This window comes from Canis lupus, chromosome 27 (genome assembly GCF_003254725.2).
Source record: "Canis lupus dingo isolate Sandy chromosome 27, ASM325472v2, whole genome shotgun sequence".
NCBI classification, from domain to species: domain Eukaryota; kingdom Metazoa; phylum Chordata; class Mammalia; order Carnivora; family Canidae; genus Canis; species Canis lupus.
Window position 1 is genome coordinate 2,684,374 of NC_064269.1, and position 136,571 is coordinate 2,820,944.

The following is a 136,571-nucleotide window of genomic DNA, read 5'->3' on the forward strand; positions in this document are numbered from 1 at the left end:
TGCATATAGGCCTCCTCACCTCATGGTCCCCTGCACAGGCCCCAGAGAAAGCCTGTTGCGGGGAGGGGGCTATCATGTCTATATTTAGCAGCCGCCAAGCCCTGGGTTCTGCTTCCCCATCCTGGACCAGTCTCCGGGCAGGTCAGGGACAGGCCTGGGGAAAGCTGTGCAGATGGGTAGAAGCCCAGCCAAAAAGGAGGACCCTCAGACCCCTCTCCCTCTTTGGGAACCCCAAGACTTGGAGATGAGAGTTGGTAGGAGCATTTCTATCTACCCTCTGTGGGGTCCCCACATCCTTCCTGTGGCCTCACTGATCCCCTGTAACCAGCTGCCCACTGCAACCTCTCCATGGGGGCTCCCCTCTCCTGAGTGTCAGGGTGCAGCTCCCCTTCCCCCACGGCCCCATCCAGAGCATCTATTCTGTGCCAACCCCTGCATGAGAAGCGGGTGATACAGAGGTGACTCAGACCCTCTCTTAACCCTGGAGGGACTCTTGGCCTCAGAGAGGAGTCATAGATAATGAGAGGCAGAGAGTATGGGAGCAACAAGAAGAGGCAACTAATGATTATGCCCGGAAAGGGGGTCAGAGAGAGGTTCACAGAGAAGATTTGTAAGGAGGAGAGAGTCTGGGTGGAAGTCTGGAGCAGCATATTCAAAAGAACCCATTCATTTACTTTTTTATTCATTCGATATATATTTATCAAGTACCTGCTATGGGTCAGGCCACCCCGCAGCTGGTGACACAGTGATGAACAAGACAGCTCCAGTCAGGGTTGACTTGCTCAACAGGTAGTATAGACGCAGTAGCTAGAGCCCACGGTTGGGACTGTCAAATGGTGCAACCACCTTGGAAAGCAGCCTGGCGTTTCCTCTAAACACAGAGCGGCCGTAGGACCCGGCACTTCCCTCGTGGGCATGTACACCCAGAAGAAATGAAAGCACATGTCCACACAAACTCCTGTATGTGAGTGCTCGTAGCAGCATTATTCACAAGAGCCAGAGGGTGGGGACAGCCCAAGTGTCCATCAACGGATGAATGGATAATCAAAACGTAGTCTGTCCACACAATGGAATACTTTCCGGTGGTGAAAGGGAACGAAGCACTCACACGTGCTACCACAGGGACGATCCTTGAAAACATCACGCACGGCGAGTAAAGAAGCCAGACATGAAGATCGCTGTTCGACGAGTCCTTTCCTATGCAAGTCCAGAAGAGAGGAATCCATAGAGGCAGAAAGCAAATCAGCGGTTGCTTAGGGCTGGAGGGAGGAGAAGATGGGGTGGGGGGTGATGGCTGAAAGTTCCCTTTGGAAGTGGTGAAAACGTTCTAAGTTGGACTATGGTGATGGTTGCATGTGCCTGAGCATATACCAAAACCACCCGACTGTGCATTTTTTTTAAAGATTTATTTATTTATTTATTTATTTATTTATTTATTTATTTATTTATTCATAGAGACACAGAGAGAGAGGCAGAGACACAGGCAGAGGGAGAAGCAGGCTCCATGCACCGGGAGCCCGATGTGGGACTCGATCCTGGGACCCCAGGATCACGCCCTGGGCTGAAGGCGGCGCTGAACCGCTGAGCCACCCGGGCTGCCCCCGACTGTGCATTTTAAATCAGCAAATGATAGGGACACCCGGGTGGCTCAGTCAGTTAAGCGTCTGACTCTAGGTTTCGGCTCAGGCCATGATGTCAGGGTCCTGGATGGAGCCCTGCGTCTGGCTGTGCCCTCAGCAGAGAGTCTGGGTGAGATTCCCTCCCCGCCCCCTGTCCCTCTTGCTCCGCTCACGCCTGCATTCTCTCTCTCTCTAAAATAAATAAATAAGATCTTCAAAACATAACAATAAAAACAATAAATGAGCTAACTATATGGCCTGTGGATTGTATCTCAACCCAGCTGTTTGTGGATTTCCTAAGTGGGGCCCCCGCGATGCAAGCCGCACAGGGTTTACAGCCCAGCCGGGCATGCAGACCTGGGACGGGAATTAAAGATGTGAGGATGGCTGTGAAGGGGGACGTGACTGGGGGTCCTACCTGGTCCTGGGCTTTGGGAAGGTCCCCAGGAGGAGGGGCAGGCAAGCTGGACCCTGAAGGGCAGCGGGACTCCAGGGAAGGAAGCCTGGTGGTGGCGGCGGCAGGGGCGGGGCAGGTGCTGCTCCAGGCTCAGGGACCAGCGACGGGGAGCCCGAGCACACTGTGCCCACGCCGGTGAGAGTCTGGAGTCCAGGCCCACACAACCATGCAGAGGGGAGGAGGGGGACAGGAGAGCAGGGCCTCCCCGCCTCAGTCCCCACTTGCAGCCCTGTCACTCTGGACCCGGCCCCAGAGCCAGCGGAGCTCCTTGATGACAAACATGTGAAGCCCTGAAAACTGCAAGGATGCTCTGGCCCGGAGTCTGCACGGTCCTTCCACCTCCAGCCCACAGGCCGAGGCCCAGGAAACACGCCACCAGGTAAAGGTGGAGAGGGAGGGGGGGGCTGCCCCCCTCACTGTGAGGTGGGCTTGGCCTGGTGGCCCCTCCAGACCATATGCTGGGGGGTCCCCTTCAGTGCTATGCAGCAGCACCCCAATCTCCTTTCCTCCGCACTGAGGAGCTGACTCGAGGCAGACAGGACAAAAGTGCCTCCTAGTGGTGGCAAGCGGCTCCTGAGCACAGGAGGAGCCAGGAGCCAGGGCCAGCCCGGTGCAGGTGGGTGCAGGTGCGAGGGTACGGAGAGGATGGGGGTCTGCACGAGGTCAGAGCTTCACTGCACTCCACTGGGCCTCAGGAATCCAAACCCTGCCCCCCCCAAGCACCCATGTGAGGACAGGATGGGAACAGCATCCCGGGGAGGATGGAAGCACCCAGAATGGAGCTCCTTGTCTCTGGGCCTGCCTCCCCAGAACATCTCCCATGTCCTCACCCGGGGCCTCTCTCCCCCCTACGAGGCCCTTCCCGGCCCCACTGCCTCCTCCCTCAGGTGCCCGCTGCCTCTGCCCTCCAGAGGCCCTTGTCTTGCCAGGACCCCTTCGTCATCCCAGTCCCCTGGGTGGCCCAGGTGCACCCACCACTGCCGCTCTCCAGCCAGGGCTTCGACTGGGAGGAGCGGCTTCAGAAGCGGCCCCGTGAACGGAGCTGAGAGAACAGGGCCTCTGTGTCGGGGAGGGAAGACAGCTGGGTGCCAGCACGTGACCGCCACGCCAGGCCCAGCCACCCCCAGCTCAGACCCCCGTGGAAGCGGCCTGAGCCGCACACCTTCCAGGAGCATCGTTTTGGCTCTGGACAGGCGACAGCTGCGTGGGCAACGCGAGGAGTCTGGATCACACCTGCAAGAGATCATCCTGCCTGGAAGAGTGGGGGCCCCGAACAAGGGGGGGGCTCTCTGGCTCCCGCGGGGGTGTTTAGCTTCCATCACAGTGTCATTAGTCTGAGAGGGCAGAGGGGGGAGGGCGTAGGCAGGGTGGGCTCGGCGTCTCCCCACCGCCCCCCCTTCTGCTGGGGGACCCCGAGCTTCCCTTGCCACAGCGGCAGGTCCCGGCGCGAACACCGCCCGGTGCCGTCTCTCCCCAGCACACATTGTCTCCAGGCAAAACGGAAACACTGAAGAGGGCGGCTTTTAGCAAAGCCTCCCAGCACCTGGGATCCCCGGCCTCGCTCCTCCCCTCCCGCGCCCACACCTGCGCCCACACCCGCGCCCGCGCCCGGGCATCTCAGCCCCACGCAGCACAGCGGGAGATCTCCAGCCCCCAGACCCACGGGCAGGAAGGAGGAACCGCCAGGGCCGCAGAGGCTCCAGCCAGCCCGGGGCCCCGGGGCACCCCCCCGCCCCGCCCGCGTGCCACCCCGAGCAAAGGGCTGAGGGTTGTGTTACGCATCACCTGGTGAAATGATGCCTCAGAACCGTAACTGCTGACGCGGCTCCTCAGCCCAGGACAGGCCCCACCGGCCCTGCCGGCTGGGGCCCCGGGAAGCCCAGCTCGGGACAGCCCCAGACCGGCGGGCGGTGGAAGCACCGCCGTGGGCAGGAACAGGGCCAGGGTGCCCGCCTGGCAGGGAGGGGAGGCCCGGGCAAGCGAGGGGAGGAGCAGAGAGGCCGCTGGGCGGAAATAGCTGCGGGTAGCCAGCCGCCTGCCATGGCCCAGGCACCTCCACGTTCATCCCTACAATACTGTGAAGGAGAAGGAGGTGTCAGTCCACCTTACAGATGGAGAAACTGAGGCTGAGGCAGGTTAAGGGACGTCCCCAGGTCACCGCTACGCCACGGAGGGTGCGTGCTCGCTGCCCCACACCGTTCCAAATGGCCGGCACACAGTGACACTAAAAAGCAGACTGACTTTCAGCCCCTCGTATTCTCATTTCTAAGGTCTCTACACGTAAGCAGAGTCCGGAGCAGAGTCCTGTCCCCACTCGGTCCTCGGTGCACCGCCGGCCAAGGTCACTCCGCTGGCAGGTGGCAAAACGGGACTGAACCCGGGTCCATCTGACTCCGAGGGCTGTGTCACGTCTCTGTCGTTGGCCTGGCACCCTCGCTGGTGTCCTCGATGCTTCTCCTCCCCCTTCTTCTGCCTCCCCAGGGATCCACCAGTCGCCCTCCCAATCTCCTGGATCCCCTGGCCTGGCCCTTTCCTCCAAGCAGCCCAGACTCAGAGCTCAAGAGGCCAGAGCCAGAGGGCGAACTGTGCTGGCTCCCGAGTGAGCACAGGAGTTTCTGCACGAGCGGTGTCCTCAGGGCCGTGCCCACCCACCTTAGAGGCTGGAGTCTCCTCTTCGTGATGTATCTCCAAAACCAGATGCTGGAATTTCTCTTCTTTTTACTTTCTGCTCCTTTCTCCCCCTTTTCTTCCCACCCTGACTCTTTGAGGGGCATTCCTGCATTCTACAGAGCGGGAGCGTTCCCTCCACGTGCCCCACTCTCCTGAGCACCGGGGATGCAGAACCAATCACACCAAGTGCCTGCATCCTGGAGCTTCTGTCCCAGCCAGGGAACAGTAGAGACACAAGCAAATCGATGCAGGAGGGTACCTCTGATGGTGACAACTACTAGGGGAAGGGGGGGGGGTAGGGAGGACGTGGGGAAGGGAGCTTGAAGTAGGAGGTGTCATATGAGCAAAGAGCTGGAAGTTGAGGGACCTGGTCATGCAGCTATTTGAGGAAAAGGAGCTTCCAGCAGAGAAAAGAGCAAGCGGGGAGTGTCCGAGGCAGGAGTTTTCCCACCTGTTTGATGGACAACCAGAAGTCAGGGCGGCGGGAGCCCGTTAGGGTGGAGGGAGGGTGACAAAGTCCGTGAAAGCAGGAGAGCGGACTGTGGAGGGTCCTGTACACCATTTACCCTGAGTGGGAGGGGAAACCAGAAGGGCCTAGAGATGACACGATCTAACACGTTGCTAAAGGATCGCTCTGCGCTGTTTAAGAAAAGGATGAAGGGGGAAAGGGAGACTAGCTTGAGGAGCTTGAGGACACATCAATGGACCCAGTGAGAAGTGATGGGCTGGGGCAACAGCGCAGCAGTGGGGTGGTGAGAGGGAGAAGGAACCCACAAATGTTCCGAAGGGAGGATCACCCAACGGATTGAATGTGGGACATGAGAAAAAACACAGAGGACCCAAGGATGACTGCCAGATTTTTGGCCCGAGCCACTCTAGGGATGGATGGTGAGCCTGGCAAGTGGAATGTATGTAGCAGGAACAATTGGGAAAACAGTTTGGGATGCATTAAGGCTGAGATGCCTACTTGGCACCCAAATAAAGATGTTCACTAAAATTTATGTGCGGAGAACAGAAGGGATGTTCAGCACAGCGATATGCCTCGGCAGTCATCAGTGGAGAGGTGGTACTTAAAGACATGAGACTGTATGACGTCACCAAGGGAATGAGTGCAGGTAAAGATGTGAACAGGTACAAAGGCCGGGCTGAAGGATGTTGCAGTGTGTAGAGGTTGGGGACGGGAGGAGAAACTGGCTAAGACAACCAAAAAATAAAAATAAAAAAGCTGCCAGTAATATGGCAAGGAAATCGGGAGAGCACGGTGTCTGGAAACCAAAAGAAGAAAGTGTTTCAAGGAAAGAGAAATGATCAAATATTGCTGAGAAGCTAAGGGCGAAGGACAGACCCCTTCGGGTAGCAGCACGGGGATCACTGGCAATCTTCACGAAAAGGATTCTCTTGTCATTACTTTCCTGCTTCTCTCTCTAGTATGCCTGATAGCTGGGTCTATGGAAAATAGTAGTAAACTAGGAACAGAGGGAAATGTCCTGAATTTGATAAAGAACATCTACAAAAAAAAAAGCCTGCACCTAACATCGTACTTAATAATGGTGAGAAACTTGAAGCTTTCTGACTAAAATTAAAAATAAGGCCAAGTGGGGCACGTGGGTGGCTCAGTGGTTGAGTGTCCGCCTTTGGCTCAGGTTGTGATCCCGGGGTCCCCGTGGGGAGCCTGCTTCTCCCTCTACCTAGGTCTCTGCCTCTATGTGTGTCTCTCATGAATAAATAAAATCTTAAAAATAAAAAAATAAAAAAAAAAATCTTAAAAATAAAAATAATAAGGCCAAGAGGTCCTCTCTCACCACTGCTTTTCAACATTGTACTGGAAGTCCTAGCTAATACAGTAAGACCAAAGGAAATAAACCCCTTTGCGACTGGAAAGGAAAAAAATAGCAAAGACCCCGGCTGGATAGCTCAGGTCAAAAGCACACATCCCCTTCCAAGTAGAATCCCAAGCATCCCAAAGAATCCCGAACATCCAGTCAAGCCCAAGTTCCACCAGATACAGGACAAGTAGGATGAACCGTGTCATGTGCTGGAATAGAAAAGGCGAACACCTGCCCTGCATCCTGAAATATCTGCAATACTGGTAACAATTGATAATATCCAGTTGCTTAGAGCTTTTCCTTTTCTACCCAAAGACTTACTGCTTTGTCTCCCACCAAGTGCTAACCAGGCCCAACCCTGCTTAGCTTCCAAGATAGATGCATTCAGGACGGTATGGCCCTAGACCAGAGGCTCATTGCTTTGGGTCTCTCTACCCTAACCGAAGATTCATCAGCATAAGAAACCCACACACAAGCCTATAGATCAGCCTTAATGTGTATTTTGGGGATTCAAAATCATGTAATTAACTTTCCACACAGATACATGGTTAAACCATTGGCATGCTTTGGCCTCAAATCATTCCATGAAAGTATTGACCAGTGGAAGACCTTAACACAAATCTCCCCCCCAACACAGAGACTGTCTTTTTATCTCTCCATCCTCAGCACCAGGCACACTGCCTGGGACACAGGGACAACTGATAATCGTTGAGTGAAGTAATGAATTCATGAATTAGTCTCTTCTGAGTGTCTCAAATCAGACGTGCATCTACACCAACCCAAATGAGCTTTGCTGAAGATTCAGCTCGTATGTAAACCACCAAACCAGAGCACGGAGGACAGATAAGACAGTACAAAAGGGTTTTGGACTACTTAATCCATCTACAGAGATGCAACAAGCCATATTCTTGCTATATCATTTCTGACTCAGAGCTGTGTAGACCCTGTCTCTTCTGCATACCCCTCTCACACCCCATCTATTTAGGGGGTTACATCCATATGGTTGCATCTCTTTTGAGCCTCTTGCTGGAATCGTCCCATCCTAACTTTCTGGTGGTTAGCCGCACCTGCAGTGAAAAAGGCTATTGGATTTATGACCAAAGCAAATTTATGTCCCCATAATGGCAATTGTGGTGAACTTGTGGGGGGAAAATAGGACCATAATGTTTATGTGTTTATGTGTTTTTAATCTTTATAGGCTTGATGTTATAGCCGGATCCTGAGGAGAATAGGTGTGTCTGAGATTAGCTCATTATTAACGAGGTCACAAGCATGAAGAGTTTCTGCTAACTACCCAAGCTCATAAATGCATCCAAATGGATTTTTTTGCATTTTTATGGGGCCAATCCTCAGATTCTCAGACACATAAAAGGGGGAAAGAGATCCACTAGCCTCAGAGGGACTCCCAGCTCCAGCTCGCCCTACTCTGCAATCCCCGCTCTGGAAGCCATCATGTCTTGCCGCTCCTACCGAGTCAGCTCTGGGTGCCGCATGGGCAACTTCAGCTCTTGCTCCACAGTGATCCCCCAGAACCTGAACCGCTTCCGGACAAGCTCTGTCTCCTGCAGGAGTGGGCCCAGCTTCCGGGGCCTTGGCAGCTTTGGTAGTCGGAGCGTCATCGCTTTTGGATCGTGCTCACCCCGGATAGCAGCTGTAGGCCCTCGTCCCATCCGCTGTGGCGTTGGCTTTGGTGCTGGCAGTGGGATGGCCTTTGGCTTTGGTGATGGCAGTGGTGCTGGTATGGGCTTCGGGGCCAGCAGTTGTGTTGGCCTGGGATTTGGAGCCGGCAGTGGCCTTGGCTATGGCTTTGGCTACAGAGTTGGAGGAGGTGGAATCCCAGCAGCCCCATCTATCACAGCAGTGACCGTTAACCAGAGCCTGCTGACCCCCCTCAACCTGGAGATTGATCCAAATGCCCAGAGGGTGAAGAAGGATGAGAAGGAACAAATCAAGACCCTCAACAACAAATTTGCCTCCTTCATTGACAAGGTACCTATGACAGCTCAATCTTTAGATCTGGGATGGGAAGAGCTAAAATGCACTGGAGTGTCCTCTCCCTTAAGAAAAAACAGCCCAGGCTGAGGCATCAGCCTTGACCCACATCCTTCAGGCACTGCAGTGTGATTTCTGGGTCACTTTGTTGCAAAACAAGGACAAACTTGAGGAAATGGTGCATGATGGGGTAGACTAGGACAGTGGTTGTGTCTTCTGAAGGAAAGAGAAACATCCAGGCAAATCTGAGGGCACCTGGACAAACTAAGTCCTAGCACCTAGTCACTTAGAAATATCTCTCAGATGGGCTAGAAACCTTAAGAGTTTGGCCAGGCCAAATGTTGGCTACGTGTTTAAAGGGTTTTATCCTTTAAGATTTTTGTGCTCTTTTTGAGATTGTCACAGTCTCTGAGGCTGGGTAACCACATCTGTTCAGGATCAGGAAAGTAGAGAATGGAACTGAGTGATTTTTGCACAAAAGAAAGAATGTATGCTCTCCCCCGTGGGTTATACCAAGATCCAGCTGAGATGCCTAGATAGAAGGAAATAGTAGGAAGCCACCACAGAAAGTCATGATCTTCAGACTGATGAGAGGAACAGTGACACCCTGATGATGTGGAACTGACATCCCACAAACCTTGCCTCCATGGAGTGGGTATCCTCTCTCTCTGAGAATGGAAACCCCCTTCTGTGAGCTTCAGGTTCCTATCTCTGAAATGAACCAGTGGAGCAAATGATCCAAGTTCTTCTCCAGCTCTACAATTCTCAGCTGATGGAGTATCTGGGGTGGTGGATAGGACTTATAACCTGAGAATTCCCACCTCCTAATGCCTTATCCTATCCCAATATACTTTGCTCCTCATTCTCAGTGAGAGATGCCCGATACCAATTTTTAGATATAGGCAAATCCCAGCTCAGGTAAAATCAATTTTTCAAACTTCCCAGTGGACTGGCTTACACCATTCTTGGAGTGTAGAGGGGAAATGGTACTGAAGTGCTTTGGTTTGAAAGCTTCTGTTTGCAGCTGAGCCTGGCTGAGCATGAGAAGGGGGTTGCAGACATACTTTTACAGCTTCTACTGAGTTACAGGAGGAATGAAAGTCAACAGACAAGAGAACAACGTCAACATAAGGCTGAGAGTCATCTCTGGCCACCTGAAGAACTGGCCCACATGTAGGCGACCCCATCAAGTTCTTCAGGTGCCATTTCTCTGTCCCTGCGGATTTAGGTGCGGTTCCTGGAACAGCAGAATAAGCTCCTAGAGACCAAGTGGAACTTCCTCCAAGAGCAGAAATGTGCCAGGAGCAACCTGGAGCCCCTCTTCGAGAATTATATCACCAACCTGCGGAGGCAGCTGGACGTAGCAAACAGTGACCGGGCTCGGTTTGAGGCTGAAAGGAACCACATGCAGGATGTCCTTGAGGGTTTCAAGAAGAAGTAAGTGGCATCTCTACTTCATAGAACAAGAACCAGCAGGGTTTGGTCCCCAAAGCAGCTGCCAAGCTCAGATAACAGCAGCTGGAAGGATCGGGGTTGACTGCTGGTTTCAATACTCAGCCTAGAGTTGAGAGTAGGGGCAATGATATGTAGGGAAGGAGGAGAAAGCCCTCTGCAGGTCCTGAGTAAAAAGGAGTTTTGGAATTGGGCATGGTTTATCCCTAGTCTTGTCTATGGGAATGGAGAGTGGACTCCAGAAAAAGGAGCCCTCTGGTTTTAAGAATAGTGCTCGGGTTCAGCAATGAGTGGGGTCCTACTTTCTCTATGTTCAAGTACAATGACTCCAAGTCTTTTCCGGCAGAGGAGCCTAACAACGGTCCACATTTTCAGACCCCAAATCTAATTTGAGAAAGTAAAAGAGATTTGGAAAAACTGAAGGTCATAGGCTCATAAATGGTCCTAAAGATGAGACAAAGTAGATGAGAACACATAGGTGGCAACAGAGACCCATGCTCCTGGATGTAACAGAGATGTCTTAAGAGGCTCACTGGGTTGCTGGGAGTAATTGCTTCTCAGTTCAGAATGAGAACTCACCCTCTCAATCCTTATCAACCAGGTACGAAGAGGAGGTGGGATTCCGGGCCAACGCTGAGAATGAGTTTGTGGCTCTGAAGAAGGTAAGACAGACCAACAGGTCCAAGCAAACTTCTCCCCGAGACAGGAAAATGTTCTGAAGACAAAACCTGCTCCCACCCCCAACTCCCTACCTATAAATGGCCCGAGAAAGCCCGGTGGAGTCTGGGGCCACCCACACAAGGTGGAACCTCTAAGGTCATATAACAGGTTCCCTTTGGAGTTCTGATTTGGCCTCAGATTATTTAGGATTGGGTCTTCACAAGAGCAGAGGTCTGAAGAGGTGAACTTGTAAGAGTCTTAGATTTAAAAAAAAAAGAGAGAGAGAGAGAGAGAGAGTCTTAGGTTATCCATATTCTTCTTGTCTCTAAATAAGCATTTGAAATGTCCAGGAGCTCTCAGGGAAGTTTTCATGTCATAGTAGGGAGAAGAACAACAGTCACTAAACTGCATTCCAGGGACTTTCCCACCCATCCCAAGGCCTGGCCTGGCCCTATGCGGATTGGCCTGATCTTCCCACCCATCTCCAGACCCCACCAAGTTTAAACAGTGCACAAGTCATGACCATTTTATCCTTCTCTCTTTTCTGCAGGATGTGGATACAGCTTTCTTAAATAAGTCTGACCTAGAGGCCAACGTGGACACCCTAACTCAGGAAATTGACTTTCTGAAAACTCTATACATGGCGGTAAGCATCCGTTCCTCTGAGCCAAACAAGGAGATCAGTGCTCAGCCTGGACTCCTGGGGGACTTCGTCTGGACTGGCATCATTTCTAACATTTAGTACCATATATCTTCCTCCCGTTCCAATCTATATCCTCTCTATATGTCGATGTATCCACAAGGGGAGAAGGGAAGGTAAGCAAGTAAGGCTTCTCAGCAGCCTGACTCAGGTTTATGAATAAACTCTTTGGATCTATGATGCAACTCCTCTTTGGCCAATCCAAAGACCGGGCTCTAAGAGTGTCACTTCCTCTCTACCAATCCGAAGAATCTGGAAAACTGATTTGTTAGAAGATGTAAGAAAAATTGTGTTTGATCTAATTAGCTAAATGAACTAGTTATCTTTTGTTTTGTAAGTGGTCTGTTTGGACTGGTACAGAGCCAGCCAGAGCTAATGTCTGGCTCTGAGTGGAAAGGGCCAATTCTAAGTCCCTGGTTCTTTTAAGGACTGGAGGTACAGGAATTCCTAGACCATCATGTTCTAGAACATTATTAACTTTCAGTGATCCATGACCACCACAGTCACTCTGTGGATAAGCCAAAGGAAAGTTTCAACCCTAGCATGGCTCTCGCTCCCCTCTGCCAAGTTCCTAGGCCCCGTGTATCCCCCTAAGCAAATAAGGTGTTAAAGGGGTATCTTCGGGCATATAACAAGGGCTCACTTTTTTTTCCTAAAGATTTTATTTTATTCATTCATGAGAGACACAGAGAGAGAGAGGCAGAGACACAGGCAGAGGGAGAAGCAGGCTCCATGCAGGGAGCCCCATGCAGGACTCAATCCCAGGACCTGAACCAAAGGCAGACACTCAACCACGGACCCACCCCTATAACAAGGGTTTAAATTCACACTGAAATGGTTCACGTCTCCTTCTTCATCCTGGGTTTGGATGGTCAGCTCCATCTTTTTGCTCTGAACAAATGAGCAATGCTCTCGGCTCCTGAAGCTACTCCTGGGCAGAGTTCCAGCCACTGATGAGACTCTGAGCCCATCTGTCTTGCTGATCCTCCAACACAGGAAATCCAGTTGCTGCAGTCACACATCTCAGAGACATCAGTCATCGTGAAGATGGACAACAGCCGGGACCTGAACGTTGATGGAATCATCGATGAAGTCAAGGCCCAGTATGAAGAGGTCGCCAGGCGCAGTCGGGCTGATGCTGAAGCCTGGTACCAGACCAAGGTGTGAAAGGGAGTGGGGGGCTGAGGAAGGGGTGTAGACAGCCCTAGAGTAAGACTCATGTACGATGGAGTGGACCCAGTGGAGGTCTAAGGCCCTCAACTCAGTTGGGGCTGCAGTCTTCACTCAAACTTTGGCCTTATAACATCCTCCCCCCGCACACAGTATGAGGAGATGCGGGTGACAGCTAGCCAACATTGTGACAACCTGCGCAACACACGGGATGAGATCAATGAGCTGACCCGCCTGATCCAGAGACTGAAGGCGGAGATCGAGCACGCCAAGTCTCAGGTGGGCAAAGGAGAGGAGAGAAAGCCTCAGAGGGAGGAGGAGGGGCTCTGTTTCTAGCCTCACCCAGGGATCCCCTAATCCCGGCCAAAGCCCACCTGCCTGATGCCCTCCCCGCAGCGGGCCAAGCTGGAGGCTGCAGTGGCCGAGGCGGAGCAGCAGGGCGAGGCGGCCCTCACCGATGCCAAGTGCAAGCTGGCCGAGCTGGAGGGCGCCCTGCAGCAGGCCAAGCAGGACATGGCCCGGCAGCTGCGCGAGTACCAGGAGCTCATGAACGTCAAGCTGGCCCTGGACATCGAGATCGCCACCTACAGGCGCCTGCTGGAGGGCGAGGAGATCCGGTGAGAGCTCCCAGTACGGGTGGGGTGGGGGGTGAGGTGAGACTTAGGCTTCTAGACCAACTGCGTGGGGAAGGGACCAGGTGAAGAATCGTCCGCTTGAACCATCTCTACAGGCAGCAGTAGCTTCCCTGCAAGCGTTAGTCAGGTTGCCCTTGCCAGGGAATTAGAAGATGGTTCTAGATTTTCGCCTCTAAAATGCAAGTCTGTAGGCAGGCTGCACCAGAATCATGGGATATTTTCTGTGATGGGTTATCTGTTGAAAAATAATAATGAAAACACATTTCCTCGAATTTTTTGACTCAAGAGTTTTGGGGCAGAGTCTAGCAAAATGTGTTTTTTTCAAAGCTCCCGGGATGCTTGTAAGCCAGGGGTAAGAACCATGGGTGGGTTCACTCTGCAAGAAAGCCCTCCCGATAGCAGGCAGCTTTTCAAGGAACAACTCTGCTTGTGAACTGACTTATCTCTTTCTCTCCCCAGGATCTGCGAAGGTGTTGGGCCAGTCAACATATGTAAGAAACTTGAGTTTTTTTCCTCTTCACACTTCTCTCCTGGGGCTCTGCAAAATTCCTTTGAAGTCAGGCTTGCGTTGGGATCCGGAACCCATGCTAGGGTTGGCCGTGATAGTCAGGGAGGCAAGGACCATTTAGCCCCTGGACTGGGAGCATCCCTTAGCTGAGGTCTGAGATGTCCCCAGAGAAAGCAATCACGAATGGGTGGAAGAAGGTCCCAGAAGAGAGTCAGCCTTTCTCTTGAGAGTGTCCTGTCCTTCAGGGACAAAGGTCAGAGAAGGAATGAAAAGGCCTGTGCCCAGGAGTTGCCCCTACACTCATGGCAGGGGATGGGACAAGGATGAGCACAAGTCTTGCTGCTGCTGCTGCTGCTGCTGCTGCTGCTGCCAAAGCCTCGTTTGTGCCCAAAGCATGCAGGGGATTGTGCTGGCACTTCTGGGGGCAAGAGGGGGGGCAGGCACAGAGAAGGCAAGACCACCCCCTGCTCTCTAGAACTATAATCTTCTTGAGATGAGCCCTACCCATTGTCAGCCTGACCCTCAAAGCCCTGAAGAGAGGCATGAGCACCCCTTTAGTGCTCACTTGGAGAAAATAGGTGGTTTGCCAGAAGTCACAAAGCTGGTCAGTGGCACAACCAGAATTCAGACTCAGATTCCTGATCCAAAAGTACAAACCTACATGGATGTCTGGTGGGGTGAGCGCTACACTGGGCGGGTCAGGCGGGTAGAGCTGCTCATCCTCGGATGAGCCTGCCCTTGGAGAAGGTGTGGCTTCCTACAAGAGGTCAAGCTTGAGTGGAGGTCACGGATGGTAGGAAGGATTCTGGTGAAAGGAGAGGGAAGGAGAGGGGACCCCTCCACAGACGGGGCTGCTCTAAGCAAGGATCTTAGTTGGGTTGGCGCCCTGGGGTATGGAGATATCCCCAGTGGATACCAGAGGGCTACAGAGCAAAGGCGTCAGTGGGTCAAAAGAGAACTGACGAGAGACTCTTATTGGAGGGACAATGCGGGGACCCCCCCAGGGACATGATGTAATCAGGAGAGAAAAGCCCATGGCTTTGTAGCAGCTACTGTTCCAGTTGTCTGGATAATCCAGCTCTCTGCCCAACCTGACTTCAGCCTTATATACATGACAGTCAACTTACGACTCTATGCCACCTGGGGAATTGGTTGAGTTCTCCCTATTTAAAAAAAAAAATTATTGATTTATTCATGAGAGATATATAGAGAGAGGCAGAGACATAGGCAGAGGGAGAAGCAGGCTCCATGCAGGGAGCCTGATGCTGGACTCGATCCTGGGACCCCGGGGTCACGCCCTGGGCTGAAGGCAGACGCTGAACCGCTGAGCCCCCCGGGGATCCCAAATTCTCCCATTTTAATCTGAATGTTTAACTTGAGGGGAGTCACAGCCCTAGAGTGGCCCAGACAAGAGGAGGGAGAGGGGGGTGTTGTCTGTGTGGATGAGAGGGACGGCTTGCGCGGGCCCTTCCCCCGGTGCCCGCCAGCACAGGGCACGGCCCCGGGCCCCAGGAGTGGGCGGCCTGCCCGCTGACAGGTTCCTCTCCCGCCCGCAGCTGTGAGCAGCTCCCGGGGCGGGACGGTGTGCGGGCCCGACGCCCTGGCCGCCAGCGCCGCCCTGTCCCGCAGCGCAGTCACCTGCCCGTCCGGCAGCGGCATCCGCTCCGTCAGCACCTGCGCCTCCAGCCTGGGGGGAGCCCGAGTCATCAAGGCCAGCGGGGACCTGCTGAGCGCCGGATCCCGGGGAGGCTCGGTGCTGGGGGGTGAGGCCTGCGCCCCCAGCGTCCCCTGCCCACTGCCCCCCGACGGGGCCTTCAGCAGCTGCAGCGGGGGCCGAGGCAGCCGCAGCTCCAGCGTCCGCTTTGTGTCCACCACCACCTGCCATCGCACCAAGTACTAGAGGCCACGCCAGCCAGCCACTGCCCGAGAAGAGCCACCTCAAAGTCACCTGCTTCTGTCCCAGAGGTGTCTAGACTCTGGGCCCGAGGGAGCTCCAGCTATCCCTCCTGCCAGGCAGGCAACGCCGCTCTCCTCAGGCATTGATCTGCCAGGCCCTGGCCTCGGGGGCATTTTTCCACCACCCGGATGCTCCGTCTGCAGCCCCAGTAGACTGGCCTCTCCCTGACTCCCCATTTCCACTCTTCGGATCACTCTTTACCTTTCAGTCCCGAAGAAAGGCTCATTCCACACAGTTCCACAAATCAGGGCCCCGGGGAGAAAATGAACAGTCCAAAGCCAAAAAGAATGTGCTAGGCACCATCGCCATCCCGGGCTTTGGATTAATTTGGAGAATGGAGAGTTGGCTGTCCACACTGCGGGCGTCTTTAGCCCACTGCCCTTTGCCTCCTCCTTCCTTCCCTGGCAGGAGAAGGTTCTTTCCTTCTCTTCCTCACCCGAAAGGATCCACAGTCCTTGGTGGCCCAAGGGATCCCTAAGTCCCCTGAGATGGTTCTTCTCCAAGTGGCAAACGTCCCAGCAGCTTCTCTTCCTGCGTTGTTGGTTTAATGTGCATGTGAGCGCACGTGGTGGGTGGGTGCAGATGGAGAGGTGGGCTCTGCTATGCTGCATGCCCCTGCCCCTGTTGGTGGTGTGAGGGAGGCCCAACCCCCGTGTGCTGCAGGAGGGTTTATGTCTGCAACTCCAGGGGGGTCTGGGGTGGGGTGGGTGCCTGTTTGTACTATCCTTTGCATTGCTGGGTTTTCAATAAACTTGCCAAGCTAACCTCACTAGGACTCTGGCCTCTCCTTCCGAATCACATTGCCGATGGGAGACATTGCCTCCTGGGCTCCACCACTCCAACCCCTGCCCTCTCCACCACGTACACCCCCCGCCCCAGGGACTTGCCAAGGGCAGAGGCTGCTGTCCTGGGCACAGAGGAAGCACTGAGGAAAGAGGGCTCAGGCCCTTCCCTGCGGGGGCTCACAACTCAGTGAGGGAGAGAAGAAATGCAGCAGAGGCCCCAAGAACAAGTGCCCAGCAGCCCACTTCTCTCCAGGCATTGCCCCACACCTCCTGACCAACAGAAACCCTTCCCACTCTTCCCCAGGTCCTGTCCCAGCCCCACTTCCTCTGGGATCATTGCAGAACACTCATCCTTCTACCCTCACTCTTGTCTCCATCCAGCTCACTCATCATGAAGCTGCTAGAAAGGCCTCACTCACATAGAAAACTGATCATGGCTCCCCCCCACCCACTAATAGCCCTCCGTGGCTCCCCACTGCCTTTCAGAAAGAATCCAAACTTCTCAACATGCATATAAGTCCTGAGTGATCTGCCCACACACTTCCACCCCGTGCCATCCCTCCACGCACCCCACTCTGGCCTCTCATCCTTTATTCTTTCACCCAACAGACGCTCGTGAAATGCTTGCTACATGCCAGGCACGATGCGGGGAAAACAGCAGTGAATGAGACGTGGTCCTGTCATCAGAGAGCCCACAGTCCAGGCTGACAGGCGGACAGGTGGACAAGCACCTGTGACTTGACATGCTACGTGCCGTGTTCAGAGTGGAGTCAATGCTGCACTCCACAGACGAGAGGCCCAACCTAGACGTGGGGCATTATTAAAAGCTTCCTGGAGGATGTCATGTCCCAGCAGAGATGTGAAGGCCTATGGATTGGCCATACTACGGAGGAGGAAGTGCTCCAATCAGAGGAAACAGGGTGTGCAAAAACCAAGAGGTTGGAGAGAGCGTGCCCAGTTTGGAGATCTCGCTGGGGCTGAATGACACAGCCTGCAAGTGACAGCAGAGGTGGGGACAGGAGTCAGACAACACGCACTCAGGATCGGCTCCCGGGGCTCAGCTCCATCAGGGCCCACGTCTCACACAGGGACTGTTTGCCCCTCTGCCTCACCTCGAGAGCCCTCCTCTGCAAGAAGCACACCTCGCCCACACCTCAGCCAGCAACCTGACAACTTACATGTCGCTCTGCTCGCAGTCTAAGGCCTGCCTGACCCTGGGCTCCCAGCCCACCTGTTCTCCTGCTTCCAGGAGCTCCACACTCCCCACTTCGTCTGCCATGTGAAGTCACACACGCCCCTCAGGTAGCAGCGACAGCAAGGCAGCCCCCGTCTGGCCTTGGTGCGTCTCCTCAGCCAGACCCACGTCTACCCTGTGCTGGTTATCAATTTCTTGCCTTGGTTCCAAATTCACCCTTATTGCCTCCCCTGTGAAAATGGATCTGATCCCTCTAAAAATTTTATTTTGCCAGCTGGCAAGATGTTGACTAAGCCTTGTCGGTGGGCATTTCCAGAATCAATGGAGAGACGTTGCAGGAGTAGGACTTTCCTTCCATTGAGCTGTCTCAGCAGTTTCTCTACTGCCAGATTCCTGCAGCACAGACTTCTATAATATCAGGACCCCACGATGCACAGCAGAGCACCCAGCAGCCAGCAGCTTCCCCAGCACCCCTCTTGGGCAATTTCATAGGGAGTTCCTCCAGCACTCTTCATGAAAAACTTTCCCCAGCACCCTAGAGGGTGGATTTTTGGTAAGTTCTGGATGGGAGATTTCCAGCAAGTTCCATCGGTGCGACACCACAATGACTTCTCTGGAATCCAGTGAGCAGTGGTTGTGCCCTGTCCAAAGAGACCAGTAGTAAGGCTGTGAGCCATTAACTCTAATAGAAATCCCATCTTTCTGGGGCACGTGGGTGGCAGTTAAGCATCTGCCTTCAGCTCTGGTCATGAGCCCAGAGCCCTGGGAGGGAGCCACACAATGGGCTCCCTGTTCATCAAGGAGCCTGTTTCTCCCTCTCCTCCCCATTCATCCTCTCTCTTGCTATCTCTGTCTCTCTCTCTCTCAAATAAATAAATAAAATTTTTTTTAAAAAGAAAGAAAGTCCATCTTTCTATCCAGGGGAAGCAGGAAAGAGGGCACTTGTGAGCTGGAAAATACGTAGGGGGAATCCTCCTGTTTTTCTCTTTTCTCTCATGGTTTTGCCTGAGAGCAGATCCCAGTCATGAGGTTGTGCAGCAGCCAGAATCTGGTAGCAGAAACTCCAAGAGAAGCCTGATCTTTTTGGAAGGAGGAGCCAGGAAAAGAGACCCCCATTTGGTAGAAGAAATGAGAGAGAAAAACTGGGGAGGGGATTCCTCTGTGTGTAAATCCACACATGTACAAGTCCTGGGCTCTCCCTTGAGCTATACATGCAAGGGAGACCCAAACAGCGTGCCAAAGCTTTGAGAACTGAATAACAGTTAAGTCACTGCCCACATTTCAGACAAACCCTAAGTGGAACAGACACAGGACAGACACAAATCAGCAAGCAAAGAAAGTCTTGAAAATTGAAATTGAACGAAGTTTCCCACAGATGAAGAACTTTTAGTCTGAACCTAATTAGGCAGATTCTCTATCAAACAAATAAATCAAAACGGAAAACTCTTCATAGGATTTACCAGGACCAAGAGTCTACACGTCATCATTAAACTTTCCAAGATATGATCTAAAATTATTTTGACATCCAGGAACCAGGAAATTGTGACCAATTTTCAAGGGGAAAGAAAAACAACGGATGCTAATCCCAAAATGACACAGATGTTGAAACTATCACACAAAGGTTTTAAATCACTATTATAACAATGTTCCATAAGAGAAAGGTAAACACATTTGAAGTGAATTAAAAGTTAAGAATTCTCAGCAGAAAAAGAAACTATAAAAATGGAACCAGATGGAAATTTTAGAACTAAAAAAAATAGTATACATTTGAAGTTTAAAAGTCATTGATGGGCTCCATACCAAAAAAGAAAAGACAAAAGTAAGTCAATAACTTGAAAATAGATCAATAGAAATTATCCAATCTGAAGAATAAAAAGAAAAGAATATTGAAAAAATACGTTAAGCGTATATATATATACTCCTTGTCAACCCAGAATGCTATAGCCAGCAAAAGTATTCTTAAGAAGTGGGGGTCAGAATGACATTCTCAGATGAAAGAAAACTAAGAGAATTTGCTGTCTGCAGACCTACTCTAAGAAGAAGGCAAAAGTTCTTCAGAATGAAAGGAAATGATACCAGAGAGAAACATAGAACTTCAGGAATAAAGGAAGAGCAATAGAAATGGTAAATACTGGATAAATATAAAACGATTTTCTTTCTCTTGTATTCTTTAAAATATATGTCTGACTATTAAAAACAAAAATTGTAACATTATCTGGCAGGATTTCAATGTATGTAAATGAATATCTATGAAAACTATAACATTTTACACTAAGTGATGAAATATTAACTCTAGATAGACTGTGAAACATGAGATTATTTACACTGTAATCTCTGGAATAGCCACTAAAAAAATAATACAAAGATATATACTCAAAAGTCAATAAATAAATTAAAGGGAATATTTTTTAATATTCAAATAATCCAAAAAATACAGGAAATGGGTACCAGAGAAAAAAAATTAGAAGGAACAAAAACAAAACAAATAATAAAATGACAGCTCTAAGTAAAACTATATTAATAATCACACATAATGTAAATGGTCCAAACACACCAAATTAAGTGGCAGAGATTGTAAGATTAGATTTTTTTTTTAAAACTGAAATAAATGTTGTCTACACTTTAGATACAAAGACTTGGATAGGTCAAATTAAAATGATTGAAACAGGTATATCACAAGAACTATAATGAAAAGAAAGCTGGAATGATTATATTAATATTAGACAAATTAGGTTTAAGAACAAGAAATACTGCCAGCAGTAAAGAGATCCTATACTGTTATAAGGGTCAATTCAACAAGAAGACATGACAATTCTAAATGCGTATGCACCTAACAACAAAGCTTCGAAATACATGAATCACAAACTGAAAAGTAGTGAAAGGCAACACAGGCAAATCCACAATCATACTTGATTTAAACACTTCTTTCTCGGTAATCAACAGAACAAGTAGACAGACAATCAATAGGAATACAAAAGACCTCAACAACATTATCAATCAAGCTGACAACTGACATTTACAGAACATTCCACCTAAAAACAGAAAAATACACATTCTCCTCAGTGACAACAGGGAACATTTACCAAAACAGACCACTTCTGGGCCATAAAACAAATCTTAACAAGTTTTAAAAACTCAACCCCATACAAAACACGTTCTCTGACCATAATGGTATTAAATTATAAATCAGTATCAGAACAATATCTGGAGAATACCCCCCAAATACTTGAAAATCGAGCAACACATTTCTAAATAACAAGTGATCAAAGAGGAAGCCACAAGGGACGTTAGAAAATATTTTAATTGAGTGAAAACTAAAGCACAGCGTATCAAAATTTTGGGATGCAGCTAATGCAGTGGTTAGAGGAAAATTTATCACATTGGATACTTAAATTAGAATAGAAGGAAGGTCTCAAATCAATTATTTAAGTTTCCTTCTTAAGAAACCAGGAAAAGGGGGCATCTGGGTGGCTCAGTGGTTGAGCATCTGCCTTTGGCTTAGGTTACGATCCTGGGGTCCTGAGATCAAGTCCTGCATAGTCTGCTTCATCCTCTGCCTGTGTCTCTGCCTCTCTCTGTGCGTCTCTCATGAATAAATAATTTTTAAAAAAAGGAAGGAAGGAAGGAAGGAAGGAAGGAAGGAAGGAAGGAAGGAAGGAAGGAAGGTAGGAAAGAAGGAAGGAAGGAAGGTAGGAAGGAAGGAAAGAAGGAAGGAAGGAAGGAAGGAAGGAAGGAAGGAAGGAAGGAAGGAAGGAAGGAAGGAACCAGGAAAAGAGGGGCACCTGGGTGGCTTGGTCAGTTAAGTGTCTGACTTGACTTAGGTTCAATTCATGATTTCAGGGTTGTAAGATCAAACCCAGCCTCAGGCTTCGCATGGGGCATGAGCCTGCTTGAGATTCTCTCTCTCCCCCTCTGTGCCTCCCTCTTAAAAAAAAAAGAAAGAAAGAAAAGAAACTAGGAAAAGAAGACGAAAGTAAACACAAAGCAAGCAGAAGAAAGGAGGTAATCAAGAAAAGAGCAGAAAACAATGATACTGAAAAGCAGAAAGACAAAGTAATGCAACTGAAAACCGGTTCTTTCGAAGACTAATAAAATGGGTAAACGTCTAGACAAGCTGTACGAGGGGCGGGGGAAGAGAAGGCAAAAAGCAGCCCTCTCAAGAGTGAGAGACAGACATCTCTACAGACACTGCAGATATTAATTAAGAGGATAATAAAGGAATATTACAAACAGCTTTATGCCCAGAAATCTGGGAACTTAGAGGAAATGGGTCAATTCCTTGAAAAACACAAATGACCAAAGCTGATTCAAGAAAAAAAAAAAATAGCCCAAATACAGGGACAGCTTCATGGGCATGTGTGATACTGTGATTTGTAATCAGAAATAGATGTTTGGTTTTCATCCCCTTCCTGGGATCGGACTCCGCAAACCCTTGGAATTTCCTAAACGAGGAGAGTGATAACGTTGTCCTTTGTGTTAATAAGCTGATTTTTGGGGTGTACCTAAGGAGAGAGGCTAGTTGCAGGGGGCTCCAACCAGTGATTAGAGGGTTGGAACTTACCAGAGAGGGGAGAGGGGCTGGAGGTTGAATGGATCAATCATGATTTTATGCTGAAGCCTCCGTCAGAACCCAAAAAGGGTTGGTGAACACATGGAGATGGGAGAGTGACGTGTCTAGAGAGGATCTGGAAGCCCCTTGCCCTTCCCCACACCTTGCCTTATGCTCTCTTCCACCTGACTCTTCCTTTTAATAAACCAGTGATCTAGTAAGTAAAATGTTTCCCTGAGTGGGAAACCTGCCCCCGCCCGCCCCCCCGCACACACACAGATGCCCACATCAGAGTGTGACCACAACTCTTAGTGTGTGTCCTGTGCAAAATCACACAGGATCCTATATCATGCATGCCCCGCACGTGGTTTACTGATGACTGTCATTAAAATCTTGAAATTTGAAATTTTTGAAAATTCTTGAAAGCCTTAATTTTTAACAACAGACCCAACATTTTTATTTTACGTCGAGCCCCATAAATTGTGTAACCAGTTCTACCTGAAGAGCTGAAGGTCTGCTAAAGGGACTGAACATGTGAGTTTTGAATCTCACAACAACAACTACAGTCCCTAGTGCTCTCGCTGGTGCATTCTACCAAACGTTCAAGGAAAAACTCAACCCAAGGCTCTTCTGAAAAACATAAGAGGAGGGAAACCTCCTAGCTCCTTTTATGAGACCGGCATTACCCTGACACAAAAATCAAGCAAAGACATGAAAACATGTAAGAACAGAAGACTGGGGACGCCTGGGTGGCTCAGGAGTTGAGCATCTGCCTTTGGCTCGAGATGTGGTCCCAGGGTCGTAGAATCAAGTCCCGCATCGGGCTCCCTGCATGGAGCCTGCTGCTCCCTCTGCCTGTGTCTCTGCCTCTCACTCTCTCCGTGTCTCTAATGAATAAATAAATTAAAATCTTAAAAAAAAAAAACCAGAAAACTCAAAACCCATACTGCTCATGAACATAAACATAAAAATCTTCAAAAAAATAGTAGTAAGTCGAATACAGTAGCAACATTAATAAATAACATACCAGAACAAGTAGGGCTTATCACAGGATTGAGTCATCTTTCAAAAAAATCTATTAATGTTGGGCACCTGGGTGGCTCAGTCGGTTAAGTGTCTGCCTTGGGCTCAGATCATGATCCTGGGGTCCTGGAATCAAGTCCCACGTCAGGCTTCCTGCTAAGCGAGGAGTCTGCTTCTCCCTCTGCCTCTACCCCCTGTTCACGCTCTCTCTCTCTAATAAATAAATAGACTCTTTAAAAAAAAGAGAAAGAGAGAAGGATCTTTTTTAAAAATCTAATAATGTCGTTTATTATATCAAGAGGCTAAAGAGAAAGAAACCCTGCGGTTATCTTAATAGATGCGCAAAAGACATGCAGCATCCATTCCTGATCCAAAGGCTCGGCATGCCAGCTAGAGACGGGAACGTCTTTAACCCGGAGAACGGCACCTACGGAGAGAGGAACCACGAAACAACAGATCTGCAGTTAGCAGCACACCGATGGCGGACGGCTGCGTGCTTTCTGCCCCGAGACAGAGCCAGGCCAGGGTAACTGCCTGCACCACTGCCACAAGCTGGCCTCACCAGGGACCTGGCGCAAGAAGAAGAAATAAGTCCCATGGGTTGGGAAGGAAGAAACAAAACCGTTTCTGTTTTCAGAAGGTTATTGTTTTCTACAGAGGAAATCCCAAGGAATCTTTTGAAAACCTTCTACCAAGAATACGTGAGTTTCGTAAGGTTGCAGAATGCAAGGTCCCCCCCGCAGAGAGCCTCCCCCAGCGATGACTTAGGCTTCAAAGCCACGGGCTCCGGTGTGGGCCGAGCCACTTCATATCCCAGGCCCTAAGCTCCCCAGCCGTGCGGCCAGAGGCCATAAGTCATAGGTAGCGACGTCTCCGGCTTTAGCTCCCTTGGTTCTTTCAATGACCTGATGTGGTAGGTACTTTTACTGTTCCCGCTAACATTCCTTTATTATTACTTGAGAGGTGAACAAAACCGAGGCCCAGAGAGGCTGAGACGTAGAAGCAGCGGCATCCTGACTCCAGGACCCACGCTGGTCGCCTCAAAGTTCTGGTGTCACTTCAGCTCCATAAGCCTCTTGCCCATAAAGTGGGAAAATATTTCCTACTGCAAAGAGTCGTCGTGGAGATGACACACAGTGACATGACTGAGGTGCTCAGCACCTAGCCTGGCGCGCAGCGGGTGCGCAGCAAATGTCTGCTATCGCTCTGCTCATGGTGGCGGCGGTGGTTCTAGTTTTATGACTGATGGAGAGTCGCTGTGTTCGGCAGCTCAACCAGTCCAGGAGCAAACGCGGGTGGATGCTGAAGTGTCAGCAGGCTGTTTCTGGCATCTTCTTCCAAAGCCCTGTGTCCTGGGCCACAGGCAGGCAGGCAGACAGGTAGGCAGGCAGGTAGGTAGGCAGGTAGGCAGGGAGTAGGGAGTTAGGCAGACAGGTAGGCAGGCAAGCAGGCAGGTAGGTAGGCAGGTAGGCAGGCAGGCAGACAGGTAGACAGGTAGGTAGGTAGGTAGGCAGGCAGGCAGACAGGTAGGCAGGTAGGCAGGCAGGCAGTAGGCAGTTAGGCAGACAGGTAGGCAGGTAGGTAGGTAGGCAGGCAGACAGGCAGGCAGACAGGCAGGAAGGTAGACAGGCAGGCAGGTCGGCAGGCAGGCAGGTAGGCAGGTACTCAGGCAGGCAGTAGGCAGTTAGGCAGACAGGTAGGCAGGTAGGTAGGTAGGTAGGTAGGTAGGCAAGTAGGCAGGCAGGAGGGCAGGTGGACAGGCAGGTAGGCAGGTAGGCAGGCAGACAGTAGTCAGGCAAGCAGGCAGGCAGCTCCCAGCCCTGGCTCTGCATCCAGGGCTCAGCCTCACCTGCCAGCGGTGGGGGGTTGCTGCCCTCTACCGGCCACCAGCTTCCCAGGAGGCCCTACATGGGATTTTTGAAGCACACTGATGCTGTGGGCAGCTGAGACTTTTATTTTTTATTTATTTATTTTTTTTCTGAGACTCTTTTAAAACAAATTTTTCCTCCAAGATTGTGCTTAGGACACAAACATTACAACAATGAATAGCAACTTTGAAAAAGAAACCCTCTGTCTCACCAGGCCCAACACCACCCCGCTTACACCGTTCTGTGTTTGTTCCCACAGGTGCTCAGAAAACCACCACCTTTGCACAGGAAAAAGCTGCGGTGGGCCCTGAGTCCTGCGAGCTTCAAACAAGGTGACATTTTCTGCCAACACCAAATACCTAAACTGAGATTCCCATCCACCTACACATGTGATCGGTCGACTAAGCACTTCCTACATCCCCAGTGCTGCCCTAAGTGCTTGGGAGCCGTCAATGAACAAAGCACACAGAATCCCTGCTCCCGTGGGGTTCCGTGATGGCTTGGTTTGGCTTGATGGGGAAAAGCAGAAAGACTGACAATAAACAATAAATAGAATAAGTCGATTATAATCTGGGAAGGCAGACACTGGGAAGGCAGAAGGATAGGAAGATGTCTGCAAGAGAGACCTTTGCAGAATGCCCTGGAAATGGGAGCCTAGATTGTCATTTTAAAGAGAAGGGTTGGGCAGCCTCTTTGAAGGTGAGACAAGACCCAGAGGTGGCGATAGAGCGAGGCGCGCGGCTGAGGGAAGAGCATTCTGGACAGGAGGGACAGCCAGTGCACAGGCTCTGAGTTAGGAGAACTGCAGGTGTGTCCGAGGAGCCGCAGGAGGCCAGGGTGGCGGCCGAGAGCAAGGAGATGAGCCGAAAGACATGACACCAGGGACAGGCGGTACGCGACCTTGTTGGGCATCCCTAGGACTGTGTCTTTTGCTCCAAGTGAAATGGGGAATCCTCAGAGCATTTGAGCAGAGGAGTGACATGATCCAACTTCATGTTTTAAGGGGCTCACTCTAGGTGTTGAGAATGGCGTGGAGGGGGACAGGACAAGCAGGGAAAGCCGTGTGCCGATCTCACCTGTTTTGTAAATAAATAAATCTGTGCGTAGAGTTACATAGTCATATAGATGGCTTTAGATCCCTGTTTTCCTCCTGAGATTCAGGGAAGTGGTTCTAGTGCTGAAAAAGACAAGAAGAAACAAGAAAAAAGTTCCGGACCAGTACTAACGTACAATCCTAAAATTGGAGGCCCTGTATTAACGGATCGACTGCTCTGACCCAGAGCGGCCGCGGGCAACCGCAAGGCCGCCAGGTAAGCTGCCTGCGAGGTGTGGGTAGCTTTCAGGAGGGAACCACACTGCTTCTCGCAGCTCCTGGTGGGGAATCCCGTGACAGGGGAGGTGGGCAGGCCAGGTTGCAGCTTGGTGGCTGCAGGGGAGCCCTGCCCTACGTGCAATGGGCTCAGCCCAGTGGCTCATCCAGCTCCTCCCTGTGGTTGCTCAGACCTCGCTCCTCTCACACAGGGTCATGAGTCATGCCCAAGTTTTATGAAAGCCAAAGAAAGTGTCACGGGGCTAGAAGACCCTTAAAGAGCTTTGTCTCAGCCCCAGGAGGTGGTGTAGATTCAAAATCTGAAAGGCATGGAGAGGCTCAGCAGAGATGGTGGGTGATGCCCAACTTGAGTGAGCTGCGCGGGCAGCCACCGAAGCCCTACCTGGGCATGATCCATGGGGAGTCCAACAGGGTTGATTCTAGAGAACCAGCCAGCCAGGAAGGATAGAGACACGGTCCACAAGAGCCCAGAGAGACACAGATACAAGACTGCAAGGGCCGGCCGGCAGCTCTAAGGGCAGCCAGGGAAGGATGGGAAGATGTCAGCATGCCTTTGTCTTTGGACAAATCCAGAAAGCCTTCCTAGAAGCAGGGGGGTTTAAAGCACAGTAGACAGATCAGAAGGGAAGGTAGGTGGTGATCCCTGGTGTGGGGGAAGAGCAAGCGTGCCCCAACAAGTAGGTAGCCCACAGGAGCAGGGTGGCTCATCTGCGGGGAGGCGTGTGGGTGATAGGCCTCTGCGGAAACCCCAGGAGATGGCAACCAAGAATGGGGCAGATTCAGAGGGAGTCGTGGCAGTTGCCTGGGTCTCCAGGGTGGGGTGAAGAATATCTCTCTCTCTCTCTCTCTCTCTCTCCCTCTCTCTGGGGTGCCTGGGTGGCTCAGTGGGTTAGGCATCCAACTCTTGATTTCATCTCAGGTCATGGTCTTCGGGTCGTGAGATGAGCCCCACATAGGGCTGCGAGCTGAGCACAGAGCCTGCTTCGGAGTCTCTCTCTCTCTCTCTCTCTCTCAAATAAATAAATACATTTTTAAAAAAGAAAAGAATCTCTGTCACTCAATCAGCTCTTGAATGCTTCCTGGACCAAGCACCCTCTTGGGAGCATTTTACATTGCAGAAAGGACGTGGGTTCTTAAGTGCCCGTTCCTGACACTGGGTGTGGCCTTCAAAACATATGGGGGTAGGAGGGGACAAGACCAAAGAGGTGATGGATGACAGCACCTGGGACAAGAGGGTGTGGAAGGGGATAATTGGAGTTACCTGGGAAGCCCCGGAAAGGGCATTTTATGAGCTGCCTGCTGAGACAGAGGAGGAGAAATCATAGCCTCCCTCTGACTAGCTCACAAAGGCTTCCTGGAAGAGGTGGCCAGCCACTTAGGAACATTCCAGACAAAGGTGTGACCAGAGAGGAGGCTTGGGCGTAGGGAAAGAGGTGCAGGGAACCTATACTGCACAGTGGCAGTAAATGAGGAGGAGGCCAGCCAAGGGAGGTCAGGCTCCCACCGGAGAGTGAGTCCCATGAGCAGAGGTGATGGGTAATGAGTAGAGCCAAGCGTGGGGCTATGGGTCCTCGGTCCCTTTCTTGGGTAGAACTAGACGGTGAAGGCCCAGGTCTGCCGCGTCCACACAGACCCTCCAGGGCAGCTGTGTCAGACTGGCCTGGTCTGTGGGTTTCTCACTTGCCCTGCGCAACCTGGGAACAGCCTCAGTAAAAACTGAGCCTCCCTCTCCAGCCCAGCCTCTCTGATCCAAAGCACCATGCAGAGGGCGTCCCTGAGCAGCCCCAGCAGCCCTGGGTTCCGCTGCCATCTGCAAACTTCACCCGGCGCCCATGAGCACATCCCTGTGCCAGGCTGGGCCTCCCCCCACCCCCACCCCGGCACACTCAAGCTCCCCCCAGGTCTCCTGAGCCCCCCAGCATCCTCTTCCCCACCCTCAGTGCCCAAGCCCAGTTCAAGGTAGAGGTTTGGGAGGGGTGTGTGCACGTGTGCACACGCGTGTGCGTGCATGTGTGTGTTGGAGGCTGGAGAACAACTGACTCAGGAGCTTCTCAGGGCACAAAGCCTCCACTGTCTCCTGCCCCAGGGAGCGGCAGAGATGGATCTAGCTCCATCCTCTTCAACACGCTGAAGGAGAGCAGAGGCTCGTGGGGGTTGAGAAGAGGGGGTTCGTGGGCTTCCCAAGCCGGCCGAGCAGGGGGCCCACCCATCTTCTATCTCCCATGTTCACTTGTTCCCCTCCCCCTGCCATGTTCAAAGGACCCAAATCCTTTTTTGGTTCCCAACACACCAGCACCAGGTCCACACAACAGGCAGGCAGGAGCTCACCACCCAAGGCACCAGAACACATCCCTGGGCCCAGGCCACCAGGACCCCCACTCGGGAGTGGGTGCTGGGAAACCAGCCCCCGTGCTCCCCAACCTCCCCTCTCCACCCCCAGACTCCACCCCAAATTTTTATACTAGTGAAATCAGGTTGAAGGAAACATTAAAAGCAGCCTTGAAAGGGTAAAGCAGTCATAAATGTGCCGAGGAGGTGAAGACCATGGGTGGGGCAGGGAGCACACCCACTCCCTGCCGGGTGAGGGGTGCGGGAGTGGCAGCGGCGTTTCCGATAGGAAGCAAGAAGCTCCTTCCTTTATACGGAGTTTCCTGGCCCCCAAAGCACACGCTTGCGTATTAGCCACACAACCTCCCAACAGCCCTGGAAGGTGAGGATGAAGCCCACACCGCGGTCAAGCGCACAAACGCTCAGAGAGCCGAGAGGGCCCTAGAGCCGCACGGTGGGAGGCATCCGAGCTGGCACTGGAACCAGGCCCTCTGCCTTGGACTCTGCTGCCCGGGTTGACCGTGACCCGGAGATCCTTCGGGGCCAGCTGGTGAGGCTGCCTTGGTCCCCCTCACCCGCTGCCCCAAGTCTCTCTGCCCTCCTTGGAAGAACACGTGTGGAGTGTGGAGACGGAAGCCAATCGCCTGGCTGCGGGTGAAGACCTGCAGGGGCCCAGCCGGGGAGATGAGGGCAGAACCAGGATGGAACATCAGGCACGCGAGGGCCCCACGGCGGCAGGGCTTGGCTCTGGGGGGGTCCCCGGAGGGGTTGTCACCCTCCTCAAAGGATGCTCATCTGCTCTTCTTCCCTTCTTGAAGTCCCTAACACCTCAGGTGCCTGGTTAGCCTCCCTGGGGGCAGAGACCACATCCCCCAGCTCTGTGCTCAATGACCATTAAAAGAATAGCAATCATTATCCTAATAAGTGGCTCCAGGGTACACAGGGAAGCAGGGACGTTATGAGGAGCCAGGCCCCCAGAGCCCCCCAGTCGCCAGAAATCACAGCATCCTCAGACAAGATAAATAAAGCCACTTTCCTGCCTCCGTCTCTAAACGTTATGGTTGTGGGGTTGGCGAACGGGATGCGCCCCTTCTCTGGCTGGTGGTCCTGGAAGGGAGACTAACAGAACCTGTTTCTTCTTGAAGAGCCGAGGGAAAGTGCCCAGAGCAAGTTCACAGCAGGCAGGTTACCCCAGGATTGGGTTCCTCCATCCTTGCCGCCCAGTGGGAGAAAGTGGCTGAAGGGGAGGCTCCCCCATTATCCACAAGTAGCCATTATTGTGGCCACTGGGAATGGAGTGGTTTGCAATTTTGCTGAGTGAGGAACGAAGCTCTGAGACAGAGCCCCTGGGCTGGAATCCAGAAGGTTCTAAGAGACCATGTGCTCCAGCCCCGTGTCCTGCAGAGAGCGTGGTCAAAATGGTCCCACGGACCTGAACCACCTTCCAGGCAATGGTGCCTGGCAGGGCCTGGACTTGCCTGATCCGTCAGCCCCTGAAACACGGTGATTTACCCGAGAACACATCCTGCATGGAGCCGGGAGGACAGAGCTAATGCACTCCTGGGGTCTCACCCAACCTGGGACGCTAGACCCTCCTTCCCCCTTGAGACAGCGGGCCCAGCCTCTACCCCAACGCCAGCCACCTCAGACTGTTGAGTTCAGATCCGTCTCCAGGTGTGGGTTGGGGCCATCTTACAGGGAGACTGCAAGAAAATTAATTGCTTAATGTATGTAAACGAGCTTTGAAGATGAAAAGTGCAAACACAGTGTCCCTAATAACATCTTCAACCCTTTTACGGAGGCCCCACGTCGCCGCTGAGCTCACCTTTAAGACGAGTCTTTGGGGAGTTGCTGGCAAACTCCCCAAGCCAATAAACAACATAAAATGGCTTTTCACTCCTTTTATGCAGCCAACCCCAGCTCTCCTCACCAATAAAAGGACCAGGGAGGATCAGAGAGGCCAGAGGATCCTAAGCAGCGCACCCGAAGCCCTCACTTACTCCCGTGGCACTCGGCCTCTGCTCAGACCCGCACCATGTCCTGCCGCTCCTACAGAATCAGCTCAGGATGTGGGGTCACCAGGACCTTCAGCTCCTGCTCGGCCGTGGCCCCCAAAACTGGCAACCGCTGCTGCATCAGCGCCGCCCCCTACCGAGGGGTGTCCTGCTACCGGGGGCTGACTGGCTTCGGCAGCCGCAGCCTCTCCAACCTGGGCTCCTGCGGGCCCCGCATGGCTGTGGGCGGCTTCCGCGCCGGCTCCTGCGGCCGCAGCTTCGGCTACCGCTCGGGCGGCGTGTGCGGGCCCAGCCCGCCCTGCATCACCACCGTGTCGGTCAACGAGAGCCTCCTGACGCCCCTCAACCTGGAGATCGACCCCAACGCGCAGTGCGTCAAGCACGAGGAGAAGGAGCAGATCAAGTGCCTCAACAACAGGTTCGCCGCCTTCATCGACAAGGTCAGTGAGGCCCAGGACGGTCCGGGGAAGGCCCCAGCCTGCGTGCGTCCCCTCGGGAAGGTCCTCGTGTGTTGGGGAGACAGCACGGAGCCGGGCTGGAGACAGCAGAGGGAGAGAAACGCAGGCCAACAGAGGCAGAGGATCGGTTTCCATCTTTTAACTCCAGCCCAGGGGCCCGGTGGGGGCCAGAAGCAGAGTCTGCAGCCTAGAGCGAGTGTGTGCGCGCGTGTGTGTGTGTGTGTGCGCGCGCTTCTGCAGACAAAGCAACCCAGAAACATCAGAGGCACCCCCGGAAACCTGGACGGGGTACTGGGTGCCGCAAGAGTGGGAGATAATGGGGAGAGCAAAAGGCACACAGCTCCCAGCCCGGCAGCTCGGGAAGTGGGCGGGCTTGGCCCGGAGCCACCGGCCTCCCCGTCTTTGCTCTGCCCCTCGGCAGCACGAGGCCTCGGCCGTGTGACCTGTCTGGATAACAGAACCAGCCTCGTATACGTGTCTGTGGGCATGGATGGCACACAGTAGGTGCTCAATGAGTGCTGGCTGTCAGCATGATTCTTCAAGGATAGAGGGCCAGGAGGTGTGACGGGAAACCGAGCACGCCGTGGACGGAGGGCTGGGAAGGCGGGAGGGGGCGGCCAGGCTGCGAGGAGCAAGCCCAGACATGCAGAGTGTGGGAACCCCCACGCCGTGAGGCCGCCTCCCAAGCCCCCCTGTGCCCTCCCCGCATGCCCACGAGGCCTCACTCTGGCAGAGCAGATAGGACCGGCTCTGGGGTTGCAGTCAGGAGCTCCGGTTACCATGTCCCTTAGCAAGTTGGGTTCATCTTCGAAATGGCCCAACGGGGTCGGCAGTGCTATTGCCATTTTCCTATTATCAAATTGAAGCTGAGAGAGTTCAGATGAGCTGCTTAGACGCGGTGGGCAGGCGAAGGGGGCTCGGGGGACATCAGACCCCGACTCTCACTGACTATCTGTGTGACAAGGAGCTAGTCTCCTCCGTCTCCCCATCTGTACTATGAGCAGAATAATACCCCCCTTCTACCTGGGGGCTTGGGAGAACTGAGTGTGATGGATACACGGGTAGAGAGAGATACACAGTTGACCCTTGAACAGCACGGGTAGGAGATGAACAAATCTACCTCCATGAGGATTTTTTTCCCGACAAATGCAGTACTGTGAATGTATTTTCTCTTCCTTATGAGTGTCCTAATAACAGATTTCCTCTAGCTCACGTTGTCGTACAAATGCAATATTTAATACACATAACATTCAAAATGTATGTTACTCGACTGCTTAAGGTCGTCAACGAGGCTTCCGGGCAACGGGGGCGGGGGTGGGTATTAGTAGTTCAGTTTTCGGGGAGTCAAAAGCCATACGCCAATTTTCAACTGCGCGGGGTGGGGGGCCGGGGGAGGCGTGGGTGCCCCTAAGCCCCGCATTGTTCAAGGGTCAGCTGTAGCTACAGATGGATGGATGTGGGCAGCTTAGCATGGGCCTCACACCACACAGGAACGTCTCAGGAAGCGTCCCCACCTGGATTAATAAATGAGGAGCTGCCGATTACAGGGGTCGCTACATGAGCTGAGCGCTTACCGCGTGTTAGGGATGTTCTAAGCATTTTCCATGTATTAACTTGTTCGACCTTTACGACTTCTAAGGGAGGCACTATTATCATCTCTGGTTCAGAAGCTTGCCCGCTTCAAGCAGCACAACTGGACTTGAACCAGACGGCGGGCCGGAGGCCCCGGGGCGCTTTCCCCCCCACCGCCACCCCATTGCCTCCAGGGGCAGGGGCCGGGTGGGCCGGGTGGGCACGGAGAGTCTCAGACTCTCAGCCCCATGCTCGGCCCTCGGCCGGCCCTGGCCGTTCAGGAAGCACCAAGGGCAGAGAGGGCTCTGGGGGGAGCAGGGGGGTCAGGCTCCTCCCGGGCTCCCCCAACCCCAAGTCTCATTCTCCCGCCCCGACGCAGGTGCGCTTCCTGGAGCAGCAGAACAAGCTGCTGGAGACCAAGTGGCAGTTCTACCAGAACCAGCGCTGCTGCGAGAGCAACCTGGAGCCCCTGTTCAACGGCTATATTGAGACGCTGAGGCGGGAGGCCGAGTGCGTGGAGGCCGACGGCGGGAGGCTGGCCTCCGAGCTCAACCACGTCCAGGAGGTGCTGGAGGGCTACAAGAAGAAGTGAGTGCGGCCTGGCCGGGGGGCACCAGGGAACGCAGGAAGGCCTCGCCCTCAACTTCTTGAAGCGGCTTAAGATTCCCGCCTGCCTATGAGCAGGGCTGCCTGGAACCCCCAAGGCTGTCGGGGGGCCAGAGCTCATGTTTCTTAGATTCTTTGGCCTCACTCTACCTTTTGGAGGCTCGTCGGGTCTTAGAGCTGCTTTCATGGGGACTGAGGAGAGGAAACGCAGCGGAGTTCTACAGCTTTCTGTGGGCCTACCCGGCTCAGCTCGCTTTATGCCGCTCGCTCTATGTTTTCACAGCCCAGAGCACTGGCTCTCTCCGCATCCAGAATGCACAGAGGAGCTTAGATTTGGGGAGCAGGGCGTGCATTCCCTGATCTCATCCCAGAGGCAGCAGGACTGGGGTGGCATAAGCCAGGCCGGGACAAGGGAGGGCTAGCCCCAGGAATGATGCACAAGCTAGATCATGGAGAGGACAAGACAACAATCGCACGGACTCTGTCTCTTTTGACCCCTGGGAGAGCTTGCCCAGAAGCTAGGAGGGTGTCTGAGCTCCGACCCCTTGGCTGCAACCCTTCCCTTCCTCCCAACCCAGGTATGAAGAGGAGGTGGCTCTGAGAGCCACGGCAGAGAATGAGTTCGTGGTTCTGAAGAAGGTGAGGGGGCTGGCCATGGGGCAGGAAGGGAGGGGACCCTTGGGGGCAACCTCCAGTGGGGGGAGCATGGTTACCACACTGACCTCAAGGCCTCCCACTCATACATGCCCCCCTTCCCTCCACCGCCAGGACGTGGACTGCGCCTACCTGCGGAAATCCGACCTGGAGGCCAACGTGGAGGCGCTGGTGGAGGAATCTAGCTTCCTGAAGCGCCTCTACGACGAGGTGAGGGGGCCCCTGCTGACCAGCCAGGGCAGGTAGACGGGAGGCGTGAGCACCTGAGAAAGAGGGGAGAGCGTGTGCCGGGAGTCCACGCCTGCCCCGTGTGCGTGATGAAAGCACGAGAGCACACGCACACACAGCTGTGATGGACACACGTATGAACGTGCCCGGGGAGAGCCCGGACTGCGGAGTGTGTGTGGTTGGGCTTCTCCGCAGCTGTGAGTGCCTCGGTGCGCTGCAGTGTGTGCGCCCGTGTGCCGGCCTGGGGCGGGTCCGTCTGCACGTGGATATGAAAGCGTCTATTTGAGGGTGGGGGTCAGGGCGAGTCTCTGGTTAATTAGTGAACCAATCACTCACCCAGTGTTCGAACCCCAGGTCCCCTGCTGGGTGACTTTGAGAAAAGCCAGCACGGGCTTCGGTTTTCCCATTTGTTAAGTCAGGGGCAGTCAGTCCGCAGCTCCTCCTGGGGCCCTTCCAGCTTTCTTGTCTGATGATGAGCCTGCGTGGGAATGAAGGCGGCAGGGGAGCCCGCGGAGCAGGAGTCATGCCACACGCATGACCACTCCAGGGAGCGGACACCGCCCCTAAGGGTGGAGCCCACGGCCCAGACCGGGCGCCAGACCCAAATGTATTGGCTGTTGGCCCCCAGGAGCTCCAGGTCCTCCACGCCCACATCTCAGACACCTCGGTCATCGTCAAGATGGACAACAGCCGGGACCTGAACATGGACTGCGTCGTGGCCGAGATCAAGGCCCAGTACGACGACATCGCCAGCCGCAGCCGGGCTGAGGCCGAGTCCTGGTACCGCAGCAAGGTCGGGGCCCAGCCTCCCCCTGCCAGAGCCCCAGAAGGAGGGATGCTGAAAGGGCTTTGGGATTTGTCCAGCTGGGATGGACGAGGGAAGGGCAGGCAGCCCTCGGGTTGGGGTGGCAGTTGTGCAAGGTGTGGGACTCAGCGGGATGACCCGTCCTGAGCCTCAGGAGCCCCTGTGCTCCCCCACACACACACACAGTGTGAGGAGATGAAGGCCACGGTGATCCGGCACGGGGAGACTCTGCGCCGCACCAAGGAGGAGATCAACGAGCTCAACCGCATGATCCAGAGGCTGACAGCCGAGATCGAGAACGCCAAGTGCCAGGTAGGGTACGAGGAGGGGCCTGCATGTCCAGCACGGGCAGACCGCAGTACCAGGAGGGCAAAAGCCTGGCCCCAGTCGGGCTTCACAGCATGCCCGTGAGGAAGCAGGGACCCAACCGAATCACTCGGCACCCACAGTGGGACGTACCACGTCACACGCATCCGCATCACCCTCCTTGGCCACCTTGAGGCCACCATCAAGGAGACATGGTGAAAGGCCATGGGCCTTCTCGCTCATGGGCAAGGTCTCATTAAGCACCCATCGTACATGGTTCACCTAGCTTCTCCCTGGACCTCTGGCCCCCTCTCCCTGGTGCAGCTCCACGCGCTCAGGCGAGCCCGGCCGTGCCTTCTCTCTCTCATCCCTGATCCCCCATCTCCCTCCCCGCAGCGGGCCAAGCTGGAGGCCGCCGTGGCCGAGGCGGAGCAGCAGGGCGAGGCGGCCCTCACCGACGCCCGCTGCAAGCTGGCCGAGCTGGAGGCCGCCCTGCAGAAGGCCAAGCAGGACATGGCCTGCCTGCTCAAGGAGTACCAGGAGGTGATGAACTCCAAGCTGGGCCTGGACATCGAGATCGCCACCTACAGGCGGCTGCTGGAGGGCGAGGAGCACAGGTGGGGCTGAGGAGGCTCTGGTGGGATGGAGGAGGCCCTGGCACCCCCAGGAGTGTGTTTCCCTGAGCCCAAGTGTGAGCTACATCTCTAACCACCGCTAGTACAGGTTAAGCTTCAATAATAGTCATAACTTATCGAATACTTACTATGTGTTTGGCCTGTGCCATGCGCTCAGCTCAGTCCTCACAATCCAATGAGGTAGAGACCATGTTTCACACCCAAAGGTGAGGGAGTAAGGCCCCGCGTGCAGTGACGTTCTCGTGGCCTCAGTTACTAAGCGCAAGAGGCGCAGCCTGTTTCCAAGCCACTTGCCCCCCAAACCCATTTTCTCCCAGTAGCTCCCTACGGGAGGCCGCCGCATGGCCGCCCCACGGGCTGGCACGGCGTGAGGACAGTGCGCTCCCTGCACGCGAGCTCCTGGATGGCGCTCCGGCCCTTTGCACACCCTCCTGCTGCTTTCTGGGGGCCTGACCACACTCCTCCGGGAGGCCCGGGGGACCTCAGATCGGCGGCAGCCGGCGGAGCTCAGCGTCGTGCCAGCTCTGCTCGGAACCGGAAGGCCTTGTCCCTGTGGTCAGAGAATGGTCAGAGAGAGACGGGGGTCCTGTAATGCAGACGTTGGGGCGCCCTCCCTGACTCGGGGGGCAGGGGGGGCATCTGTACATGGAACGGCCCTCCCTGTCCCTGAGCAACCACCTGGCTCGAGGATCCCCGCTCCGTGTACAGCGCTAACGGAGTTTTCTTTCCCGCAGGCTGTGTGAAGGTGTGGGCTCCGTGAATGTCTGTAAGTACCTGCCCGATCACCTGCCCGCAGAAAAGCGGCTTTGCTGATGGGCAGAGCTGAACCTGGGATGCTTCTGGACGAGTGGGAGGGGTCTTTCCTCCTCCCAGAGCTCCTCACTGGGGAGCACCCAGGGGAGCACCTCCCCAGGTGGCGATGGGACCCGCAGGCCAGGGAAATGTCCCCTCTGGGTGGGGGGTCCTCACCCCCTCCTGTCCCAGTCCCAAGAAGGAGAGAGATGCTGGGGGCACCGGGCCCTGAGCTCCTAACCACTAAATCCCCCTCCGCTAGGCAGGAGCTCCCTGGGGCCCATCACAAGGCTGGCCACTCACCCCCGGTGTCCCCTCTCTTCCCCCGCAGGCGTCAGCAGCTCCCGCGGCGGAGTGGCCTGCGGAGGCCTCACGTACAGCAGCACCCCGGGGCGCCAGATTGCCTCGGGGCCCGCGGCCACGGGGGGCAGCATCACGGTGATGGCGCCTGACTCCTGCGCCCCCTGCCAGCCCCGCCAGGCCAGCTTCACCTGCAGCAGCAGCCGGTCCGTCCGCTTTGCCTAGAGCCCCCGGCCGCCCGCGGCCCCGGCCCCGGAGCGCGGAATGGCGTGTGAATGGAAATCGTGTGCTTGCTTCCGGAATCTTCCACATGTTCCTAGAGAGGGAAAGACCCTCGGCCGTGCTCCCGCACCTTCTCCTTCTAGGGAGTTGTTTCCTGGTTCTCCTCTGGGCTTCAGTTAGAGAGGCATTCCCAGTTTGTCCAACCTAACTCCAGTTTGACTCCAAAAGACCCGTGGCCGGTTTGCATCATTCTCCAAGCTCTCTGGGACACTACCAGTCACCCAGGGTGGCTGGACGTCGCAGGAGCTTGGCCTTCCCCCGAGACAGGGCGTGAGCCTAGTGCCAGCCTCGCATTCGCATAGGCTGAGAGGCTGAGAGCAAGCCCTCCCTCCCAGCAGCTCCTCCCCTGGCTGGCACGCGCAGGAAGCACTGGCCCTGGGTCCTCTGTTTGTCTCTCTGACCGATGCCTTCTTTGGGTTAACCTGTCCCAGCCCAACTCCTCGTGTGGCCTCCCAGTTGAGGGCCCATCATGGGGGGTGAGGGAATCCTTTTGACTTGGGACGGGTCTTGCTCTTCATTGTACCTTTATACATTTCAAAGAAAACTCCAAGGTTGCTCCAGATCTCCCCCTTCCCCTGCGGGTGCAGGAGGGGTGTGTCCAATGCAGAGCCGGTGGGATGGAGAAGGTTAGGCCACTTCTGAGTCTCCCTCTTGTTACGACTGTCTGTGGGTGCCTTGCCTTCTGGGTTGTCTCAGTCTCTGTTCCAATAAATGCTGCTTCGATGCAAGGATGCGTGGTCTTGTGGATGACAGTGTGGCCGCCCTCTCCAACACACAGATGCGCGGCCCCTCCCCAGCTCGGCAACCCTTTCCAGCCCCAGGTCATGTTTCCCGAACCCTCCAGTGATTGTGTCTCTTCTCATCCACTGATCCATAGCCTGATTCCAGCTCAGCCCTGCCCAGTCCAGTCGGGCCTGGACCTCAGCTCCAGCTTCCCCCAAGATCTTTTGTCCCAAGCCCCCACCCGCCCCAGGCAGCCAGAACCCACCGCAGATCCATGGCTCTCACCCCCTACTGGTTCAGATCAGTTCCCAGGTGTGCGCGCCCTGCTGATGCCAAGCACCCGCTCCCTCCATCTCCTCTTTCGCCACCTGCTCCTCAAACCCCTGCCAAGGGCTCCCTCCCCAGTGCTGCTCTTCCCAGATTCAGGCTCCACCCCATGGAGCCAATCCCACCCTCTAAGCCACCCACCACCATCCCACACAGACACACAGACATCCCAAGGCTCTCCTCCCGTTGGCCTCTACCCTGCTCTCTCTGCTCTCCCTTCCTTCCCTCCCTCCCATGTGCACAATCCCCCCACCCCTGCCCCACACAGTCTCCAACCCTCAGGATCTCTGGTTCTGACTTGTGGCTCAGGGCCGGGGATGTCACCGGGCATCCGGAGCCCGGATCAAGCTGGAAGTTCCTTGAGGAAGTTCCAGGAGGTATCTGCTTCTGGCTCTGACTGCCCCCACCTCCCAGGATGGGGCTCCAGGACTCGTCAGGTCTGGGATGGTTGGATGGCCTCAGGCAGCTGGCAGAGCATGAGAAGACATCAGCCCTGTTGGACTCCCCTCCATTTCTCCATTTGGAGAACAGACGGGCTGTCCCCATTCTGGGTGGATGTCCACCTGCCAGCCCGCTCGGCAGCCTTTCCCTGGGAGGAGAAGTTACGACTCTGTTCTGATGATTCCTCATTTCAGCCCCCAAAGGGCAGGAGCTCCCTTGAGGGGGCTGCTGGCCTCTCCTGAGAGCTCTGGTGCTGCTGTTTGAGGTTTGCCGGCTGCCACTGGGCAGGCCTGTTCTAAGCTCCCCGCTGGCCTCTCTCCTTTTGCCCGCCTCTCTGGTCCTCAAGGGCATGGTCCTCTGGTCCTCACTCACTCATCCACAGGGAAGGTAATAAGTCAGGGGCTGAAAATCAAAACCTGAGCATGAACCCTGAGGTGTCTCAGTGAGCCGTCGGGCAGGAAGTGGCCTTCAAGCTTTTTGCATCAGCCTGAGGGTCTGTGAGCCGAGCCTTCCCCAGCCCTGCTACCTCCTGCGGGTCTGGGCTGCTGGGGTGAGTCTGTGCTGGGGGAACACACTTGGATGTTCCCATGGATCTGGGCCAAGCATTCCTAGGATGCCAACTCTGGTACCCCCGAAATAGGACAGTGTGCATTAAAAAGTCAGAAGGCCACAAACCGGGAGATAATAATAAGCTTTTTAATGAGTTTTCATTCTTTGTGTGCAAAGACCCGTCAAGCTACTCAGCCGGGCAGAGGTGCCATTGCCTTATAAGGAAGAAGCCTGCCCTCCCCAGCCCTCCTTCTGGCCAACAGCAAAAATGCGGAGCAAGCTTTTCCAGTTCAAAGGCTTCTGGGGCTCCCACGGCCCTCTCCTGATATACACAAAGCAAATGATTAATCCAAGGGCAACTAAGGATTAAAGTCTTATTAGAAAAAAATTTTAAGGAGAAGTGACATGGTCTGAAATCAAGAGATCAGGTAAATTCTAGAGCAAAGTGGCCCATGTGGGTGATCCCCAAGTGCTTTCCTGGGCTCCCTTTCCCTTGAAACTCCACAAACCCAATAAGACCTTCTTCAGAGAAAATCAGACTTGCTGCTTGTGTTCTAGCCTTATTCAAATATTCAATGTTCCCCAAAATACAAGGATCTCCAAGGGATGAGGGAAGTATGGCTTATAGTCTTTTCAAAACAATCAAGTCAGCTTAGGCCTTGGTATTTCTCTTTCCTCTCTAAGGCCACCAGCTTCCTCCACCAAGTCTCAGGTACCCTCCCCTTGGACCATCCTCACAGACACCCACCCCCTGGTCGGCTCCTTCAACCAGCCCAGCGTCTCCAACTTCCCTGCTTCAATCTTTGGGATCCCGGGAAACACAGACTGGTGCCATCGGTCACTCGAACCAAGCATAGTGAGCAATGGAAATTAACCACACGGTCAAGGAAATGACAAAGCATATGGCTCCTTGGAATGGACGAGACACTGGAAATGGCTATCCTGGAATCACCCCCTGTCCACATACGCAAGCCACGGCAGCTCTCTGGGAACGGGGATATAGAGCAGAGACTGTATGGAGTGGTTTGTTCATTGAAAATCAGAGCAGTGAGGACACACGAGCTTGGTTCTGCTTTTGCTTTGGGTGGGGGACTTGCACTGGGGAATGGCTGAGTTCGGAACTGCCTCACACCACTCTCCTGCCCCATCTGTGACCCTTACCAGACCCCCTGTGTGCCCCTTGGAAATCCCTGCCCACTTCCGCTTTGCTTAAAAATGGAGAGTTCTCCAAAGCGCCCACTCCTATTCTCTTGGTGCTATAGGGCAGAGATGGATAGCCAGGGAATGAGTAGGGTGGAGGCAGCCCTCAGAAGATGAGCTTTTTTGTTTTTGTTTTTGTTTTTTTGGAGAGAGAGAGAGAGAGAGAGAGCAAATGGTGGGGGCAGACGGAGAGGGAAAGAGAGAATCCCAGGCAGGCTCCACGCTCAGCACAGAACCCAACACAGGGCTCAATCTCATGACGCCGAGATCATGACCTGAGCCAAAATCAAAAGTCAGATGCTTACCCAACTAAGCCACCCAGGTGCTCCGAGAATGAGCTTTCGCATTAAAAATAAGGAAAACATCAGAGACATAAAAACGTGTATATACACCCCCCCCCAGCCCCATGAGAAAGGAAAGGCAGAGGGCCCCCTCCCCATTCCATCCCCTGTTCTGTCCCAGGGCAGCAGGGGCCCCGTGAGACTCCTCTTCATCCTCAGAGCAGATCCAGTGGCCCTTTGAAGCTGATTTTACCTCCACCCAAACTTGGTGGCATCTATACCATGCTGTGCGCAGCATGCAGCCCCTATAGGACCCTCTAAGGCCAGGAGGCAGAGACCAGGAGAGTAATATTCTAAGAAAGATCTTGGGGCTGCTGGGTGGTTCAGCGGTTGAGCGTCTGCCTCTGCGTGATCCTGGAGTCCTGGGATCGAGTCCCGCGTCAGGCTCCCTGCATGGAGCCTGCTTCTCCCTCTGCCTGTGTCTCTGCCTCTCTCTCTCTGTCTCTCATGAATAAATAAATAAAATTTAAAAAAAAAGAAAGGAAGGAAGGAAGGAAGGAAGGAAGATCTTGGTACTCCCAGGCCCCAGGGAACAATGTGCCCCCTGAAGACACATTCTGAAAGCCTCAGAAGGACTGCATTGCCCAGACAACTGTCCAAAGCTTTTTCTATGTCTTGAGATCAAGTATGTATTCTTATGGCAAGATATTCTCTACCCAGTCGGGCTGGTTTTGAATCTTTCTTCTTAAATCCCAAATAAAATAAAATGGAAGAAGAGGAGCTCTTCCCATAACTCAAATGAAACAAACCTATCCATCAGAAAGCTCTCTCTGCACCTCAGCAGGAGGACACCCCTTGCATCAGAGGGGGCTCCAAACAGACTTCCCCAGGTGGGACTTCTCGGGGACCGTCAGTTCAGGAACGTCCAGGCCGCCAGGGAAAATGTCCTCCAACCAGAAGTCTGGGTTTTACTTCTGGGTTCCCACATAACTGGCCTGTACTACCCGCCCCATAAGAAGATCTGTCCAAGATTCTTGGAGAGCAGAGACTATGGGAGCTGTTTCTACGAGCGTTCCAGGAAGTTCCTTTGTGCCATCTTGCGTGTTTTGCTCCCCAAGTGTCTGACCAGCAAGCGGCATCAGTTAGAACGCCTCCTCCAGGAGCATTCTGACGAGCCAGGATGTCCCAGCCAAAGGAACAGTTGGCCTCAGACAGAGGCTGGACTAGCTGCGTGATGTCAGAGAAGTTACTTAACCTCTTCGGGTCTGGACTTCCTAATCTATAAAGTGAAGATAAAATGCTGCTGCTGCTGCTCTGAGCCATGAATGAAATTCAGATATGATGTGCCAGATGCTTAGCAGGCGCTTGTGGATACAGGCTCCTGTGTCCTCCCCTCTTCCACCTTCACCTCCACCCCACCCAGGTGGCTCGGGCAAAGTCAAAGGAGAAATGCGAGGAGGTGAACCTGATCCTGTGAGAGTCACAGAGGAAGTCAGCTCCACCGTCAGAATTACCTGACCCTCCCACTACCCCCTGCCCACAGAATCCAACGGTTCTCGGCTTTCGTTCTTTTGGAATCACTTGGGAGCGTGTTGAAGTTCAGATTCCTGGGACGCCCGGGCGGCCAGTGATTGAGCACCTGCTTTTGGCCCAGGGCATGACCCCAGGGTCCCGGGATTGAGTCCCGCGTCGGGCTCCCTGCAGGGAGCCTGCTTCTCCCTCTGCCTGGGTCTCTGCCTCTGTGTGTGTGTGTGTCTCAGGAGTAAATAAATCTTCAAAATAAAATTCAGATTCCCGGGTTCGTCCCTGGAACTTCTGATTCAGTGGTTCTGGATGAAGCCCAGGATCTGCCTATGTAAGAAGCCCCCTCCACCCGCCACCCCCAGGGACCCTGATGTAGATGGTGTCCGTGGACCACACCTGGCAGGAGCGCTGAGATGGTCAGGGCTCTGGGGAGGAGGAGGATAGGGCTGGGAAAACCGCAAAGGAAGCAGGCATTAATTCATTTACTAGGAGAAAATGTTTTACCATCAGTATTTAATCACACACACGCAAAGAGAGAAGAAGCCACAACAGGAATTGCATCCCCCCCCCCAAAAAAAAAAAAATCCAAAGCACCAACCATAAACAGCTCAGCCGTTAGCTTCAGTCAAGCCTTTCCACGCTGACGTGTGCATAGGTGGGGGACACTCTTGGGGACACACAATGTCTCAGATCAGTGAGGGGCTTCCCGAACCCCCAGCCCACTTTCCCCGCAGCCCCCTCAGCACCCAGGTGACATGCACCCACCCACAGCCGTTCCCCTACCCTGCCCCCTTCCCAGAGGGCCTGGCACACGGTCAGTACCTCGTAAATGCCTGCTAAGTCGAAGTTGGTTGGGAAAGAAAGGGGCCGAGCAGCTTATCTCAGAAAGCTGGGCCACTGGGAAGGGAGACAGGTGCAGGTGGCAGTAATGCCAGCCCCAGGGTTCGCACTTGAAGGTAAGTCATAACTGCTACAGGGAGGAAACTGGAGTGTTCATCTGGGTTCCCAGCCAGGGGAAAGTACCGCACGGACACTGAGGTCTGAGAGAGCGATGACCTCCCCCCTGCACCCACCCCCGCCCGCCCGCTACACAAAGCGCACCGATCGGGCACTGGAGCAGGCCCCCGCTACGGAGGGGGCACACAGGATGCCGCTGCTGGTGGCCACGCCCCCCAGGCCACGAGGGACAGTGGCACTGAGGTCCCCGCAGACCACGCCGCCCTGGGAACGGCTCACACCTGTGGAGGGAGACGCTGCATCAGAATTCTCTTCCATCCTTGACATGACATGACCCAGACTTTTTTGGAACCAATGATTTACTCTCTTCCCATTCGGGGCGGGGGTGGGGGGCAGCAACATGAATCTTTACAACAGACATTCATCCGAACCCATTGCCGTCAACACCTAACTCTCCTTGAACCAGACTAATGTCGAGATGTGTTTATACAACCTTTGACCAAAGACTGATGGTCAAAGTGGAGGAAAACTCGAGAAATACGACTGCTGCAAAGATGAGAAGAACAGATAGACACCTGACCTGGGGACTGCGTGTACATTGGATTATTAAAGATTCAACCATTGCCCGCAATGGCCCCCCAGGTGATCAGAATAAACATCTAGGGTCTCTCATTAAAACATTGTGCCACTTGAGGAGAATTCCACGTATGACTGAAAGACTCGGGCTATTTTTGCAGAACCAATTAGGGGGACAGAACCTGCCACGATCACTAGCTTGGGGCCCAGGTGGATCTGCGTAGGGGGCAAATATTTTAGACCCTCCTTTTGTCCAGATCCCAGAGACCTCAGCCCCCTTCTCCCCCACCCAGGGCCCCACAGACAGAGGTTCAGTCACCAATTAGCTGTAACCCAACATTAAGACCCAAAAGGATGATGCCCATGACGGACACCCAACTTACAGATATTGACGGAGCCCACGCCTTCACACAAGCTGCAGGGGAGAGAGAGAGTGAACATTTAGGACGGTGTTCCTCTGCTTCCGCTCCATCGGGCCTGTTGTGCCCCATCCGGAGAGAGGGGAGCAGAGCTGAGGGGCTGGGGGCCTGTTGCCCACCCTCTGCAGAGAGTGTCGGTGTTGCCCCTGCTCCCAGGGATCCCAAAAGGACAGGGGAGTGTTAGGTTGCAGGACCCCAAAGGCCACTTTATGCCTTGTTAGCTTCTCGGCCATGGAAAGCTGGTGTACTGAAAGGTGGGCGTGGGTTACCGTGGGGGTTACCCTCCCTGTCCCCTGGCTGGACATTCCAGCACAGCCAAATAGGTGATGGGAGCAGCCACGGCCCGCGGGACGCCTCTGGGTAGGGAAAGTCTTGCGTCTCATTCTAGTCAATCGGTCTTCACCCCGTGAGTTCACACGCTCTCCCGGATAGGCACCCGATTTGATAAACGCAGAGGGAGAAGCAGGAGGGTAGAGTGGTTAAGAGCCTGGACTCTGGAGCCAGGCCTCCTGGGAGCAAAGCTGGCTGAGCCACTTACTAGCTGGGTGACCTCGGTCTCCTCATTTCTGCAACGGGGATGATGACACCCAACCTTCCAGGATTGTTGTAAGCGCTACATTGCAAAGTGCGTGCAAGCGGAGCCTGGCCCACAGTACATCCACCGCGTTTGCTATGGACGTGATAACCATCTCATTAAGGATGGGACACGTACACCCCTGCGGTGGGCTCCTCCCTCACACCCACCCGCACTTTCGGTTCTACGTGGCCCTCTTTGGTAACGCCGGCTTCCAACCCTTCGCTCCAGGAAAGCTCTAGTCTGATTCCTTCTGCCCGACACAGAGCACTTGTACACGCTACAGCTCTTCCGTGAGGATCTATGCTTCGGGCTCACTCCCCTGTCACGTGAATCTGACCCTACCACAGCCTTAGAACTGCGCCTTTCCAGAAGATTCCAGTCATGGTGCCCGTTGAGCCACAGTGCTAGCAGCAGCTAGCTGCTACGAGTTGAGGGATTACGGCCGCTTTTCTTATTTTCTGCCATGAGAGTTCCTCGTGTCACCCAATTAAACTTGTTAAATGCCACGAAGAGAAAGTCTGTTAAAAGGTCAATGGCCACCATATGCAAAACACCATACACTAAACCATCTTTTAAAATCCCATTGATTATATGATTGAGGTATTAATACACGAATGATGATGATTATGGCAACGACAGTAATGTCGTTGCAAATGCTTAATGCTTCACTGAAGGCAGGTGAGTGGATTGGGGGCTTACGGGTACAAAGGAGGAGGTAGTTCTGGCGGCCTGAGGACCTGGACAGGAGAGTTTACCTGCTTTAGTCAAGCGTGGCACAAATCCAGCGGCATGGCTAGCTGCCTTGGGCGCCACACACGTCAGGTTTCTAAAGCTAACCTGGTTAGTAAGGAGCCTGTCCATGGTACCGCCCGGCCTGGCCACCCTGGATAGAGAGAGTCTTACTCTGCTCATAACCTGCCCCTACTTATGCTCTACTATGCACAGTAACTCATTTAATCCGTGCAACAGCCTACAGTGGCGGGTTTTATGATGATCTGTTTTACAGGTGAGAAGGCGGAGGCACAGGGGCTCAGAGCTGGAAAGTGGCAGAGCTGGGATTTGAGGCCCGGCGGTTTGGCTCGCAGCCCGTGATCTTAACCTTTACGTTCCACCCCCAGTCTAGCCTGCTCCCCTGTGACGGGACCCAGCTAGGAGGCAGTAAGGATGTACGCACCTCTGGGCTAAGGGCCCACCACTGCCCCAGCTGTAAATCCACATCGCTCCTTCCCTGGCTGACTTCACGGGCCCCGATTCTTGGCTCAAACCGTCGGCACAGCCTGATGTGTCCTTTCCTTTCCCACCCACTCAGCTCTGCTACCTCCTCCTCTGAGAAGCCTCCAGCAGCCTCCCTGGGACACTAACCCCGGTCACCTGGAGGCCAGATTTATGTCCAGCTCTGTCTTTCCCTGCCAAGCAAGGACGCTGTGCTGATCGTTTCCATTTGCTGGTCCTGAACACGGAACTCTAGGGTTCCCTGTCTCTGCATCCCAAACCAAATGGCCTTTAATAAAGCTTCCGGACGATTCCAGCCTTTGCAACCCACTGAGATGTAACGGCAAAAACATCCTTTCAGCCAACAGGGCAAAGCAGCTGTGTTGGAATGAGCTTTAGGCACAGCCAGAGGGGCAGTGGAGGAGGGGAAAGATCACTGGAACGCTAACCAGGAGACAGGTGTCATGTAAGCATAGCCACGACCTAGCTGTGACCTTGAACAAGTTCCTCAAGGCCTCAGTTTCCCCATCTGTAAATGGGGAAATGGTTGGATTCCCGTGATTTCTGGAGTCTTTCTGGGGTCCTTCCCGGTGTGAGTGCTCTCTGCCTGGAGAATTAGAGTCCAGCAAGGCGCTCTTCGAGCCCTAAGTGGGGATGAGAAGAGACCCTGAGTCCCGCCCGTGCTCACCGGCTCTCCTCGCCCTCCAGCAGCTTTCGGTACGTGGCGATCTCCACGTCCAGGCCCAGCTTGGAGTTCATCACCTCCTGGTACTCCTTGAGCAGGCAGGCCATGTCCTGCTTGGCCTTCTGCAGGGCCTCCTCCAGCCCTGCCAGCTTGCACTTGGCGTCCCGGAGGGCTGCCTCACCCTGCTGCTCCGCCTCCGCCACGGCGCCTTCCAGCTTGCAGCGCTGGGGAAGGAGAGGAGGGAAGGAGCTTGAGTGGGGTGCAGGCTGTGGGAATACTGGTGGGTCCCCCATGGCCTCGGTCAACCTATTGCACCTCCATCCAAAATGGTCAACTTGCAAATTAAGTAGGTAGGAAAACAATGACCTTTTGGAGCTTTCTTCCTCCATTTTTGTACGACGGTGGTTGTAAAACTCAGGTCTCCGGTGAGCCGTTAGAGGGAGGAAATATTAGCACTGGAACAGGGCTAATAATAAGTAATGATATAATGATATTATCTTATGTTTGTTTACTGTTGTGAGTTTACAAGGCACTTTCGCAGATGTTACCTTACCCACCGCCAGTTACTCTGCGAGCTTGTCGGAACAGGCATGGCTATTCCCCTTATGCAGATGGAGAAATTGAGACTCAGAGAGGCTGTGACTTGCCCTACGCTACCCTGAGTCATTAGTGCCACCCCCAGGTTTTCATAGGCCCCTGTCTGGGGTCCCATTCTCTGACCCACTGAGATCAGCATACTGGAAGAAGTCCCCACACAAACACCCAACACACGAACTACAGCTCCTCCCTTCTGCCCCCACTTAAAGCAGAAGGAACCCAAAGAGACATTTCTCTCAAGAAGACATATAAATGGTCCACAGATACATGAGAAGATTGCTCAACGTCACTCATCTTCAAGGAAATGCTAATCATAGCCACAATGAGAATCACCTCACCCCTGCCTGGTTGGCTATTATCAAAGAAACAAGGTAAGTGTTGGCGAGGATATGGAGAAACTGAACCCCTTGCAAACGGTTGGTGGGAATGCAAAATGGTGCAGTCGCTATGGAAACCATGTGGAGGGTCCTCAAAAAGTTAAAAATAGAACTACCCCATTGGGATCCAGCAATTGCACTTCTCGGCATTTATCCCAAAGAAGTAAAATCAGGATCTCGAAGAGATATCAGCGCTCCCATGTTCATTGCAGCACGATTCACCACAGCCAACACATGGGAGCAACCCTAAGTGTCTATCTACAGATGAACAGACAAAGAAAACATGGTATAGACGTACAATGAAGGGGCGCCTGGCTGGCTCAGTGGTTGAGCGTCTGCCTTCGGCTCAGGCCGTGATCCCAGGGTCCTGGGATCGAGTCCCTGATCGGTCTCCCTGCATGGAGCCTCCTTCTCCCTCTGCCTGTGTCTCTGCCTCTCTCTCTCTCTCTCCGTGTGTGTGTGTTTCTCATGAATAATAAATAAAATCTTAAAAAAAAAAAAGAATGCAAGAGGATATCTCTAGGACCTCAAACCTTCACAAGTGTTAACCACTAAGGGAAGAACTGATGGATTTGGCCACATCCGGGCTAAAGATTTCTGTTCAATAAAGGACACCAGAGCAAAGCAAACAGACAAGTGACAGCCTGAGAGGAGATGAACTGCAACACGTAGAACTGACAAAGGGTTGTGATCTAGACAGAATGGACAAGGAACTGCTGTAAATCATCAAAAGAAAGATAGGAATCACAACAGAAAAATGGGCAGATGATAGGAATAGGCAGTTCTTAGAATGGGAAATGCAAATGTGTAAGTAAGCATATGAGGAGACATTTGACATCACTAGTTAACCAGAGAAATGTTTTAAAAACAATTCATTACACCTCTTAGATCCACAGGGATTGGAGCAGAAGCCCCCACCTGCCTGTGGAGGGAGTGTGTGCCGACACAGAGCTCTGAGGGTTCTTAGGGGAAGTAATTCAGTGAATATCCTACAATTCAACATTTCCATTTCCTGCTTTATGCCTTTAAAACATCTCTCATAAGGATGCCTGCCTGGGTGGCTCAGTGGTTTGGCACCTGCCTTCAGCCCAGGGCGCGATCCTGGAGACCCGGGATCGAGTCCCACATCGGGCTCCCTGCATGGAGCCTGCTTCTCCCTCTGCCTATGTCTCTGCCTCTGTGTGTGTGTGTGTGTGTGTCTCTATGAATAAATAAATAAAATCTTTAAAAAAAATAAAAAAATAAAACATCTCTCATGGAGATGTACATGGAAACAGGTATACATGTATAAAAATATATTTAAAAAGTTCATGATACAACTGGTTGCCATACCAAAGACTTGGAAGTGAATGGAGTAGCCATCCATGGGGGAATGGACAGGAAACTCCGGTTTAGGAATATTCAGCATTCGATACCACAGAAAAGATGAAACAGATCATTTATGGCAATGTGCGTGGACTTCAAAGACTTTAAACTGGCTATGGGAAGAATCAGATGAGATTTATGGTGTAATGTCATTATGCAAATCTAAAACACTAAGAAGTTTCTATAAATTTATTTTAGGGGATGCATATGTACGTATATAAATATATGTGTGACAGAGGGACATCTATTAGCTGCATGCAAATGAGTCTGGGGACGGAGGGGAGCGGAATGAAGATGAAGGAGAGACCACGTTCACCTGCAGAGGTGTGCAGACGGTGGTAGTGAGCGCTTTGAACAGTGGCGTGAGATCAGCTCAGATCTGTGCACCTCACGTCCTTCCAGAGGGTGGGGGAGAGAGAGAGAGCGAGACACAACCTGCACTAGACCACGTTGCCTGAGGCATGTTTAAAGGAGAGAAACAGATGCGGGATAAGAAGGGAAATAAGAGGGATCCCTGGGTGGCGCAGCGGTTTGGCGCCTGCCTTTGGCCCAGGGCGCGATCCTGGAGACCCGGGATCGAATCCCACGTCGGGCTCCCGGTGCATGAAACCTGCTTCTCCCTCTGCCTGTGTCTCTGCCTCTCTCTCTCTCACTCTCTGTGTGACTATCATAAATAAATAAAAATTAAAAAAAAAAAGAAGGGAAATAAGAACAGAATTCAGAGAAGGCAGGCACCTCAATCCTCCCCCTGAAATGTGTGCAAACAGCGTTTGCAGGTCCTTCCCATGCAGGTGGTTAAAACAGCAGCCCCTCCAGGTAGGAGGAAAGCAGGGAGCAGAGCAGAAGCAGCAGGGACACGGAGCAGGCGAGCTCTCGACGCCCCCTGACCTGCTGCTTGGCGTTCTCCACCTCCGCTGTCAGCCTCTGGATCAGGCGGTTCAGCTCGTGCAGTTCCTCCTTGGTTCTGCGGAGGTTCTCACCCTGCTGGCTCACTGTGGCTTTCATCTCCTCGCACTGCGGGTTGGGAGACCAACGTTAAGAACCAGCGGGTGTTTGAGACACTGCTGGAGGGGGTGCTAGGCTGTCACTACGGGGAGTCAGCCCGCTGTTCCCGCCTCCGCCCCCCACTCTGCTTGGGCCTCTGCTGTAGCCCCATGAGTGCATGGCTGTGCTTCCCAGGGAAGCTCCGGGTTCTGGCTATATTCCCTGCCTGACGGGCAGCCGGCCCTCCAGTTCACCTTGGTTTGGTACCAGGACTCAGCCTCGGCCCGGCTGCGGCTGGCGACGTCGTCATACTGAGCCTTGATCTCAGCCACGACCGAGTCCATGTTGAGCTCCCGGCTGTTGTCCATCTTGACCACCACCGAGGTGTCAGAGATTTGCGAGTGAAGAAGGTAGATCTCCTGTAGGAGACAGCAACCAGTGCCCTCAGCCCCAAATCCCCCTCTGATTCCCATCACTGTAAGTTAAAAACCTATCTGAAGCTTCAGGAAATAAAAAAGAAAATTTCAGAGGGGAATTTTAAGAGAAAAGGCTGAAATTTGGACCATGGCCTCAAGGCAAACAAGGTGGAATTCCATTAAAGCCTGGATCAACAGAGGCAGATTTCTAGGGATAGAGACAGAGGGGATCCCTCCACCTGGGGCCCCAACTATCCCAATCAGCTGTAGCTATCCGTATAAATCTGATCAACCAGATAATGGACAGATTGAGATTTCTGGGTTTTCTAATTAGGTTTTCACATCACCTGAATTAATAAGCTATTATTATCTCTACCTATACCTATATTGTCAAATCTCCGCTTTGTGTTACATTGGGTAGACAGGCAAGGAATCATCATCTTTCAAATCATTTTAAAGGAAGGGCATCACCCTCTTCCATCTTGCAAAGAGGCCTGAGCAAGAGAAAAATCTCCTCTGGTCACAGAAGGAGAGGGTGTTTAGGCCCTAGAAGAGTTAGGGATGGACAATGCTCTCTAGAGCCAAGGGGCCAAGACAAGCCACAACCCAAGAAGCCGTCCACCTTCCCCTCCCTCACTTTCTCTTCTGGAGCTGGGGAGAGACTCACCTCCTCGTAGAGGGCCTGCAGGAAGGCCGTCTCCTCCCTCAGCACCTCCACATTGGCCTCCAGGTCAGCCTTGCGCAGGTAGGCAGAGTCTATGTCCTGGTGGACACACATGGGGAAGGATGGAACACGGGGTCACCCGGTGCCCCTGGACCTCTGCTCTCTCTAGGGGACCCTGAGACCATGTTCTGGCCCACTGTTCTCCTACCACAGAAACATCCGTGGGATCACCGAGGAATAGGGAGGGGAGAGAAGTCTGACCCCTGCAGACTTTTTTCTGATTCCTGCAGAATTGGAGATCTTTCCGAAGCAGGTAGCCTAATAGCACAGGCCAAAATGTCAGACTGCTACCACGAAGCCAGCCTGGCCCATGGAGCATGACCGTGTGGTGGCCACTGAGCCACGAGTGCGCCGCCCCAGCAAGTTGTCCTTGGCACCCAGGTCAGGTGCCACCCAAGTAGCTGGCTCTCCGCGTGCTGCTGTCTGCTTTCTGTAGACTCCCTGATGACCCACCATGGTCACTTTTAAATCCATTTCACTCTCGTAGGGACACGGACACTGCCAACCACCCGGCCTCCATTTGTCAGGGGACTCGAGTGCCGGGCCACCATGACTAGACTGGTACAATCGTGGCGAGTCTCAGAGGCCCAGCATCCAAGATTTCATTCCTCCCCACGTGGAAAGAGTCACTCACCTTCTTCAGCACCACAAACTCATTCTCGGCTGTGGTCCTGAGGGCCACCTCCTCTTCATACCTGAGGAGAGAGAGCACAGGTGGAGAGGCCCCTGGGGAGGAGGGCTTTGGGCCGGCCAGGAGCCCTAGGTTTTCAAGACTAGTTGTGTGCCTTGGGAGAAGAGACTTGGCCTCTCTGGACTTCTATTTTTCAGTCACAAAGAAGCCACCAAAAGGACACTGGACATGGAGCTCAAGGCCCTGGTTTTGGGTCCAAGCTTGGACTGAAATTGCTGCAAAACTCGGACAAGTCATTTCATCTCTCTGCATCTTGGGCTAAATCGGCTGGTGTGCAGGAAGTTTCTCTGGACATATTCGTGGGATGAGTGGAAGACAGATACTCCGAGGGGTCTTTCAACCCGAAAACTGTACAAGACATAAAGCTCCACGAAGCCATCCCCATGATGTTCTCTTCCCTCCCCCCCACATCAAGGACTTGAAATCCTGGAAGCTCCCCACTGTGCCCAGCCTGCTGGAGGGGCACTTCCACAGCCCTGCTCCACCACCCGGCACATTCTCTTGCTCCTGCCCAGGCCATTCCTGCCGCAGCCCTGCCCGGCCGACAGGGAGAAGCAGAGTTCCCACCACACGTTTTCCATAGCTTTTTTTATATATATAATAAATTTATTTTTTATTGGTGTTCAATTTACCAACATACAGAATAACACCCAGTGCTCATCCCGTCAAGCACCCCCCTCAGTGTCCATCACCCAGTCACCCCCACCCCCCGCCCTCTAGCTTTTTAATGACAGAGTAATCTGGGCTGCTATAAATTCTGCGCTGTGTAATTACCAGCCCTCACACGTCCTGGGCTGGGAGACGGACCTTGCCACCTCCAAACAGAATTGCGTCTGCGTTTGCATCCCCCCAAGGAAAGTTGTAAGCTCATCGCCGGGCCCATCTGGATGGTAAAACCTGATCTCCCAAGATCAGAATTCCAGTTACTTCCAGTTAGCATGACCAGGACCGACTATGGGAGAATCACCCTTCTCTCTGTCCACATCTAGCAGGTAAGGAGGAGCAAATTAGGGGTGACCCGGTGAGTTTAAACTAGGTGATGGCCAAGCCAAACAGTCAGGTTAAAATGAAAGATTTACATGGGCCTTTGAATCGATGAGCCTTGCAGAACCAGAGCCTGGCGATTTATCTACAGAGCAGAAGAAAGATTAGAGAATTATCCAAGCTCATCAGATACCTTGAATGGCATGGGCCAGATCACCTTCCTGATATCTCCCCAGGGACCTTTCCTCTGTGCCCATCCTAGCACGGACCGCCCCCAAGTTTGCTCCTCCAGCCCAGTGATCTCGTTCCTCCCTCTTAGTCTCTGGGCCGCTCTGTGCCCTCCCAGACTGGGAGCAGCTCTTCTCCCCAGGTGTCTCCTCATTCCCCAGGATGGGGCCCCAAAAGCTGAGTGCCAAGACCAGATGGAGCAGGCTGATGAAACGGAACATCTGAGTGCTAGCCGGCAATGACCCTGCCCTGCCGCCATCTCCACCTCCGGGAGAGTCGGGTGGACCCAGCCAAGAGCTGCCCCACACCCGTAACTACCCCCAGCCAGGCCACACTCACTTCTTCTTGTAGCCCTCCAGCACCTCCTGGACGTGGTTGAGCTCAGAGGCCAGCCTCCCGCTGTCAGCCTCCACGCACTCGGCCTCCCGCCTCAGCGTCTCCAGGTAGCCCTGGAACAGGGGCTCCAGGTTGCTCTCGCAGCACTTGCGGTTCTGGTAGAACTGCCACTTGGTCTCCAGCAGCTTGTTCTGCTGCTCCAGGAAGCGCACCTGCCACCCGGGGTGGAGGAAAAAGACTCAGGGGGAGCCCAGAGAGGTGCCCAGGATCCCAGAGCCCTCTCTGTCCTGGGGGATGGCCCCTGACCTGCAGCAGCTACCTGTGACCTCCCCCCAAAGGCCAAATCATTAGGCAAAGCCTGAAAATGCAGTTCCCAACTCTTCCCCCAGTCGTGTTCCCTCATCCTCTCCCCATCACCCAGTATAGCACACTATCTGTGATGTGTTTCTTCTGCGCAGAATAAAATAACTTCTGATCCTGCAAAAAAACACCCTAGATCGTACATGGGGTGGGGAGCCAGAAGTGGCCCCCCAAAGATGTTCACATCCCAATCCCTGGAACCTGGGAATATGTTCTATTTTATGGCAAAAGGGACCCTGCAGGTGGAATTTAGGTTACGGCGCTGAAGATCAGATCTGGAATTATCCAGGTGGCCCCAAGGGATCAAATGGGCCTCTTAAAGTGGAAGCAGAAGGCAGAGGAGTGGAGAGATGCACAGAAGGGAGATGGAGGAGAAACTTAGAACCTGAAATGGCCTCCACCACCATCACCAGCTTTGGAGGCAGAGGGAGAAAGGGCCTGCGTCAGGAATGCCAGGGGCCTCTAGGAACAGAACAGGCTCCAGCAGCAAGCCAGCAAGGAAACAGGGACCTCAGTCCCACAATCACATGGAACTCAACGCTGCCCAAAGCCTGCATGTCCCTAGACACGGGTCTCCTCTAGGGAGAGAAATGCGGCCCTCCCAACACCTAGATTTCGGCTTCACAAGATAATAAGTTCGTGTTATTTTAAGCCACTACATTTGTGGACATCTTTATGGCAGTGATTTTTAAATGCACCCACCAGGACTCTCCCTCACTCTGGTCCTGGGGCATGAGAGCCCCGCTGGGAGGCCCCGGACCAGGAGTTAGGAGACCTCCCACGGGCTGACTCGGCCACTAACCAGGCCCGTGCGCCTCGTTCTCTCTGAGCCTCAGCGGCAGTACATCAGCAACCGCACACTGGCAGGCCCCAGGCTCTTTCTGCCCCGCAGGCGTGTTTCACTTGGCCTATAAGCTGCTTTATTGAAATCTAACTCATTGCCAACATTTAACAATCGAGTCATTTCAGACAAGGATCTGGACCTCTGTGACCTTGACAAGCCAGAAGCTCAGGCAATGCTGGGCCTGGGTCTGGAGGTAAGTCACAGCAGCTGCCCCTGCAGGCAGGCGTGCATCTCAGCCCGGCTTTATTCATGTCCTGCCAAGCCCCATGCCCTGGCCAGCTCTACGCTACGTGATCTCCTCCCAGGCCCTAACCTTCTGGGAACACAAGCCTGGTATAAAGCAGCCCTCCATTGCCCATTGTGTGGGAAAAGAAACCAAACCCCAGTTAACCAAAGGCATCTGCCCTGGGTTGCCATTACAGGTCCACTCTCTGGCTTGCCGGCTCTGCAGGCTTAAACTCACCCGGGCAATACACTTTGCACATGCTGAGGAGGTGGGGGCTGCCGGCCTCCCCGGGGGGGTGGGGAAGCCAGCCTGGGCAGCAGCCCGACGCTCTCTCTTCAGACCGGAACTGACTGCTCACAACAGAGTCTGCATAGCTGGGTGCTGCCCAGAAAGCCATGCGGGGAAAAGGGGCCCCTCCAAGGAGACGCAGCCTCCTGCCGGGGCACACGACCCGGTGAGCAGAGCGTGGGCTGGATTTCAATCCCCACCACCCCCCACCCTCAACCAGCGCCCTTAGTGTGTATCCTTGTGAAATGAACACCCCGCATGATGCACTGAGGGTAAGGAAGAGCCAGCTTCATGTTAAGAATCCACGTGCGGCACCTTCGCTCGCGAGATCCTTATCTCTGATGGTGGCACTTATCTGAGAGCAAAGCTCCCACGCACCATCACCCTCGCGTGCGGCCACTTATAAAGTCCCTGCGTGTAGATGCGCACACCATTCAGCCCTAGAGTCTTTCCTCCCCTGGACTTCAGTGGCTGTCCTCCCCCGGGGAGGCTCTCGGATGGGGTACCACTGAGTCAGAGGAAGCCAGAGCTCTGCATCCAACCCGAAGGTGGGCTCAGAGACTGCAGCAACAGGAAAGGTCAGTTCTACAACCCCTCTTGGGGTTCCCCTTAAGTTTCTCAAGTCACTGTCTTTAATCTGTGTCGGTGTTGGGTGAGGAAGGCTGTAGGCATCGGGTTCGAGTCCCCTGCCCGCTCCTGAGCCTCAGCCCCGGGGAGCGACCCCCAGACCCACCTTGTCGATGAAGGCGGCGAACTTGTTATTGAGGCACTTGATCTGCTCCTTCTCCTGGTGCTTGACGCACTGCGCGTTGGGGTCGATCTCCAGGTTGAGGGGCGTCAGGAGGCTCTCGTTGACCGACACGCTGGTGATGCAGGGCGGGCTGGGCCCGCAGAGGCCCCCGACCCGGTAGCCGAAGCTGCTCCTGCCGCGCACGGGCCACCCGCAGCTCACCGCCGTCCACGGGGACCCCACGGCGCACAGGCTCCGGCTGCCGAAGCCCCCGAGGCGCCTGTAGCCGGGCCCCCCGGGGCCGCCCCCGCAGGACGCCACCACGGCCCCCGAGCAGCTGCGGGCCGCGGGCTTGGGCAGCACCGCAGAGCAGGCGCTGAAGTTCCTGACCCCACAGCCAGAGCCCAGGCGGTAGGAGCGGGTCGTCATGCCTCCGCTGCGCAGGGCGGCCCCGGGAAGGCGGCCGGGCCGACGACGCAGGCCTCCTGCTGGAGACCTGTCAGCACCTCTGCCTTTTATGGGGCAGAAAGCAGGCCTCCCAACAACATAAAAGGCAGGAGAAAGTTATTAACGCCATTTACGAGCGTGGGAATCTCCCGCTAGGCAGACGGAGAAGCAAAGCCGAAACTTGTCTCCTCTAATAAGCATGTGGAGGAGACCCCGCGTCACAATAAACCTGCCCCCTGCCTTTTCCGTCCCACAGGCCTAGACACGGCTCTTCGGCCCCTAATTCCCCTCCCACCTGTGAGTCCACCTGCCATCATTATCCCACACAGGCAAGCGGGGGCTTGAGCTGGCACATCCTGGATGCCAAGGGTCCCGTGTCCCACAAGGTCGACGGGCCCGTCCTTCCAGGCAGGCCGCACGTTCCCCTCCATAAGGCTGCCAAGGGATGCTTGGCTCATCTTTCCAGGGTGAGTCCTTGCGGAGTGAACTCTTCACACCTTCCCTGCTGCGGCGTGTCCTACATTCTGTCTCAGAGTAGGGTCACTGGCCTTGGCATAGGCCCCTTGGTGGGCCTAGAAAGCAGGTCTTATCTACTTGTGCGGCCTTCGTGGCAACTGACACACAGTCGACCGTCAGGAAGCATCGCCGGAGCTGAGTAGACTGGACGCAGGAAGGAAGGGCCAATAGCCGGAGAGCGTCTTCACCTAGTCCACACATACTGACCGTCCTGGCACCGTGTGCCGGGCCCAGGAGCTGTCCCGGGGGAGGTGCCTTCATGCACGGGCAAGTGCTGAGGCCCCACCAGAACAAGGCCCTGAGCAGCTGCCGAGGGAAACAAAGCAGGACAGCGCTCGGCCCCTGGAAGGACCTGGATCTCCAGGGGACGTCAGACTGAGGCCGGAGAGAGCCGTGGCAAGAACGGGAAAGACAACCGAGTAGGTAAAGGGAACGCTCTTGGCTTTCTGAGGAGGCCCACTTGTGGCAGGTGGAATGTCACAAGGGAGGCGAGACCTGAGGCAGGTCCTGGAAGACGACGAGATGTGGCAGAGAGAATAGAAGCAGGGGTGCCCGGGAGAGCCGCTGCGCGGGCCTGGCAACCGGAGATGGCCCGGTTCCTGAGATCCTCAGCAAATCCAAGCTCTCAGCTGGGGCTGCTCGCCCCCAGCCGCCCACCATGATGGTACAGGTGTCACGCCCTGTCACGCCCTGGAAGGGCAGGGTGGAAACGGGACCCCATGGGAAAAGCCCCTGCCTGCACCCCCGACTATAACGAGGTCCAAGCCCAAGCAACCCAGTCCTCTGAGGCAAGCCCTCGTTATAGGGAATCTCTGTGAATGAAGACAAGAACAGGAATGGTCTTCCAGAACTCCTGCTTGGGGGAACAGGCTTGGGGAGGGGCCATAAGAAAAGAGCCAAACAAGACAAGAGAGGATGGGGAGGGTCTTTCTGCTCTGACCCACTGGCTGGCTCCAGCTCACGCACACGCCTCACAGCAGGGGGACACAGAGGACAGAACCGGACCCAATGTGGGGAGTGTAAGGGAGGAGGCAGAGGCAGCAGGACCCGCCCCAGGACCACCGCTCTGAGGGGAAATGCTTGTTTCTGCCCCTGGAGGACAGAGCCCCAGCGCTGAGCCAAGTCACGGGGCGACGGGCTGGGAGACACCCCATAAACCGAAGTCCTACAGAACCAACTCGCCGCAGCCTTTTACTCTTGTGACCACAGAAGCACAACTCCCACAATGACCCCAACCAGTGGGACGGGGAGCTGAGAGAGCTCCTCCGTGGCAGGCAGGCCCAACTAGGGAAGCAGCCCAGGAGCCAGAACCCAAAGTCGATGCCCTGGAAGGGCCTGGCTGGGCATTCTTTGCGTCTTTGCATTCATTCAACAAGTATTTACCGGGTACCTACCGTGTGCCGGCCACCATTCCATGAGCTCGGGATAAATCACGAGTGAAACACACAGAGATGTACGTTTTCATGGGCTCCCATCCCAATGAGAGAGATCGGCAATAAACTCGGGAAGCACGGCCGTCGTATATTTGATGGGGATACAGGTCGTACGAGGAAGAGATAGAACAAGGATGGGGACTCAGGAGAAGTGAGAGAAAGATGGGGTCCAACTTGAACAGGGTGGTCTGCACTGGCTGCCCCGAGAAGGGGACGTGGAGCAAAGGTCTTGAGGAGGTAAGGGGACCAGCCAGGGCAAAGGCCTGAGGTAGAAACAGGCCCGGGTCTGAGCCAGGAGGCCTGTGGTTTGAGCAGAGAGAGTGAGGAGTCCTGAGTTTGGTGAGTTTGGGGGACACAGAGAGGGAGGGGAGCACCAGTGGGGCCCTGTGGGACCGGCCTGTTCCTCACTGCGCCCTGCTGCTTACCTGCGTGCGCCCGAGCTGCCTCTGGTCCCAAGCATTGCATGAGAAAAAGGAAGAGCCAACTTATTTTGGTGCCTTTGGAATCAAAAGGATGTGGCCCACCTTCACACTGGGTCGCCCCAGAGTGCGCAGGAAGGCATGGAGGAAGGCTGCCCACGCTCCGGGGCCAGCTGGACCCAGGTGTGGGGTCACCTCGGGAGCGGTTCCTGCTGCCTCCTCCAAGAGGGGGATGCCTCACATGGATATTCCCGAAGACAGAGAACTGGGTTAGGCTAGTTCATCAGCACCCCATTCGGAGCACCCTTACCGGCCAGTCTCTCATCAAGCCTGGCTCGCTCCCCGAGAACCAGGCTGGCCGTGGTACCTTTGGCCCAACTGCAAATGTCTGGCCTAATCTTGCTAATCTTGGGGCACGAAGACCAGCGCCTGGGACCTCTTTGTCCAGAAGGCCCTACATTCCGGGGTGGAGGGGGGGTTGGAGAACTTCCAGGATTACCAAATGCGTTCCTGTATTCCTGTATCGTAAAGAAAGCTGACTGTGCAAAGAAGAAAAAAAAAATGCAATGGCTCTAGTGATGTATCCCCGAGGTGGGAGCACCGAGCAGGGTGGGGAAGCAGTGCGCGCTGATGGAAAGCGAACTTCAGGGATCCCTGGGTGGCACAGCGGTTTGGCGCCTGCCTTTGGCCCAGGGCGCGATCCTGGAGACCCGGGATCGAATCCCACGTCGGGCTCCCGGTGCATGGAGCCTGCTTCTCCCTCTGCTTCTCTCTCTCTCTCTCTATGTCTATCATAAATAAATAAATCTTTAAAAAACATATTTAAAAAAAAAAAAAAGAAAGAAAGCGAACTTCATCACCGACGTCGTTTAGAACTGCTCCTGCTGGGTGATCGTAAAAACAAACGGATTTTGTTGTTGTTGTTTTTTAGGTTCTCTACCCAAAAAAATGCACCCCTACGGCCTCCACTCAGGGTGGACCGGTCCCACCGCACCCCCCGCCCCCCGCCCCTTGCCGTGCATCACTAATGGCTCAGATATCTTCAGAGGCTATTCCTTGCTCACCAGACACTGCTGAGGGTGTAGACTGGTGGGTAGGACAGCTTGGACAGCTTCCCTCCACGCGTCACTCAGAGACCAAGGCCCTGATACATGGCGTGATTACTCACCCCTCTGCATGTGGAGAACAAGCCTTTGGGTGTAGGATATTAGACGATCCACCAAAGGAGAACCGGGGATCTTCTGTTGTGGGGCCTGGGGAGTAGAGGGTTGTACTACATGGTCTTTCTGTTTTGCCTCCAGCTTAATGATACTTGTTTTTCTTACTGGTATCACCAACATGATGAGGGTGTTCCCCCCCCCCCCCCCCCCCGCCAAAAAAAAAATCCAGAAAGGAGGATCTTGGCTTGAATCTTCTGCTGTGCTCAGCCCCTGAAGGAGAACTGGCAATTCCCGGCCAGATTCTCCAGCTAGAAAACCGCCAGGGCTGGGGGCTTGGGAGGCCCCTGTAAACAGAGCACATGGCTATGGAGGGGACCCTGCTCACAGCCAGCCCAGGCAGCAAGGCCTCCCCTGGTACGTGAAGGTGTCTGGCAAGGGTATCACGGCCACACAGGTTGATGCTCTGCGCTCTAGAGGCCGGGGGAGCAGGGTGGCCACTGAACACCCATTTCCTCGTCATCTGCGAGTCCCTGGCCCAGGACGTCCACTGATCCTTTCATTCAGCAATTGCTTATCACGCACCTGGGAGCCGTGCACGGTTCTGGATGCCGATGGCACCTACCTGGGCAAAAGCCAGTCCCTGCCCTCCAGTGGCTCACAGCCTGGTGCGGGAAACCCAACGTCCATGGTACAGTGTGGTAACAGGCACAAGCAAAGATGCCAAACTCCTTTTCAAGGAAATGGTCCCTGAACTAAGTCTGGAGGTGCCCAAAGCCAGGAGACAGTGTGTCAGGGGTATGGACAGACACCCAGCTGGCCGAGTGTGGCCGGGGGGCAGGGCGTCCCCTGCGGAGTGATGAGGAGGGAGGCAGGACGGGGGCTTCCCCCAGTCCCGCCAACAGCAGAGTTTTATCCGCCGGTGCCTTAGAGGGGCAGGCGGGTTGGGCTGCGCGGTGACGGACGGAAGGGCGGGAAGGAGGCGGCTGGATGGACAATCCGATCAACTAAGAAGTGGGGTAGGGACGCCTGGGTGGCTCAGTGGCTAAGCGTCTGCCTTCGGCTCAGGTCGTGATCCCAGGGTCCCTGCATGGAGCCTGCTTCTCCCTCTGCCTACGTCTCTGCCTCTCACTCCGTGCCTTCCATGGATAAATAAATAAAATCTTTTAAAAGAAGGAGGAGGAGGACGAGGAGGACGAGGAGGACAAGGAGAAGGAGGAGGAGGAGAGTAAAGACCAGATGGCAAGAACCCGATAAAAGGCAGAAAATCCAGCCAGCAAGCTATCACATGAAACAAAATGAGAAATACCCCAGCCTGAGCTAAGATGAAGGAGAAACGGAAGGACCATGAGGCGTCAGAAGGCCTGGCGGTTGCGTGGACGTGGGATCAGCAAAACAGAAGACAGGACGGCAAAGAGCAAGGCGACCGCCCTTCCCTGAGCCCCCACCGCACCCCTTCGGCCCTTGGGCACCAAGACACCCGAACCCCAGCCCTGCCTGAGCCCGTGGGGACAGGCGCGCAGAGCACTCAGCACAGCGAGCAGCACCCTGGATGCTCAGCCAGCGTCGCCCCCGCTTTTCGTTGCCCCTCGGGATCCCACGCCAACGTGTGCGGGGAAGCAGCACAGCCAGCGCGGCCCGCAGCGTGGGAACCCCATGGCACGTGCGCCACGTCCATTGTGCTCCACGAGGCGCTGCCCCAAGGAGCGTGCTTGCGGCTGTGAAAATGAGGCAGTGGAGTGTCAGCCTCGCAGCCCCGCATCTCAGCCTTGAGCTGGCCCGGGGTCCAGAGGGCCAGTAAGAGGACAGCCCCTTACTCTCCCTCTCGCTCGCTCACTCCCTCGCTCGCTCTCTGGGTCCTTCCCCAGGTAAAGGAGGGCCTAACCCTATAACCCGGAGCCACGGCGTCAGCCTCATGCCGCGTCTGATGCACTTCACTGCAGCAGGAACGTCACTAACAGACTTTTGGGGTCACACAGAAGTTTGGGGTCAAACACAGAAGTTTGGGGTCAAACTTCGAGTATTGAAAATTTTACTGAATTTTACCTCCTTCCCTCGTGATTCCAGATCGGCAGACAGTTCGTGCCACTGGATTAGATCCCTGCTTCCAAGATGCTTTCAGGCCAAGGGAGGGAAGAGGACAGACAGCCTGGCACAGGACACACAGAACCTGGAACGAGACGAGCCGGGCGGGGACGCGGTCACACCGAGGCAGGTGGAAGGCAGGAGCAGGGTTTCCGGGGTAGGGAGTCGTCGGACGAGCATGTGCATCACCAAGGACGATGAAGGGGGGTCTGGGGAGAGCAGCTTTGGGTCTCCTGCATGTGACAGGGTGACAGGGGAGGGAGACACGGGCTCTTCTGATTTCCAGCAGCTAAAACACTGTGAGGCCACGCGGCACCGTGTCAGGGACGGAGATCCCGTAGATTTTTCCCGTGGTCCCAGAAAGCAGCCAAGTCCCAAAGCGGGGCACAAAAGGGCCTCAGTCCCCCAGGTTCTCAGGAGCTGCACACGGGACCCGGCCACCGCGCCGCACGGTCACCAGGTTCGGTGGGAGGAGAGCGGACGTGGAAGGGTCGGCCTTGCCAGCGCCCAGCAGCGGGAAGGGCATCCTGTGGCCAGTCGTCGTCACAAGGCAGCACCGTGTGGGGACCTCGTGGACGCCAACCGCGCAGCCACCACCCCGCTGATGGCCGTGGAGCCTCCCCGGCCCCCAGCAGCTGTCACCCAGGCAGACCGCTGCTCGGCGGTGCCTCCTCTGTCACAACACATGTTGGAAGTCTCCAGAAAGGAGGAGGTGATGAAACGACCGTGTCCCGCGAACCAGGCCGTGAGGGCCACGAGCATGCAAGCCAGGGCTGGGGGGCCGGTTGGTTTAGGGGCGGAGAGAGAGAAAAGTTTTGAGCGGACTTGAAAACTGACATTGTATCCCGAATTCTAGAATACGACGACTCCGATAGTCAGAAGCCACGACGTCCGTCCTGGTAGCAGCGGCTGCGGGGACGGCTCAGTTCTCTGTTCCAGGGAGCTCCTGCAGTCCCAGGCGGCACCCACGGACGGCATCTAGAGGGGCCCCGCTCCTGCCCCCGGCAGCTCAGGCCCCTGGGGAGGGAGGGTGAGCACTCTGGGCCCCCTCGCTGCGTCCAGGGGTCAGCGCTGGCCATGACACTCCTGGGCGCAGGCGGGTTAGGGCCCCCAGGACCTTGCAGGGAGTCACAAAGAAGAGGAGGGCGTCTGTCTTGGAGTGGGGGGAGGGGTGGGGGGCATATGAGAGGCAGCTGTGCCCACAGCCACCGAGCGAGGCTGCCGGGGGGACAGGGCTGACGTCATGGGGAGCCCAAAGAGGACAGCGAGCTGACGCGACAGGGGACACCCAGCTTTGGGATCTACGGAAGGGCCCCTTCCAGGGCTCCCCAGCGGCCGGGAGTGAGGGGAGGGGGGACAGGGAGGCTGCTACCTGCCTGGAGGGTGCAGTGGGACACAGCAGCGCCCGCCCCCCAGAGTCCTCCAACTCCGACAGCTCGCAGGCCGCGCCAGGGGAGCACTTCCAGGAGACCCCCAGGAGGAAAACGTGGCTCAGAAACGCTCGTAATCGCCCCGCCCTGTCCTGTCTTCCTCCAGGAGCTCGTCCAGCCGCATCACACCTGCAGGACCCTGCATCCCCATTTCACACACCAAAGCGCTGCTGCTGCTGCTGCGTCTGAGGCTCCGAGGAGCCCGGCGGCTGTGTGAGTCACCCCTGGGCCGCACAGGCGCCCAGAAAGCACGACCGGCCCCGCGGCTCCGCTGGAGGGCGCCCCAGCCCAGTGGCCGAGGCGTGGGAAGCGCCCCTCCTCCAGGAAGCCTTCCCAGGGCGAGGCCTCTCACGAAGCAGCAGCAGCAGCAGCTTCGCTGGCTCCTCCCCGCCTGCGTTTTTCACTCCCCGCAAGAGCTCGGCACACGGAGCACCCGGCCGGCCCCTGAGGGTCCACTTCCTAACAGATCCGCGCACCGGGCTTCCCTCCAACTCATCGTGGGCCCGGACGGTCCCGGTTCCCCGGAAATCTGCTTCCGGGACACAGCTCCCCGGTCACCGACGGCTGCGCAGCCCAGTCTCCGGGGCCCGGCCAGCCCGTCCGGCTGGTCTCCTAGGCCCTCCCCACGTCTTTACTGTGTCTTCCGTGTCCCCTGGGCAGACAGGTGAACCCGTCGCACGCCCCGGTTCCTGGCTCAGTGGCCCCAGGAGCCCCTGGAAAGCCGCTCTCTGTTTTGCTCCCCTATTCCCTTCATCCCTTACCCCTGCTGTCCCTCTCGGCGCAGGTGACACGTGTGACGTCCTCACATAGTCGCTCGTGCCTAGAAAGGAAGCTATGCTGCTCTGGGAGCTGGCCTGTCCCACCGGCCGCCGCGGTGCAGTCCTGACGTGACACGTCCCCGCGGGACACTGTGGGGTCTGCGAGTCCATGGCCTGTGTGGCTTCCAGCGGCCCTCGTCTCCCCGCGCGCATCCCCCTCTCCCTGGCGCCGCGGGGCCCTGGCCTGCCTCAGCCTCCTGCTGCTGTGCCCAAGGCCACCGCGAACCGCCTTGTCCTTGCAGGAGGGGGGCTTTTCCGGAGGGCGGCCAGGGGCTCCCAGGGTGTCTGCTCCCCGGAATCCACTGCGTTAGGCTGTGCTGCAGTCCAGAACACCTCCCCTTCCCCCGCGTGCACGGGTCCCCACCTCCCACTGCCCCCGCCCTGGTCAGGGTCCCCATCCCCCCACCCCCATCCCCCCACCGCTGCCCACCCATAGTCAGGAGCACCCACAGTCTCATCTTCACCATCCACTTTGCTTTTCCGGGGCGTCGACTAGCTGCTCACGTTTTTCTCCCCCACTGAACTGGAATTCTTAATTTTGATGTGTTTGTGTCAATCAAATCTTTTTTTTTTTTTTAACCTTGCAATTTCGGCTTCTAACATTTGCTTAAGAATGCTTTCCCTCGCCCTAAGCTACAAGGAAGATCTCTCGCGTGCTCTCCTGTGTGCGTCCCGGTTCCTGCCGCGGCCTTCATTCCCCGGGGGCGCCCACGGTGTAGGGACTGGACTGGACTCCAGCTCCACGCTTGCCATTCGCTGAGTCTGTTTGTACCAATCTCACCCACTGAAGAAATGGCCTTTTGCATGTCGCCCCAACCTTTTTTTTTTTTTTAAAGGGGCTGTTTTGGGCTCTGTCTTCCGTTCCAGTGGCCCGTTGACCTGCTGCTGCGTAGGTTCCGTACTTCTTTATCACTGGGACGCTCAGATCCTCGGACAGTCTCTTTGCTTTCCTTTTTTCACCACCGCCTTTACCACAAGTGGATTTTATTCTTTCTTTTTTTTTTTTAAGATTTTATTTATTCTTGAGAGACACAGAGAGAGGCAGAGACAGGCAGAGGGAGAAGCAGGCTCCATGCAGGGAGCTCTGAACCGCTGAGCCCTCCGGGCTGCCCAGATTTTATTTTTTCACGTAAGTTTTAGATCATTTCATCAAGTCCCTCAGAAGAAATCCAGCCCAGGGTTTTTATTGGGTTTGCCTTATAAATTGACTCTGAGAGAACTCCTATCTTTGGAGCATGAGGTCAAACTATCCTTGAATGTGATAGAAACCCACATCACCGGATTCTCTTGTATGTTCTCCTCAGAAGAGAGGCTTACGTGGCTCTTCACAGCGATCTCGGGAAGGCTCTGCTGCTACACCGTAAACACGTCCTTATTTTTATCGCTCTTAGGAATGGTGTCTTCATTTTTCTATTTGCTAACTGACGGCTGCTGACGCAGAAGAACACTCCGGATTGCTGTAAGTTGACCTAACTGGCTGCTCATCTCATCTCATTATTTCTATAGTTTATCAGTTGAATGCATTCGGCCGTCTTTTTATTTATTTATTTATTTATTTATTTATTTATTTATTTATTTGACAGAGAGACTGAGCGCCAGCAGGGGGAGGGGCAGGCAGATGGAGAAGGGACAAGCAGGGAGCCCCATGCAGGGCTGGATCCCAGGACCCTGAGATCATGACTGGAGCTGAAGGCTCGTGAACCACCAGGAGCCCCAATTTTCTTTTTTAAGATTTTATTTATTTATTCATGAGAGACAGAGAGAGAGAGGCAGAGGCATAGGCAGAGGGAGAAGCAGGCTCCATCCAGGGAGCCCGATGTGGGACTCGATCTGAGGACCCAGGGATCACGCCCTGAGCTGAAGGCAGATGCTCAACCGCTGAGCCCCCCGGGCGTCCCAGGAGCCCCAATCTTGTTTGGCCTTCTATGTAGCTGTGCCAACAATGCCAGTTCCCTCCTCATCCTTATATTTATCTTCTGAGCCGAGAATTCCGGTATGTGGAGCCCGGCCTTGAGAGTAGGGCACCCTCGTCCTGCTCCCGGCTCTATGAGAGTGTACCCGAAGTTCATCCCGTAGACGCAACACCCCCAAGCTCCCCGGTGCCCATCCACCGCCCTTTGAAGACTCCTGGACTCTCCTGCCACCCTCCACCCGGCGCTGCCTTCACCACGTTGACTTTCCCAAGCCCTTCCCATCTTTGAAAGCCCGGCTCAAGGCTGAACTTTCCCACAGTCTCCCCATTTGCCCCAGCTCACAGAGAGCTCCCCCATGGGCCCCTGAGCCAGCACACACGCTGTCCATCGACAGCCCATGAGCTGCCCTGAAGAACTACTGTATCTCCCATCCATTTAGCCTGTGCCTATTTACAGATCTATCCCGACTAAGCAGCCAGCTCCTTATGTTTATCACACTCCTCTTTATACCCTGAGGTACACGATACTTGCTTAATAAACGGTTCTGGGGCACAGGAAGGCGCCACGTGCCATCAGCTCCAGCTCAGAGGCCTGAGTGCTGTGAGTTCAAGGCCAGAAGGCGCAACGGGAAGCAGCAAGGTTGCAGAGCAAAGGCAAGCAAAAGCTCAGAAGGAGATGCCCCCCACCCCTGGGCCTCAGCCGCCCCTGTGCCTTCACCAGCACCACCTCACCGCGTCTTCACGGGGCCCAGGAGGCCGATATTCCGATGGTCATTTTGCAGATGAAGAGACAGGGCGCACAGAGATGAAGTACTTGTCACACAGCCGCTGAGAATCCCACGGATTTGCATCCCCACTTCCTGACTCCCAAATCCTCCTACTTCATGGCAGTGGCCTCCCCGCGGAAATGCCAACTCCACAGCCAGGCAAGCAACAGCCAGGCACAACCCAGGCCAGGATGGTTGTCCCCCTGGACCCACGAATCCATGTTCAGGAATTTATTTTAAAGAAATAAGGGCGGGATGCCTGGGTGGCTCAGCGGTTGAGCGCCTGCCTTCAGCTCAGGGCGTGATCCCAGATTCCCGGGTTCGAGTCCCACATCAGGGTCCTTGCACGCAGCCTGCTTCTCCCTCTGCCTCTCTCTCTCTCTCTCTGTCTCTCATGAATAAATAAATAAAATCTTTAAAAAAATAAATTAGTGGACATGTGCATGAAGAGATATCTTACAAACGTTCCTCACAGAGTTGTTCATCAAAACTCCACTAAGAAGGGGCAGGGGCACCCAGGTGGCTCAGTCTATTGAGCATCTAACTCTTGAGTCTTGGTTTGGGCTCAGGTCATGACCTCGGGGTCCTGGGATGGAGTCCCATGTCGGGCCCCGCACTCAGCGGGGAGTCTTTCTAAGGACTTTCTCTCTCCTTTTCCCTCTCCCTCGCCCTCTTCTCCTCCCTCTGCTCATGCCCTCTCTCTCTCTTTCTCTCTCAAATAAATAAATAAATCTTTTTTTTTTAAATCCATTAAGAGGGGACACAAATTAAAAGGCCCATCTATATGAAATGACAATTGCATAAGTGGGTCAGCAGCCAGGCGGACAGGCAGGTGGCCACCAGAAAACCACTGATGAATGCGGCCAAGTGGCGCTCACAGGCCCAGGGAGGTAGGCAGGAAGCTAAGCTAGAAGTCGGGGCAAGCGGTGCACTCCAGGCAGCAGGGACGAGGCCACCCCAGGCCAACCCAGGCCAGCTGTGCGAAGGGCAGGCTCGGGGCACAGGCCTTGGGGCCCGCACCAGTCTGGGGCTCGACCAGAGCCTTTATAGCCCATGGTTAGGGTGGAACCAATCCATCCTGGGACCCAGGTGGAAGGAAGCAGCCTGTTGGCCAGCTGTCCCTTTGTCAGCTTCCTGTCTAAGCCTATTTTCAAGGGCTCACCCAGTTTGCAATCCCCTTTGTTCTCGGCCATTTACAAATAGGTGCTCTAATTAAGGCTTTCTGATGTGGCCACGATTGCCTTGTAAAGCTGCTGGGCTGTTTTCTGCTTACCAAGAGTGACACTGCACCGCCTGTGTCCACTGTCCCTTTGCAAGGCCCTGCTGGAACCAAGACCAGTCACCTTGTCAGTATGGGTGAAGGTGGGGGTGGCACCAACCCCCTCCAGGCACCCAGTGAATCCTCCCAAGAGCCCAGCAAAGATAGCCTTACATATTTTACAGGTAAGGAAACATGACTTGCCAGGGTCACAGAGCTAGTCAGTGGCAGAGCTGGGCTTCAAACCACACCTTTTTATGTCCAGAATCAGCACGACCATCATCTCCAATCAGGACAGGGGCCTGGGCGTACTCATGGCTCCCCCAACCCCCAGGAAGCGGCTGTGTCTACACAGGCTGTGTCTACACAGGGGCCCTCAGTGAAGCTTGCACCTCGACACGGAGCCCATTGGGTGTGCGTGTGACCGAGGAACGGGGTCAGAGGGCAGAGGTGCGATGACCAGCAGGGTAATAGAGAAAGGTTTCCTGGAAGACTCACGACCTTGTAGCTCGCAGCATTTTACCAAGAAATGAATCCCACATAATCCTCGGATGCTCAGCCCTTCCAGCTGAGACAAGAGGGGAGCAAGAGCCGGTTCTTTCTTGGAGCTCTGGCAGATGTGTGAGCCAGCCAACACTCAGCCGTGCCTCCCGCGGAAGGACTCCAACCCCCCCAACCCCGGCCACTAGGCTGGAATCAGCCCCTCCCTCCCTCACCCCAGGCCTACGTGCTTGGGTGTCTCCAGCCCATAACCCACGGAGTTCCCAGTCTACACACGAGTCTGTGAAGATGTATTCCTAGGGCCAGGTGGAGGGGCTAGAAGTACCCCCTGTGCTCCCAGAAATGATTTGCCCGGGATGTAAGTGGCTCGTGCACCCTGAGAGGAGAAAGAGGGCAAAAGGTGAGGCCCCGGGCGGGGGGATGGGGAGAGCTATTTTTAGCCCAGCCTGGGTCAGCATCTGCTTGTGGCTGGTCAGCAAACAGGTCCATCAAAGGAGTCATCATTGAGAACAAAGGCAGTCAAGAGACTTGCTCTTGGAAGGGTTTACGGGCTCCGATCTGCAGGCTCGAGGCACCTCTTGACTCGGTCCACTGTCCACCCAGCAAAGCCACCGCGGGTCCCGGCCCAAAGGGATGAGGGCAAAGCAGCTTGGCTGTCAGGGCAACCGCATGAGCTCCCCACCTCCTCTCACAACATGGGTCCTCAGAGGGGAGGAAGAGATGTCATTTCAAACACTGCTGACCTCCTTCCTCCCATGTCCAGCACCCTTCATCCTTCCTGGTGGGCGCATCCCTGCCGGGACCCTAAAGAGCCACACGCCCCCATAACAGATCCCAGCTCAGCCTAGACATCTCTGGACCTTCTGTCCACCCATGGCTTCTCCCCCTTGCCCACTGGCCAAATGTTGGCACCCCTGTATGCATGCCACCCTCCCCTACCTCCAAATAGCTCAGTCTCCGCTGGACTCCCAGAACCCAGCAATGTCGGTGTGCGGTAAGAATTTGCTGAACGAGGGACGCCTGGGTGGCTCAGTGGTTGAGCATCTGCCTTTGGGTCAGGGCCTGATCCTGGAGACCCAGGATCGAGTCCCACGTCGGGCTCCCTGCATGGAGCCTGCTTCTCCCTCTGCCTGTGTCTCTGCCTCCCTCTCTGTTTCTTGAATGTGAATGAATAAATAAAAATCTTAAAAAAAAAAAAAAGAATTTTCTGAATGAACGAAAGAATGCATGATTACCCAGTCTAGTCTCCAAATGGGAGCCGGCCTCCTTTCTCATGTCCTCCCAACCCTACCCCACACTCCCCCAGTCCTGCTTCAACCCACCTCCAAGTAGTCTTCCCCAATTCATCTCTGTAGCTCTGGGAAATTCCATGCTCCCAATCCTGCCCCCCTACTAGTCCCCCAGCAACGAGGCCCAGAACTCTGGAGAATAGTCTTGGGTGTCTCATGGACTCTCGGACTCAGTTTCTCCTACATCCCATCTAGCATGCCCTGGCTTGTCTTCCTAGGAATATCCAAAGTGCAAAGATTATGCTACCTCCCAAACCTCCACCTCCACTGCCACCCCTGACTAGACTCTGGGTAGGAACAGGTCAGGAGAGGCTGAGATTGACAGTGGAGAATGGGATGTGCTTCAGAGAGACAGAGGCAGGCGGAGAAGCCTCCCAGAACAACAGGGGGCTTGGGACATGCAGCCTGAGGCCAGGTCACAGGTTTGGGGCCCACAGCCCGGTGATGCCCCTTCCAGAGAAGGCTCAGGGAATAGGCTCCCCCCAGTCACTGTGCCCATTCCCAGTGGTCAGAGCGTGGAGCCCAGCTGAGGCTTCCAGGACCCCTTCCCTTTCTCTGCTTCCAGTAGCAATGGGAGGGGGAGAGGCAATGAGGAAGCTTGTTAACAGCTTTGAAGATGAAACAGGCCTGTGGCTGTGGATTGTTGACACAGCTACCCTGAAGAGGCAAGCCGGGTTGGCTCTTAAGAGGCCGGGATGATGCCAAGCCAATAAAATGCAGCTATTGTCACCCTGCTGCCCCTTTTAATGCCAGTGCCCGTGGTGCATAAAAGGGCCTGCCACAGCCCAGGGAGTACAAGCCTCTGGCTCCTTCCTCTGCCAGCTTCTCCACTGTCCAGACACCTTCCCGTCTCCAGCATGACCTGTGGCTTCAGCAACGTGGGCTGCGGATTCGGCCCCAGGACCTTGAGCTGCGCCTCGGCCTGCGGGCCCCGGCCCGGCCGCTGCTGCATCACGGCCGCCCCCTACCGCGGCGTCTCCTGCTACCGCGGCCTCACCGGGGGCTTCGGCAGCCGCAGCGTCTGCGGGGCCTTCCGCGCCGGCTCCTGCGGCCGCAGCTTCGGCTACCGCTCGGGCGGCGTGTGCGGGCCCAGCCCGCCCTGCATCACCACCGTGTCGGTCAACGAGAGCCTCCTGACGCCCCTCAACCTGGAGATCGACCCCAACGCGCAGTGCGTCAAGCACGAGGAGAAGGAGCAGATCAAGTGCCTCAACAGCAGGTTCGCCGCCTTCATCGACAAGGTGGGTGTCCCTGGTCACCCTTCCCGGGCCCCACCCATGCTCACACTCAGGCCAGGCACCGAGGAGGGAGTCAGAGCCGTTTGTTTGCCCATAGACAACCCCCCCCAACCCGTCCAGTCCAAAAGGAAGAGTCAGTCATGCGCCCAGGACATGGACGGAAGGACGAGAATAGGATCGGGGCTGCCGGTCTGACAGGGAGGGCACCCAGGAAACCTGTAAGTAGGAAGCAGAAGCAGCAACGTCTCCTGGGGAGCACAGGGCTGTCGCGGGGGGATGCGACCCGTTTGCAGTCAAACAGCTGTTCCTGCAGGAAGGCAGGCCCCTTCCACCGCCCCATGCCGAGGGCAGGCCTGCGAGTTAACGCTGCAGACGGCCTGGGGTGTCCTGGGTCAGGGTCACAGGCGCTGTTTCTCCGCCAGGTGGTTCCCCGGCCGTTGAGCGGGGGCCCAGGATGCTTTGGTGCTTTGTCCGGGTCTGGGGCTCGGGATCCAGGGATGAACAGTGGCTACAGTCCCCACCCTCTGGGCCTCGTGCGGAGCAGACAGGAAATGGTCAGGACACGTCGTAAGCCACCTGCAGGTGCCAGTGTCCGGTGCAAGTCTGCAGCCACCTCCCCCAGCAAATTGGGGAAACGGGGCAGTGGCACGAGGGACAGAGGGAGAGGACTCCCAGGCAGGAAGGACCCAACAAGTCTGAAATTCCTAACAACAGGAAGCACCACGGAGGGCATAGGAAAGGACTGGTCAGGGCTGTGGCAACGTTTCTAGACGAGGGGATCGGGAGGAGGAGGAGGGCCAGCCGGGCCAGCCTGGCGGCAGGCAGAGGGACGTGCCATTTTCCTGGGGCCCAATGGTCCATCGTTATTGTTATAGTGAGAGAAGAGCCCCCGGAGGGGGGGTGCAAACGGTCAGAGTGTGAGTCTTCCCTCTGCTACTGTGACACCTTAGGGGACACCTCAGGTCCCTGGACCTCCAGTTCCACGTCTGTAAAAGGAAAAGGGTCGGTGCCCAGAGCATTCCCGCACTAATGTCCCAAGGGGAGCTATTATCCTAATTGCACGGTTGCTGCAAGGTCTCCATAATTGGCACAGGCCTTATTTTTCACCTTTTGCAGTCTGCCTTTCTAGAAAGGGCGGCCCGCTCATCTGCATGCTGACAGCCGCACCTGACCTGGTGTAGCCACTGCCCAGCACGCAGGCGCCCTTTCATGCCAGGGCTCATTAAAGCCACTTGGTAAGGAGAGCATGAACCTCCCGCCTGGCGGAGGGGAGACATGCCCTGCCCGAGGACGTGCTCTTAGCAAGTAGCAGCAGAACCTGGACTCTGTGTAGTTTGGCTCTTCTCATGGCACCAGGTAATTGCCTAGAAAAGACTGTAGCGAGCTCTCAGGAAGGACTTCCAGATGCGCCGATCAAGCCCTGCTGTGGCTTTGACATACACCTGCTACGTCTTAGAGTTGGGGACCCGCAGGTCCTGGGGCTGGGACCCGGCCTCCCCACCTCTTCCCCACCCCCCCTCCCCTCCCACCCTCACCCCGATCCTGTAAGAAGAGATTCTCAGGCTCTGCCTCTGGGTGGCAGGTGCGCTTCCTGGAGCAGCAGAACAAGCTGCTGGAGACCAAGTGGCAGTTCTACCAGAACCGCAAGTGCTGCGAGAGCAACCTGGAGCCCCTGTTCGAGGGCTACATCGAGACGCTGAGGCGGGAGGCCGAGTGCGTGGAGGCCGACAGCGGGAGGCTGGCCTCCGAGCTCAACCACGTCCAGGAGGTGATGGAGGGCTACAAGAAGAAGTGAGTGCTGGAAGGCGCCGGCGCGGGAAAGGGTTTGAAGGAAGCTCCCAGCACTTGGGGGGGGGGGCGGGCAGCAGGGGCATGTCTGGGTCTGAGGCCGGGCCTCTGCCCGAGGCTGGGAAAGAACCTGCACTTTCTGCCTTCCCCAAGGCTCGCGCGGCCTGCGGAGGGTGCTGGCCCCCTGGGGGACAGAGCTCCCCCTGCCTTCCTATCAGCGGGTCCGGGAATGATGTCTCCCTTCCTCCGTCGTCACATCCTTAGGCCTCTCAACTAGCAGTGTCTGCAGGGTGCCGGCCGGACGCGGAGAAGGCTGCCAGCAATCCAGGGGCGGGCAGTAGCTGTAGTGCCCGTCCTGGGGGGCTTCCCGTCTGCCGGGAGGCAGGCGTGGCCGAGTCACGGACATAGGCCATCAGTTAGAGAGTGTGACACGTGACGTGGAGGGAGCACACCGGGTACTCTCCGTGTAAGAAGCTGGTTCCCGGGGGGCCGAGTGGCTTCCTTCAGCAACACTCTCTGCCCTGAACTTCCCAGGCCACCGTGCTCCCCACGTCGGGCTCTGAGCTGGCCGGGGCCCCCCAGCCCCCCAGCAGGAGGAAGTGGCAGGTTGACTCCTGGTTGGCTGAGTCCAGGAGAGGAGTGACAGAGGGGGGCACCCCACGACCTGGAGCAAAGCCAGGGGCAAGGGGCAGGGGTCAGAAGAGAGGAAATGCAGACCGGGGTGAGGACACAGGCACCTCCCACTCCCTGGCCCTCTGCACACGCACGTGCACATGCACACACATGTACACGCTCAAGTTCCGGCTCTCGCCTCCCATCCCCACTGAGGAGCTCAGGGGTGATATGCACGTGGGGACTTCAGCTCCCTGCTGGACCTCAGCAGGCCTGGCCAGGATTTCATCCTGCCCCATTTCATTCGGAGGTGGGGGGTGACCAGGGAGGGGGTCTGGGGATCAAGCTCCTCGGCACACACGCTTCGGGGCCAAGCAGAGAGGTGCTCAGACGGGCTCCTGTCCTTCCCGCCCACCTCAGGTATGAAGAAGAAGTCGCACTTCGGGCCACCGCTGAGAACGAGTTTGTGGCCCTAAAGAAGGTGAGTGCCCGAGGCCCAGCCCCCACCCTGAGTCCCCGGCCACCCCTCCTGGCTGCCCCGCCAAGGCCACCCTGCCTCGCGGTGCCCTGAGCACGGCTGGCCTCACAGCCCTCTGAACCCCACGCAGGAGGTGGACTGCGCCTACCTCCGCAAGTCAGACCTGGAGGCCAACGCCGAGGCCCTGACCGAGGAGATCGACTTCCTGCGGCGCCTGTATGAGGAGGTGAGGGGCCGTGGTCCAGGCAGAGAACTGGCAGCCAGCCTGGAAGAGGGGGCCCTGGCCTGGGACTGGTTGGCCTGGGATTGGGCTGAGGCCTGCAGTCCATGGGGCTATAGTGGGAGCAGGGGCGGGAGACCAGGGAGGGTTGGGTCCACACGTGCTGGGAGAGGCTGGGGTGCAAACAAGATCTTCCATCCTCCCCCCGCCCCCGCAGGAGATCCGCGTCCTCCACGCCCACATCTCAGACACCTCGGTCATCGTCAAGATGGACAACAGCAGGGACCTGAACATGGACTGCATCGTGGCCGAGATCAAGGCCCAGTACGACGACATCGTCAGCCGCAGCCGGGCTGAGGCCGAGTCCTGGTACCGCAGCAAGGTCGGGGCCCAGCCTCCCCCTGCCAGAGCCCCAGAAGGAGGGATGCTGAAAGGGCTTTGGGATTTGTCCAGCTGGGATGGACGAGGGAGGGGCAGGCAGCCCTCGGGTTGGGGTGGCAGTTGTGCAAGGTGTGGGGCTCAGCGGGATGACCCGTCCTGAGCCTCAGGAGCCCCTGTGCCCCCCCTACACACACACAGTGTGAGGAGATGAAGGCCACAGTGATCCGGCACGGGGAGACCCTGCGCCGCACCAAGGAGGAGATCAACGAGCTCAACCGCATGATCCAGAGGCTGACGGCCGAGGTCGAGAACGCCAAGTGCCAGGTAGGGCTCACGTTGAGCGTCCCAGGGCCGCCCAGGCAGTGTGTGCCCCAGGGACCACCCCACTCACGCCCCAGCCCATGTGCCTGGCTAGAGGCCCTGGTTGTGGCCCTTGGGGGTCCCGGCTGATAAAAGGAGAGGCCTTTTCCTGGGGGGGGGGGGGGGAGGTGTAGATGGGAGCGACCAGACACATCCAGGAAATGGAGAGAGAGACCCGGGACCATAGCACCCTGTTCTCTGCGCCCCCAGAACACCAAGCTGGAGGCCGCCGTGACGCAGGCGGAGCAGCAGGGCGAGGCGGCCCTCACCGACGCCCGCTGCAAGCTGGCCGAGCTGGAGGCCGCCCTGCAGAAGGCCAAGCAGGACATGGCCTGCCTGGTCAAGGAGTACCAGGAGGTGATGAACTCCAAGCTGGGCCTGGACATCGAGATCGCCACCTACAGGCGGCTGCTGGAGGGCGAGGAGCACAGGTGAGGCCCAACCCAGCCTCCCCAGGAATTACACCTGCGTCGATCTGCCCATATCCCAATCAGCCCCGAGAACTGACCCCAGGCCAGACTCTGGGGTCTTGGAATCCCAGATCTGAAAAGACTGAACCTTGGACATAGCATACAGCAGGGGGAAAAATGAAGACTAGTGTCACTGTGAGGTCTTGAGTCCCAGAGAACCCAGGTCCTTGCTAGGACAGCAGCTGGACACCTAGACAGACACCCACTCTCATTCCTCAAGTCACGCCATCCCCAAGTCTTGCACAGTCTCCCTGCCTGGTTTCTAGGAGGTCACCTAGCCCAGCGGCAGGCCAAACTGGCCAAACTGGGACCCTGGCCTCATGTGACTGCCCCGCAGAGCCTTCCCCTTCCACGTGTGCCATGTGCGGTTGTTCAGGTTGTGCCCTGCACAAAGGCAGCCAGCCGAGGAGCCTTGGAGCCTTTTAAGAGCTCAATCCAGCCCATACTCTGCTTGCCAAACACAGTGTGGCCTGACATTGCTGCAGTGGCCCGAACGGTGCTTTTGAAAAGTTACACGAAGGCGTGAATAGAGGCCGGAAATAGACCTGAGATGGTCCGTTCCGGCACGCAGTGGATTCGAGGATCTCACTGTGACTTCTTTTCTCTTCCCCTTTCTTCCCTTTTCCCCACTCAGGCTGTGTGAAGGTGTTGGAGCTGTGAATGTCTGTAAGTATCTTGAGCCCTGGGAGGGAAAATTGTATGTTGGGCGACAAGAATGTTCTGGCTACGAGTGTATAGAAACGCTCTGGGGTGGGGGCAGCGCTTCCAATCATTCGCCCAGTAAATGGGAGTAGGTGGGTAGTGCAGGAGGAGGGACTACGGTTAGCTCGCAGGGAGAACCGGACAGCCTGTCGGGGATCGGGGAAGGGGAAGCACACCAGGTCGCCGCAGGAAGGAACCTGAGACGTGAAGCCGAGGCCCAGACAGAGGAAGGGACTTGCCCAAGGTCGCAGAGCAGGAGTCTCAGAAGCCAGGGCTCCTGGCTGTGGGGTCAGGTTCCTTCCACGCCCCCAGAACTACAGCTCGAGGCCCTCTGTGTCCTTCCCTGGAGGGTCAGGCAGGTCAGAGAGGCCACCAGCCCGGCCTCCTGACTTGCCCCGTTCCTGCAGGCGTCAGCAGCTCCCGGGGCGGGGTCGTGTGCGGTGACCTCTGCGTGTCGGGCTCCCGGCCCGTGACTGGCAGCGTGTGCAGCGCCCCGTGCACCGGGAACGTGGCGGTGAGCACGGGCATGTGCGCGCCCTGCGGCCCGCTGAACACCACCTGCGGAGGGCGGTGTTAGGCAGCCCCCCCATAGAGCCGGAGAAGCCCCCCTGCCTGCCGGACGCGCCCGCCGCGGGGCTCTCCCCTCGGGTTCTGAGAAGACGCCCCCCGCGGCTCCTCCGCTCACCTCGGCCTGCGGCTGCCTTGGCTGCAGGCCCCTCGCGCAGAGAAGGGCTCTCCTGCCCCCGAAGGAGCACAGCTGATGCCCACCCCCTCCCTGCCTGCCTCTCTGGTCTCTTGTCTCCTGTTGTCCCAATAAACTGGGGGACCCGCCTTCTGTGCTGTGCACCTTGCTTTCCCCGAGCGAGCCCGTGTCCGCCGACCCATGAGCGCCAGCGCCACTTGAGCATCCCAGCCGCACACCTGCGGGGCCTTCCCCAGAGCCGCCCTCCCCCGGCCAGGCAGTGCCCACGGGTGCAGCACCCGGGACCGAGTCACACCTGTCGGCCGGGGAGTCTGGGACTTACTCCTCTGACTGGGTCTGGAGGGAGCCAAGGGAGGCCGGGGCCTCCTGGAAGGCAGTGTGCGGGTGGAGCGTGTGCGTGTGGCCTTAGCCTCCTTCCCCCGCACAGACACCCCGTTTTCTTGGCATCCGTCGCTGTCTCCCGTCCCCACGACCACACGCAGGCACCACTCAGCGGCCGCCCCGGGTCATTCCAGACCCAGCCCGTCCCACGCCCACTGCTGCCCATCAACCAAGGGCAGATGAGACCTTGACACCCACCTCTTGCCCCTCCCGGCCCCGTGGGTGGCACAGCCGGGACAGCCTCCTCGAAAGCCCCGTAGCTGGCGAGAGGACACCGCGCACCCACTTTCTCAGCTCCCCGCGCCCCTGCTCTCCTCCTCAGGCGCCTCAGAGCTTCAGTCCCAAGGCTGAGAGGGCTCCCCCGCCCCCTGCGTGGCCCGGACTCCCCCGGTCTCAGTTCAGGAAGAGTCCGGGAGTTCTCAGGAGGAAAACCTTGAGAAGCCCCTAGCCCCATTCAGGAGGAACCAGGCCTGGATCAGCCCTCCGTGGGCCCCAGCCCCACTCCTGCCCACCCATCTCCCCACGCTGTCCTAGGAGCCCCTCCTACCTTCCGTCACACCCTCCTTGCCCAGAGTCTCGGGCCTCCACTGCCTTGTTCTCCTGATTCTGCCTTCTCCCAGGTCCTCAGCAGCTCCCAGGCTGCGCTGCTCCCTGGCTCATGTCCCTCATCCAGACAACCTGACCCTGGACCGTTCCAGGGCCCTGGGGCCCTTCTCTCACCCCTCTGCACACACGGCCCGGGCAACGACATCAGTCTCTGGCCTTCAGTTGCCCCCACGGTTAATGGGTTAACGGCCTTCCTGGTTCAAATCCTCCACCCGCACTTGTGCCTCCCGACACGCCGGCTGCCTGACCTCACTCCCCAGCTTCAGACCCGCTTGCCCCAGTTCCCACTCACATCTCCACTGGGTCTCCCGCAGCTGCCTCTACCCAACAGACCTTCCAGCTGCACTCGCTACTCCACACTCTCCACCGGGACCCCCTCTCTGTCCCCTGGCAAGGTCATCAACACCGTTGCCCAGACCTATGATCTACCCTCAACCTAACCCCCAAGTGCTCTCCTCTTCTACCTCCTAAGCACCCCCACCCAGTCCGTCTCTTTCCTCTGTCTCTCTCCGCCACCACCACCCACATTCTGGCCCCACCATCTTGCCAGAGCGCTGCTGCTCATCCCCCTGCCAACCCACACAACGCGGCAGCCAGGGGGCTTTACAAAGCACCAGTCTGACCTTTCAGCGGGTCCCCACTGCCCTCGGGATGAAGTCCAGACTCCTGAACGTGGTGTACCCCTCTGGTACATACCAGTATCTGGCTCTGACTGGTCTCTGCCTCTCAGCACTCCCCACCGCCTCGGTCTTCCTCCCCTCCTCTGGTTCAAGATGTCCTGAGCATGCGTCAAGTGAGGGCTGGCCCAGGGGCTCTGCAAGGGCCTCTCCATCTGACCTTCTTTCTTGGGCAATGACTCTAAGCTCCGCTCTGGAATCCTAACACTCCCCTCCCAGGGACTTAAGGAAAACACTGTAAGGACTTCCGGTCTTGGCAGGTCATCCAGGTGCCACCGGGGTATCCCAGGGAGACTCCATGCCTTTGGACGCGATGCACCTTCCTTCCACCCTATCAGCTTGAGGTGCCAGGCAGGACCGACAGTGCATGCTCTCCAACTACTAGAGCCTCCTTTCCTGAGCCTCTGAGCCCCACCTCCTCTGCCGCCACCGCCACCCCTCCATAAGCAAGAGGTGCAGCCACAGAGAGGCCTGGGCCTTGGTACAAGGAGGAGAGGAGAAGCATGGCTGGAGGATTATTAACCAGGGAAATCTGGTTACTTCCTGAAAATATTGAAGCTGAGGCCTAAAGGAAGAACAGGAGTTGATTTATTCTATCAACAAATAATTATTGAGCACCTAACATGCACCGAGTACTGTTATACAAGCCTGGGTTCGTATACGTGACGGAAATCACCACGGATGCCTGTCCTCCAGGAAGTTAATACTTTACAGCAAAAAAGCAAACATAAGTAAGGAGTTAACCAGGAGGAAGAGATGTGTTCTGGACATAGGGGAAGAGCATCCAAAGAGGTGGGCTGGAGAAAGAGCATGGAAACATCCAGGAACTCTATTAAGTCCTCAGGCTGGTGGGGAGGAGGGAGACTGCTCTCTGGAGCCCTCGGAAAGCTTGAGATGAGCCCTTCCTGTCCATACTCTCCTCCATGGCCCACTCCTGCCCCAACCCCAACTCCACCCCAGGAAAGCTTTTATTCGCCCTTGGTCGGGCTTTCCTCATTCACCCAACCTTCTCCCTCCTGCACCCCAGGCCTCCTGCCTCCTGCTATTTAAAGGCTCGGGATGCTGGGCTGTTGTGGTGCCACAGTCACAGAAATAACAACAATGATAACAGCAGCTGTTGAGTATCAGTTATGTGCCGCACTCTGGCCTTTTATCTGTAGGGTCTCATTTAATGCCCTCGTGGCAGCTATCGTCAGAAGCGGCCCCCAGCTACTCACTCCCTCCCTGCGCCAGCCACCCCTCATCTCAGACCTGTAGCTTATTTCCCCTTCCCTGGGTCTGGGCTGGCCCTGCGACTGCTTTGACCAATACGATGCGGTAGAAATGACATCGTGGGGCTTCTGTGCCATCAACCGCACCCCCAGCCTTAGGAGAACCAGCAGCACGTGGAGGGGAGCAGAGGGAGGCTCCTGGCCACCAGCCCCAGCTGAGCCCACACCAAGGTCAACCACGTGAGCGAAGCCATCCTGGACATCCCGGAGCCCCGGCCGATAATAGGAAGCAGAAGAATCATCCAGTCAAACTACACGATCGTGAGGAAGAGCATTGTTTTAAGCCGCTAGGTTGGGGGCTATTTTTGTACAGCAATAGATAAGTGAAGAAACCGGTACCTGGAAGTCGGCGCTACTGTAGGAAAATCTAAACCCCGTGACGTCACGAAACTGTGCCCCACAGAGATCCCGAGATCGAAACTCACAGAAAACGTAAAGCTTGTTCTTCACAGGGAACTGTTTCTCCCTGATCAGCCACTGCGTCTTCTCAGATCCCACTGGCAAATCCACGAGCTGTCTCTGCAGAAGCCTGGACTCCAGGTCAACCGCTAGGGGTCCAGCCTGGGACGCAGCAAGGCCCCGCTTCCTTACCCGAGACAAGGAGCCCGTCCAGTCTGTAGGGCTCTCGGAGCACACCCATAGACCCTTCTCCTTTGTCCTGAGACAACCACTTAACACCTAACGGCAGGAGCTAAATTTTGCCTCCTGCTGATATTAAGTGCCCGCCCTAAAGTGAGCATGGTATGTATGTCCCGTCTACGATTGCTCAGTGCGCGTGCTCCACCTGTTTTCCAACTAGTCATAGGTTCCCCTGCCCTTTCCATGAAGATGTATATAATCTCATCTCCTATGATTGTAGACAAACGTGTCCTCTCCCCCTTCAGAGAGGAGGGTTGGAGGCTTGCCATCCCGTCTCCTTGTTTGGCTGCCTCTCGAATAGACCTTTTCCTTGCTGCGTGCTCTGTGTCTCAACGGTCGGCTTTGCGGCTTGTTGGGCAAACGAACTTGAGTTTGGTTACAACTGGTTTGGGGACCGGGCACCAGGCTGACTCTGGATGTCCTTAAGGAGGTCATTGGTGAAGGCTGCTGGAAGGACAATGAGGAAGTTATTAGTAGATGCTGTAAAAGGTGACACGTGTTACGTAGTGGTGACGGGTTTGGCAGTACTCTGGCCTGTGGTGACAAGGAAGACAAAAAAGGACATCGAATGGATTTGTGGACCTGGCTAAGGTTTCCAGGAGAATGATGAGAATGCCACTGGCTTCCCCCAGCCACCTACGATAAAATATAAGAGGAAAAAATAAAAAAATAAAATATAAGAGGAGACAGAGGGCTAGAGAAGGAAATGATTAGCTTCTTAGCACAATTCAGAAGAATAATGGAGACGGAGACGGTCTTTCCAATCGGCCAAAGGTTCTCAGGGTAAGAAAGGGCCTCAGAGGGACATTTGGGTGGCTCAGTGGTTGAGCATCTGCCTTTGGCTCAGGCCATGATCCCGGGGTCCTGGGATCGAGTCCCATGTCGGGCTCCCTGCATGGAGCCTGCTTCTCCCTCTGCCTGTGTCTCTGCCTCTCTCTGCGTGTCTCTCGTGAATAAATACATAAAATCTGATGAAAATGAAAGAAGAAAGAAAGAAAGAAAGAAAGAAAGAAAGAAAGAAAGAAAGAAAGAACGAGCAAGCCTCAGAGCAAAGATCGCACACAAAGCACTGCTAGTAAACCATGCCCTCATGTCAAAGTCAAAGACTGCAGCTGTTGGACCCTTCGCTGAGATCTCAGAAAGACTTAATTCAGAGTCTCTTAGACTCACTCAGCCGACCAAAAGTTTTCTGAGAATCTTGAAGGCAACTTTATAGATCCTCCTCCTAAGCAGCAGGGCTTCCGAGAATCTTCGGTGTCGTCCCCAAGCATTAGGACTCACAGCCCAAGGGTGAGAGGACCCTATCTCAAAAATATTTATGGGGATAGCTTTTTATCTAAGGAAGTCTGCTATCATTTGATACACCAGAAACAACATTTTTATAAAGAATTTTAGCAGTTCTCACCTGAAGGAACAGAAATGGCTCAAAATGGAAATGAGCCTCTGGGCACCTGCCCTCCTACAGACAGGAAGCAGGCTAAGAAAACATGGCCCACTTATCATGGAAAAGGAAGAACAATTCAGAAAAGGGAACCAAGATTCCAAAGGATAGAGCCAAGAACAGAGGACGACCACTTCTAGGGAACAAAAGTAGGCACTGATGAAACACGCTCCCTGCCCCTACAACGGGAGGGGTTAGCAGTGCCTGCCTGACTCTACTCAGAACTGCTTTGAACCCGCGACTTCTAAGTGCCCCCAGCTTTTCCTCCCTCTAACGGGAGCGACTAATGTGGCGATGCGATCCCTATCCTGCCGTACGTGACAGGTGTGTGGTGGCCATAAAAACACGGGCCTTCAGACTGAGGTAAACCACGGCGGGGAGCTGCAACAAGGGAACCACGTCCCAAGAGCCTGTGCATACTCGGATCTGATCCAAATAGTGAGATCCTGAACCTCAAGTTGATGCCACAACACGATGAAACTTTGCAGGATTTGGGAGGGGGCGAGCACACGTTCTTTGCAGGGGAGACATGAAGGGTTGTGGCCAGCAAGTGCGCCGCGGGACCAATCATTCTTTCTTCCCTGCACAAGAAGCCATCAAGAGATGGAGCCCGATTCCCCTTCCCTTGAATCAAACCTGTGACAGGTTTGGCCGATAGAACATGGTGGAAGTGACCTTCTGAGGTCAGGCCTGTAGGGGACTGGTAATTTCTGCTTCCTTGCTTCATTCTTCTAGGAACTGTTCCTGCGGGGAAGCCCAAGGAGCACATGGCGGAGGTTCATACAGAAGAGAACCAAGTCCCTGTAAGCCAATCATCAATTTATGGTCTCTCAGCTCCCGATTCATATCCATCATTGCCCGTTCTGTGGACATTTAGACGGGCCTTTTAAGTGCTTTTCATCAGCTGACACGACATTGGGCTTTGTCAGTAGAGGGTGCTGGAAAGACGGTGCAGGAGGAAGGGGGTTTCCTTCCAGGTTCCAGTGTCCTCCTCTTGGCAGATTCCTGCAGCACCACGTCTCTCCAGAACTCAGCTCAATACCTCTCGCTGGGCTCCCAGCCATGTGCGAGGAGACTGTTTTGGACCTCACAGACATCCTACACCCCACACAGCAGCACAGAAAGGAGAGGAACTTCCCAGCAAGCCCACAATCATGAGCGATGGGGAATCATGGTCTCCCACTATCCGAACACAGAGCATTCCTAGGAAACATTTCATAAGCTGATGTGACATTAAGTGAAGAAGTGTTAGGGGAGGAGGGCGAGGGGTGGGGGTGAGTGGGTGACGGGCACTGAGGGGGACACTTGACGGGATGAGCACTGGGTGTTATTCTGTATGTTGGTAAATTGAACACCAATAAAAAATTAATTTATTAAAAAAAAGAATAATTCAAAAAAAAAGTGAAGAAGTGTTTACCACTAATGTATATGGAAAAATTTTATAAGCATCCCAGACTCAAAAAAAAAAAAAAAAAAAAAAAAAACAACCCCTGTTAGGCTTTTCTGCTACCTTAGGATACATTTTGCAAAGAGTGTGCAAAATAAACGGAGATAAAGCCCAGATGCTCTCAGACGTGGTTCAAAGCTCTAACAGCTTGATGCTAACAGGAGATGCTGACTGTAGTTCCCGGGGAGGGGGCACCCCTCTTGCTGCTGGGTTGTGCGCCGCCCCTGTAACAGCTGGCTGTAAAACACGTGCTGAATGCTATATTTGCTTTTCACCCTTTTTTTTCCCTTTCAATCAGTGAAAACAAGTACTACTGTCTATGTCCTTTGTAAAAGGGAAACCGTGTAACACAGACTTTCAAAACGCAGAGGATGCCCGTATTGTGTTAAGCCTCTAAATTTCTTCGGAGGGCTTTGTCACAAGCAACAAATATCTGACTACAGTCCAGCAGGTGTCATTATTCCATTTACAGATGAAAAAGCTACAGGTGAATGAGGTTAGTGACTTGCCCCATTACGGAGGAAGTAAATGGCTGAACCAACATTCAAACATAGGTCTGTATTAACAACATCCTTTTTTTTTTTAAGATTGTATTTATTTATTCATGAGAGAGAGAGAAGTAGAGACACAGGCAGAGGGAGAAGCAGGCTCCACGCTGGGAGCCCGATGTGGGACTCGATCCCGGGTCTCCAGGATCACGACCTGGGCTGAAGGCGGCGCTGAACCGCTGAGCCCTTAACAACATCCTTTTAAATACATAATCTCACTTTGGAAGCCAGAAGGGACCTTAGGAATATTATCCAATCGCCTTCACTGTATAGCCAAAGTAACTGAAGCTCAGACCATAGAAGGACTTTGCCCTAAGCCCCACGTCTGGGAAGTGGCAGGGTCAAGACTCTGAATTAGGAGCCTCCTCCTGCCTCTGAGCCCAATGCCCTTCCTCTCCCCCCACATGGCTTGTCTCACACTCCTTCCTTCCATTGTCATCTTCACGCCTTTCCTCTGCTCCTTCCCGTCCAGGAATGCCCCGGGGAGAGGGGAACAAAATCACCCCAGTTGAGAATGCCTAAGGCATAGTTGGTCGTTTCTAGAGACATTTTTGAAAAAAAAAATAAAAATAAAGAAAAATAAATAAAATAAAAAATAAAATAAAAAAGATGGAGACATTTTTGGTTGTCACAATTGGTGGGGGCGGGGGTAGAGGTGTGGCCCGGGCGTCCGGTGGGCAGACGCCAATGATGCTGCCAAGCATCCTACAACGCACAGGACAGACCCCCAACAAAGACTGCCCCAGCCCCAAATGCCAGTACTGCTGAAGCTGAGACACCTTGGTCTAGAGAAATCCACGATCACACCAGATGCCGCGCGTCCATGCTGTTCTTTCGTTTTCCCAAGGCTTAGGTGGCTCAAGGCCAGAGGGGCAGCAGTGCTAGCAGGTAAGTGGATGGAGGGGTCCTGAGGAAATCCCTGGCCGGGAGCTCCTATCATAGGGTGGCCCTGGCACTTTCAAGACTCTGAGGCACCAGGTTTGATAAGCTACAATTAGTTTATTGGAAACACAGAGTGAAGCAAAGGCAAAGAGACAGACTGGCAGTTGGGTCACTGGCTTTGTAGAAGCCTCTGCAGGCAGCCCTGGAAGGAGATGCTCTTCCCTCCCACGGGTCACGTCCCTCACAGGGTTTCAGGAAAACCACCATCGGCGTTCCCCACCTCCGGTCCACAGGCACGAGCACCCTGGCGGGTTCCCAGGAAGTGTAGATGGGGGGATTCGGGGCCCCGCCCCCGGGCCCTGCAAGCTGGGGTGAAGGGCTCAGGCAGGACCCATGAATCCAGCGGAGAAGCAGAAAGGCAGAAGAAAGGTTGAATCCTCAAGACAACAAATCCACCACTAGGAAAGGCTACGGAGAGGGGGGCCCCAGGGAGCAAGTGGGGCGGGCGCGCAGTGCGCACCTCTGGCCCCCGGCTCTCAGAGGGCCAGCAGCTGGCGGGCGCGGCCGCGGGGGTCCTGGGGCGGCGGGTGACGGGATGCTCGCGGGCGGCCCTAGCACTTCTTACAGGCCACGCTGCAGGCGCTGGCCCCGGGGCAGGGGGTGCAGGCGCTGGTGCCCACCACCAGGTTGCCGCTGCACGGGGCGCTGCAGACTCTGCTGGTGACAGCAGGGGCAGCACCGGAGGCGCAGAGATCGCCACAGACGACGCCACCGCGGGAGCTGCTGACGCCTGGATGGGGGGACGGAAGGCATCAGGCACGGCCCCAGCAGGTGGCTCGGATGGGGGGGTCCCGAGTCCCTCCCCGCAGATGTGGGCCCTCCCCGCCCGAGAAGGGGGAGCTCGGCTACTTACACACGTTGACGGCGCCGACGCCCTCACACAGCCTATTGGGGAAGAAGAGAGAGAGGTCAGTGTCGGGGGGCCAGCTGCCGGGCCCCGCGGCCCAGGTGAGGGGTATGCCCCTGCCTCCTCCTGGGCGCTCGCTGCAGGGAAGCCAGGGTGGCCCAGCCACCACGGCCCGCGGGCTCTGAGACAGAGCGCCCCCGCCTCCGGGCAGCCCTCGGCCCTGCAACCTAGGATGCGCCCTGCCTGGCTGGGCCTCCCTCCTCACGGGGCCATCTCCTAGATCCCCTGTGATGGTGGAATCAGTGACCCACGCGGGTGCCGAGTGCGGCCGTCTGCACTGCTGCTATTGTTGTTGGTTCTGCTCCACCTGTAGACACGCCGCAGGCGCCGCACATCGACGTCCTGAATGCCGTCTGCTTGGCCTCACTAGAACCTGAGCTTCAAGAGGCCAGATGTTCGTTTTTGTCTTGACTTTCCCCCGCTGCGCAGCGGGCAGTGCCTAAACCCACATTTGGCTCCTTAAGGAACTGTTGCGGGATGGAATGGGATTCTAGAACCCATTCGGAACAGGCTCGGAGACTGTCTCTACAAGCGCCCTCATTTGACAGATGGAGAAACTGAGGCCCAGAGAGAGGGAATAACCAGAGATGGGGCGGGGCTATTATTCCACGCAGCCCCTCCCTTCCTTCCCACACACAAGGCATCTCCTTAAGGGGGACACACGGGCGTCCCTCTGATAGCTCCGTGGTGGAGGGTTGACAACATCAGCTTCAGACACGAGGAGAATCCGCAGCCCACCGTCTACTCATCCCACGCCCAGGGTGCAGAGGGAACCCACGCCGAAGCTGCTGCGTTCACCCCAGGAGCCCTACGTGGTGGAGGGATGGGTGGGCCACTCGGGTTCCAGGGCTATCTCTAGGCGTCTCTTAAACATCCAGACTCAGTCTTGAAAAATGCTTCGTCCTGGCATCCTCCACTAACGAAACTCCCCGAGCGCAGTGAGCCACAGGGCCTCGGAGCCCTCCAAAGCAATTGCTTGAGGCTGCTGCAAGTCTCACCAGGTGGCCACTTTGATTCCAGGGTCCCCATGTCCCCAGCACACAGCATGCTCCAGGTGCTCCCTCTGCATCTCACCCTGCACTCTCCTGTGCTTCAGCGGAGGGGCCTGGCCCCGGGAATGAGCACCCGACCAACCCAGCCCAACATTCTGCGAGTGTTGTCCTCCTGGGACCTGACCAGCTGCCCTCCAGCCGTAGGAAGGCTGACCGATGAATGGGTCTTCCCTGCCATATCCGAAGCTAGCAAAAAGCAAAAATGCCAGAACAGGACACAGATGCCTCCAGGGACAAGGCCCTGCAATCTGTCCCCCCTCGTTCCTTCCTGCTGCAATGCAATACCACGTAGGGGTACCCTCCGCAGTGCAATATATGACTGTCAGTGGACAAAATCCCCACGGGAGGCAGTCATTACGGAATAATTACCAACTGCCTGGGCTGGTCCAGGGCCAAGCTTGAGAAGACACCTAGAACCTGGGTGATGTGCAATAAGCGGCGGGAAGGGAAAAGCACTCGCACAGGGAAGGTGGCTACAAGGCCAGGCTTGGAGAGTTCTCAGGAACAATTACTGTGACCTGACTCCGGGCTCTCGGGAGTATATTTGCAAAAGGTACCAAACCCATTGTAGCACTTGGGGGCATGACCTACACAAAGGGAGCCAGAAACACACCAAAAGGACTTACTCATTACCTGTAAAGATGCAGGATGGGGAGATTTGAAAATGGGAGTCCAGGGATGCCAGCAGACACGTGGCACGCTGGGAACCCAGGCTAGGCCAGGAGACAAATAGGCTACGGGACCCACCTCTGCTCCTCGCCCTCCAGCAGCCGCCTGTAGGTGGCGATCTCGATGTCCAGGCCCAGCTTGGAGTTCATCACCTCCTGGTACTCCTTGACCAGGCAGGCCATGTCCTGCTTGGCCTTCTGCAGGGCGGCCTCCAGCTCGGCCAGCTTGCAGCGGGCGTCGGTGAGGGCCGCCTCGCCCTGCTGCTCCGCCTGCGTCACGGCAGCCTCCAGCTTGGTGTTCTGGGGGTGCAGAGAACAGGGTGCTATGGTCCCGGGTCTCTCTCTCCATTTCCTGGATGTGTCTGGTCGCTCCCACCTCGACCTCCCCCCCCACAAAAAAGGCCTCTCCCTTTATCAGCCGGGTCCCCCCAAGGGCCACAACCAGGGCCTCTAGCCAGGCACATGGGCTGGGGCGTGAGTGGGTGGTCCCTGGGGCACACACTGCCTGGGCGGCCCTGGGACGCTCAACATGAGCCCTACCTGGCACTTGGCGTTCTCGACCTCGGCCGTCAGCCTCTGGATCATGCGGTTGAGCTCGTTGATCTCCTCCTTGGTGCGGCGCAGGGTCTCCCCGTGCCGGATCACCGTGGCCTTCATCTCCTCACACTGTGTGTGTGTGGGGGGGAGCACAGGGGCTCCTGAGGCTCAGGACGGGTCATCCCGCTGAGCCCCACACCTTGCACAACTGCCACCCCAACCCGAGGGCTGCCTGCCCTTCCCTCGTCCATCCCAGCTGGACAAATCCCAAAGCCCTTTCAGCATCCCTCCTTCTGGGGCTCTGGCAGGGGGAGGCTGGGCCCCGACCTTGCTGCGGTACCAGGACTCGGCCTCAGCCCGGCTGCGGCTGACGATGTCGTCGTACTGGGCCTTGATCTCGGCCACGATGCAGTCCATGTTCAGGTCCCGGCTGTTGTCCATCTTGACGATGACCGAGGTGTCTGAGATGTGGGCGTGGAGGACGCGGATCTCCTGCGGGGGCGGGGGAGGATGGAGGATCTTGTTTGCACCCCAGCCTCTCCCAGCACGTGTGGACCCAACCCTCCCTGGTCTCCCGCCCCTGCTCCCACTATAGCCCCATGGACTGCAGGCCTCAGCCCGATCCCAGGCCAACCAGTCCCAGGCCAGGGCCCCCTCTTCCAGGCTGGCTGCCAGTTCTCTGCCTGGACCACGGCCCCTCACCTCCTCATACAGGCGCCGCAGGAAGTCGATCTCCTCGGTCAGGGCCTCGGCGTTGGCCTCCAGGTCTGACTTGCGGAGGTAGGCGCAGTCCACATCCTGGAAACGTGGGGTGTCACTGAGCGCCGAGCACCCACAGTGGCATCGCCCCCAACTCCCCGCCATCCGAGGAGGCCAGGGCAAAGGGCTCCCAGGGTCCCGTTGCCAGCGCAGCTCCATGCCCTCTGGCCTGCCCACCGTGGGCTTCACCGCCTCCTGCCCCTCTGACGACGAGCCCCTTATGCCTGGAGACGGGCCACCAGCCTCTCGCCCCTCTTGCACTCCCAGCTCTCCTCCCGACCCTCCCTATTCCAACAAGCTCGGCCACCTGGGCCCTGCCAGGCCCCCGCAGTCCTCCAAGCCTGCGCCCGGCCCCTCCTGGTTCTGCTCCACCGTCCCCACACCCCGCGGCTGCTCCCCTCCCTTGGCCCACACTTCCCACAACGCTACCCAGGACACTGTCCCTCGACAGAGACACCGCACTGCTCTGCCCCCGGGGACCCCAGCCGAGGCCACAGCTTCTGAAGCGGGCAGGACGGCAGAGGTCAGCCCAGCCGGGCCCTGCCCCGGGGCACGGTGCACGTGGGCATCCCAAGGTGGTCGCCCTGCATCAGCACCTGAATGAGCCTTTCGTGCCCCGATCTCTGAGGTCTGCCATCCCGACTTGGCCAGGCCAGGTACCCACACGAGGTCCAGACCCTCTGGGCCCGGCCGTCATTCTGAGGTCCCGGGCGTCTGTGCTTCCCATGCCTCCTTACTCACCTTCTTCAGAGCCACAAATTCATTCTCAGCTGTTGCTCTCAGAGACACTTCCTCCTCATACCTGAGGCAGAAGAGGGCAGACAGGGAGGTCAGGGAAGGGCGGGGCTCCCCAGGGCGGCCTCCACTTCCTATCAGGGCAGGGGCAGCATTAGGGACCTCCCAGCGGCTGGCCCCCGGCAGATCCGCTGGACCCTTTCTTGCTGCTTGGATGTGGAACGTGTCTGGGGTTCCCTCCCCACTTTGAATTGAGGGGTCTGGAGCGCCTACATCCCGGGACCTCAGAGCCCGCTTCCCAGAGCTGCCCAGAGGCCCCTCGGGAGGCAAACAACAAGGCCTGGGCACCCAGCTCCGAGCTAGGAGTGGACAGCAGCACCTCTGGGGCACCGAGGCCCCAGCCCCCCCCACCCGGGCGTCCATCCTGGCTCAGGGTCCGGGCCTGGGCCACCCGCCAACCGTCAGCCCTCAGCACCCTCGGCAGCGGGACACCCAGGGCCCCGGGACCCGTCATTCCCAAGGGACAAGAGGCTCAGGTGCAGGGAGCTCAGCATGAGAAGGCCCGAAGCCTGCAGAAGCCCCCTCTGGCCTCCCCCCGGCCCAGGGAACAGCCTCCCAGAAGCCAGAAGGCCCAAGCAGGAGACAGATGTCTGCCGGGGGCATCCGGGTGCTCGGGCAGGCGTCTGGCAGCCGTGGCCCAGACGCAAGGACCCTGCCGCACGCTGCCCCCGGCCCGCACAGCCACTCGCCCCCTGGGACACTCTTGCCCAGTCCAGCCCAGCGGGCTCTAGGCCACGTCGTTTCCTGTGCCCAGCGTCCCTGCCGCCCCACTCACTTCTTCTTGTAGCCCTCCAGCACCTCCTGGACGTGGTTGAGCTCGGAGGCCAGCCTCCCGCTGTCGGCCTCCACGCACTCGGCCTCCCGCCTCAGCGTCTCGATGTAGCCCTCGAACAGGGGCTCCAGGTTGCTCTCGCAGCACTTGCGGTTCTGGTAGAACTGCCACTTGGTCTCCAGCAGCTTGTTCTGCTGCTCCAGGAAGCGCACCTGCGTCGGGGCGGGAGGAGGGCGTCAGGTGGCTCCTGGTGCCCCAAGGCCACTTTGGGCTGGCGGCGATTGCTTTAGGGTGAACTCCCAGCAGGGATCGGGCAGAGCTGGGCAGCGGGACACAAGGTGACCTCCGGAGCTCCTGACTGTCATCCGTGTCTGCATTTTCCAATTTAGGGACAGGAGCCAGGGCTGGGAAGGCCAGTCCCTGCTCCCAGGTAAACTGACTCAGGCAGACCCGGTGAGTGCAGGGGCCACGTGGTCCGGAGCCAGCCAGGGTCTCCCGTTTGCCTCTGCCTCCCTCCTTCCCCCACGTCAGTGCCCAGCCTGGGTCCTGAGCATGGGTGGGGCAGAGGAAGGGTGGGTTCGGTGCCCCTGTGGTCCTCCTATTCTTCTGTTGGGTCTGAGGACTACGTGCACGGACCGCCCTGTGCCTCTGGCATGAGGGGTCGGAGCCCGTCCCCGTCTCTGTGCGGGGACCTGCCTGCCTGGCCAGAGGTGCACGTGCGAGCCACACCATCCCACCGGGAGCCTGTGCCCTGTAGTCACGTCTTTGGTGCATCCGGGCCCTGAGCTGTGTCCGTCTGGTCCATCAGACTGGGAGCTGCCCTGGGTCCTCCCTGTCCTGCCCCTGACCCCCCAGGAACTGAAGGCCCGGGAAGGGTGCGGCCGGGGACACCCACCTTGTCGATGAAGGCGGCGAACCTGCTGTTGAGGCACTTGATCTGCTCCTTCTCCTCGTGCTTGACGCACTGCGCGTTGGGGTCGATCTCCAGGTTGAGGGGCGTCAGGAGGCTCTCGTTGACCGACACGCTGGTGATGCAGGGTGGGCTGGGCCCGCACACGCCGCCCGAGCGGTAGCCGAAGCTGCGGCCACAGGAGCCGGCGCGGAAGGCCCCGCAGACGCTGCGGCTGCCGAAGCCCCCGGTGAGGCCGCGGTAGCAGGAGACGCCGCGGTAGGGGGCGGCCGTGATGCAGCAGCGGCCGGGCCGGGGCCCGCAGGCCGAGGCGCAGCTGAAGGCTGAACCGCCACAGTAAGATCCACAAGTCATGGTGCTTCTAGGGGACAAGGGAGGCTTGAGGAGGGAGACGTACTACGGAGGGCACAGTGGCTGAAGTGTGTGTCTTGGACATCTTTGCGCCTTTTATATATGCGGGGAGCCAAATGCTTCCATGGGTTAGGAGCAATTAGGTGTCTTTATTGGCTTGGGTTGTTTAGCTCTTTTGGCTCCTCCCTTAATGTGTTTAATTGGGGGCCAGATGTGGCCAGATGTTTATGGCCTTTTACCCTAAACTGCACAGTGTTTATCTTCAAAAGGCCAGCTCACGTCCCCCACAGGTTCCCCTTGCACTCCCCAGACACATTTGGCAGAACTCAGGGATGGGAGGAGGGGTGGCAATGACTCAGATTAGAAGGGAGGGAGGAGACAGGCGGCGCTGCAGCCCCCGATCCGCCCCTTTGGAAACAGTCGGTGCTGCTGTCCGTGGTGCTGATCGAACGGCCTTGGGACCCTGGGAGGATAGAGATCAACAGAAGATGATGTGAAATTTGGGGTGCGTTTGGTGGTTTCCCTCACGCCGTTTGCTCATTTCTGTGCTGCCAAAATCCCAACGCCCCCCCCTCGCCTGTCCCCGAAACCCTCACCTACACCTATCAACATATTCTGTCTCTATAACTCTCTGCCTTTCTCTCTCTCTCACTCTCTTTCTGTCACACACATATACACACACACACAAATGCATTCACATACTGGCCTCCCCACCCACATTCACACACACACACACACACACACACACACACTCACAAGCTCACGTGCACTCTTGCCTACAACGATGTGCACGCAGACCAGTCCCTAGGCCAAATTATTAGGCCGTCGTGGCCAGCCTATGCCGAGAAGAAGCATCCCTTCCTCAGACTCTTCCATGAGGCCTAAGCAGGCACACAGTGGATCACTGGCTTCAGGAATGCCCAAGTATTTCCAGCAAGACCCCAAGAAAAGATAGCGTTCTGGATTTCACCCCAAACTTCCATTTTCCTCCAGGGCCCAGAAGCCTGGGTTTGACGCTATTGCTATGTATAGCATTTTGCTGAGAATATAATAGAATCAATCCAGATAGAGCCATGAGGAGGGCATCCAGCCACCTGCCACCACCCCCTCCCTGCCTCAGCTCTGTGCTGCTTCTTATGCTACACCAACCCTGTAACCCCCTTCCCTTTACGGTAGTTTGTCAGTAAATTGGCACATGTCAAAACAGATCCATATTGGTGTATGCCACCTGCAGTGTGTATAGAGTGGGCCTTGAATCCAAAAGGGCTGGATGGGAACCAAGGCTCTGCCATGAATAGCTCTGCATGATCTCAGGGCAAGGTACTTCATTCCTCTGGGAAGTACATTAAATCTTTCCTCCCAAAGCCGCCTGGGAAAAATTACAGAGATGTCCACATGCTCAGTAAACTCCAGAACACAGTGCAGATGTGCTTTATTACAATCATTAAGAAGCAGAAGTTTCTGGGGTGGTATTTTTTCAGAGTTCACAATGTAGTCTACTGATAGAAGGGCACCTGGGTGGCTCAGCGGTTGAGCATCTGCCTTTGGCTCAGGTCATGATTCCATCGAGTCCCGCATCAGGCTCTTGCAGGGAGTCTGCTTCTCCCTCTGCCTGTGTCTTTGCCTCTTTCTGTGTCTCTCATGAATACATAAAATATTTTTAAAAATTAAGTAAAATAGAATAGAAAATATCAGAGTGCTTCATATGTAGTAAAAATAACATTTCATTTTCTTTTCTTTCAATCATATGTGGTGTGTGTGTATGTGTGTACTTTGTCACTACACAAAATTATTTCTTTTAATATTTTTAAAAATTAAAAAGTTGGGATCCCTGGGTGGCGCAGCGGTTTGGCGCCTGCCTTTGGCCCAGGGCGCGATCCTGGAGACCCGGGATCGAATCCCACGTCAGGCTCCCGGTGCATGGAGCCTGCTTCTCCCTCTGCCTGTGTCTCTGCCTCTCTCTCTCTCTCTGTGACTATCATAAATAAAAAAAATAAAATAAAATAAAATAAACCTTTAAAAAAAATAAAAATTAAAATTAAAAAGTTTAAATGCATGGCATATCAGTTAAGAACACAGACACAGATTCCAAACTGCCTAGTTTCAAAGTCCAGCTGTGCCACTTTCTAGCTATGTAATCTCAGGTAATTACTTAACCTCTCTATACCTCATGTCATGACTTATAAAATGGGGATAATAGTATCCACCTCATAAAGTTGTTGTAAGGATTAAAAGAATTAATACACGTAAAGCACTTACAATAGAGCCTGACACACTCTAATTATATAATCATATTAGTAGTTGTTATTGCTGCTAGTGCTGATGTAGATATATCAGGAGGTTTAATGAAATATATATATACCTACCTGCATCCCTAAACCACCTATGTAAAATTCCCACTGATGGTGTCTATCTTAGAGGACTAGAAAAGGATCAAATTAAATAATACATGGACAACACAGCACCTGGCACATAGCAAGTGCTCAGTAAATGTTATCTACTATTGTTCTACCAGGAGGTCAATACAAGGAACAGGGAAAAGAACCCAAAATCAAAGGCCCCTCCTTCAATCCCTAATCTAGCCCTGCTGCCCCCAGGAAAGGCCCAATGAAAATCTCACCTCTTAGGCAAAGGGAAAATGTCATCAGTCTTGTACAGGATGAAAAGAGAAGCTTGGACAGTCCAAAAATCCTGTTATCTGTTAATAATTCATAGATTTGTGTTTCTTTTTTGGTTTTAACAGACCACCAGAAATCCTCAGCCATAAATCAATGAATACTCACTTTTCTCGATATTTGCCTGATCCTGAAACCCCCTAACTGATCAGTAGCCCAAGGATACCATGAAGTTGGAGGTGGGGAATACGCCATCCATCCAGGTACAATGGAATTCCAAAGACAGCAAGAGAAGTCCGATATTCACTACGGCTGGACTGATGCAAGTTGGAGTTGAGGAAAACTTCCCATAGGGAGAGTAGGTAGTCATGGTTTCCTAAAGGAACTTGCATTATGTCTCCCATTTACGGAAGCTTTAATATAAAAGAGAAAAATTATTTTTTCTGGAATGGCCACCATGTTTGTGGAAACAGGGTGAATGAACAAAGAAACCTTCAGATCTTGAGGTTACAACCTCTTTTTTAAAATTTTTATTTATTTATGATAGTCAGAGAGAGAGAGAGAGGCAGAGATACAGGCAGAGGGAGAAACAAGCTCCATGCACCGGGAGCCTGATATGGGATTCGATCCTGGGTCTCCAGGATCGCGTCCTGGGCCAAAGGCAGGCGCCAAACCACTGCGCCACCCAGGGATCCCCCTCTTTTTTTTTAAGCCTAAGTGGATCTTGGTTCAAGGGATACCTCGAAAGAAGGGACAAATCTGGTGGTTATAACATTAGGAAGCTCTTGTTCAAGTCTCTCTTCAGTCCACCCTTCTCCTGTGAAGAATGTTATAAGGCACCATCCCAAATGTATGGTGGATTAGATGAGATTCTCTTGTTGGAGAATTCAGTTAAATTCTGTGATGGCTATGTGCCTGCCGTAGGCTGAAGCCTGAGTTTTGCAAAAAGGCAAGAAGGCACTAAGAGAAGGAAGGAGACATGGATTCTGGAATTCCCAGTCTGACAGGGAAGACAGACCCATATTCATGAGAAAGGCCAGAAGTCTGAAGAATGCAGCTTTTCAGATATATCATCAGATGCTCAGGGATGCAGTGCCTACTGACAGTGCCCATAGTGGGGCAATGTAGACTGCAACTAATCTGATGGGAAAGGTAAGGAAATCCCCCTGGAAAGGGTGAGAACAAACATCAGTGAGGAAGCAGGAGAGGCAGCATTGGTGAAAAGGTGTGCACGGAGGTATTTCAGAGAGTGGACAGTAGGGAGACCTGGGCACCCTTGCAGGAGAGGCCAGGACTATGAGATTCTGTGACAGTGGAGAGCCAGTTGAGGCAGAGTCCACAGAAGCAGGGAGTATCATCTCTGGGATTCTGCTTCAAAGCCACACGGTAGGAGGCAACCTGTGCGCTCTACATCTGGAGGATACCAAAACACCTGCACACCAGGCTTGCAGGCAGCCCAGGGGGATAACCTTGCAGCTCATACTTTCTAGAAAGTTCACAGAAAGCAGATGCAGGCTAGGTTTCAGTGAGGGGAATTGAGGGGTGAAGGAGTGGCTATTTACATAACACTCAGGCCATCCAGCAGGCAGGATTCAGGAGCTGAGAGACCCAAGTCAGAGTCCTGCCTCCTCAGCCAAGACAGCCTGGGACCAGTGGCCAATTATCCATAAGAATTCACCAGAGGAAGGGAGGGGCTAAAGGCCCTTGTGGGTAGTCTGGGGAGCTGGGAGTGATGAAGGCTGACTCAGAAGCTCTGCCCTTGGGGAGGTCCATCTCCCATGCACCTCCTCCAGTCCATGTCACTACCCTGGGAGGGTTCATTGCTATGAAGCTGAAGCCAAGATTGCCCACCTTTTCAGCTATGCCCATACCTTGCCCTCGGTGCTGCACTCCTTCCTTCATTAACCACCTCCTCCCCTGCTTTTCCACCTCTGGAGTGTCCCTTCACCATTCTCCCATGGGTCTTCTCATTTTTTTTTTAATTTTTTTAATTTTTATTTATTTATGATAGTCACAGAGAGAGAGAGAGAGAGAAGCAGAGACACAGGCAGAGGGAGAAGCAGGCTCCATGCACCGGGAGCCTGACGTGGGATTCGATCCCGGGTCTCCAGGATCGCGCCCTGGGCCAAAGGCAGGCGCTAAACCACTGCGCCACCCAGGGATCCCGGGTCTTCTCATTTTTCCTCTATGGTCCTCCACTTCCCTCCTCTTCCCTCCATCTCCCCCAACCTCCCCTCCTTCCCATTCTCTTCGCCCCTCCCCCTCTTTGTCCTTCCAAGGGGCTCTGGAGAGTAAGAGTCTAAGACCAAGCATCTTCTCTCTTCTTTTCCCTAGAAATCTACCTCCCCTCCACTTCTCTCTTTCCTTCCTCAATCCCACCCTCAGTCTCTACTTCGCCCCATGGCCTTCGGGATTCTTGCCCTTGTTGCCTGGCTTTCCCTATCATTCCCAACATCATTCAGGTCAAGGACTTCACTTGGGTCAAGGACACATCTACTCACTTCATGCCTCCTCCTTCAGGCCCCTGCCAGGAATGTCTCCCTACCCAGCCCCCACACCCAGGAACGGCTGCACTCTGGTCTGCTTCATCTGATCCCCACCCCATCCTACCAGAAAGCTTTGCATAATTAACTGCCAAGCTTTGATGGCTCCATTACTCAGCAGTTAATATGCAGCTGGTATTCATTTCATTCATTCAACAAATATTTATTGAGCACCTACTGTGTGCCAAGCCCTTGGAATATATCCACGAACCAAACATTTGTGCTCATCGGTGTGTTGTGAGGTTTACATTTTAGTTCATGATCTAGGCGTGTGTGTTCAGCTTTTCTCTTAGAACTGAAAGCTTACCACAAGCAAGAGTGAGCTCTCCTCCATCCTCTGGTCCTGAACCCTGAGAGCACTGTAAAGGGCCCTGAAGAGGATGAGGGAGGAGGCGATTAGCGAGAGTGTGTGTTAATGTGCTATAGACAAGCACCATCTACTGTGTGATACTTCTAATCATGGCAGATGGTGGATAGATGGGAGTGCAAGGAGATAAACTCATCCATTACACTGGGATCAAACACACCAGCAGATACTGAGTGCCCCTACCTACACAACCCAAACAAAACTCTTAACCTTTTAGGCCTCAGTGTCCTTATCTGACACTTGCCTCAGAGAGTAATTGTAAAAATTAAATGCATTAATGCATGCTGGGCCATTAGCACAGTATCTAGTATGAAGTAAGATGAACATCAAGAAATGCTATGATTTTTTTAAATTTGGAAGAATACTCATAAAATGGTTTTCTACACTAAGTGTATACTACTTGCATAATTTTTTAAAAATATCCACATCCTCTAGAAAAACTCTTGCACAAATTACACCTGAAGATAGAGAAAAGAATGTCCATGGCAGCTCTGTTCATAATACAAACTGTAGAAACAACCATGAGGCCATCGGGGTGGAGAAATAAATAAACTGTGGCATATTCATACATTGAGTACAATTCACAGTGAAAATGAACATTGTGCAGCTATAGGAAGCAGCATTGATCAAAATAAACTAGTCACAAAAGAATATACATAATATAATTCCATTTATGTGAACCTCAAAAACTGGAAAACTAAATAATTTATGGTTTAGGGATGCATACATTGGAAAATGTGCAAAGTGCAAGAAAAGTACAAAGAAAAGTAAGGGAATGGGTCAACACACAATCCCAGAGAGGGGCTGTCCCTAAGCCAGAGAGAAGGGGGGACAATCAGAATGAGGCTCATAGGAATCTTCTCAGCTACACGTAAGCTTTCTTTCCTCCTATAGGTGTTACGTACACCACCTATGCATCCTTTTGTGTGGGTGACATATTTCACGATTTTACCTTCTATAAAGCTCATGTTGCCAGAGCAAAGATTACAATGGGGACAACCCTCCTCTCTCCTCTTTCCTCCTCCCCCAACACAAGTTTTTTCACTCCAAGAAAACATTCAGATTGAATGTCCTTCGAGCTCTTCAAAGATTACCAGAAATTAATAAGGCCTGAAGTTAACAAAATTGTGTCACATTTGAATTTTATATATATATATATATATATATATATATATATATATATATATATATATATCTTGTTCCTTTAGATTGCGTCTTGTTTCTTTAAAATTGCTTAGGAGGGGCCAGGCATTAGTAATTAGCTCATGTTTATGCATGTCATTTTTATAAGGAGTTACACTGGTGGAGAAGGTAAAACATGTGTGAGATGCACCTTGACTCACGGCGCTTCTCCTCAGGACACCAGCCAGCTGGCTTGCTGGGAGCACCATGGCTCAGTTGTGGGCAGTGCCCAGAACTGTGATGAGGGATAAAGGGTCTCGGAAGTGCTGGCCCAGCTCCCCAAACACATAAAGTGACAGCAGGCACCACACCCTCCTCTGGGTGGCCAGCTGGCTGACACAACCCATGAGTCCAGTGCTAGTCCCAGTCACAAGACCTCACCCCTGAATGTTTTGCACAGTCATCCCTTCCCTGAGCCCTGGGCTGCCCTCCTACCGTCTCTTTTCCCATCTTACCCTGCCTCCTTCCTTCTTCCCTGAGCCCCCCTGCTTGCCTTTGCCCCTAAGACACAGCAGCTACCGGGGCATGCCGGCTGCATCATTCCACTCCTCTTTGCTTCTCTTTCATTTACTGCAAATCTCCACACTTCATGAGATAATTTTTCTAGACCCGTTCTTTTGGAGTAGGGTGCTTCATGGGTAGGTAAAACAGAGCCATCTGTCAAGATACTTACATTACACCAGAGGTACACAAAGAACTAAAACAGCCCTTTTCTGGGGGTTCCTGGGTGGCTCGGTCAGCTAACCATCTGCTTTCAGCTCAGATCGTGGTCTTGGGGTCCTGGGATAGAGCCCCACACGCAACTCTGTGCTCATCGTGGAGTCTGCTTCTCCTTCTCCCTCTGCCCCTCCTCTTTCCCCTTCCTTTTTCCCTTCTCCTCCCCCCACCCATGCTCACTCTCTCTCTCTCTTTCTCTCTCTCCCAAATAAATAAATAAATCTTAAATTTTTTAAAACCAGCTTTTTGTGTCCCTCCTTTCAGTTCTCAGCCAATGGAGTTCTGCAGATCTCCAGCCCCAGCTTCATGTTGCCCCTGCGCTACAGTCCCACCCCGATTGGCCCCTCCTGGTTCTAACCATACATACCAAGTCCCTGTAACTCTGTCCATCTTCCTTATACTGATTCTCCCCAGCCATAAATCCACAGATACCCCTCCTAAACAACTTTCTCTACCCTCTTGAAATTTTCCAGAGATTAGGAAATCTAGAGGTTGTCATCGCTTGTAGGTGAGAAGGTATTGCATCCCCTGGGCTCCACTACTTACTAGCTGGCAGACATTGGGCAAGTTATTTAACCTCACTGAGCCTCAGTTTCCTTATCTGTAAAATGGGGATGATGACACGTACCTCATATGGTTGATGGGAGAATTGGAGATTGTTTATGGCGTGTATGATAGCACACAGTAGGCAGCAAAAAGAAAAGAAAGGATCTTTTTATCAAAATGGGACCTATGTTCTCCTACAGTGTTCTTCCTAATTATAAAAGGAAAATGCATACAAGTGCTCTGATTTAGCATCAAGGATGATAGAACAAGCTGGTAATGCATGCTTCTTAGGTGTCTAACCGTTAAGAGTTAGATACCATTGTTTATGAAGCATTTTGCACAAAAATGTTTCGGTTGAACCCAATCAAGCTTCCAGGCCAGCACTATCCAGTAGATTGCTACTATGATGGTAGAAATGTTCTGTATCTGCGATGTCCAATAAAGTAATCAGTGGTTGTGTGGCCACGTGGCTCATGCAACTGGGGAGCTCCCTTTTGCATTTATTAAATTTTAACCAATTCAAATTTAAATAGCCACACATGCCTACAGGCTACCATATGATCAACCCAACTCTAGAGGGAACTTCCAGTTTAAAATGCAAGGGACAGAGCCACAAGCAAAGTCACATAAAACCATTAAAAAAAAAACTCTTGAGACAATTAGGAAAATTGAAAATGGAATGGGTACCAAATGGTTTTTTGAATTATTAATTTCCTTGAATGTGCGGTGGTAGGGTCCTGATTTCTGTACCTGTCATACTTTCTGTAACCGTCACATAGGCAAGAAAGGTGGCCCAGTGTTAACCCCTGTTGAATCCAGGTAACTACGCTGAACATCTCAAGGTGTTTGTGCTTTCAAGTTTTCTATATGTTTGGAAACTCTCATAATAAAAGTCGAAAAAGATTAAAAAAACCATATAGTCAATAATCTCCTATTTATTAGGTAGGAGAAAGGGGATGTGTTTCGCCAGCCCACTAGGCAGATGGAGAGGAGGGAAATGCAGATTTGTGGACAGTAGCACGCTGGCCGTTACTGAGATGGAAATATCTGGATAGATGCTGTTTCTTAACACCTCAGTCGTTCCCCTGCTTCACCCAGAGTCCGGTCCTCTTCTCCTCTCCTCTCCTGGACCCCCTTCCCACCTGCCCTGCCCTACTGCACTTCTCTCTCCAATCTCCTCAGGTGAGCGCATGCCCTGCTGGCAGGGCACTTTGAAGATGAAACGTGCTGAGTCCGCCTGCAGCCCAGAGGTTGGCATCCTATACACAGAGGAGGGCGCGGGCCACTCCACCATTAAAGCACATTCTAAAGAGGAGCTGGACTCAACTAACCGCCCAAGCCCATAAAGCACAAATTGACCCAGTGCACAGCCAAGCCCTTCAGATCTGAGCATAAATAGGACGGAGGCGCCTTGCAGAGCACATTGGAGTTTCCACAAGACTCCAGACCTCCTCTCTGTCCTCCACCGCCCGAGCCTCCAGAAGCACCATGACCTGCGGATCCGGATTCTGCGGCCGCGCCTTCAGCTGCGCCTCGGCCTGCGGGCCCCGGCCCGGCCGCTGCTGCATCACGGCCGCCCCCTACCGCGGCGTCTCCTGCTACCGCGGCCTCACCGGGGGCTTCGGCAGCCGCAGCGTCTGCGGGGCCTTCCGCGCCGGCTCCTGCGGCCGCAGCTTCGGCTACCGCTCGGGCGGCGTGTGCGGGCCCAGCCCGCCCTGCATCACCACCGTGTCGGTCAACGAGAGCCTCCTGACGCCCCTCAACCTGGAGATCGACCCCAACGCGCAGTGTGTCAAGCACGAGGAGAAGGAGCAGATCAAGTGCCTCAACAGCAGGTTCGCCGCCTTCATCGACAAGGTGGGTGTCCCCGGCCGCACCCTTCCCGGGCCTTCAGTTCCTGGGGGGTCAGGGGCAGGACAGGGAGGACCCGGGGCAGCTCCCAGTCTGATGGACCAGACGGACACAGCTCAGGGCCTGGATGCACCAAAGACTTGACTACGGGGCACAGGCTCCCGGTGGGATGGTGTGGCTCGCACGTGCACCTCTGGCCAGGCAGGCAGGTCCCCACACAGAGACGGGGACGGCTCCGACCCCTCATGCCAGAGGCACAGGACGGTCCGTGCACGTAGTCCCCAGACCCAACAGAAGACTAGGAGGAGGACCACAGGGGCACCAAACCCACCCTTCCTCTGCCCCACCCATGCTCAGGACCCAGGCTGGGCACTGATGTGGGGGAAGGAGGGAGGCAGAGGCAAACGGGAGACCCTGGCTGGCTCCGGACCCCGTGGCCCCTGCACTCACCGGGTCTGCCTGAGTCAGTTTACCTGGGAGCAGGGACTGGCCTTCCCAGCCCTGGCTCCTGTCCCTAAATTGGAAAATGCAGACACGGATGACAGTCAGGAGCTCCGGAGGTCACCTTGTGTCCCGCTGCCCAGCTCTGCCCGATCCCTGCTGGGAGTTCACCCTAAAGCAATCGCCGCCAGCCCAAAGTGGCCTTGGGGCACCAGGAGCCACCTGACGCCCTCCTCCCGCCCCGACGCAGGTGCGCTTCCTGGAGCAGCAGAACAAGCTGCTGGAGACCAAGTGGCAGTTCTACCAGAACCGCAAGTGCTGCGAGAGCAACCTGGAGCCCCTGTTCGAGGGCTACATCGAGACGCTGAGGCGGGAGGCCGAGTGCGTGGAGGCCGACAGCGGGAGGCTGGCCTCCGAGCTCAACCACGTCCAGGAGGTGCTGGAGGGCTACAAGAAGAAGTGAGTGGGGCGGCAGGGACGCTGGGCACAGGAAACGACGTGGCCTAGAGCCCGCTGGGCTGGACTGGGCAAGAGTGTCCCAGGGGGCGAGTGGCTGTGCGGGCCGGGGGCAGCGTGCGGCAGGGTCCTTGCGTCTGGGCCACGGCTGCCAGATGCCTGCCCGAGCACCCGGATGCCCCCGGCAGACATCTGTCTCCTGCTTGGGCCTTCTGGCTTCTGGGAGGCTGTTCCCTGGGCCGGGGGGAGGCCAGAGGGGGCTTCTGCAGGCTTCGGGCCTTCTCATGCTGAGCTCCCTGCACCTGAGCCTCTTGTCCCTTGGGAATGACGGGTCCCGGGGCCCTGGGTGTCCCGCTGCCGAGGGTGCTGAGGGCTGACGGTTGGCGGGTGGCCCAGGCCCGGACCCTGAGCCAGGATGGACGCCCGGGTGGGGGGGGCTGGGGCCTCGGTGCCCCAGAGGTGCTGCTGTCCACTCCTAGCTCGGAGCTGGGTGCCCAGGCCTTGTTGTTTGCCTCCCGAGGGGCCTCTGGGCAGCTCTGGGAAGCGGGCTCTGAGGTCCCGGGATGTAGGCGCTCCAGACCCCTCAATTCAAAGTGGGGAGGGAACCCCAGACACGTTCCACATCCAAGCAGCAAGAAAGGGTCCAGCGGATCTGCCGGGGGCCAGCCGCTGGGAGGTCCCTAATGCTGCCCCTGCCCTGATAGGAAGTGGAGGCCGCCCTGGGGAGGCCCGCCCTTCCCTGACCTCCCTGTCTGCCCTCTTCTGCCTCAGGTATGAGGAGGAAGTGTCTCTGAGAGCAACAGCTGAGAATGAATTTGTGGCTCTGAAGAAGGTGAGTAAGGAGGCATGGGAAGCACAGACGCCCGGGACCTAGAATGACGGCCGGGCCCAGAGGGTCTGGACCTCGTGTGGGTACCTGGCCTGGCCAAGTCGGGATGGCAGACCTCAGAGATCGGGGCACGAAAGGCTCATTCAGGTGCTGATGCAGGGCGACCACCTTGGGATGCCCACGTGCACCGTGCCCCGGGGCAGGGCCTGGCTGGGCTGACCTCTGCCGTCCTGCCTGCTTCAGAAGCTGTGGCCTCGGCTGGGGTCCCCGGGGGCAGAGCAGTGCGGTGTCTCTGTCGAGGGACAGTGTCCTGGGTAGCGTTGTGGGAAGTGTGGCCCAAGGGAGGGGAGCAGCCGCGGGGTGTGGGGACGGTGGAGCAGAACCAGGAGGGGCCGGGCGCAGGCTTGGAGGACTGCGGGGGCCTGGCAGGGCCCAGGTGGCCGAGCTTGTTGGAATAGGGAGGGTCAGGAGGAGAGCTGGGAGCGCAAGAGGGGCGAGAGGCTGGTGGCCCGTCTCCAGGCACAAGGGGCTCGTCGTCAGAGGGGCAGGAGGCGGTGAAGCCCACGGTGGGCAGGCCAGAGGGCATGGAGCTGCGCTGGCAACGGGGACCCTGGGAACCCTTTGCCCTGGCCTCCTCGGATGGCGGGGAGTTGGGGGCGATGCCACTGTGGGTGCTCGGCGCTCAGTGACACCCCACGTTTCCAGGATGTGGACTGCGCCTACCTCCGCAAGTCAGACCTGGAGGCCAACGCCGAGGCCCTGACCGAGGAGATCGACTTCCTGCGGCGCCTGTATGAGGAGGTGAGGGGCCGTGGTCCAGGCAGAGAACTGGCAGCCAGCCTGGAAGAGGGGGCCCTGGCCTGGGACTGGTTGGCCTGGGATCGGGCTGAGGCCTGCAGTCCATGGGGCTATAGTGGGAGCAGGGGCGGGAGACCAGGGAGGGTTGGGTCCACACGTGCTGGGAGAGGCTGGGGTGCAAACAAGATCTTCCATCCTCCCCCCGCCCCCGCAGGAGATCCGCGTCCTCCACGCCCACATCTCAGACACCTCAGTCATCGTCAAGATGGACAACAGCCGGGACCTGAACATGGACTGCATCGTGGCCGAGATCAAGGCCCAGTACGACGACATCGCCAGCCGCAGCCGGGCTGAGGCCGAGTCCTGGTACCGCAGCAAGGTCGGGGCCCAGCCTCCCCCTGCCAGAGCCCCAGAAGGAGGGATGCTGAAAGGGCTTTGGGATTTGTCCAGCTGGGATGGACGAGGGAAGGGCAGGCAGCCCTCGGGTTGGGGTGGCAGTTGTGCAAGGTGTGGGGCTCAGCGGGATGACCCGTCCTGAGCCTCAGGAGCCCCTGTGCCCCCCCTACATACACACAGTGTGAGGAGATGAAGGCCACGGTGATCCGGCATGGGGAGACTCTGCGCCGCACCAAGGAGGAGATCAACGAGCTCAACCGCATGATCCAGAGGCTGACGGCCGAGGTCGAGAACGCCAAGTGCCAGGTAGGGCTCACGTTGGGCGTCCCCAGGGCCGCCCAGGCAGTGTGTGCCCCAGGGACCACCCCACTCACGCCCGAGCCCATGTGCCTGGCTAGAGGCCCTGGTTGTGGCCCTTGGGGGGACCCGGCTGATAAAGGGAGAGGCCTTTTCCTGGGGGGGGGGGGGAGGTGTAGGTGGGAGCGACCAGACACATCCAGGAAATGGAGAGAGAGAGACCCAGGACCATAGCACCCTGTTCTCTGCGCCCCCAGAACACCAAGCTGGAGGCCGCCGTGACGCAGGCGGAGCAGCAGGGCGAGGCGGCCCTCACCGACGCCCGCTGCAAGCTGGCCGAGCTGGAGGCCGCCCTGCAGAAGGCCAAGCAGGACATGGCCTGCCTGGTCAAGGAGTACCAGGAGGTGATGAACTCCAAGCTGGGCCTGGACATCGAGATCGCCACCTACAGGCGGCTGCTGGAGGGCGAGGAGCACAGGTGAGGCCCAACCCAGCCTGGCTCTGAGCTCCCCATTCCTGCCCCTTGAATAAACACCATGCTCCACCCGGCTCAGCCTGGGAGATCTGGGACAGCCTATCATCCATCATGTGGGTGTGGGGAGGCCCGGAGGGCTGTCCTCAGACCCCAGACCCCGAGCTCCTACTCTACCACTTGTAGACCCCACCCCAAGTTTTGGGGAGCTCCATCTGCAGCCTTCGCTGAGTCACTTATGTTGTCTTTTTCTTCTTCCCTCTCAGACTATGTGAAGGCGTCGGGGCCGTGAATGTCTGTGAGTACCGCAGCTCCCGGCTGGATGGATTTACCCCGTTCCTTGTAGGGATGGCACAGTCTGGAGGGAGGGCTACCTCTGGATGCCAAGTGCAAGAGAGTGGGTTGGCATCACAGCTGAAGGGTTTGGGGTCAGAGAGCAAGGAAGGCGGCAGCTTTGGAACTAGATGGAACCAGTGTTGCACGTAAAGACTCTCCTGACTTTGAATCCAGTGCTCAGGGCCTGGGGCGGGGCATCATCGGGGAGGCTGATGACTCATCCCCCAGAATTTTGGCTGAATCTTTGGGGTTCACAGGTGTCAGCAGCTCCCGAGGTGGGGTGGTCTGCGGCGACCTCTGCGTGTCGGGCTCCCGGCCGGTGACCGGCAGTGTGTGCAGCGCCCCGTGCAGCGGGAACCTGGCGGTGAGCACGGGTATGTGCGCCCCCTGTGCGCCCTGCGCCCCCTGCGCCCCCTGCAACTCCATCACGTCTTGCGGCCTGGGCACCGGAGGTGTGGGCTCCTGCGGCATCAGCTCCTGCGGCATGGGCTCGTGTGTCAGCAGCTGCCGCAGATGTTAGACCTCCAAACTCAAGCCTCGGGCCTGGTGTCTCTCCCGCCCGGCGTCCAGGGGGAGCAAGGCCTCGACTACTTCTCTGGCACTTTGAAAGATCTGTCCCACTCCCGGCCTCTTGTCTGTGTGTGATCCCTTCCTCCTCAGCTCCGTTGCTGGTGCTAGGAAAGGCTACCCCTAAAAAGAAGTTCCTCTGATGCCCATAGGAAGGGGGCTCAGAGGCCAGAGGCTGCCCTGGAGCTGATGGCGGTACCCCACTCCCCAATCCTCCCCCTTCCACCTCTGCCGTGCCCATGTCTGTCTTGATCTGTGTTTCCAATAAATCAATGTAGCCAACTCTGAGCCTTGTCTGCAACTCTCTTTTCCAGAAAGGTAGGTCTTGGGAGGGTCCCCAATGTCACATGGAGCAGAGAAAGGTCTAGTCTGGGGTCTCCAGCGCAGTCCTCTGCCCCTGGGCTCACAGCAGGCTCAGACTGAGGGCCTCTACACCATCTATGCACACAACTGTCACGATCTCATCCACATACACACACACACCCATGATACATCTTGCAGATGAAGACGCCAGAGATGCTCAGTAACCAGGCCAGAGCCCCACAAGGTTCAGCATCCGGCTGGTGTTTGAACCCTGTGTGCACCACCAGTGGCCATTTCACGAACCCGCGTTGCCTCCCAGAAGACATCCCTGTGCAGATCTGTAAACCGATGGATAACAAAAATTAGACTCACCAGCCACTCAAAGCTTAAGGAAACATCACTCACTGCTGTGCTGGGGAAGACTCATGCCTGAGCCATTTATGAGAATTCTTTAAAGGACAGATACGAGAACAGGGTCTAAACTTTCAAAAAGCCTTTGATGTGGCTTCTTTTTTTTTTTTTTTTCTTTTAATGGAGTCCTTTTGGGGTTTGGAGACCTGCCATAGCTGATAAATGACCCCCGAGGAAGGAAACAGCACATAGCAAGAAGATGAGGTGGCAGGGAGGTAGGCACATAGTCTCTGGAGCCAGATTCCTCGGATCCAACACTGGGCTCTGTTCCTTCCTGGCTGAGTGGCCTTGAGCCATTCTCTCGGCCTCTCCATATCTCTAAAGTGAGTTTCCATATCTCTAAAGTGAAAATGATACGTGAGCGCCTACCTCACAGGGCAGATGGGAGGACTAGGGATTTCATACACGGGACAATGCACTTAGGCACTTCCCGCCACAAAATAACCACGATACGCGCTTGCCGTTAGCAGCATACTTTTGCAGAACGTAACGTGGAAATCCCTCCAGGGAGCGGGGCCGTGGCACTGTCCAGCCTCCCATGCACATCTGCAAACTGATTACAGGCACATGATATCACACTTATACCTGTGATCACAGACAGCAAACAGAGAGAGAAATCTCGACATCTCGGGCCATTGAGCTCCTTCGTGTAGAGAACCGTTGCGCCCTTGACACTGATGAGGCTCTTACACGTAGCAAAGAAAGTGGGGAGGTGGCCTCTCAGCTTCACTATGGGCAAAGGCAAGTCCCTGAACATCCATCTGTACAGCAGGGTCAGTTTCTAAACCTACAGGCCCAGGCCCAGAAGACAGTAGCAGAAATCTAAGTCCCCCTCCCCACCCCTCAGGGCAATAGCAATAAATAAGAATATTGAGAGACCAGAAGGGAGTGGTCTGAAAAGACCAATGCTCTGTTAAGGGAGAGGATCGACCCAAGGCCTCCCACCCACCAAGATGGCCCCTCAACCCTCCTGATGGAATCCTGAGCTGGACAGAGCCCCGGGAGATGGGACACCTGGGGGCTCAGCGGTGGAGCGTCTGCCTTCGGCTCAGGTTGTGATCCCGGGATTCGGGATGGAGTCCCACGTGGGGCTCCTGCGAAGAGCTGCTTCTCCCTCTGCTTGTCTCTGCCTCTCTCTCTCTCTCTCTCTCTCTCTCTGTATCTCTCATGAATAAATAAATAAATCTTAAAAAAAAAAAGAAGAAGAAGAAGAAGAAGAGGAACCCTGGGAGAGCTGACACCCCACAGCTCAGAAGCAGGCCATCGGGAGTCCGGACTGGAGGCCCAAACCCCAGCTCCATCACTCTACCCCTCGGTTCAGCGGCCACTCGCCCCTCCAGCCCCGATGAACTTCTCATCTCTGCCAACTGACCCCTCCCTTCCCATCCCACGGGTCTCATCAGCCCAAAGGCCTGCCTGCCACACCTGCCCTCAGCGTCCCTCTAGCTCTGACTTCCAGCTCTGTCCCATTTCCAGTAGCACCGTCCCCGCCGCCCTCTAGTTCCCACTCCTGGACAGGCTCAGGAAGAGAAGCAAGAGTGAATGAATCCAGCACATGGAACTCGGGATGCCGAATGTTGGGGGCTGGGGGGTGGGAATGGAACACCTCCCTGTGCAACCTTTAGCAAGTCACCTCCCTTCTCTGGGCCTCGGTGCATTCACTAGTAGAATAAAATGTTTAGGCAAAATGGCTGCTGAGGTCCTTTACCAATTTAAAGCTCTGTTCGTCTCCAGGAGAGATGGGACAGGACTAGGAGCTAGAAGACGGTGGGGAGTCCCGACAGCTGGGCTGGGCGCGTACTGTCTGTACCTTCATCCCACGCAGCTCACCGTCTCTGGGCAGCTGTCTGCGGGTCCAACAATAGGACGGCCTCCGGGTGTATGCGCGTCTCCGGGCATCTGGGTGGAAGCACGTGTGTGTATGTGTGTGACTGTGAGCGCTTCTAGATGTGTGCGTGCGCCTGCGTGTACGTGCTCAAGAGGGGAGTTTTGCGGGTACCTGTGGCTAGGACTGCAGTGTGAGCGCCCAGGTGGGACTCGTGCTGGTGGGGAAGGGGGGGTCCCAGGTAGAGAACTGGATTAAGGGGGTAGTGGTAGGGAGGTGGCCTCCAGCCAAGGGAGCCCCAGCTCTAGCCAGTGGGTTCCGCTAGCTCCCCTCCTGCCTTGTAGACACCCTAGCTCCCCCTGGGACAGCAGGAGTCCAGCCAGCCTTAGACTTGCAGAACCTTCTCTAAAGGTGCCCAAAGCCCTTCTCAGGACTCCAGGACATGAGATACTAATTACATTATGTCATTCTTTTCTTTTTTTTTAATATTTTATTTATTTATTCATGAGAGACACAGAGAGAGAGGCAGAGACACAGGCAGAGGGAGAAGCAGGCTCCATGCAGGGAGCCCAATGTGGGACTCGATCCCAGGTGCTAAACCACTGAGCCACCCAGGCTGCCCACACTATGTCATTCTTACTATGTTTTCTTTCTATTTTTTTTTTATTTTATTTTATGATAGTCACAGAGAGAGAGAGAGAGAGAGAGTGAAGCAGAGACATAGGCAGAGGGAGAAGCAGGCTCCATGCACCGGGAGCCCGATGTGGGATTCGATCCCGGGTCTCCAGGATTGCGCCCTGGGCCTAAGGCAAGCGCCAAACCGCTGCGCCACCCAGGGATCCCCCCCTTACTATGTTTTCAAGTACTTTAGAGCGACATATATTTCACACAACCCTGTGGCATCCTCTGATGGGTAAACTACATGCAGAGAGGTCAAGAAGGGAGGAAAAATAAAAGGGTAAATGAATATTCACCAGTTAGATTGGGGGGTGGGCAGGACTGAGCTTCAGAAACAGGCAACGTTTGGCCAAGAGAACAGCAAAACCGGAAACAGAATCCAGAACCTTCCTTCCTTCCTCCAGGCTGGCCTGGCTGATACACTGCAGTTGGAATTACATCGGGAAGGATTGTATTTAGACTCATCCATCAAGAGACTCCCAAGGGGTCCAGAAGGACCCAAAGCATCCAAGGACAGAGCGGACCACACGGGACCACAGAGCCTCGCTGGGTTCATCGGTACTGCGGGGCAGGCCCTGGAGATGGGCGGCCGGGACAGCCACTGGCCTTGAGGGGTTCACATCGAGATGCCAACACTACTAAGTTGCATCTGTCATGCGTCAGTGCTATTGTGAGGCGGGCATGAGGAGCCAACAGAAGAAGGCGGACCCCCGTGGTCCCCTTCGTGGTCCCCTTCGGCAGAGATGTGATGACTAAACAGGTGACAACCTGCTTCCCTTCAGAAGTCACCTCGACTAACAAAGCTTCTAAATAGGCTGGTAAACGACTCTCTATAAATGCACCAAACAGTTCTCTCCCGCCCCAGCATGGAATGTGGCCCGTAGCCACTCAGGGAATCGGTCCCCAAACCGCAAACATTGCTGGTGGCCCACACAAGACACGCAAGCCTCATCTGGCTTGGCAGCCCTTGGGACCTGGAGTGACATCAGGCTTGGGATTTGGAATGGGAAAATGTGGGCAGCCAGTCCTCGGTGATGTGGCTGCGGGATGTTCACCATAAATCCTGCCAACACCTCCTAGGTGATATTTCCCTCTAAGTCCTTCCCCTGACACCATCAGCACAGCAGGAGCTGGAAAAACCTGACCTTGAAAATCACAGAATGTCATTACCTCTTGGCGAAACGCAGGGAACGCGGAGCCCAGGTGAGAAATCTCCAAGAGGGGCGGCTCCACTTTCAGGCAGTTACTTTGCACTGGGCGTGTGGTAAGAATGTTTACACGGCTGGTGTTGGTCGTTTGACCAAATGGGGCTCCAGTGGACCCATGTCCCCTACCCCTCAGGTACGAGCGGCAGCCTTACAGCCAAGTTTCGGTCTCATTCCTCTTGCATGAGACTGCTCTGTTTACCCAGGAAGGGGGCCTTTTGGATACCTGTTTTCTGGGCAAGGACCCAGAAGAACACAGCAGACACCCTGGCACTAGTGTACCTTAAAAGGTAAAGCCAGGGCCTCTGGCCAATGACGCACCTTTACCCCACCCAGGGACATAGAAAGCAGAAACCATTGTTCCCAGATGTGTCGATGATGTAACCCTTTGTGCAACAGAAAAGAATGTGAGCTCACCAAATGGAAGCTTCTCTTGGGCTTGGGCCTATGTGGCAAAGAAAGAGCCCAGAAACCCAGCCCTTTCTGGCCACCCCCACCCCAAACTGGCCTATCTTCTCCATGCACACCCCCGCCCCCAACAAAGTCCACTTGCCTCGTGAACACTCAGAGCAAACTAGACCTAGAAGTAGAGGTAGGACTGGAGCCCTCCATGCGGTTCCAAAGACACACTCTCCTCCTCCTCCAAGGCATGTCATTCTCATCCCCCCATTAGTCACCTTGTTACACTAGAACCGGGGCCTGGGCCACCCAGTTGTGTTCACACGCCCCAGCCCCGGTCTGCGAGGAGCATCTCCCCCGGAGCCTGTCCTCAAGCGCCCCTGCCAGGGCAGCAGAGGACAATTCGCCCTCATCCCCACCCCACTCCACTCTCTTTGGGGCTGCTTTCCCCGTTTCTGGCCGCGTCCCCACCAGAACCAGAGTGCCCTGCTGGCTCAGCCCTGCACCTGCCCCTCGCACTGTCTGTGGAGCCGGCGTGTGGGTGAATGAAGCCAGCGCTCAGCAGCTCTGCCAGACACGGGGCTGCCCGGCCCCAGGCTGGGGAACAAGCAGACCTGGGGAGGAACGGACCCCTCCTTTCACCTTCCCCAGGGGCCCTTGGTCACCCACCCCCACACCGAAACCCTTGGGATCCTCGTTCTGTAGCATCATCACCAACTGGAGTCAGGTGGACCCACACAGCACAGGGCGAGGGCTGCTTCCTGGTAGTGTCCCCTCCTGTCTCCCCTCGCTCCAAGCTCCATCAGCCCCCCCTGTGCTCCGGGCACCGCTTGAGGAATCCAGGCTCACACAGCCCCGCCGGGCTCGGGCCACTGAAGAACTTTTTATTGCAAAGGAGGAGGAGTCCCAGGGAAAGAGGAGTGGGGGGCAGGTGACAGGAGCAGGGTACTGGGCCTCCCCAGTGGCACAGCATCCCCCAAGGTAGCCCAGCTACCTTCCCCCAGGGGACAGGGCAGTCACGGTCCCTGGTAAGCTCGATTCCAAGACTTGACGTTCCAGGGTGGGGCAGGGGTGGGGGGTGCAAGGGGGAAAGACAAGGTGAGGGTTAGCTCCACGGGAGGGGTGTCTGGGGCACAGGGTTCAGCCTTGGGGCAGGAGTTTGGGGTCCTCGACTTCTGGGGAGCTGTGCAGGAAGGTTCAGCATCCGCAGCCGCCGCCAGGGGTGCTCCTCTCCAGGCCGCCAGGGCCCGCTCCTCCGGGCAGGCGGGCCAGGCTGCGGGGGGCTGAGCCCAGAGTGGCTGTGGAGGGGGGGGCAAGACAGACAGACACACTCCTGATGCCCAGGCCCGCCTCCCCCACCCCCGGCCCCAGGAGACGGAGGTGCAAACTCCCCCAGGTCATGATGCCCAGGCCCCTTCCCCCAAGAAACACACTCAGGAACGCCCCCTCCCCGAAGTCGGGGGCACAGAGCCTCCCCAGGGCAGAATGAAAGTCTCTCCCACAAGGACAGACCCGCAGAACCTCCCCCGACACCCCGGGACAAACCAAAGGAACCTGCCCCCGAACAACAGACAGCACGGCCTCCTCCCCCCAACTTGCACGGAGAATCACCCCCACGAGATGAAACCCCCCAAAAAGGAGACACACAGAGGAAGCAGACCCCTTCCCTTCCCAAAAGAACACACACAAAGGAGAGGGGGTGAGACCCGATCCCTCCAACCCAAGCTAAGTCTATTATCTACTCACGGAGGCTCCCTGTCCCGAATCCCAGACCAAGCCTGCGGGGAGAAGGAGGAAGCGGTGAGTTCACATACCTCCTGGGCATAATAATCCTCATTCCCCAAAACAAAACCCTCCCGACGGACTCTCCCCGACCACAGGCAGAGATCTGTCCACCCCGCCCGCTCCTGGGTCCCCTTTTGCATCAGATCCTTCGGGACCTTAAACTCAGTCCTTCCTGCTTAAATTCCGGTAGCTCAGTTTTACTGATGACTTCCTGGAGGAGAGAGAAGGCTGAAGATCTATGCTTTCTTCGGCCCAAACTTAGCCTAAAAGGGGAAACCACGAAGGGGGCATTTTAAAGGACACCACAGAGGAGATAGCTCAACTATCTGAAGAGGACTGATCAAGCCTCACCCCGTCACTTTGGACCTGTGCGTCCTTGAGGTATACCCCCAAGACTCAGTTTTCCCGTCTGTAAAATGGGGATGATGCCCCCTAGCTCCCAGGAGTTTTGTGGGGTTGAAAGGAGAGAATAAGCGTGGCGGGTTCCCCTTCCTTCCCCTCGGTCTGGGGTGCCCAGCTGGAGCATTCAGCCCTTGGGTCTCTGCTGTCTAAGGTTAAAAGCCAGGCCCTACGTGTTCCCATAAACCCTGCCTTCCCCAAGCCTGGGGGGAGAAGGCTGAACTGAGGACAAGGCACTGCACACTAGGGACCTTCTTCCCCCCGGTTGGGCTCAATGGACAGACTGGCCCCAGCTCTCTGACCCTGCGGGGGAATGACCTCACGAGTAGTCCCCTGCCAGGTGCCAAGGGTGCTCATTAGCTGGAACTTTTTGTCTAAAGGGCCTTAAGCTGGGGGGCAGGGGGGGTGGCTCCAGGAGAACAAGTCACTGCATACCCAGGTCAGCTCTCCCCACCCCTCCCCAGCTGCTGAGGACCCAGCCAGTGACCTCCACACCCCAGCACGCCTCATCCCGGCCACATCCGAGGCACCGCCCAGCCCTCACCTGCTCTCCTCGCTCTCCAGCAGCTTGCGGTAGGTGGCGATCTCAAAGTCCAGGCCCAGCTTGATGATCATGAGGTCCTGGTACTCGCGCAGCTGCCGGACCATGTCGTGCTTGGCTCGCTGCAGGGCGGCCTCCAGCCAGGCCAGCTTGCCCTGGGCACTGTCTGAGGCTCCGTCCTCCCGCAGGGCTGGTGGTTCTGTGGCTCTGTCCAGTTCACAGGGCTGGGGGCAAAGGGAAGACCACAGACAGGACATCCTTGGCTGCTACCCTCCCCGCCCCGTAAGGATCCAGACCTTTCTGAGAGGCTGGAGGACCAATGAAGGATTAGAGATCATTGTAAGGAATGGGCCTGCCTGTTCCAAAAAACGCGGCTGTGTGTCTGCCCGGCTCCCAGGGTGGACACTAGGGGCCAGCCACCTGGGCTGCCTGAGACAGAGCCTTTCACATCTAGAATTTGAGTCTTCTACCAGGAGCTAGGATCCGGGAAGCATCAAATGCTGGGATTATTGCTCCATAAAGGGAAACTAGCAGGAAGCATACCCTTTCCTCACAAGAAACCAGCACCTGTAGTCTCTGGGGAAATACAGCAACGATAAACGCTTGCCCTGCGAGGTGTGCTTGGTGCGTAGGAAACGGGGTGGGAGGGGTGGGAGTCAGAACAGCTGAGGCTGGTGGGAGACTGAACCGTGACAGGGCCACCTGTTCGCTGTGCCACCCCCTGGAACCCGGACAGCTTGCCCCTCTCCTCATGGTCATCAGTTCCTGGAGACAGGAGAACCCCTCCGGGCCTGGGGCACCTGTATCTGCAGGGAGCAGACCCCTTCCCTCTGCAGGTACAGCATGGGCTGGGGCGGGGCGGGGGGGCTTGACAGGGTGGCTGGGAGGAAAGAGAGGCAGCTGAGAGGCAGAGACGTGGAAGAAAGAAAGCATTCATGAGGGCACCCCTGCTCCCCAAGTCCTAGAGCATGAGCTGCAAACCCAAATGCCTGCAGAGGCCTGGCTGGAGGCATCAAAACATCAAGGCCACATGTTAGCTCTAGGGCAGTAGTACCCAGTTCCGCATTCTCACTGTCCTGCAATCACCAGGACCTCCCGCAGGTTTTCAGCGTCTCATTTCTCTAATTTAGAGCCGTGGGACAGGTGCCTTTCGTCTTCCACATGCCAGCCAAGAAGATGAGAAACGGCAAAGGGCCCTCTGCCTCTGTGTCGAAGGATGCAACCTGGGGCGGGGAGCGGGGAGCCGGGGGGTGTCTGTGGCCCACAGAGGGAGCGTGACCCCGTGTGAAGGCGACAGAGAAGACAGAGGCCTCTCTCTTCTCCAGCCAAATGTCACCAAACCTGCACATTTTTAAAGAGAACCCAGAAAGCCGGACGGCCAGGCAAAGTCTTGTGCAATTTCTGAAAAATACACACGGATACAAAAATGTGCATACACACGAAAGATGAAATGCGTGCAAGCCTCCGTGTTTGTACGTATTTCACCTGCGTGTTAACACTTGCCCACACGAAAGGCAGAGCGCCCTGGGCCGATGCGGCGGGGCGCACGCTTACAGCCACACTTGCGTGTGCTCAGACACGGGGAGAAACTCTGCCCGTGTGTTCCGGAGGATGAGGATGAGCAGTCGGCTTGTCGGAGATAATGGACGCCCTCCCGCCATTCGTCACCCTGGGGCACCCCCCAGCCACCCCTCACCTGACTCTTAACGCCGTCCACCTCCGCAGTCAGCCGCTGGATGGCCTGGTTAAGCCTGTTCAGCTCCTCCTTGCTGTGCCTCGGGCTGTGCATGTGTTTCTGCACGGTCGCCTGCACCTCCTCGCACTGTGGGGGACACAGGGGGAGGACCGGGGAGGCAGGGAGAGCCCACAGGGACACTCAGCTGAGGCCAGCAAGACAGCCCCAGTGCCAACCCGTCCACCTCCGTCTTGGACAGAGCATCTAACTGCTCTGGGCCTCTGTTTCTCCATCTGTGAAATGGGGGTGATAATCTCTTCTATCGCCAAGGGTTGTGGAGAGAATGCAATGCGCTTGGCGGGCACCCTGGTGGGCACTGTTGGGTCTGGAGAGGCCGAAGGGGATGGCAGCAGAGGGCACGAGGAAGGAGGCAGGGTGGTAATCTGTGGAGGCTGTGGGCTTGGGATTGCATAGGGTTCATCCCAGGCGTTGGGGTAGCGAAACTTCGGGAAATCAGTTACGGTCATTCAGTGCAGGCAATCACCTCAATTAACACAAAAGCCATTTTGTAAAACCCTAGCAGAAATTCCTAATTTGAAAAATACTTTTAAAAAATCTAAGAATATGGGCTCCTGGGTGGTCCAGTCGGTTAAGTGTCTGCCTTCAGCTCAGGTCGTGATCCCGGGGTCCTGGGATGGAGCCCACATCAGGCTCCCTGCTTCTCCCTCTGCCTCTGCCCATCCCCCTGCTTGTGCGCTCTCGCTCTCTCTCTCTTTCTCAAATAAATAAATAAAATATTGTTGGGATCCCTGGGTGGCTCAGCGGTTTGGCCCAGGGCGTGATCCTGGAGTCCCGGGATCGAGCCCCATGTCCAGCACCCTGCATGGAGCCTGCTTCTCCCTTTGCTGTGTCTCTGCTTCTCTCTGTGTGTGTCTCTCATGAATAAATAAATAAAATATTTTAAAAATAAAATAAAATATTTTTTTAAAGAATCTGAGAATTTGAAGAAACTTCCTTAATTTGATTAATGCCCTTCATCAGTGTCAGGGATTCCGATTCCAGCTCCTTCCCCAAAGCCAAGGCCACTATGGGGGGTGCTGTCTTCTAGGGACAGAACCAGGGGGCCTTTCCCTTCGTGCGCCCCGTCTCCGCAGGCCCCCTGGTAAACAGCGCGGGCTCGGTACCTACACACGGGGCCTCATACCCTTCGAGGTCTTTGGCCTCCAGTGCATCACGGGGGCTCACGCCCACCTGTGCAGTAGGCCAGGTGGCTGTCACCGTCTCCACTAGCTCGCCTTGGGCGCGGCTCACGGCCTCTACCGTGCGAGGAGGTAGGGACCCGGGGGGACATGAGTGACCCTGCCGGGCGACAGCTGAGCTAGGCTGCCTCTTAAGCCCTCCTGGCTCTCCACCCCGAGGAACGTAGAGTCGCACACGCTCCTTAACCCAGAGGATGAGAACCGTTCACACCAGCCCCAGGCGAGATGCTTTCCAGGGCAGCGGGGCGAGGGAGAGGGGTATGAACAGCCAGGCATCGCCCGCCCGCCCCTGCCCCTGCCCCAGCCCCCAGCCCGGCCCTGCCTGCGCCCCTGCCCCAGAGCTGCAGACCCGGGCCCCGAGCTTGGGCCCGGCTGCGTCCAGCAGATCTGGGCAGAGTCTGGGACCCCCCTGTCCCATGTGACCCAGTGCGCCCAGGGACAAGTCTCACCATGATGATGAGCTGCACTCTCCTCCCTAAGCCCAGCTCCAGCCCAAGTGGTTCCCAGAACCCTCGCCTCTGAGGACGGAGCCCCTCCTTTCTGGGGGCTTTGTGACCTCACCCTGTTATAATTGCAGAGTTCTGACAGTGGCCGGAAGGGGTCTTTCTGTCAACCCGAGTGGGACTGTGGAGGTCCTTGGGCTGGAATGACCTAAAGGAATGGGGAGAAGAGGAAGAGAAGGGTCCTTCAGGTGGGGGGAACATGCGGAGCCACGGAGTTTGGGCATATGGAGTGAGAAATGGGGGAGCCCCAAAAGGTGCTTGAGCAGACGACCACCTTGGTGTGCGATTAGGAAGGCCTGTCTGGGGGCTCCTGGGTGGCTCAGCGATGTAGCGCCCAGGGCGTGATCCTGGGGTCCCGGGATCGAGTCCCACGTTGGGCTCCCTGCATGGAGCCTGCTTCTCCCTCTGCCTGTGTCTCTGCCTCTCTCTCTCTCTCTCTCTCTCTCTGTGACTATCATAAATAAATAAAAATTAAAAAAAAAAAAAAGAAAAGAACGGAACTCTTAAAAAAAATAAAATAAAAAATAAAAATAAAATAAAACAGCAGCAGTAATAAACCAAATCCTTGTGTGCCCACCTGTACCTTCCAAGCCCCGCGTGGACCCCTTCCTGGTCACAGTATCTCTGTCCCTGACCCCATCCAGTCTCCAAAGTAGCCACTATCCCGGGTTTCTGTATTAAGCATTCCTCGGCTTTTCTTTATTATCATGTGCGCGTGAATCCCTAAGCAATCATTCAGTTTTGTCTAACTTTAAGCTTTATAGAAACAAAATTAGGGGCCCCTGGGTGGCTCAGTGGCTGAGCATCAGGGCATGATCCCGGGGTCCTGGGATCGAGTCCCACATCGGGCTCCCCACGTGGACCCTGCTGCTCCCTCTGCCTGTGTCTCTGCTTCCCTCTGTGTCTCTCATGGATAAATAAATAAAATCTTTAAAAAAAAATAGAGTTAGACTGTTTTTGTGACTTGCTTTTCCCTCCCCAACATGCTATTTGTGAGAATTTTGATGCATCTAACTTTACTTATGTTTCACAGCTGCGTAGTACCCTAGCGTGTGATTGTTTCTCCGTTCTCCTAGGAGTATGCTCACGTGTCCTTTTGTCTTTGTTCTAATAACGCTGGTATGGACGTTTAGGTACGTATCTGCCGCTATGCTTTGACAAGAGGTTGTTTAGGATACTGGCTGTCAAACCAATTTTTTTTTTTTAAGATTTTATTTATTCATGAGAGACACAGAGAGAGGCAGACACACAGGCAGAGGGAGAAGCAGGCTCCATGCAGGGAGCCCGATGTGGGACTTGATCCCCGGACTCCAGGATCACGCCCTGGGCCAAAGGCAGGCGCTAAACCGCTGAGCCACCCAGGGATCCCCTGTCAAACCAATTTTTAACCACAACTCAAAATAGGAAATATATTTTATATCGCAAATCAGTACCTACATACATATCCATGCACATAAGCGGAAATAAGTCTCGTGAAGAATTTCTCACTCCCACTATGTTCGATGCACGCTGACGCCCTCACCGCTCACCTTAACACGCTCTTCCACTTTGAATTCACGGCCTCATGTTTTAGGTAACATTTCCTGTTTTGTTTTTGTTTTTGTTTTTGTTTTTTTAGATTTTTTTTTTTAGATTTCCTGTTTAGATTTTCCTGTTCTGTCTTTAGGTTTTCAACTAGGCCTTCTGCTGAGGTTTCATTTCTTATAAATAGTATATTGATTTTTTTAATGTATTTAATAATATAATGAAAATAAAATACCCACAAGTCCACTTACAAGCAAAAAAAGAACCAAACGTTACTAGTAATTTCCATGTGCCTGCACACTCCCTCCCTAGCCTGCCCCCGTTCTTTCTAGCTCTAGGGGTGGCCACTTCCTTGAATTTGTGTCATTATTCCCTTGCTTTCTTCTAGTATTATCACATCCGTGCATATACCTGAAAAAAATTTTTTTTCAATTTTCCTTGTTTAGTTGGGGTTTGTTTTTTATTTTTTTAAGAGATATCCTTTAGCAAAGGGACTCACTTTATATATATATATAAATATATAGTATTTATATATACTAAATATATAGTATGTATATATGAATATATAATATTATATATATTTCATTATATATATATATATATATATAAAATGAAACCAGGAGGCCTCCACTAGGATTCATAGCATCCTATTAAGTGAATGCACAACACTTTATGTGACTCTATTGTTGTTTTGTTTTGTTTTCTCTTACAAAGTTGGTGCTATGAACATTTTTCTAAATGTCCTCTGATGGACGTAGGTGAGGATTTCTCTGTGTCACACATCTAGGACTGGAATTTCTGAATCAAATGTTCAATATTACAAGACAAAAATTATTTGCCAAAGCTGTTGTAATAACAATTTACACTTTGATCAGATTCCAGATTCATGTCTTTTTCTGACGTGTCTTAATTTTCAACAATGAAATGATATCATCAGTCTCATTTTTGGTTTTGCTTTGCATTTGCAGGATTCCCATCGAGGCTGAATATCTCTTTAAGTATGTATTATCTGTCTGGATTTCCTTTTCTTTTGCCCATTGTTTCTGTTGGGTTGTTTGCCTTATTTTTGTTAGATTCTAAGTGGTTTTATATTTCTATATAAATTTCTACTTCTAGATATTACGCTTTGTCACTTACACATAATACGAATATCACCTTCAAGTTTAAGGCCTCTTGTCTTTTCACTTTGTGTATATTTGATAAAGAAATATTCTTAATTTTAATGTCTAATTTACCCACCTTTTCCTTCACGTTTAGCATTCGGTGTGCCTTGCATAAAAATCCTTCATTAGGGGCACCTGGGTGGCTCAGTCAGTTGAGTGTCCACCTTCAGCTCAGGTCATGATCCAAGGGTCCTGGGATGGAGCCCTACATCAGGTACCCTACTGGATGGCGAGTCTTCTCCCTCTGCCTCTGATCCACTCCTCTGCTCATGCTCTTGTTCGCTTGTTCTCTCTCTCTCTCTCAAACGAATAAGTTAAAAAATCTTTTAAAAAAATCCTTCCTTATACCAAGGTCAGAAAGACATTCACCAGTTTTTTCTTCTAAGAATTTTAAGATTTTGCATTTGACATAATTTGAATTTACTTGGAATTGATTTTGTGTGTGATAGAAGGCAAGAATCCAGTTCTGTTTTTCTCCCATGTGGGTAACCAATGCATGATCCTTCCTTTACTACAGATCTGCAATATCATTGTTGCATATCAAAGATACAGACGTATAAGGTATATATATAACTTTATATACTACATATAACTTTAGTGTTTTTTTTTTAAGTAGGCTCCACACCCATTGTGGAACCCAACACAGGGCTTGAACTCATGACTCTGAAATCAAGACCTGAGCTGAGATCAAGAGTCAGGTGCTCAACTGACTGAGTCACCCAAGCACCCGGTTATCTATTATATTTATATATATAATTGACATATTTAATATATTTATATAATATACACACAATAATTGATATATATTTGTATATATATAATTGACTTGTATGATGTATTTTATGTATAACATAAATATGTGATATATGCATAATATGTTTTTATATAATGCATGTTGTATTATATTATAATAAAAATATTATACATAAAGCATATCTAATATGTATATACTATATATGCCACATTCCATATATATAATATATGCCAATTTAAAGGCTCTCTAGTTCGTTCCATTGGCCAATTTTTCTATCTTTTTGTGGCTACTACACTCAGTTAATAGCTTTATAATTATCTCTGAAAGGGCAAATATTCATTCTTTCTTATCCCATTTATTCTTTTATAGCGCTTTGACTATTCTTGATTGTTATTCTTCACCATAAATTTTAGCATCAACTTGTTAAGACTTAGGTAAGATCTTATTTAGGATTTGATTGTAGTTGCATTGACCCTGTAAATCAGTTTTAGGAGAATTAATGTCTTTATGATAATAAAGTTTCCCATCTATGAATATGATCTAACTCTTCATTTAGCTAGGGCTGCTTTGTTATCTTTCATTTCATGTAACATTTATATTTCTTTAGGAATAGGTCTTTCACATATTTGTTAGACTGGGTTTTTAAGTCATCATTTTATTAATTTTATTGAGAGAAAATACACACACAATCAAACGCACACATATTAAGCTTACAGCTCGACACGTTTTGATGGATGCATGCCCAATCTAACCATGACTGAATGAACATTTCCATCATCTCAGAAACTTCCCTGATGCCCCTTTGCTGCCCATCTCCCCACCTCATCCCAGACAACCACCAGTCTAATCTAATTTCTGTCCCCATCAATTAGCATTGCCATTTCTAGAACTTTGTATAAATAGAAGCATTAAGTGCGTGTTCCTCTATATCTGAATTTTCACTCAGCTTAGTGTTTTTAAGGTTCATCTTTTCATGAACCAGTAGGTCGTTCTTTTGGGTCATATTCTGTTGTATAAATAAATCTCAGTTTTGTTTGTCCATTCACTGTTGTTCCTGGTTGGGGGCTATTCTAAATGAAGGCCCTGAGAAATTCATGTACCAGTCTCGAGGTAGACCTATTTTTCATTTCTTTTGAATCAACACCCAAGAGTGGAATTGATTTGTCATTTGGCGGTGTACATTTAACTTGATAAGAAATTGCCAAATTGTTTTCCAAGGTGACCATTTTACCATTTTACTCTCCGTGAAAGCTCCAGCTGCTCCATACTTGGTATCATCAGTCTCTTAAATGTTAGCCTTCTTGTGGGTGTTCAGTTTTTCTCAAAGCAATTTTCCCGATTGACTAATAATGATGAGCAAGTTCCCATGTGCTCAATGGCCCTTAATTCATCTTCTTCTGTGAAATGTTGAAGTCTTTTGCCCATTTTCACTGAATTGTCTTCTTGTTATTGAGGGGTTTTTAACATAAACACCTCATGTAATTATTATGTGATTGGATTTGAGCCAGCCATCTTGTTCTTTGTTTCTCATTTGTCTCAGGTGGGTTTTGGGGGTCTGCTATTATTCCTGTCTGCTTTCTTTTGAATTAATCAAACACTTTCAAATATTTAATATTATTCTATCGAAATATTTTATTTTTATTTATTATAATAAATATTTGTTTTTACTAATTGTTTAGAGCTAAAGCTGTATATCCTTAATCATCAAAGTCTACTTGGAGTTACTACTGTGCTACTCCACACTTCACAACTGACACGTCACACTTCACAACAGTGCAATTCATTGACATGCCTCCTCATTATCTTTGTCATCATTGCCAGATCTTTTACTTCTACGTACATTATAAACAATATCATTATTTTTGCTTTAAACTGCTAGTTGTCTCCTTGGGCACCACAAGAGTTCTTGGATCTGTAAATTGCTGGTTTTCACCAAATATGGAGAGTACACCTTCAAATATTTTCCCACATCATTCTCACCTGTGTATGCATGCATATGGTAGATTATTCAATACTGTTCCACAGGTCTCCAAGACTCTGTTACTTTTTCTCCAATATTTTTTTCTCTGTTTTTCAGACTGGAAAATCTCTATTCATCTGTCTTAAGATACTGACCCTACCTCCTGACATCTTTAGTCTTCTGTTAAGTCCGTCCATTGAGTTTTTCACTTCAATAATTGTACTTTGCAATTCTGGAATTCCCATTTTGTCCTTCCTTATAACTTGCCATACCTTCTTGCTGGCTCAATAATGCATTTAAAAATATCTTAAGTATATTTTTCCAGAACTGTAGGTGACTAATGACAAAAGGATTTTTCAGAGGTCCTAGTCTGACATTTTGCAAGAAGCTCCTCGTGGCATTTTTCAAAGGAAAAAATGGCAGAGTTCTGTGACTCGTTGGGTGGGGGAAATAGGTATTAAAGGGCTTGAAGCTGGAGGTATTGGGAAGAACTGGTAGAAAGAGAAAAAGCTGACAAATGGGCCTCAGGACAGAGGAAAATGATAAGTTATTTTCAAAGCATTTTGAATTCCAGATATCAATGTGACATCCAAGTAGAGATGCCCTGTGGGAAATTGGAAATCTTAGAGGTGAATTCATTTATTCTCTTAACATTGCTCAGTGGGTGTTACAAGCCAATACTGGGTCAGACACTAGAGCATTCCCTTTGGAGCCCGGAGCCATCAGAACACTCCTCCTCATTGTCCTCAGCCTTAATACTCAATCAAATAAATAGCTAGCATGGCCTTAGCAGCCCCCACCACATTGAATGCTCCTGGAAATCCCACCCACCCTTTCCAGGACTGAAATAATGGATGGAAATATTGAAAGCATGACAGGAACTATGTGACTTTATTTTAAGCACCAATGGCATGGAGGGAAGAAACATCTGGGAAAGGAAGGGAGGAGGAGCAAGAGTTCGGGGAAGAGCAAAGTGAAGGTGGAGGGGGCTGAGGGACTGTCCTCTTCATAGGTCAGGTGGCCCAGAATCCTCCAACAGACTATATCCATGTGCCTCTCCTCCCCATATCCTTCCTCAGCCTGAGGGAGGCAGGAGATAAGGAGGGAGACTCCCACACAGCAAGAAATGACACATGGACAGCAGGGGAGACGGGCCAGGGTGAGATCAAGTGGTCACACCCCACCACCATGATCTGGGTTGGCGAGAGGGCCAGCTGGTATCCTCGGGGAGGGTGGGAGAGCTGAGGGCCTGGTGTTTCATCAAGCCCAGGCAGCGTGGCACTTCTCACAGCTGCCACCACAAGCTCCCATTGCACAGTATCTGATGCCACAGGAACAGGTGACTGAGAGGCCCCCACATACAACTCCACCAGAGAGCTGCTCACACCTGCACGGGGATAATAATAAGTCCGAAACTTTGGCAGGGGTGGGGAGCTGGTTCCAAACAGCATCCAACCCCTCGTCAACCAAAACCCCCTCCCTACCCACCAAGAGCGCCCAGGTGGACAGGAGGGCTCCTGCTCATCCACATCTCCCATGATAAGGAAAGCCAACATGAGCTTCCTTGTGGTTTGTCCTCTGGACTCCCACCCTTTACCGGAAGGGAGTCCATCTTATGGTTGAATCTCAATCCCTTCTTAATCTATTCTTCCGTAACTGATTTCAGGAAGACCTCCCTGGGAACGACCAAGCTGATGAGACACCTGCTTTAGTCCAGGAAAGTATTTGACATCTGGAACGTGGACAAGTTTGCTTGGACAAGGAGAAAATATGAGCTTCCTAACCATGGGAAAGTAAGACTCCCACTCCAACAGGTGTGGCGTGAAGACTATTCCACTCGCAACCTGTCATCCAGCTCCCTCTTCGTCACTGTGGGGCAGGAAATGAAGGAAACCCCTTCTCCCTGGGTCTCTCCACCCTCAAAGCTAAAACATTCTTCCCACTGTCTAACTGCAGCGTCTCCCTTCAGGGCCAGAATCACAGCTCTGCTGCCTTCACACAGCCTGATGCAGGAGAGACAAAGTCGGCCCTAGGCCTGGGTACCAGTTCCTGACAGTGGTCCCAGAAATAACATGGTCTCCAGCTCTGAACCCAGTCACCCAAGGAATCACTCAAGATTCCCCAGAAGGTCTGGGGTGCAGTATCCCCAATGGGTCAGCAACTCCCCACCTTGTCCCAAAAGAACATAAGGGGCAGGCTCTCCCAGGTTCTGGGAAGTGAGACCTGCCAAAATCAGTAGGACCAGAGATCCCCACTTGTCCCCAGGAATCCAGCACCGACTGCCTCCCCATGCACACTCCTGGAGACTGGTCACTCCTGATCGCGACCAGTCTCCCAGAGCCACAGCTTTTTCATCTCTCTGATACAATAAAAATATCTTTCTACTTGCCATCTCAGGTTGAGGCCTCCTTTTCTCCTGCTTTCTAACTAATTGTGTTCTGGAACCAGTTCCCAGAGCCTGTTTTGCAAAGCAGGTCATAGGCATCGATCCAGATGTTGAAGGTTGGAGAGCTAAGCTCTCCCTTCCACTCTAGCAAAACATTGTATGAGACTTTAGGGAGTTTTTTTTTACCTCTCTGGGCCTCTCTGTAAAGGAAGATCTCTGTGGATCTCCTGGGGTGTGAGGAGGAAAATGCCTTTCCTCGGAAGGAAATAAAATATGAATGTATTAGCCGAAGGAAGGAGTACTGGATCCCCTTGAGGTCGGCCACAGGCAGACCCACTCACCTGCTTGATCCCGACAAGCTCACTCCCCAAAGTGACCTCTTCATCATACCTCCACAGGGAAAGGGATTTGGAGCAAGAGAAATGATCAGAGACTTGGCTGGTAACAGAAGGGAGAGACCATCCCGCCCCTCCCCCGGGATGTCTGACATATCCCTCTCACCCACATCCCCCATAGTACGTTTCTCTAACTTAAATAAGCCCATTACTCATTTTAAAGATCTTGATTTTTTATTACTCTAATATAATAAATTGATTGAGCTTAGATCCAGGAAGGTGGGTGGAATCAGCAGCGTGATCCAGTGAGTGTGAACAGGTGGAGCAGAGGCGGGGTCATATCTTTGCACCCCTAGTCGCCAGCATAATGTCAGGATAGAGTAAGCGCTCTGGACAGGTCTACAGGATGGGTGGGTGAGCAGGGATAGGGCCCCTCTCCTGAGCTCATAATGCAATGGGGAAAGGCTCTGAGCAGGTAACTCAGCCTCTCCTCCCTTCTTGTGTCTGCCGGTCACTGCCTCTAATGCTGATAAAAGCACAGGGTAGGTTAACGAAGGAAGAAGTTTAAAAATAAATAAATAAATAAAATAAAATAAAAATTAAAAATAAAAATAAAAAAACAAAGGAAGAAGCTTCCAAGGCTGGTTTGGAGCCTTCAGTGGCTCCCAATTGCCAGATCATGTAACCCCTTCTGAGAAAACAGACCTTCCCCACCCGCTCACTTCCTGAAGCCCTGCAGTCCCTCCTGCACATGGTTAGGGCAGAGGACGGCGGTGACAGGCAGGGCCGCAGGCCGAGGGGCAGCTGAAGGCACAGCAGAGCTGCATCTTTTTTTTTTTTTTTAAGATTTTATTTATTTATTCATGAGAGACACAGAGAGAGAGGCAGAGAGAGAGGCAGAGAGAGAAGCAGGCTCCATGCAGGGAGCCCGATGTGGGACTCGCTCCCAGGATCCCGGGATCACCACCTGAGCCAAAGGAAGACGCTCAACCACTGAGCCCCCCCCCGGGTGCCCCAGAGCTGCAGCTCTGAGTGGGTCGTACGGAGCCGGATTTGAGGACTCCACTAGGGGAGCTAAAGCAAGATGATCCACAAGTAGTAGTGAGCTAGGCTGGAAGAGATAAGCCAGAGAAGAGGATGCTGACACCCCCCCCCTTCACTGCCCCTCCTCTTAGAAACCCAAACACCCGGCTCCACCCGCCTCGCCATATAAAATGGCCATGTTGTCACTTTCTTGGTTTCGGGGGATTCCGCAGCCGTTTCTCCTCTGTCCTGGGGTAACGCTGTCGAGATGGGGCTTTGGAAAATCCTATACTCAGGCAACTCTGAAGCCTTGAAAGTATTTCTTCCACAGTTGAGGGCCTGAGGGGGCTCAAAAGAGTCAAGGTCAGCCAAAGCCTGTGGACTCAGCACTTAGATAATTCAGGAGGGGAAAGGAATCCAGGTCAGGATGGCTTCTTTCGGGGGACCCTGGCAGCTTTGAGGGAAGAACGTTCCGGGGGATCCACGGGCAAGGCCTCAGAGGACAAGTTTTCAAGGCAACTGACGACACTGGACCCTTGGCAGGGCCCCACCAAGGCCTGGCAAAGTCAACCACACAACCAAAAACGTATTTGTTCAGCTACTTCATGCCGTAGAACCCATGTCTGTGGACGTGGTGGGAGGGATCCAAATACCAGGATGCCCAAAACCCACATTCACCTCCACCCCTTCCCGAGTGCCTTCAGGAGTCCTCACCCCACCTGACACAGAGTCTCTCCCTCAACCAAACCACAAGTTCAAGGCCACACTCTCCAGACAGTCTCCTTCAAAGGGCTCCCTCTGGGGACACTTCCAGAAAAGTCAGCTCCATACACCCACCAAAACCCAGAAAGACGTCCAAGCGAGCATCACTTAAGAGCCTCCGTAAGTCTAATTTAAATCCTCCAGGCGTCAGGGCAACTCCACTCCTTCTAGTGAGGGAGACACCAAAGGAAGTCTTCTCCAATACTACTGTTCCCTGGAGAGAAGTAGAGTAGAAACATCTGGTCCTGAAGCCATCAGTAACACCACCGGCGGTCCCAGCTGAAGCTGGGAGTGGAAGTACCAGACACCATGGAATTGGACTCTCCCTTCCACAGACGACAGCGCTAATGTTGGGCTGAAGCCGCTGCAAAGTCCAGGCCAGGCCAAAAGGCTTCAGGCCCACAAGAGTGTTGGGAAAGACAGCAGAGGGGGCCGAGGGGCAGGCTCTGGAAACAGGTTGCCAGGCAGAGCTGGCCATGATGACTTCTGGACTTCCAGAACTTAATTACCCTTTGCATAATAACAGCTTATATTTAAAAGCAAAGGAAGCTAAGGGTGATTTGCATGCTTTTCTTTCATGCTGCCTGCTGAGTTCACATTCTAGTTTCCTCTGCCCATAACTGGACATATAATTAACTTCCATTATCGTGGATGATGGCCTTCTAGGGTTGGTGGCCATGACCGAGCACCAGTTGAGGAGAAGGCTTTGGATCGGGCCTATTCTTCTAGGACCCCAAAGCCTAGCAGTCTGGGCTCTTGCCTAGGAGTGAGGCTCAACCCTCAGAGCCTCGGAGGGGCCGGCGTCGGGGAGGGCTGGGAGCCTCCTTTCAGACTCTGAATCCACTCCTGCACAGAGTTTTCTGTGCTTGATGTTAAACAAGTCGCTGGACCGCTCTGAGCTCACATTCCCAGTCAGGTAAATGGGCACAACACGGACCTGCGAAGATGCCCTGAGGGTAAAGATAAGAAGATGTGTTCGTCATAGGGCCCCCACACAGGGCAGGCACCCCCTACTGCAGCGGCCTTCCCCTCCCCTGGGAGAGTGGAGAGGGGTGCAGGGAGCAATTTCCACCTGGGAGGGGGGCTCCCGGCACAACACTTACAAGGAAAGGAGCTGTGAGCTGAGTTCTGAGGAAGAGAGAAGAGAAAGTTGTTGCCCAAAGGGAGACAGGGATAAATGGCGAATTAACAGTAGCAGAATAAATAGAGCAAACAAACATTTACGGAGCTCTTACTAAGTGCTGGGGACGGCTTCTCGGCCTGTCGGCTAAGATGCAGCGTGCTCAGGGCTAGGTAGGGCCTTAGTGCTTCCCTGCCATTGTGTCCTGAGGTCCTGCCACAGCTTGCAGGTGGGGACTATCTACTCTTCCTACTTTGCACGTGGGGAAACTGAGGCTCAGAAAGGTTATTCATTCGTCCAAGGTCAAGACACGAATCTGCGGGACCGAGACCCCCGGCCCGCACCCCACCTTTGGACACACGTGGGCACGCATGCTCGCCCCCCCCGCCCCATGCCCCATGCCACATGCCCTCTGCCACAAGCCCCCCGCCGCATGCCCCCCACTCCAAGCCCCCTGCACCATGCCCCATGCCCCCGACCCCATACCACACGCCCCATGCCCCTTACTACAAGCACACCGGCCCATGCCCCATGCCCCCTCCCCATGCCCCCAGCCCCATACCCCCCGTTCCAAGTCCCCCAACCCATGCCCCATGCCCCCCATACCCCCAGCCCCATGCCCCCCACCCAATGCCCCCTGCCACCTGCCCCATGCCCCCCCATACCCCCGGCCCCATGTCCCCCTGCACCATGCCCCCTGCCCTATGCCCCATGGCCCCCCACCCCATGCCTCCCAGTCCATGCCTCCCAGTCCAAGCACCCCGGTCCATGCCCCAAGCCCCTACCCCATGCCCACAGCCCCAAGCCCCTCACCCCCTGCCCCATGCCCCCCATCCAATGCCCCGCGCCCCATGCCCTCAGGATACACGGGGACCAATGCTGCCCCAACTGCAGGCGGGTGGCCGCCCCGGGGCACAGCCCATGATGGGGCTGCCCGCCCGGGTCCCCACCAAGGGGGGCAGAGGGGGCGCCCCAGTCCTCCGCGCATGGCCCGTGGGGGTGACCGGGCCTCCGGGCCTATAAAGCGCAGGCGGGTCGTGAAGCCAGTTTATGGAGGCGGCGGCGGCCCGGGCCGCTTTGATGGTAGCAGGCGGAGGCCGGGGCACCCAGATCCCCCCGTAAAGGCCTGGGTCGCATAGAAGGGGCGGCGCGGCCTCAGGCTCCAGCACCCCCCTGCCTCCGCACCATGTCCTGCTCCTCCCGCCTCGGCGCCAGCGGCGGCCCCAGGACCTTGAGCTGTGCCGCGGCCTGCGGTCCCGCTGCTGCATCACGGCCGCCCCCTCCGCGCCGGCTCCTGCGGCCGCAGCTTCGGCTACCGGGTCGGGGGCCTCTGCGGGCCCAGCCCGCCCTGCATCACCACCGTGTCGGTCAACGAGAGCCTCCTGACGCCCCTCAACCTGGAGATCGACCCCAACGCACAGTGTGGCAAGCACGAGGAGAAGGAGCAGATCAAGTGCCTCAACAGCAGGTTCGCCGCCTTCATCGACAAGGTGGGTGTCCCTTCCCAGGCCCTCAGTTCCTGCGGGGTCAGGGGCAGGACAGGGCGGGCCCAGGGCAGCTCCCAGTCTGATGGACCGGACAGACACAGCTCAGGGCCCGGATGCACCAAAGACGTGACTACGGGGCACAGGCTCCCGGTGGGATGGTGTGGCTTGCACGTGCCCCTCTGGCCAGGCAGGCAGGTCCCCGCACAGAGACGGGGACGGGCTCTGACCCCTCATGCCAGAGGCACAGGGCGGTCCGTGCACGTAGATGCAAAAACCAACAGAAGAATAGGAGGAGGACCGCAGGGGCACCCTAAGGATGGGTGTCCCCGACCGCACCCTTCCTCTGTCCCACCCATGCTCAGGACCGAGGCTGAGGAGGGAGTCAGGGGCAGGAGAGATGTGGCCCAGAGGAGCTCCTAGTCTGATGATGGAGGAGACGGACGCACGTCCAGGGCACAGACAGACACAGAGAGATGAGCACAGGGCAGCAGCCCCTAATCGGATGACACTATCATTATATACAACCTGGGTCCAGTCAGGCAGGGTCCCCACAGACAAGAGGGTTGTCCTCGCTCATGCTCTCGGTGAGCCTGGACGTCCGGGGAGAACCTTGGAAGTCCCCGGTCAGTCTCTAGAAATGGGGAAAGGAGGCTGATGATGCTGCTCAGTGACCATTTGAGGTGGTACATGAAAGCATTAATAACATTGAAACAGCTGATGGGAAAACTGCTCTCTTCTCACGTTTGTTTCAATCCTTAAGATTAAATCTAAAATTAGGTGCTGGTAGTCTTCGGTGTCCCTCTAATACTTGCTGTTCTTCCACTTTTAATAAAGAGAGCAACCAAAAAAAAAATAAAAATAAAAATAAAATAAATAAAGAGAGCAACCCTCAGGTTCAGAGCTGCTGGGGACGACAGTTTCAGCTAGAATTTAATGTTGTGTGACTTGCTTTTATGTATGCCTATGACCCTGCCCCATGCCCCTCGCCCCTGGTTCTTCAACTCTCAATATAAAGTTAGCCCTTGAACCCCACTTAAGTGTAAATGTGAAGCAAATCCACCTATAAATGAATCACATGTAAAATAGTACAAGGGGATGGGAAATCCTGAAGTCAGCCTGCGAAGGCTTCACACCGGAGAATCACTGCCCCTAGTCCAGCCCTTTGACTGCACACAGAAGATAAAGGAGACAGGGGCATAGGGCAGGGGGTTTGCCCATGGACCCCTGAGAGCGGGTGGCAGAGCTGGACTCCAGGCCCAGGCGGTCCCTCTCAGCAGGCACTGCACCCTGAGTGTGCCGACGGTGACACCCGGGAAAGGCAGCCGGGGAGCCGAGCGTGGAAGATGTCCTGGCCCAGGAGCAGGCGGTGTGGGCTCCACATCCAGTGTCTCCCCTGATCTGCTGTGTGACCCTGGGCAGTGGCTCCTCCGCTTGACCCCAGAGATCTCCACAGCAGAGCAGTGTGGGAGCTGGCGGCGGCTTGGAAAGGCAGGATGGGGGGCTACGGCAGGAAAGGCAGGATGGGGGGCTACGGCAGCCCGGAGACCCCCTGCCACATGAGCCCTGTCAGCCAGGACCACCTGCAGTGAGCGCATATAACATCAGCAGTCCCCGTTTCTGGAATCCCGAGTAGGGAATCCCAGCCCCACTCCTCAGGCTGGCTGGAAGGACGCCAGGCCTAAAAAGCAAAGCAATGTCTCAACTCCAGTTAAAATGAGCAATGGGACTCTGGGGTGGGGAGGGGTGGCTGGTCCTGTGTGCTGGCCATTGCCCGTCGTCAGCGCAAATGACTTCCAGTCTTGCATGCTTCACTTCCCCGCAGCCTTTACCCTCCCCACTTTCCAGAACCTTCCTCCATTCACATCATCTTCCTGGCCCGCAGTTAAGCATCCAACCGACCTCCCCCTCCCCCGTACTTCCTCCTTGGGTCCCGCCGTGCTGCTTGCTGAGAGCCTGCCCTCTCTAACCTCCCCAGTTAGGTAGCCCTTCCCCCTCGGCCTTCCATGCAACCTCAGGCTGGGCACGAGGACAGAGATAAAAGGACCATAAGCCCTGCCCTGGGAGAGCTCTCAGTGGAGGCTTTCATCCTCCTCTATCCCTCCCGACCCTGCTCTGCATTCCTTTCCTCCATGAAGACTATCCCCCCCTTCCCCAACCCAACAGTAACACAGCCCCTCAGCCCTTCAGTTTCTCACAGTCTCTGGAGTTACAATCCAGAACAGAAGGCCAACCAATGTGCACGGCACCCCCGTCCCAACCCCGCCACCCCATTGGGAATGAGCAGCCCCTGAAACAGGAAGAGCGCTGGGTGACAGGTTGGCCTGAGTGCCCAGAAGCAAGGGACGGGCAGGCTCCCTTCTAGTCCAGCACGTGTTGATTCTGTGACCACCTCCAGAAGCTCCAGTTCCCGGAATGTGCTTGCCTGGGCCTTGGCTCTCCTTTCGTCCTCTTCAGACCCCACCCGACTAAAGCTCTAGCCACTGACGCCTGTGCCCTTCATCTGCAGATATGAAGAGGAGGTGGCACTAAGGGCCACTGCTGAGAATGAATTTGTGGGTCCTGACAAAGGTAAGTGATTGTCCCCCAACCCAGAAAGCAGGGCAGAGGCAGAGGGAGGGGTCCGTCATTCAGAGGCTGAGCGGCTGCCCCAGAATCACACACGAGCAACACCTCCCGATTTCCCTCCCCAGCCCTCCACGCCTCAGTACTCCCAGAGACGCCCCGGACATTCATCCCAGGACAAGCAGGGCACTCGAGGCCCCTGTCCGGGGTAACTCCCATCTGGCCCATGGGTTTCCCATCCCCTTCTGCCCTGTGCCTGCTGGAGAGTGGCCCCCCCTAAATACCGTGAGTGCCAGAGCACACGGATGCTCCAGGAGGCCACATTCTCAGGCCACCAACAGCTGGGAGAGGCTGGCGTGAACAGTGCTGTTGTTCCTCACCCCGTAGACTTGATTCACCACCGACGCCATCATGTGGACTCCCCCCAGGTCCTTCCCACCACCTGCATACGAGGAAGGCAGGGGTCACTGGGAGGAAACTGAGGCACGGAGAGTCAAGCGTCTTGGTCCTGAGTTGCCCTGGCTTGGAACGGGCAGAAATGATCCCTGAGACCTCTTCTTCTGACCACAGATCTAGATTGCCTTCCCTGAGATGCCAGGGCACAGAGGGCTGGGGCATCACTAGAACAGACCCATTTCACACAGAGCCTAAGTTTCAGCAAGGTGTGCATTCTGGGAGGATCATCCAGGTAGGTAGCAGAGGAAGTGCCTGGCAACCTCACGGTCCCCCGTCCTTACTCAAACCTACTCCTGCCCCCTTTCCCTGCGCAAAGACTTCACCAAAGCCAGGCACTAGGATGAGCAGCCAAGGAGAGTCTCCAGGGAGAGACTGGTGGGTGCCCTCCCGGGTGGGAAGAGCTTGTGCTGCCTTCCTTCCCAGTGACACACCCGTGCCACCCTCTCCCCTTTAGGATGTGGACTGCGCCTACCTCCGCAAGTCAGACCTGGAGGCCAACGCCGAAGCCCTGACCGAGGAGATCGACTTCCTGCGGCGCCTGTATGAGGAGGTGAGGGGCCGTGGTCCAGGCAGAGAACTGGCAGCCAGCCTGGAAGAGGGGGCCCTGGCCTGGGACTGGTTGGCCTGGGATCGGGCTGAGGCCTGCAGTCCATGGGGCTATAGTGGGAGCAGGGGCGGGAGACCAGGGAGGGTTGGGTCCACACGTGCTGGGAGAGGCTGGGGTGCAAACAAGATCTTCCATCCTCCCCCCATCCTCCTCCACGCCCACATCTCAGACACCTCAGTCATCGTCAAGATGGACAACAGCAGGGACCTGAACATGGACTGCGTCGTGGCCGAGATCAAGGCCCAGTACGACGACATCGCCAGCCGCAGCCGGGCTGAGGCCGAGTCCTGGTACCGCAGCAAGGTCGGGGCCCAGCCTCCCCCTGCCAGAGCCCCAGAAGGAGGGATGCTGAAAGGGCTTTGGGATTTGTCCAGCTTGGATGGACGAGGGAAGGGCAGGCAGCCCTCGGGTTGGGGTGGCAGTTGTGCAAGGTGTGGGGCTTAGCGGGATGACCCGTCCTGAGCCTCAGGAGCCCCTGTGCTCCCCCCCACACACACACAGTGTGAGGAGATGAAGGCCACAGTGATCCGGCACGGGGAGACCCTGCGCCGCACCAAGGAGGAGATCAACGAGCTCAACCGCATGATCCAGAGGCTGACGGCCGAGGTCGAGAACGCCAAGTGCCAGGTAGGGCTCACGTTGAGCGTCCCAGGGCCGCCCAGGCAGTGTGTGCCCCAGGGACCACCCCACTCACGCCCGAGCCCATGTGCCTGGCTAGAGGCCCTGGTTGTGGCCCTTGGGGGGACCCGGCTGATGAAGGGAGAGGCCTTTTTGGGGGGGGTTGGAGGTGGGAGCGACCAGACACATCCAGGAAATGGAGAGAGAGACCCGGGACCATAGCACCCTGTTCTCTGCGCCCCCAGAACACCAAGCTGGAGGCCACCGTGACGCAGGCGGAGCAGCAGGGCGAGGCGGCCCTCACCGACGCCCGCTGCAAGCTGGCCGAGCTGGAGGCCGCCCTGCAGAAGGCCAAGCAGGACATGGCCTGCCTGGTCAAGGAGTACCAGGAGGTGATGAACTCCAAGCTGGGCCTGGACATCGAGATCGCCACCTACAGGCGGCTGCTGGAGGGCGAGGAGCACAGGTGAGGCCCACAGGTGTGGGAAGAGGCTCTTCAATCTCCCCTACCCTGTGCTTTGAGCTGCGTGCATATTTGCATATCATTTGCATATTATTTGCATCAAGCGTCCGTGGAGGAGGGAATTTGCAAGCATCGTCCTCCCCAACTAGTTTTTGTCTCTTTGCTCTCTCCCTACAAGGTTGTGTGAGGGCATTGGTGCCGTAAAGGTCTGTAAGTAATCTGTGCTGTGGGTTCTGAAAGAAGGGCTTGGGGTTCCTGGCGGGCAAACGTCTTCTTAAAGGACCAAAATCGTAACTATTTCAGGCTTTATGAGCCATCCAGCCCCTGTCTCAACTACTCGGCTCTGTCACTGTCATGTGAAAGCCACAGCCACAAGCAACTCCTAAAGAGTACACATGGCTTGGTTCCAATAAAATTTTATTTACAAATACAGGAGGCCAGCCCAGACCACACTGTGAAACCCTGAAAGGAAGGGGGTGGGGGGAGGTGGCGGTGAGTGATTATAAGTTAAATAGCTATTTCTGCCTATAGGGAAGACCTGGAGTTTATCAAGGATGTTGGAGGCCAGAGTGCAGGAAGGGGTGCGGGGCAGGGCGGGGAGGGGATCTGGGGGGAAGGGAGGCGTAGAAGTGGAGGGAGGAGCCCTGAGCAAGAGAAGGGGCGCTGGCCAATAGGCAGGGGCCGCAGGTGATGACCTGGTGGGGAGACTAAGCCCCGTTCCTCCCCCCCCTCGCAGGCATCAGCAGCTCCCGGGGCGGGGTCGTCTGCGGGGACCTCTGCGTGTCGAGCTCCCGGCCAGTGACCGGCAGCGTGTGCAGCGCCCCGTGCAGCGGGAACGTGGCGGTGAGGCCGGGCCTGTGCGCCCTGCGGCCAGAGGTGCAGCAGCAGCTCCTTGGTGCGGTTCAGGTAGCACCTCGGGCTTCGCAAGCACATGGCCCCCCAAGTCCAGGGCCCCTGCCTCCAGGCGGGCCCCGCGCCCGAAGCGGAAGGGCTTGGAGAGCCGCCAGCCTGCCCGCCTGCAGCCTCGTCTTCCCGCATGTGGGCTCCGCGCGCAGCCGGCCGGGCCCGGGGTCTCCCCGCCTGGTCTCCCCGCCCTGGTGGCTCCTGAGAGCCAGCCCGCCCCGGGCCCCTTGGCTGCCCACGGTGGGGGCGCGGGGGCCACGCTGTCCCACGGGCCTCGCCTGCCTTCGGAGCCCGACCCCCTGGCAGTGGTGAGGCTGCAGCCCCACGGGGACATCTTCGGTGACTGCCTCGGCGCCCTCTCCCTCGTGCTTCGTCTCCGTGTTGCCAATAAAGCTCACGCGTCATCCGCAGTGTAATCGGAAGACCTCCCGTTGGTGCACACGCACGTGCACCTCCAGCCCCGTGTTCGGCCCTGGCAGGCCTCCCGGGAAGGTGTTCCCCGCCGAGGGGTCCCTCTGCGGCACCCTGCCCCTAGTGCCACAGCCCTACATCCTGAAGGCTGCGGGGGGGCAGGGGGCTGGAGGGGGGCTGGAGGGGAGTCAGGAGGGCAACCCCGAGGAGATTTAGCCGGGAGGGGAAGGGCCTGGCTCTCCCGACCCCTTTGGTGGGGAACCTTCTCACCCGTGGCTGGTGGGACACCAGTGGCCTACATCTTCCACGCCCCCAATTCTACCTCCACCCCAATGCAGGAGAATCGGCCACGGGATCAAATACAGACTTCCCCTCCCCCGGAAACTGACGCTCTCTTGATCGCTCCCCACCCACCCACCAGCACCACCATCACCCCCCGATCCCCGTTCCCAGGCACAGAGACCTCCCCACTATCCATCATGTGTGCTGCTGCCCACCAAGAACAGACATCCCCAACACAGAGCACAAAAACACCCCCACACTTACACACGCAGACCCCCCCCATGTCAGACACCCTGACACACCGATGTTCTTATCAAGCAGACGACACCCAGATGCCCCTCCCCCTGCCAGGGATCCAGAGCCGCAGCCCATGGACCTGGCACCGAGCCTCCCGCCATGGAGCTAGACCCTGGACCTCCTCACCCTACCCCCTCCCAAAGGCACACAGACCTCCTCCCGCTGCCATCACCACCCCCACGAGTCCCAGACCCAGAGAGCTCCCTCCAGGGCCCAAGGGCCAGGCGGACCCAACACCTGCAAGGACCAACTGGCCTGGGAGTTGGCTGGTGTGCCCAGGCCTATGGCAGCTGAACGTCTGGGGCCTCCTCACACCAAGGAAGGTACTCGGCAGCACAGACACAGGGGTCGGGATTGTGCAAACAGCCCTCCCACTC

At 55.0% G+C, this 136,571-nt stretch overlaps 7 protein-coding genes, 5 long non-coding RNA genes and 1 pseudogene across 14 annotated transcripts; 7 read left to right on the forward strand and 6 right to left on the reverse strand.

Moving 5' to 3' along the window:
- Nucleotides 1-7,972: 7,972 nt before the first annotated feature.
- KRT84 (keratin 84) lies at nucleotides 7,973-16,370 on the forward strand. The gene is made up of 9 exons (XM_025458814.3): nucleotides 7,973-8,561; nucleotides 9,793-10,001; nucleotides 10,618-10,678; nucleotides 11,227-11,322; nucleotides 12,373-12,537; nucleotides 12,700-12,825; nucleotides 12,943-13,163; nucleotides 13,641-13,672; nucleotides 15,246-16,370. The coding sequence occupies exons 1-9, from the start codon at nucleotides 8,025-8,027 to the stop codon at nucleotides 15,587-15,589; spliced, it is 1,791 nt and encodes a 596-aa protein (XP_025314599.1). The 5' UTR covers nucleotides 7,973-8,024; the 3' UTR covers nucleotides 15,590-16,370.
- A 14,389-nt stretch (nucleotides 16,371-30,759) lies between these two features.
- On the forward strand, nucleotides 30,760-38,105 carry LOC112667228 (keratin, type II cuticular Hb5). The gene is made up of 9 exons (XM_025458815.2): nucleotides 30,760-31,179; nucleotides 33,149-33,357; nucleotides 33,954-34,014; nucleotides 34,144-34,239; nucleotides 34,886-35,050; nucleotides 35,249-35,374; nucleotides 35,765-35,985; nucleotides 36,738-36,769; nucleotides 37,127-38,105. The coding sequence occupies exons 1-9, from the start codon at nucleotides 30,760-30,762 to the stop codon at nucleotides 37,318-37,320; spliced, it is 1,524 nt and encodes a 507-aa protein (XP_025314600.1). The 3' UTR covers nucleotides 37,321-38,105.
- Nucleotides 38,106-42,916: 4,811 nt separating this feature from the next.
- On the reverse strand, nucleotides 42,917-56,487 carry LOC112667229 (keratin, type II cuticular Hb5-like). Its single transcript, XM_025458816.3, has 9 exons — nucleotides 56,002-56,487; nucleotides 53,554-53,762; nucleotides 51,946-52,006; nucleotides 51,255-51,350; nucleotides 50,426-50,590; nucleotides 50,076-50,201; nucleotides 46,852-47,072; nucleotides 44,339-44,370; nucleotides 42,917-43,660 (listed from the first exon to the last, which is right to left on the reverse strand). Exons 1-9 carry the CDS (start codon nucleotides 56,425-56,427, stop codon nucleotides 43,509-43,511), a joined length of 1,488 nt encoding a protein of 495 aa, XP_025314601.3. The 5' UTR covers nucleotides 56,428-56,487; the 3' UTR covers nucleotides 42,917-43,508.
- Nucleotides 56,488-70,862: 14,375 nt separating this feature from the next.
- On the forward strand, nucleotides 70,863-77,110 carry LOC112667230 (keratin, type II microfibrillar, component 7C). The gene is made up of 9 exons (XM_025458817.3): nucleotides 70,863-71,271; nucleotides 72,851-73,059; nucleotides 74,089-74,149; nucleotides 74,277-74,372; nucleotides 74,584-74,748; nucleotides 74,946-75,071; nucleotides 75,318-75,538; nucleotides 76,212-76,243; nucleotides 76,687-77,110. Exons 1-9 carry the CDS (start codon nucleotides 70,888-70,890, stop codon nucleotides 76,854-76,856), a joined length of 1,464 nt encoding a protein of 487 aa, XP_025314602.1. The 5' UTR covers nucleotides 70,863-70,887; the 3' UTR covers nucleotides 76,857-77,110.
- Nucleotides 77,111-84,971: 7,861 nt separating this feature from the next.
- LOC112667231 (keratin, type II cuticular Hb6) lies at nucleotides 84,972-92,166 on the reverse strand. The gene is made up of 9 exons (XM_025458818.3): nucleotides 91,320-92,166; nucleotides 90,428-90,636; nucleotides 89,599-89,659; nucleotides 88,801-88,896; nucleotides 88,426-88,590; nucleotides 88,102-88,227; nucleotides 87,641-87,861; nucleotides 85,788-85,819; nucleotides 84,972-85,664 (listed from the first exon to the last, which is right to left on the reverse strand). The coding sequence occupies exons 1-9, from the start codon at nucleotides 91,686-91,688 to the stop codon at nucleotides 85,486-85,488; spliced, it is 1,458 nt and encodes a 485-aa protein (XP_025314603.1). The 5' UTR covers nucleotides 91,689-92,166; the 3' UTR covers nucleotides 84,972-85,485.
- Nucleotides 92,167-101,048: 8,882 nt separating this feature from the next.
- On the forward strand, nucleotides 101,049-106,388 carry LOC112667232 (keratin, type II cuticular Hb1). Its single transcript, XM_025458819.3, has 9 exons — nucleotides 101,049-101,512; nucleotides 102,198-102,406; nucleotides 103,175-103,235; nucleotides 103,938-104,033; nucleotides 104,245-104,409; nucleotides 104,607-104,732; nucleotides 104,981-105,201; nucleotides 105,462-105,493; nucleotides 105,789-106,388. Exons 1-9 carry the CDS (start codon nucleotides 101,144-101,146, stop codon nucleotides 106,049-106,051), a joined length of 1,542 nt encoding a protein of 513 aa, XP_025314604.1. The 5' UTR covers nucleotides 101,049-101,143; the 3' UTR covers nucleotides 106,052-106,388.
- On the reverse strand, nucleotides 106,384-110,624 carry LOC112667236 (uncharacterized). The gene is made up of 3 exons (XR_003141100.2): nucleotides 110,486-110,624; nucleotides 109,612-109,737; nucleotides 106,384-106,739 (listed from the first exon to the last, which is right to left on the reverse strand). It is a non-coding gene; the product is annotated as an uncharacterized LOC112667236 (long non-coding RNA).
- LOC112667235 (uncharacterized) lies at nucleotides 110,378-115,042 on the forward strand. Of its 2 annotated transcripts, none has more exons than XR_003141099.3 (4): nucleotides 110,378-110,518; nucleotides 112,895-113,085; nucleotides 113,548-114,480; nucleotides 114,775-115,042. It is a non-coding gene; the product is annotated as an uncharacterized LOC112667235 (long non-coding RNA). The 2 variants fall into 2 exon arrangements; XR_003141098.3 differs by having other exon boundaries at nucleotides 113,568-114,480.
- LOC112667233 (keratin, type II cytoskeletal 7-like) lies at nucleotides 111,790-117,158 on the reverse strand. Of its 2 annotated transcripts, XM_025458821.3 has the most exons (6): nucleotides 117,028-117,158; nucleotides 115,341-115,466; nucleotides 113,648-113,868; nucleotides 112,860-112,967; nucleotides 112,666-112,697; nucleotides 111,790-112,217 (listed from the first exon to the last, which is right to left on the reverse strand). In XM_025458821.3, the coding sequence occupies exons 1-6, from the start codon at nucleotides 117,028-117,030 to the stop codon at nucleotides 112,117-112,119; spliced, it is 591 nt and encodes a 196-aa protein (XP_025314606.1). In that variant the 5' UTR covers nucleotides 117,031-117,158; the 3' UTR covers nucleotides 111,790-112,116. The 2 variants fall into 2 exon arrangements, with proteins under 2 accessions (XP_025314606.1, XP_025314607.1); XM_025458822.3 differs by lacking the exon at nucleotides 112,860-112,967 and having other exon boundaries at nucleotides 117,028-117,155.
- Nucleotides 117,159-117,176: 18 nt separating this feature from the next.
- On the forward strand, nucleotides 117,177-124,286 carry LOC125753851 (uncharacterized). Its single transcript, XR_007406521.1, has 3 exons — nucleotides 117,177-117,269; nucleotides 119,574-119,603; nucleotides 124,149-124,286. It is a non-coding gene; the product is annotated as an uncharacterized LOC125753851 (long non-coding RNA).
- Nucleotides 124,287-124,832: 546 nt separating this feature from the next.
- LOC125753850 (uncharacterized) lies at nucleotides 124,833-128,497 on the reverse strand. The gene is made up of 3 exons (XR_007406519.1): nucleotides 128,224-128,497; nucleotides 128,092-128,116; nucleotides 124,833-127,938 (listed from the first exon to the last, which is right to left on the reverse strand). It is a non-coding gene; the product is annotated as an uncharacterized LOC125753850 (long non-coding RNA).
- A 797-nt stretch (nucleotides 128,498-129,294) lies between these two features.
- LOC112667274 (keratin, type II cuticular Hb1-like) lies at nucleotides 129,295-135,831 on the forward strand (annotated as a pseudogene).
- Nucleotides 131,783-133,352, reverse strand: LOC125753849 (uncharacterized). The gene is made up of 3 exons (XR_007406518.1): nucleotides 133,086-133,352; nucleotides 132,442-132,599; nucleotides 131,783-132,095 (listed from the first exon to the last, which is right to left on the reverse strand). It is a non-coding gene; the product is annotated as an uncharacterized LOC125753849 (long non-coding RNA).
- Nucleotides 135,832-136,571: the final 740 nt, after the last annotated feature.

Coding starts and splice junctions, on each gene's coding strand:
- KRT84 (XM_025458814.3), top strand. CDS start 8,025: ATGTCTTGCCGCTCCTACCGAGTCAGCTCTGGGTGCCGCATGGGCAAC. Junction 10,002..10,617: donor CTTGAGGGTTTCAAGAAGAA/GTAAGTGGCATC, acceptor CTTATCAACCAG/GTACGAAGAGGAGGTGGGAT. Junction 13,673..15,245: donor TGTTGGGCCAGTCAACATAT/GTAAGAAACTTG, acceptor TCCCGCCCGCAG/CTGTGAGCAGCTCCCGGGGC.
- LOC112667228 (XM_025458815.2), top strand. CDS start 30,760: ATGTCCTGCCGCTCCTACAGAATCAGCTCAGGATGTGGGGTCACCAGG. Junction 31,180..33,148: donor TCGCCGCCTTCATCGACAAG/GTCAGTGAGGCC, acceptor GCCCCGACGCAG/GTGCGCTTCCTGGAGCAGCA. Junction 33,358..33,953: donor CTGGAGGGCTACAAGAAGAA/GTGAGTGCGGCC, acceptor CTCCCAACCCAG/GTATGAAGAGGAGGTGGCTC.
- LOC112667229 (XM_025458816.3), bottom strand. CDS start 56,427: ATGACGACCCGCTCCTACCGCCTGGGCTCTGGCTGTGGGGTCAGGAAC. Junction 52,007..53,553: donor CTGGAGGGCTACAAGAAGAA/GTGAGTGTGGCC, acceptor CTCTCTCCTCAG/GTATGAAGAGGAGGTGGCCC. Junction 43,661..44,338: donor CGTGGGCTCCGTCAATATCT/GTAAGTTGGGTG, acceptor CTCCCTCCACAG/GTGTGAGCCGTTCCCAGGGC.
- LOC112667230 (XM_025458817.3), top strand. CDS start 70,888: ATGACCTGTGGCTTCAGCAACGTGGGCTGCGGATTCGGCCCCAGGACC. Junction 71,272..72,850: donor TCGCCGCCTTCATCGACAAG/GTGGGTGTCCCT, acceptor TCTGGGTGGCAG/GTGCGCTTCCTGGAGCAGCA. Junction 74,150..74,276: donor AGTTTGTGGCCCTAAAGAAG/GTGAGTGCCCGA, acceptor AACCCCACGCAG/GAGGTGGACTGCGCCTACCT.
- LOC112667231 (XM_025458818.3), bottom strand. CDS start 91,688: ATGACTTGTGGATCTTACTGTGGCGGTTCAGCCTTCAGCTGCGCCTCG. Junction 88,897..89,598: donor AATTTGTGGCTCTGAAGAAG/GTGAGTAAGGAG, acceptor CCACGTTTCCAG/GATGTGGACTGCGCCTACCT. Junction 85,665..85,787: donor CGTCGGCGCCGTCAACGTGT/GTAAGTAGCCGA, acceptor CCCCCCATCCAG/GCGTCAGCAGCTCCCGCGGT.
- LOC112667232 (XM_025458819.3), top strand. CDS start 101,144: ATGACCTGCGGATCCGGATTCTGCGGCCGCGCCTTCAGCTGCGCCTCG. Junction 103,236..103,937: donor AATTTGTGGCTCTGAAGAAG/GTGAGTAAGGAG, acceptor CCACGTTTCCAG/GATGTGGACTGCGCCTACCT. Junction 105,494..105,788: donor CGTCGGGGCCGTGAATGTCT/GTGAGTACCGCA, acceptor TGGGGTTCACAG/GTGTCAGCAGCTCCCGAGGT.
- LOC112667233 (XM_025458821.3), bottom strand. Junction 113,869..115,340: donor TGGACGGCGTTAAGAGTCAG/GTGAGGGGTGGC, acceptor CTTTGCCCCCAG/CCCTGTGAACTGGACAGAGC. Junction 112,698..112,859: donor CAGGAAGGACTGAGTTTAAG/GTCCCGAAGGAT, acceptor TTCTCCCCGCAG/GCTTGGTCTGGGATTCGGGA.